Source organism: Ursus americanus, chromosome 15, assembly GCF_024610735.1.
Source record: "Ursus americanus isolate L20-20 chromosome 15, mUrsAme1.1.p, whole genome shotgun sequence".
Classification (NCBI taxonomy): Eukaryota; Metazoa; Chordata; class Mammalia; order Carnivora; family Ursidae; genus Ursus; species Ursus americanus.
This window is the reverse complement of record NC_142141.1, coordinates 62,940,486-63,084,664: the sequence shown is the minus strand read 5'-3', so window position 1 is coordinate 63,084,664 and position 144,179 is coordinate 62,940,486. Positions and strand designations below refer to the sequence as shown.

General features: G+C 47.8%; 2 protein-coding genes across 2 annotated transcripts; one reads left to right on the top strand and one right to left on the bottom strand.

Annotated features, from left to right (window-relative positions):
- Nucleotides 1–26,453: 26,453 nt before the first annotated feature.
- On the bottom strand, nucleotides 26,454–31,619 carry IRX2 (iroquois homeobox 2). Its single transcript, XM_045807995.2, has 5 exons — nucleotides 31,294–31,619; nucleotides 29,567–29,972; nucleotides 28,597–29,313; nucleotides 27,718–27,793; nucleotides 26,454–27,039 (listed from the first exon to the last, which is right to left on the bottom strand). The coding sequence occupies exons 1-4, from the start codon at nucleotides 31,540–31,542 to the stop codon at nucleotides 27,741–27,743; spliced, it is 1,425 nt and encodes a 474-aa protein (XP_045663951.2). The 5' UTR covers nucleotides 31,543–31,619; the 3' UTR covers nucleotides 26,454–27,039; nucleotides 27,718–27,740.
- A 533-nt stretch (nucleotides 31,620–32,152) lies between these two features.
- Nucleotides 32,153–120,620, top strand: LOC148108887 (uncharacterized). Its single transcript, XM_087868011.1, is given in 9 exon segments — nucleotides 32,153–32,507; nucleotides 32,509–32,572; nucleotides 32,575–32,642; nucleotides 32,877–32,953; nucleotides 33,450–33,534; nucleotides 34,632–34,968; nucleotides 35,138–35,629; nucleotides 36,931–37,066; nucleotides 120,439–120,620. Coding segments are annotated over 9 exon segments (1,506 nt in total). The 5' UTR covers nucleotides 32,153–32,442.
- Nucleotides 120,621–144,179: the final 23,559 nt, after the last annotated feature.

The window sequence follows — 144,179 nt, the reverse complement described above, 5'->3', positions numbered from 1 at the left end:
AACTGTGTCATGTGGCCAAGCCTTAGCTGGAAAACTTTTCTGGGGAAGTGAATGCACAGCTTTCCCAAACTCTGCAGAGAGAAGAAATTATGAAAGAGAGGGCGGGGGCTGAAGATGCGGATGGGCAGCCGATGAGGTGGGCCACAACCCTCCTGCAAACTGTGCTCGACCCTGCGTGAGTGCACCGGGGTGGCTGCAAGGGCATGCTTCTGCGTCAGGCCGCCACCCCCAGAAGCCCCTGCATGGCAGCTCTCCCTGCGCGGCTCAGCGCAGCCTCTCAGGTCACAGAAGAGCGACCTTCTTCATGGAGATTCGACGTAGAGCAGCTTGCATTTTAATCCTTCCTCTCTAGCTCCTGAGGGATAACAATTTATTCTGCAAATAAATTACCGTGATCATTATTACGATGAGCGCCGTCCATTATTTCATATCCAGGGTGGAAGCGGCAGGTGCTGGTGGCCATAAATTCCCAATTCCCAGTTCCATTCTGCCTTCGTCAGATTGTCAAGGCTCATCTAAAAAGCAGCCACTGATCCAACATAGTTTTAAGTGGTGCCCATTGCAAGTGCTTAATTGTGATTGTCCCATTATTTTTATAAATGTTTAGAAATTTTTTTCCAAAAATAGTTTTAAATTAATCCAACATGAATCATATATTTTTAAGTGTGTAGTTGGAGGGGAGAATCGGTATGGAAGGGTGTGTAATTTCTGCATGCAGCTGGTGACTTACAGACGGAAACAGAGATCTGCGACCGGACAGACAGAAATCAGGAAAGCATCCCGGAAAGGGTTTCATCCGCTTCCCGGCTCTGCAGCACCCATCGGGGACTCAGAGGGGACAAGGACTTCATGACATAATGACACGCCTATGGTACGGCATTTTGCCAACGTCTCACATGATTGACTTAGAGCAAAATTACTATGTGATTGTATATATTTGCATATTATTTGTCAATTCAAAAATGTATGTATATTTTAAAGGAATATTTTTTTTCTACTTGTCAGAATCCCAATAGACACATTCGTTACAAACTTCACTTCCACTCTTGAATTATCCCGCTCTCCAAAGGCCATAGAGAGACACCAGAACTTAATAATTCTGAGAATATTCCTGCCCGCACACAAACATAGAAGCCATTGTATTTCCCAAGTTTTGCCGGATTGCAAATAAGTGAGCAGCGTGAAGGGCGCCGTGATGCATCAGGGCTGACTCGGCTGCCGGACTCTCACCAAGTCCAACAAGTGTGGGAGGCTCCCTCGCGGTGCGGTGGGGGTGCAGGCGGGGGACCCGGCTCAGGGTCCCCGATGTTCTCTCATGGGCCTGTGACGGGAGCCAGCAGAGCCCACTTCTAAAGACACGCGGTCAGCAGCCACTCCTCGGCCCGGGACGGAAGGAGGCCCAGCACTTAGAGCGGCTTTAACGGACCCGCAGCACCGCATCCTTGCCCTGAGCGGAGTCAGGGAGCGCGGGAAGACGGCAGCCTGCGTCTCCACAGCCAGGAGCCCAGCTCTGTCCAAAATCCCAGGCCACCGAATTCTGTGAATTATTCTGGTCTCAAGAAACAGCCAAGTCAGAAGACCAGATGCTCACGATGGTGTGTATTACTTGGGAAAAAAGACAAGACATTCACATTATTAATTCATTCTCCCCACATGTTCAGGGGCTATGGCTACTTAGCCTCCCTGTGCTCACGGTACTGGTGAGTCCTCGCCCGGCCGCTGAGACCGTGCCTGTGAATGATTCTGTGGGGCTGTGGGTGGTGGGTTCTGGGGACACCTGCAGGAGGCGGCCTTTGAGACGGCTGTGCCTGTCTGGACCCGGAACCACCATCCACCGCTATGCGTGTGCTCTATCGGTCCTGCGCCCCCTTGGCCGGCCCGTCAGCACACGGGCAGAATCCCGTGCCCAGGGGCCGGCCCAGGGCTGGACATGTGGCCAGGCCAGGTGGTCAGCACAGCCCGCGGTGACTGTCCAGAGATGGGCACCTGCCCCCAGCCCAGTCTCAGCCAAGGCTGGGACGGTTACTTCATCCGCCTTGCTCTCTGCCTCCCCTAACCCCGTTCCTCCCTAAAACACCGAGGACAAGTAGACCCAGAACACAAGGCATGTGTTCTTGTGCAGAGTGGAGGACAGACACATGGCAGACCTGTCCTCCCTTCTGCTGGAGGGGAGGGGGCCCTGGGAGCCACGGGCCCTGGGTTCCCAGGACCTGATGAGGAGGGGAGCTGTCGCCTGAGGAGCTGGGCTCATGCCCGTGTGGGAGCCATGCTCCCCGGGGGTGCACACTCATCAGTGTGTCTTGAACAGGAGTCCCTGTAACCAGAGCCCTGTGCAGTCCCCTCCACCCTGTCCCACATGGGGCCCGTCTCCCAATGCAGCAGTGCCCCACGTGCTCCAGAAAACCCACTCCCCAGCCTGGGTCACTGCTAGGATGTTTACTGGGTTCTAGCTGTGGGTATGCATGACACAGAATTTGGAACATGCAAGCACGTGTAAAAGACAGACTAGAGGATCACAGCCGACTCCCCTGTGGTCGTCAGCCCCAAGGGCTTCACCCATCCCCGTCTTCACTGGGGTGCCCCAAACTCAGCCGGCAGCCCCTTACTTATTTAACATGAGCCCTTGATAAGAGGAAGAGGCAAGTCAAAGGGAAGGAGCACATCCTGGCTGGCCCTAGAGTCGTGATGGGACATCACACGGGGGAGGACGCATTTCCCATTACAACGGAACCGCAGAGCCACGGTCATCCTTTCCCGTGATGGTGCATGGTGACCACTGGCCTGTCTGGAGGGTAGGCTAACGGGGAATTCACCTGTGGAAAATAAGCTGCCCCTCTGTGGGCAACGAAGCCTCACAGTCCCATCATTCCAGGACGGGTCTCTCCCCTTGTGGACAGGCCCCTCTTCCGCCCTGACAGCTCTGTGTCCACGGATGCACCACGCCACGCCACCCTCAAGGACACAGGTGAATGGTCTGCCTACTGGTATAAAGAAACGAGGGGCGCCTGGGTGGTACAGCGGTTAAGGGCCTGCCTTCAGCTCAGGGCGTGATCCCGGCGTTCTGGGATCGAGCCCCACATCAGGCTCCTCCGCTATGAGCCTGCTTCTTCCTCTCCAACTCCCCCTGCTTGTGTTCCCTCTCTCGCTGGCTGTCTCTGTCTCTGTCGAATAAATAAATAAAATCTTTAACAAAAAAAAAAGAAACGAGAAACTCCTGTTCAGCCGCTCTGGGGTTTGGGCGTTTTGGGATCATTGCAAGGTGTGCATAATGCACGGAGCACCGTTTTTGGAGGAAAAGTGTTCTTTGTGTTCTAAAATAGAGTGGCAGACAAGAAGTAGGCCCCATCTCGTGGGCACTGAGCGCACGCGTGAGCCGCTGGTCTCCGTGAGCGTGGCATGCCGGCCGTGGCTTCTCTCGGGCCCCATTCTGAGGCTGCAAGTTCCGGGACTTTAGGGGGTAAATGTACTTGCCAAAACAAGGACTTAGCTGGGCATGATGCCCACAGTCTCCAGAACCTTCCGCGTGGGTACCGTGCATTAGAGCGTGTTGAAGTTGAGCCCGTCCGTCACAGGCCCCCTCTTGCACTGGGATCCAATTTAGGAAGGAAACGATGGCAGTGTAATTTGGGGGCAGAGATGTGCTGAGCACCGCCCAGAGTCCCCGCAATTGTCTTCAGCCAAGTGGCAGGAAACAGCTGGCCAGAATTTCTGAGTGCCTTTAATGAAGAGGACGCCTCCTGGTTCGCATTCAGTGACTAAATGCAATAAGACTAATGCTCCTTGGTGAGTTTCCTGGAAGAAAGGTTGCCCTGAAAGACAATTGACTCTGTGTGTCCCTCCCAGGGCCCGAGAGGCGGAAACCGCCCTTGGAAATCAGGCTCCGCTGCACGGGGTCTTGGTCAGTGCTCTTTTTTTCTTTCTATGTATTTTAAGAATTTGTTACACTCAACTCACAGGTTTGGGCTATTTATTTGTTGGGATTTCTGTCCTCGGAACACCATGCCAAGGATTTGTAAAACAGTCTCCCTCGTGGCCTCTGTGGAATGCCACGTGGCCGGTGGAATTACAGAGGGAGGCCACAGAGTGCTTGGGGAAGAAACAGCAGGGCTGGAAGCTTCCAGAAGCAAGGACTCCTGCAAAGGCAGCGGGAAGGCCTTTCCGGGCCCTGCCACCCCTGGTTGGGCACAGGCTGGCCTCTATCGGTGACGAGGAAAGGCGTGACAGTCCCTGGTAATCAGGGCAACTGATGAGTGTAGTCGATGCCCTACCTGTTCCCTGAAGCTAGACACCTGTCACCATGGTCCAGTGTGCACACCTGGTTAGCTTTGCTTCACTCACATTTTAGGGATATTCACCGTCTTTACTGACGGGCAGGCCCTCTCTCTAGCTCCTGTTCATAGCAGCAGAAGCGGAGCCCTGCCATGCTGCAGTGGGCAGCCAGGGGGCACGCTGGCCTCTCTAAGTCCCATAGAAACGAAGGGTCCCACTTAGAATACAACTAAAATCCTGACAACCTTTCAGAGAAGCGGGATAATCTGTTGCTTATCGACTACACCAGTGGCCTTCAATCTGTCTGACCACAATCCTCTGCAAGAAATATATTTTCATATCTACACATAGACAGACAAACACACCTGAAACACTGGTTCACAAAGCCTCCTTATCTACCCAATGACCTTTTCTATTTTATTTTGTTTAAAGGAACCTGCTAATTGATCTTAAGACTCACTACGGGTCACAACCCACATCTTGAAAACAGTCTAAACCCACATCTTAGACCATCTTGCACGTTCACGACTGCGTCACTGCCCACCCACGGTGAGAAGCCTCTGTCCATTTGCTTGTTGCGTCATGGGGCAGATACTTGTGTTCCTAAAGCCACGCTCTGTCTTGTGTCAGGAAGCATGTATTCAAGAGACATCAGGCTACATTTTTAGTGCAGTTTCCAACTACCACTAGGAGGACTGAGTCCTAATGGAATTGAACCTATGACACGGGTTTTTAAGTAATTTAAACTCAATGGAACAAATAGGAGTTATTGGTGAACTTCATACAGGACTTTCTTTGTTCAAGGAGCTCTTACTAACTATAAAAAGATCCCACATCAACCCAGAGAATCTTGAGATAATAAACACTTAGATCTAGAAGAGATTCCATTGATTCTCCTTCCCGATTCTTGTCCTATGGACTAAAAGGAAAACATGTGTGGGTCAAATTGAGCGGTCCAGCCTCTGGAGCACAGGAAGAGCTCAGTACTGCGAGTTGAATTAAGGGACATGCTGATGTGGGCAAGGCCAAGGCCACACAGCAGGCGCCAGAACTAGGGGTGTGCACATGGGGAGTTCTATGTCCGTGCCATGGCTGTCTACCGTCCACGCTCACCGTCTCACCAGGAGGGGAAAAAGAGAGTCGACAGGATCACGGGCACTCTGAACTATCTACACAATTTGCGAGGGTGTGAAGACCTCAGAGTTGAGCGAGGATGCGGGGGGTCTCGGCTCTGAAAACGAGTCATCTGTGCTATGCTTACCCAAAAGTCGAATGTACAACCCTAGCTTCATTAGCTCTATGTTTTGATGAGGTCAGATTGGGGGAAAAAATGGAAGGGAAGGGAAGGGAAGGGAAGGGAAGGGAAGGGAAGGGAAGGGAAGGGAAAGGAAGGAAGAGGGGAGGGGAGGGGGGAGGGGAGGGGAGGGGAAGGGAAGGGAAGAGAAGACAAGAGAAGAGAAAAGAAGAGAAGAAAAGAAAAGAAAAAAACAAGAAATAGGAAGTTTTGTTGTTGTTGTTTTTTAATCTAAATTCACACCCATGCAATGGCACCCCCAAGGGAAGTTAAACTAAGACTTTGAAATGAAAATTACCTAAGAAAGGCCATGCAAATGATATAAAAGGATAAGAACCCACTGGGGCCTGGCTGCCTGCTTCTCACCCCTGGATGTGGCTGGGAACATTTTCCATTTGTAAAATCCAAGGTCATTTTAGTCACTAGTGAAGTGCTTGTGGAATTATTAATAGAAATTTTGAACAATACTGCTCAAACAGAATCATGATCTATACGCCTCTGACAAGCACAGTGTTTTAGATTCTGAGAGGTTTGGATAACAATGGCTGGGTTTTCTCATACAAATGGAGCACCTGTCAGCTTTTCCAATAAAGAACTTTCACTCGGAGCATACTAAACTCTTCCTTACCTAGCTGCCATCGTCCTACGATTTGGGAAAAGTATTTTTAAACGTCTTTCAATATATTTCATGACTTCCAAGAGCAGCAGAAATAGTTTGTCCACGTGTAAAGCTCCCCTTTCTCCAGCGTGTCTCAAAGCCAGCGAGCGTTGGAGAGATGGCGGCCCATCACCGTAATCACTTTTGACTTTTTGCTTCAAAACCACATCATGAAAATGCGGCAATCTGAAACAATGGGGGTGGGGCAGGATGGGGGGCTTCTCAAGAAAGAAAAGCTGGATTTCCGGCCAGACCGTGGAGTGTATCCTGCCACTCTACACACTGCCCTGGACTGTGGTCTGGGCAACAGGCTTCTCTCCAGCCACGTGACAGCCGCGTGGGACCCCGGAGAAACCACATCGTCTGTGGGATGGCTGCTGGAACACACGGATAGAGTTGCATTCTGCACTCCTGCATCTCATGGCCAGTGGTGCATAATGAGCTGGTATCTGTGAAGTTCTGAGAGCTGTTTGGACAAGGGTCTCGGGGGTCAGGAAGCCATGGATCAGCTCACAGGCCGAAAACACAGGGAAAGAGACACAAACACCCAAGCTGACTCAACGGAACATGCCGTGGTCCTGCTGCACATTACAGACCCTCCCTGTGTACCATCTCCAATAATTCAGAAGACGTCCTGCCCCAAACAGGGATGCAGAAGCTCACGGGCCCACCTCGCGGATGCAAGCCATTTGCCGATGCGTTTGCACTGCTTTACCAAGAAAGGTCCTAAATCTCAGAGCTAACGCTGGCTTTCTTTGCGATGTTAGGAAGTCTTTCTTGATGTCTCTCCTCCTTCCTACCTGCCATCAAGTGAACACACCACTATAGGAGGGTCACAACGCTTTTTCTTCCCAACATTTCCTTGTAGGTTTGAAATTACCTTTATGGACGGCATACGTAACATCCATTTGCAGGCCAGAAGATTTATGAACCGTTCCAAGCTACTCCTCTAATAAAAGATTCTGTAAGTAGCTCAATAGAGTTAATAATATTCAAGAAATTGAATAATATATTAAATAATTTTTCACAGACCTATAAAATCTTCTGATTCCTGTCTGCTTTGTGTGTGCTCCACTTTAAACAAAACCTTTTTGAAAGAAAATAATTTTAATTTTGTTACTGCAATGTTCACTTTGCAGCTGAGAGTCTGCTGTGAAAGCAAGTGGTCCTCCCAGATAATAAATCGATGATTATGTTGCCGGATATTTTCTAATGTTGTAGAACTCTCTGGCAGCCTGATCCAGAAAAGGAACTGAACGCCAGGGTTTCCGTGTGGACACGTCCTCAGGAATGCTGTGCTCCATCCTCTGCCGGCACACCTGAGGCAGGTAAGGTCGGGGGTTTACGGGACGTGGCCCGCTGGGGCCAGAAGGCCGGTGGCCGGACTCCACACGTGGCATGCTCTTCCCACACCCTCTCAGCTCACTAGATATCTGATGAATGTCTGTGCATTGTATTGAACCCAACAAATCCAAATGTGGGTTTCAACATACCTGCTCTGATAATTACTCCTGGGGAACACACCTGTCTGGCACTGTGCCAAGCATGGGGCCACACAGCTGGGCAGTGGACAGTCCTTCCTGGGCTCCCCTGCAGGAAAGTTCGCTAGCACCCACTGGCCACCAAGGGGGTTCCGTGGAGGCCAGGTGGCACCAGGAGGGGCCAGCAAGTGGCCAGCTTGCCAAAGACGCCACTGAGAGGCCAGTGAGCAGGAAGATGAGGTCACACAAGAGGTCAAGAGGTGGGAGCACCTCGAAAGGAGGACGTGCTCGAGAAGAATGTGCCCACGTGGTGCTCAGCATCGCCCAGAAGCCACCTGCTTGTCCACCGTCAAGCCCTGCCTCCACACGGTGTCCCAAACCTAATACATTTATGTGTATTCACAACCTGCACGTGTGTATTCATGGGAAGTCGGCCTTCAGACCCTTCCTACCAGCTCGAGGCATCTGTGGAAGGGAAGCCTAAGGAACAGGAAGGGTAAACTCCACTCCTACCCTGCAGTGTTGTCCACACGGGGACAAGGTGCTGACTGGTTGATGAGTGACAGTCCCAAATATTCCTGAAATCCATGATAGCCTCAATACATCTCGCCGAGGGCTTCTTAATCCATAGGAAGTAACACAGACAGCTCCTGTTCCAAAATTAGATGGTGCAGTCAGAGCATGGATCCGAGGGGACGAGCCTTGGTGTGCAGTTAGGGCAGCGCCGTGGTCTTCCGGAACTGAACAGCCTTTGTGCGTCCGAGCAAAAGGCGACGATGTCGTGCACGATTCTGAAGGTTGAAGCAACGTTGCCTAATGTTTAAATCAAGAACACTCAAAAAAGGAGAGGAATTTGATAGAAAGTGCAAGAAATGGGATGTGCTTGTGTGGGCCGTGCCCTCCACTCTGTGTAAATGGAGCAAGCCGGGCTGTCCTGGGGAGCTTGAGTCAGCTGGAAGCTGGCAGCTCCCTCCTTAGAAGACGGTGGATTAAAGGATGTCTGCATGAGCCCCAGCTCCATGCTTCCTCCTCATTTCAGAGTTTTACTTACTCTGGGAATTTAAACTCCGTGGGTGAGTGGCAGATAGCTAGATATATAAAATCAGGAAGGAAAGATCTCAGGAAAGAAGCCGAGGGCTGAGGCCAAAGATCATGAGGTTGGACCCAGAAGGGCGCTGTCCCGGCGAGCAGCCCTGACGGTGACAGAGGCCGGCCTGAGAGCTGAGACCGCTGTCGTTACTGCCATTTTGCATTGCACCGGTTCTAGGCAGTACGGGTCCTTGGTTTGTGCTCGTGAAGGCTGAAGCTGCGAACTGCTACAGAGTAATTGAAGGAGAACAGCTGAAGCTAGCTGCTGCTCTGCCTCCCTCTGGAAGCGCTCTGCACGTTCTCCACCAGCGCAGAGAAAGTCTCGTTGCATGTGAGACGGAGTCTCTGCTCACTTTACTTTGCTCTGCGCTGACCCAGATCTGCAGGTCCTGCTGGGGGTTCACAAAGACAGTCCCCCCAGTGGAGGAGGTTTGGGGAATATGTCATCCGCGTGACTCTTGGCTGGGTTCTCGCTCATTGTCTTTATTTGCACAACGGCCAGTTTGCAGCAGGGACAGCTGAGCATGGGTGAAGAGGGCCTGTGGTGGAGGGAAAGACAAATCAGCCTGGAAGAGCAGCCTTGGGTGGAGACTTGGCGGGGCTGGGAAGGGAGCAGGGGGCCTGCACTTTGCCCAGTACAGGATCCAGAGTCCATTTGTTGCCTTGGGTTATTTTGGGCTGAGTCCAAGTCCGTTCTGTAAGTCCCTGTAACTTGCAACGAGTTTCCTCACTGTGGAATGGAGATGACCGTCCTCGCAGTTGTGCAGTGTGGGGGTGAGGCGTGGATGAGGCCCACAGTAAGTGCACCGAGGAAGCCCTGCACCTGCGCTGGCGGGTTCTGCCTGTGTAATTGGCGGCATGTCCTGAAATCTCTGAGCTCCGGCCCCCTCCTGCCTAACGTGTGAAGTGAGTCACATCAATCCAGGGAGGCTGTGGGCTTTGTACAGTGTTTCAGTGAGATGCTGGATGTGAAGGCGCCCCATGGACACAGAGCCCGAGCAATTACAACAGTAATATCAAAGATCGCTGATCACAGAGTCACCAAGGCAAATATAATAATAACAAAATTTTCATCATTCAAATATTGGGGAATTTAATGAAAAGTAACACAGAGACATACAGTGAGCAAATGCTGTTGGGAAAATGACTCCAATAGAGTCGCTCCATGCAGCACTGCCGCAAACCTTCCATTTGTGAAAATGCAGTATCTTCAAAGTGCAATAAAGCAAAGTACAAGAGAATGAGGTCTGCCTGTACAAAATGCGTTTATAAACAGAATTATGACCTGGATCGATGCCATTGCTAAGAAGCCATCACTTATTCCGTAGCAGCTAAGAGTTCGGCGACACAGAAATTAAATTTCAGTTCCCTTTGCATTTGTCCCCCTTAAAGAAATGGGGGATGGTGCCGCTGAGCTGACCTCCTGCAAAGCTAAGAGTGGAATGCGGTAACGCTGAGGAGCTGCCGGTGAGCTGCTGGATGAGGCATCCACCTGCGGTGTGTCCCTCCTTCCCCCCGATGAGACACCCTCCGCTTCTCATCCCACACCAAGTTTAACCAGTCTGCGGCTTTTCCAGACATCGCGATCATTTTACAAGTATTTCATAAGGGCACATACATAAAATAAGTTCGAATCATCTGTGTTCAATTCAGATTGTGCTACAGAGACGTGGAGGCACTTTCATGTGCACAGGGTCCTAACTAGTTCAAGAGGGAGAAGATTCTTGTGAAGAAAGAAGGCACAGAATGCCTTTGAGAACAAGCCTGAGGTTGTAGTCTACTCACCCACTGAGCACTCTGCCTATTGTGCCCCTGTGCACACCGCCTCCTGGACCCTGCACTTCACACCACCTCCTACACCCTGTTGTTCACACCACCTCCTGCACCCCACTGTTCACACCGCCTCCTGGACACCTCTGTGCACATCACCTCCTGCACCCCGCTGTTCAGACCACCTCCTGCACCCCGCTGTTCACACCACCTCCTGCACCCCGCTGTTTACACCGCCTCCTGGACCCCTCTGTGCACATCACCTCCTGCACACTGCTGTTCAGACCACCTCCTGTAACCCGCTGTTCACACCACCTCCTGCACCCCACAGTGCACACCGTCTCCTGGACCCCTCTGTGCACAAAACCTCCTACACACCGCTGTTCACACCACCTCCTGCACCCCACTGTTCACACCGCCTCCTGCACCCCACTGTTCACACCGCCTCCTGCACCCTGTTGTTCACACTACCTCCTGCACCCCACTGTGCACCATGCCTCCTGCACCCCGCTGTGCACACTGCCTCCTGCACCCTGCTGTGCACACTGCCTCCTACAACCCACTTTTCACACCACCTCCTGCACCCTGCTATGCACACCGCCTCCTACCCCTATTTATACAGCTGCCTGAACCTGACTGTCTACACAAATCTCCTGCAGGTTACTGTCTACACAGATTTCTTGAGGCTGTCTACACTAGTTTCTTGTAGCTGACTGTCTACACAAGGCCCCAGACAGTGTCTACACAGGATTCCTGCAGCTGGCAGTCCGCACAGAGCCCCATCACAAAGACGTGTTTTCAAAAATGAGCAAGCAAGGGGAGCAAGCAAGGGAAGTGGGGGGTTATGCAGAAGGCCAGTGAAACCCAGGTCCATTGGCAAAGGCCTTGATCAGGCCAGTGTGAGGGCGTGAGGAAGGTATTCTGGAGGGCGATGCAGCATGGCACGGCGAGAAGAAGGCTCGGGGGCAGGAAACCAGGGTTTGGATGCTGTTGTGGGCAGAGGGGAGAATGAGGGCACAGAAGAGGGCCGTGCTGGGCGGAACAGAGGAGCAGGGGAAGAGCACAGAAGAGGCAGACATGTACCCATTGCTTTTTCAATGATCACGTGTCTCCCCATCAAAACAGTTGAAATGAAAATGTTCCACAGGTGTCCAGGGCTTAGCACAGAGCATGGCCCTGGTTTCTCCTTGTCACTGTACATTCTCTCCGCTCAGAGCACAGGTGACTACTTGAAGTCGCGCTCCTGTGGAGTGGCCCGGCGTCCTTCCACAGACGGACGACACAGCGGCAGTGAACCGGCCGGGGCTGCGTGCGGGTCCTGCTCCGCGCTGCGTCTGGTAGACAAAAGCCTGCAGACTGAAGACCAGAGAGCAGCAGCGTGGGAAACACACTCACAAATGCACAGGGATTGACATCCCCTGAAGCCAACAGGAAACTCCCAAGAAATCTATGTCCCCTGTGGGTTTACAGCGGATTTTAATGGGCTTATTGATAACACATCTAGATTCATTAGTGGGGCTGCACAGCAACACAATGGAAGCCAACAAGAAATTATTGAAAACTCAAGCTGCCATCTCTAGCTTTCTGTCCCAGTTGAACTGACAAGTGGGGGCTTCAAAGGGACTCCAGTCCTTCACCGACAGCCTGGCAATCCAACACGAGCTGACCCAGTGCAGCTTGTAGGGGCATCTCCCGCATCAGGACTCTCAGTCTCCAGGACGAGCCTCGTGACTGGAGTTGGCACCGTGATCACATCACATTGATTCTCATTTCTCCATCTGCAAACCCTCGAGCCCGTAAATATTCACTGTGTAGACTTGAAGCCAGTGTAAACCCAGCGAATCCCTGGCCCATTGCATTCGTGAATCTCGGTGCTGGCCGAAGCTGGGGTGCGCAGCCTTGCAAATCAAACAGTCTGCAGAACAGAGGCGAGGCCCACATTTCCACGCCATCATCCCTCCGTCCTGCTGCGCGTGATGAAGCCTGGTCTGTGGGCCCACCGCCGAGTCAGGGCCAAGGCCGGTTTCTAAAGCTGGGCATCGTGACCCATAACATGCAGACACTTACCCTGCTTCTGATGGAAACCAAAGAGCTTTCACCCACTGATGGCCAAGCAAAACTACCCAGCCCCCACGGTCTACGGACAGCTCTGCCTGCAGGACCTCTGTGGTCTGTGGAACCTCCTGGCTCCTTCAAGAGTGTGCGAGTCACCATATTCCAGATCCACCCAGGTGGTATTTCAGGCATACCGCAAAGCCCCGGCTCGTTCCCACTTGGGTCCACCACCCGAACGGTGTCTAAATTTCCACTTTGGGCATTTTATTTCTTAATTTCGCATTTTCTTAGCCTCAGGCCATCACTGTTTAAAAAAATACCTGTGCCTGGGTCCACGCCAAGCCACCGGACCCTGAATCTCTCTCCAGGTGATTCCAACGCCATTCTGGCTTAAGGACATTAAGACACGCGGTCACTTCATGTGGACTGTGTGAACACCGGGAACGTCGGTGACCATCAATGGGTTTATGCTGAATTAAAGTGACCATTTTTAAATAGTAGCATTTACTTATGAAAAGATATGTGATTTGAGAAGAGATCTTCATGGTAGAAAAAAGAGACGGGAAGGTGTGGAGAGCTGACCACGGCAAGAGAGATGTCAAAAGGATCTCCGTGTTTAAAGGCTCCCTCTTCACCTGCTTCCTATCTTACGAAAGGTGATTCCGGATCTAACGAGAGCCACCGGACGCCCCCAGCTCCATCCACGAACACACAGTAAATTTCATCCTACGGGCTCTGCTTTGCTCCCTCCCTCCCACTCCTCCATTTCAAGACATGGATTTTAAAAAAGTGTCACTTGACAAATATTTTTTACTGTGCCTCATCAATATTGAGATGGCCAGGTTTAGCAAATAAAAATAAAATAAAACAAATACAGTTAAATTCAAAGTACAGAAAACCAACAAAACTTTAGAGGTAAACACTGCAAGGGACACACTTGGCTCTTATATTTCAGAAGTATCCATTGTTTATGAAAACGATCAAATGTAACTGGATGTCTTGTATTTTATTTACAACTCTGGTATTTATGTATATTTACATATTCACGTTTGAATATTTTATATAGTCACGTGTACATACTACTCTATTTGTATTGTACCTATTTATTGATTGTATCTATCACTTCTTGCAAAAGTCTAAGGGACACATCTAAGGCAGGAAAGGTCTGTATAAAATCAAACCTCATGCCACGTGCATTTGTCAAAACCCACAGAGTGTGGGACACAAAGAGCGAACCCTGACATAAACGATGGACTTCAGTTGATAACGTATCGATACTCAATCATCCGTGGAAACAAGTGCACTACTAGGAACCAAGGTGAGAGGAGCTGGGGAAGCTGTGCCATGAGGAGGGGGCACAGGGAGCTCTCTGCCCCTGCTGGGCAATTTCTCTGTGTCCCTAAAAATGCTCTAACTTCCTCCGTGTTACGAGCAGTGCCATATGTGTGAACAGGGTCCAGCTTTGTGCTGCCGAAGTTAGCAGACCCCGAGGTCAGCTGCCTGGAGAATCTGGCCTGGAGTGGGGCTGCTCTCTGCTGCAGGCCAGGTGGGGCTGGAACTGTGGACCCCAAGGAAAGAAGTCCCCTGAAGCCCTTCTTTACCTGACCCTTCCCCTGTTAGGGCATTACTGGGGTCTTTGCTCCTCATACTATCTGAAGTTACCTGTTGCCCACTGCCCACCCCACGGACTTCCGACCCCGTGTCCTTGAAAGCATCTTCTCCGCCCTGCCCCCGACATCCCCTCCACACCTTGGCATTTCATCTTCCCAACAGCTGCTCTGTGTGGGGGACGTGGCTTCCCACGTGCAGAAGGGGAGAAGGAGGTTCAGCAACCTGAGTCCTTTCCTGCTCTGAGCAGGGCCCGGGCCTGGGAAGGCACAGGAGGGCCGCCCCCACCTGCCGTCCACGCTCTCCACTCCATGGAGATTTCTCCTTGGGTGTTGCCCTGTCCGGGATGGCATATCAAAATGTAAAACAGGGCAGCTTTATTTTTTTCAAGTTTTTATTTAAAATATGGGTATTTATAAATTGTAATGTGTATTTTGCCTTTAAATCTCAAGAGATAACTGAATATTATAGAAGAAAATAACTTTTTTGGGAAAACAAACAAGTTGGCTATTTTGGCTATTTTTATTTCTTGCATCTGGTGAACTGCACAGTTTCTGTTGAAAATATGTCCAAGTCTACACTTCGAATACAACAGCTTTTTAATTTTTACATCATAGATTGTCAGTGGGACACAAATCATATGAAAATCTTGATTGTTACAAGGGATAATTATGCGAAAGACAAGAGCAAATCAATGGAATGAATGTATGATTTGTGAATGCTGCTGTTTTTCTGTTATGACAAATCCACACATTGCCGCCCCTCAGAACGCAGGGCCCAGACAGGCACAGTGACAATTAAATCCAGTCGTCCTAGTTTTAATGTCCCAACTTCCATGCAAATCGTACTCTGCTTGTGTTTTATTTTGTGATGCTTTCCCTTGAAGGTGTACTTCCCAAGGTGGGAGGCTGACACGCCTTGTCCCCAGCACTTAAGAAGCCTGGTTTGCTTGGATGTGCAGAAACTTTTAATCTTGATGAAGTCCCATAAATTCATTTTATCTTTTGTTTCTCTTGCCTTTGGGGATGTGTCATGAAAAAGGTTGCTTTGGCTGATGTCGTAGAGGTTGCTGCCTATGTTCTCCTCTAGAATTTTGATGGATTCCTGTCTCACATCGAGGTCTTTCATCCATTTGGAGTTTATTTTTGTGTATGGTGTGAGATAGTGGTCAAGTTTCATTCTTTTGCATGTAGCTGTCCAATTTTCCCAGCACCATTTATTGAAGAGACTGTCTTTTTCCCACCGGATGTTTTTTCCTGCTTTATCAAATATTAGTTGCCCAAAGAGCCGAGGGTCCATTTCTGGGCTCTCTATTCTGTTCCATTGGTCTATGTGTCTGTTTTTGTGCCAGTACCATGCTGTCTTTGTGATCACAGCTTTGTAGTACAGCTCGAAATCCGGCATTGTGATGCCCCCAGCTTTGTTTTTCCTTTTCAACAGTTCCTTGGCGATTCGGGGCCTTTTCTGGTTCCATACAAATTTAAGGACTATTTGTTCCAGTTCTTTGAAAAACGTTCTCGGTATTTTGATCGGGATAGCATTGAAAGTGTAGATTGCTCTGGGTAGCATGGACATTTTAACTATGTTAATTCTTCCGATCCATGAGCATGGAATATCTTTCCATCTTTTTATGTCTTCCTCAATGTCTTTTAAGAGTGATTTATAGTTTCTAGAATAAAGGTCCTTTACGTCTCTGGTTAAGTTAATTCCAAGGTAACGTATGGTTTTTGGTGCTATTGTAAATGGGATGGATTCCCTGATTTCTCTTTCTTCGTTCTCGTTATTCGTGTACAGAAATGCAACTGATTTCTGAGCATTGATTTTGTATCCCGCCACGTTACTGAATTGCTCTATAACTTCTAATAGTTTGGGAGTGGCTTCTTTTGGGTTTTCCATATAGAGTATCATGTCGTCTGCGAAGAGAGACATTTTGACTTCTTCTTTGCCGATTTGAATACCTTTGATCCCTTTTTGTTGTCTGATTGCTGTTGCAAGGACTTCTAGTACTATGTTGAATAATAGTGGCGAGAGTGGGCATCCTTGTCGAGTTCCTGATCTTAAGGGAAAGGCTTCCAGCTTTTCCCCATTGAGAATAATATTTGCAGTAGGCTTTTCATAGATGGCTTTTATGAGATTGAGAAATGTACCTTCTATTCCTACACTCTGAAGGGTTTTAATCAGGAAAGGATGCTGTATTTTGTCAAATGCTTTTTCGGCATCGATTGAGAGGATCATATGGTTCTTGAGTCTTTTCTTGTTGATATGATGTATCACGCTGATTGATTTGCGAATATTGAACCACGCTTGCATCCCAGGTATGAATCCCACTTGATCGTGGTGGATAATCCTTTTAATGAACTGTTGGATTCTATTAGCAAGTATCTTGTTGAGGATTTTGGCGTCCATATTCATTAGGGAAATCGGTCTGTAATTCTCCTTTTTGAGGGGGTCTTTGCCTGGTTTGGGGATCAAGGTAATATTGGCCTCATAGAATGAGTTTGGTAGCTTTCCTTCTGTTTCTATTTTTTGAAATAGCTTTAGGAGAATAGGTATTATTTCTTCTTTGAATGTTTGGTAGAATTCCCCAGGAAAACCGTTCGGGCCTGGAGTTTTGTTATTTGGAAGGTTGTTTATCACTGACTCAATTTCTTCATAATTAATTGGCCTGTTTAAGAAATCAATTTCTTCCTTTTTCAATCTTGGTAGTTTATAGGTTTCCAGGAAGGATTCCATCTCTTCCAGCAGAAAAACTAAGAGGCAGCCCACGGAATGGGAGAATATATTTGCAAATGACACTACAGATAAAGGACTGGTATCCAAGATCTACAAAGAACTTCTCAAACTCAATACACGAGAAACAAATAAACAAATCAAAAAATGGGCAGAAGATATGAACAGACACTTTTCCAATGAAGACATACAAATGGCTAACAGACACATGAAAAAATGTTCAAAATCATTAGCCATCAAGGAAATTCAAATCAAAACCACACTGAGATACCACCTTACGCCAGTTAGAATGGCAAAATAGACAAGGCAAGAAACAACAATTGTTGGAGAGGATGTGGAGAAAGGGGATCCCTCCTACATTGTTGGTGGGAATGCAAGTTGGTACAGCCACTCTGGAAAACCGTGTGGAGGTCCCTTAAAAAGTTAAAAATTGAGCTACCCTATGATCCAGCCATTGCACTACTGGGTGTTTACCCCAAAGATACAGACGTAGTGAAGAGAAGGGCCATATGCACCCCAATGTTCATAGCAGCAATGTCCACAATAGCTAAATCGTGGAAGGAGCCGAGATGCCCTGCAACAGATGACTGGATTAAGAAGTTGTGGTCCATATATACAATGGAATATTACTCAGCAATCAGAAAGAATGAGTTCTCAACATTTGCTACAACATGGACGGCACTGGAGGAGATAATGCTTAGTGAAATAAGTCAAGCAGAGAAAGACAACTATCATATGATTTCTCTCATCTATGGAACATAAGAACTAGAATGATCAGTAGGGGAAGAAAGGGATAAAGAAAGGGGGGTAATCAGAAGGGGGAATGAAACATGAGAGACTATGGACTATGAGAAACAAACTGAGGGCTACAGAGGGGAGGGGGGTGGGGGAATGGGATAGACCGGTGATGGGTAGTAAGGAGGGCACATATTGCATGGTGCACTGGGTGTTATACACAACTAATGAATCATCGAGCCTTACATCGAAAACCGGGGATGTACTGTATGGTGACTAACATAATATAATAAAAAATCATTATTAATAAAAAAAAAAAAAAAAAAGAAGCCTGGTTTGCAAACGTTTCAGTATTCAGACCTTCAGTGCGGGCCTCACTTGTCCCTGTGGTGCGTGGCTATCGCTGGGCCTCAGGCCAGGATGAGGGCTGGGGCTGACCCACCCGGGCAGGTGGGTGGTGATGCTGGGACCAGCTTCACCCAACAAGGAGCCCCTTGCACAGCCTCCTGGGTGGGAGGAGCTAGGGTTTGGGGGAGAGGGCCTTCTGGGCCACTGAAAGAGTCACATAGGACAGTCTCGAGCGCCGCTCCCTCCCCTCTCCAGGCTTCAGAGATGGCCTTCCAGCACTGGCTCGCCTGGACTCCCCTGCCAAGCAGCACCCACCCCCCCAAGAGCGTGCACTGGCCCTCCTGCAGGGCTGCTGTTCAGAGCCCAAGATGAGGCCACGCCAAGGAGGCCACCCACCCTGAGCAGGGCTTATACTCTGTCTTGGGGGACACACTCCAGGGGATGACCCCACCGCAGGAGCCAGCACCTGCCTCCATGCACCCTGTCCCAAACTGCCAGTGCTCACAGGAGGGCACCAGTACCATGGACACGTGCTTTTCTGGACCCCTAACCCTGAGATGACTTAGAACCATCCTGTTCCCTTCCCCACGTCAGAAGTTATCTGGCCTTTCCTGACCTCAGAGAGTCAGGCCAAAAGTGCTCCTGGCCTGAGAGTCGCACCCCCCCCCCTCCCCAGCCCACAGCCCACCTACAACTAGGGCTTCTTCCTGCTCACTGAGCCTTGTCTGCCCTGGGAAGAAGGGAGAGGAGGGGTGTGCACCTGAATCCATTGTTTGCTTCTACTTAGGCCGGTTGAGTTGTTTACAGTGTAACTCATTCGTGGTTCTGTCTCTGGGCGGGCGGGCTTTATCTTCTTTAAGGCACAGCCTCAAGTCAGGCCCTGCCTTTGTAAAAAGTCCAGCCCCACAGAAACGTCCAACTCACTGCTCTCCACTCCAGGCTTGGGCTCAGCCTTACCCTCTCCCCTCCCCAGATCGGACCTCCTGCAGGAAGCAGGTTCCCCAAAGCCTGGGCCTTTTCAGTAACTCCTGTTTATATCTGGGGCCATCGCCACCAAGGACACTTTTATTTGAGGGGCTGAGTATCACATAATCATTATAAAACAAATTGTTTTTCCACTGCTTGAGAGTCAGGAAGAATAAACCTGGAGCTGGTCTGGGCCTCCTGTTTGAAAGAACTAACGTCATGGCTGGGTACCGCCTGGAACCTGATCTGCACCCCCTCTCCCCCCGCACTTGGACCCAGGGCTGGGGATCCCTGTCTCTAGGCCCTGGTGGGCTGATCCCACAGCAGCTGTCCTCAGAAGGACTGAGCCGAGGTCTCTTTGGGGGCCATAATGCCCCCCAAATAAACAAGGCCAAAGGTTAGGGGGCACACCACCTCCCCTGATCTGACCCTCACCTCCCCGTCCCTCCATCTCCCAGCGTTCCCCGGGGCCCCCATGGCCTATGCTGCCTCCTGTAGGTCCTGTCCTCGCTTGGGATCCTCTCCCAGACCACAGGAGTCCGTATGTGGTTCCTAGGTCCTACCCTTGCTCTACCAGCTCGGAGCCCCTGAGTCAAAGCTGTCCCACGGAGCCCAGAAAGGAAGGGGTTAAGGAGGGGCTGTATTGGAGAACCTCCCCCCCTGCACTGGGGGGCTGTAGCACAACGGAAACCAGGAGACAGAGCACGCTCGCGGGCGCTCCCATCCGGGCCACAGGCTGCGCTGCATACACAGGGCTCCTCACCTCCTCCAGGTAGCCCACCGGCTGGTTCTTAAGGAGGAGTTCAAGGAAGGGGTCAGGCAATACGTCGAGGTGGCTACATTGGCTTTGTGGGGTCTATAAATCACTGACCTTGTCTGGTAAATTCCCCCAAAAGAAGCAGGAGCTCTGAGGGCCACTGGTCTGCAGGCATTGGTGCCGAGATGCCAACAGCTCCCTTGAACGCCCTGGCCCGCTGCGCTTATCCGAGGCCGTCCCTGGAGGTGCCACCTGCCAGGCCTGCCTGCGCGGAGGGAGAGCGTCCGGGGCGCCGCGCGGGGTCCGTGTCCTTGCGCAGCTCCCGCCGACCACCAGGCGAGCAAGGAGGGCCCTCTGTCTCCGCAGCTTCGGTGTGGCTGTGGAGCTCTGCTGCCCACAGACGTGCGGTGCCCGTGCAGGGAAGAACATCTCAAGAGAGAAGGGGACACGGAAAGGTGCTGCAGCTCTGAGAGTAGGGCTTCCGCCCCTCCACCTGGCCTACTGCGCGACACTCTTCACCTTGGAGCTGCACTTCCGGGGATTGTGGGGGGGGGGGTTCCGAGGCGTTCAGGGGAAAGGGATGCAGATCCCGGAACCAACCTCGGAAGGGGGCCTGAGCAGGGCTGGAGGACGGGAGAGCAAGGGACCTGCCGAAATGGGGGGGGGGCGGTGCGGGGAGCCTGGTGGGTCTCCCGGGAACTGGCAGCCATCGAACGTTCTGGCAGGCTGCTCCAAGGCCCAGGGCGCCTGGCTGCCGCCTCCTCTAAGGAGGCTCGAGGGCCAGATACTCCCCAATCCCAAGGGGAGGGGGTCAAAAGTGGGAGAACTGGGCAGGCAGGAGGACTCGGAGCGTTCAGGCCGCAGTGACATGGGGCCCATTCTGCACTGCGGATCCCAGAGTTCCAGCTCAGCACCCCTCCGATCTCTGCAGCCCCCCACTTCCAGGTGCTCCACCCCCCGCCGCGGGCTCCCGGCCGCGACCCCGCAGGGACTCCAGCCAGGGAGTGGGGCGCAGGGGCAACCCGGGGTGGTTCACCGCATCTGCAGCTTCCTTGACCTGCCGCTGCTCTGGAAGTCGAGGTGGCTGCCTTTGGGGCCTCATGTGACCAGTGAAGCACACGCGCCATGGCGCTGCGTTGGAGGACCGCAGGGCAGACGTGGGCCTGGGGTGTCAGCTGAAGCTGTCCCCATCTCGGACAGCTTAGGCGTCTGGAGAGCTCGGACGAAAGCAGCGCCCTGAAGAAATGATCGTAGATGTGCCAGGGCAAAACACATGTGCTTGCACCTGACCCTGTGGGGCTTTAGGGAATTAAGGGGCTTGGGGCCCCGAGGGAGAATGCAGCAGGCGCCTCCAGCTCCAGCACCTGCACTCAGGGCCGCCGGCCTCTGGGACGCAGAGGGCGACAGCGCCGACAACCGCGGTGCTCCTTCCACGCTGCGGAGCGGCTTCCCTCCTGCGGACGCTGCCTTTCCCCTCCGAGCTCCTCCGGGCGCAGATCATCCGCCGCTCCCGCTAACGCGGGCCACCTGTTTGTGCCTAGCTAACCCGCCAACTCACGACCCAACCTCTCAGGGCCGAAGACCACCCCCCTCACTGCGCCCGGGGACCGGAGCGGGGTGCATATGGGGTCTGCACCGCGCTGGGCGAAAACCCAGCTCCCTTCAAACCCCAAGCCAGGTCGGCCCCTTTCCGCGGGGATTCTCAGGGCCTAGGAACCGGGGTCCTCCCCCAGTCCCTCTCCCCTGTTAGAAGATGCCAGGGCTTAAAAAATTCGCTTTGCCCTTTCTCTTAATCTTGGAGGAACAGGCCAGAGCTACAACGGGCACCTTGATGGGCCTCAGACCTTCGTCGCTGCCAGCGGTTCCACTGTCACTAACTTTGATCGCCCTTATTAATTCCAGCTGCGCTCTATTTGTCATTTCCCCCTTTCCTCCGGAATCATTATTTATGGCTGGGGGAGCGGAGGGGGAAGGTGCCCCCCACTGGAAGGCAGCCTGGGAGGGAGTTGCTGAGGGAAGGAAGGTGACTGAGGGTGTTTTCCCTAAAGGTCACCAGAATGGAGTGGTGGGCAGGGGCCTGGTGGGAGCAGCTCCTCTTTGAATCCTTGCTCAAGAGCATTAACTAATTATGGATCAGAGGAAGGAAAAAAATATTCCTTTAAATAACCAAAGGTAATTATAACCCTGTTGTTGACACTAAGGATTAATAATTGATCAGGACTTACACACAATAAATTGTCAATTTATCTCCCCACAAAAAATGCCAGTGCTTGTGTAGTGTTGTGTTTCGTTTCTGCCCTCTGGGTATTTCCTATGAAGATCCGCTGTGTTCCCATTTGGAGGCAGCTCCAAACCTCACAGTTTGCTTCTTTAAGAATATTAGATTTAATTTGTGTTCAGTTCCATATAGAATAAAGTAACATTGAGGACACCTTTTTTAAAGACTCTCCCTTATTATCTCAGGACCAGACTTAAGTAAACAAACAAAAACCATTCTTCCTCTTTCCTTTTACCTGGGATTGCAGAAGAACAGAGGAGGGAGATTTCATAACTCGTTCCTTTTTATTATATTGCCGGTATAGTCCTCCTTAATGACATCTTCAATTTTTATCTTTCTTAGAAAGATCGAGAACGCTCTGCCCTCGGTAGAGAGAACAGGAGCCTATTCTCTGCTTGGAGGGTGGAGGCACCAGTGAGTCTATATGGCTCTGTTTGCAGGAGATACAGGTGAGAAGGTAGTGAAGCATGCAAATGGGGGTGTCTGCACCCTAAAACAAGTGTTTTCTCCTTTGCCTCCCACGGGCGAGGGCTATGAGCACATCATGAAATACTGGTCTCCTGCAGCTCCAGCCAAAGCAAAGGGGAGGGCTGGCATGTGCTTTCATTACGGCCCACAGACAGTAATTTTCAGCAACTGGAAAATTATATTGTCATAGATTACTTCTTCTCATAATAAGCCTTTAAAATATCTGTAGGGATTTGTCACTTACATAAAGGTTTGAAAATACATCAAAGGGACATGTCCCCTTTGCGATTTGTAGAAATTCAAATGATGTTAATCGTAATACCCACATATCACAGACTGTTGTGTATTGTTCCCAAGATTGCCTCTTGTGTTAACACTTTTTTAAAATGTTTAAAATGTTATTTTTGTAAAGCTGTGTAAGAACACTTATTTCGTAGATCTACTTATATCCTTAATTTGGGGTTAAAATAAATGCTTTTCTTGGGATTTTCAATGCACTAAGGAAGAATCATCTGTTAGGTAATCATTGCATAGTGTTACTTGGAGGAAACTTTCTAATAACCCAGTGTAGTGTTTAGATTCCAAAGGGTTGCCTCAGACAGAACAAATAAATCGGTTCGGAATGATTTTTTCAAACTGTTGTCTGTTTACGCGACACTAGCTGTGGAAGTTCAGGGCACATTTATTCCGTAACGATGAAACACTAACGGCCCACTTTACGCTCGGCCTCTGTAGTACATATTTAAATGCAGTCTTCCCTGACCCTGAAACGCAGGCGGGCTGCGGGGCAAGTGGCTTCCCGCACTGGCCGCAGCGCCCAAGCCCGCAGGTGTCCGCGGGGAGCCCCGCCGCCCCGGCCCGGCTCCCGCCTGCACGCGGGCTCGCGCCGGGCCTCGAGGGTGGGTGCCCGCGGCGCCCCCCACGGGCCGGGCCGCAGCCCCTTCCCCTCTGCGCTCCCGCCCTCTCGCCTCGCGTCAGACAAAGGTGGATGAAGTTCTTTTCAAGTTTCAAAGGCGGTCGCTGGGCAGCTTTGCAGAAACAATAACTCTTTTATTGGGAACAAATGTTGACATTTGACGGGCGCGGGAGGCCAGGGCCGCCGGGCAAGCGCTCCCGGGGATCTCGGCAGCGCCCGGCCCCCGGGGCCCACCTGAGATGAAAGCGCGGGGTCCGATCCACCAGCCCCGCGCCCAAGCCCCGGCCGCAGAGGGCAGGGGTCGGCAGGCCGAGCCACGCACGCCACGGGATGCGAGCGCCCGGCCCGCAGCCGCAGCGCCGGGCCCGGGCCGACCGTTCCGCGCCCCGCTCGCCAGCGCCCCGCGCGCCCAGCGGCCCGCTCCGGGAGCTGCAAGCGTCTCTCCTGGCCGGCGACAGTTCGATTAACTAGACTTTAAAGCAAAAATAAAAATCAGACCCCACACCAACTTCCTTCCCCAGGGAACGTTCCCTCTCTCTCTCTCTCTCCCTCCCTCTTCTCTCTCGCTCTCTCTCCCTCCTCCTGCCCCTCCTCCCTCCTCTTCCCCCTCTCTCTTCTTCCTCCTTCATCTTTCCTAATGATTTTCACGGAGGAGAGCTCATAAATCACTCTGCATTTCTCTTTTAGAAAGATCCCTCTAAACACCTGCGGGTTTTATGTTCTTAGCACACATTTAAAAATCAAGTTCTCCGGAATGAAATTCAGGTCAGGAAGGCAGGGTGAGTAAGTTATGGAAATCTTTGATAATTTGTCGGGCATATAAACATCAAAGAAGATTCGTTAGCCTGAGCTAATCTCCTGAGCTGCTTTGAGTTTTCAGCAACGGAAAGGTGCGGTTGTCCGGAGAACCCGGTCGGGGACGGGGCGGGTGTGGGCGCGTGCGCGTGCGGGAACGGATCACATGTCCAGGTAAAACGATCTTCTGTTCCAAAGGGAGGCAGCTTCTATCCAGGCTTCAGTTTCTGAACATATGCACAAAGATCAGTTCTTGTTTGCGTTTCCCACTCCCACACTTCATCCTTCTCTAAGAGACAGTGCCTTAACTGTTACATGTTCGTTAGGGAGTGTGGTCTTGAAGTGTGTAATTTGTTAGAGATCACTCACTTCCATACTTTGCAGTGAAGTCTTCCAAAGACTCAAATTAGAATTTTACATATAACAGATATTGCTGCCATGTGTATTGTGTTCCCTGCTGATTTAGGAAATATGGCTAATAGCAACAAAAGCAAACTATTTCATCCCTTCAAATTGCGCTCAAAAACGCTATCTGGAGGGGAAAAATCATTATCTTCATGGAAATTCTATGAAGCTTTCACGTACGAAACAAAAATGAGCAAAAGAGCTCACAGCTCACTTTTCCGTTCCCAGACCTCACATTTGTTTTCTTCCAGACTCGCTGCCACAGAGTGGCATGGTTTCCCGTGTGAAAAATCTTCCCTGTCACCAAGAAATAGCTCGGCTCCAAACATGTCCACGTCTCTTTCTTGGGGAGGCAGGAAGGAGAAAACAAAACAAGACATAACAAAACAGCTCTCTACCCTAAAGGTTGGCTTTATGTCCAGCCTCCAAACGCTTGTATACTCGAAACCAACAAAATGCCTAAGACGTAGCAGAAAACCAAAACCCTGATCTACCCCTTTTCTCAGGAGACAAACCACTACTGCTCCTCCCCACCAGCCTGGCTCGGTGTCCAGCTCACAGTCCCCTGGCTTTGCCTCAAGTACCTAAGATTACTTTCAAATACCCTTTCTAACAAGACCCCAGCAAGAGGCCACTAATTTCTACAGCACAAAAAGCCACTGGAGAGAGATCCGTTTGTCAATATCAACTGGTCCAGCAATTTCCCATCCTCAGACACATCGGCCATCGGAGCTGGCAGATGTTTAGACAAGATTTTATAAATTGTTCAATATCAGCCCATAATGAACCCCAACTGACCATTCCAAAGCAGCTAAAAGCATCCGGGACGTCCCCCGCTGGGATCCAATAATGCGCTCATGCTGCAGCATTATTAATCATGGAATAAAACAGATGAACCTCTTGAAAAGTAAGTGTATGATTGATTAAAGGGCAATCTAAGAAGCTATTATTCTTGTTTTATAACCGTAAGTTATATTCACTCAATTTATCTTTGGAAAGGAAATAAATGATTGTTCATTTCTTCTCTGAAATCATATTATATGGATATCCATATAATTTTGCTGAAAATTAAAGTGACAGGTTTGCTGCTTTTATGATACTAATCAAGGGAATACGCTACTTGCCTACAAACTCTGGACTTGTCCTAGAATTAGACAGTGAGCAGCGCAATAACCAGGCTAGAGTCTAAGGTGGTTTGAACTTTTCTCTTCCCCCAGGGTAAGGGTAAGAGCCACCGAAAGGAAAATAAATCTCTCCTCCAGATTTTCACCTTGTGTTCAATGTGAGATATATGAAAAGAAGAGTCAAGGCCCTTACATTTGAATAATCTATGCCAATGTGGACAATTCAGGCTTTAAAATGAACAATTACTTCCACCAGTAATTTATGGTCCGTCAGAGGGGGGACTCCCTTACTATCCGTGCTGTCACGGTTCTCCAGCTCACCTTACCGAGAAGGTCCAATAAGCCAGCAGAGAGAAATACAAAATGGATCCTAACGTGTAAGGATGTCAGGTCATCTTATTTTGCCAAGGTTAAAAAATGGACACTAAGAAGTAATTTGCATATTCAGAGCACAAAATCTTAATTTTGCTCCAATACGTGTGCATATAAATAATCCAAAACTGGATGTTATTGCCGTACTGTGCATTTCTCTTCCATCTGCCTTTCTCCTTTTTTTTTCTGAGTGGGAGAAGGGAGAGATTATTTTACACATTTTCATTAAAAAGCCTGAGGTCAGATCGCCTGGGGGGAGGGGCTGCTATCAACTGGGGCTCCCTACCCAAATCACTCTCCTAGGAAAAATGAGCCCCAAACACCATATTGTCATAGACTAGTCTGTTTTTATTTACAATTTAAGATATAAATTAGTAAAGAATTCTTGTTAAACAACCAACAAAGATTGTATAACCAGCAATGTTCAAATAAAAACCAGGCAGAATTTATTTACAAAAAGTTTAGATTCCATTGCAATACAACTTGCATAAATTACTAGAAGCTTTATATCATTATAAAAATAAATATCAAATTTGTTTCCACTTCTTAAGTACTCAAGTTTTTCAATCACATTTTATTTCTACTGTGTACATCTTTTACAAATAAATTTTACAGTAAATCCTATCACAGCTATAGAATATATACCGTGGCAATGAAGTGATCAATTCAAGATATCCTGAGAAAAAAGATTGTTTTCAAAAGTCACACATACATTGGGGAAGCTATACTATGCCAACAAATTCACGGTATGTCCAACAAAAGTCTGTTCCGTTAGAGTCTGTGGCTCCTTGTCCTTTACAGTGGCACAAGATGTGGTCCGGGTTTAGAGACGTGTTTTTTTATATCTGTATATTTATGAACTTGGGGAGAGAGAATGGCCTGCTGCTGACTTTTTTTTTCCAAAGCAATTGTGACACCTACCTGTGGACCAAGGAAAAAACCAAATCATCCCAAATCCTTCAGTTCCGCACCAACATCACACATTATAAAAATGAGTCGATCTGAAATGATTCCGCCTCTTTCCCAAATCTTCAAGATCTGTGATTAGTAATTTTGCCTACTTGTGAAGTAGGGATTTTTTGAGCTACTGCTGTGAGCCAGGCGAACTGCAGGGTCCTATCTACTCCATCTGGACACGGGGGCGGGCCTGCTAAAGGGCCAGAGCTTCTCCTGTCTCTTCAGCTTACTCTGCAAACATCACCTCTAGAGGGTCCTGACGCCTGGGCCTCGGCAGCACTAGCTCGTCAAAGCCAGCGTCTGTTACACGTCGAGTGTAGTAAAAAATGGTCCCAAACTGCATACAAATACCCGAATTTTAATAATATGTTTTTCAAAGAGAAAACGACAGCAGTGGTGCAATATGCACGCCCCGTTAAAGGGGCGAGTCTTCACAGCAGAACTTGGGCGGAAAAAGAGGGACTCTACTAAAACAGAACAGCTACTTTCCCACTTAAAGGAACAAAAAAAAAGACTGAAGAACATTGCAATGCCCCTCAGACTGCAGGACAAGAGCAGGAAATAGACGTTAAGCAAGTTGACAGTGCAATTGGTGCGGGGAGGCTCTCCCAGGGCGGGAGGCAACACCCGGCGCCCACTTACTTGCGTTGCCGCGCACGGGCCTCCTATAGGTAGGGCTGGACGCCCCCACCAACCACGGTGCAGCCCTCACTGGCATCTGTCAGGGGAGGGGGCAGTTAGTCAGAACCTGACCCCAGAGCCATCTGTCTCCCAGACAGCTGCGCACCCGCCAGCCCGCACACCCATGCACGCTCGCTCCCTGAACGCACACAACAGTTTAGGGAAACTGTCTGTGCAGCCACTGTTGGAGAGAGATTTGGGGCATGTTTCCTGTTCTCATTTTCTTTTCTTGCCTCCTTGAGCTCCTTCTGCAGGTCTTAGCAACTCCAGCCTCAACTACGAGCCACGGGAGGAGAGGCAGAGAGAGCAGGGAAGCGGCAACGACTCTTGTCTTCTATTTGGCAGAACTAGGGCCTCTCAGAGTTACTAGAACATTTGTTTCCTTCCAGCCAAAAGCAGAAGCGAAGACTCAGCTCAGACTCTCCAAACTGAGAACACACTGAAGCCTCAGCTCAGTCAAACGGGAGACAAGCTGTAATTTGCATTTTGTGAAAATTTGTTTTTTGCGGAAACAAATCAATCATGATAATAATACTAATCATAATTATAATAGCAAGTTAAATAAAATGCAGTAATAATGGGCTAAGCCTTATTGCAAGGCAAGGGTCTCTCTGGCTTCTCCTCCCCTTTTTGGTGTTACCGCCCCCTTTGCTCTCCTAACTTCTGGTCAGAGGGGCGCACTCTGTCTTTTCCCTTATCTCCTTTCGGGCAACAAAGATTCCCCCTGCCAGGCCCAAGGGTCTCCCTGGTCCCTTACCCAGGCTTTCTCTGGAGTGCTGACTAAGCCGGGACCCCGTAGTTCTCCCTCCCCGGAGGCCCCGCGGGCCGCACACAGCCTACCTTTCTTGGGCTCGTAGCTGCCGCCGGGGGGCCGGTAGTGGGGCTCCAGCGGGTGCGTGCCCGCTTTGCCCGCGTCGCTGGCCGCCTTGGGCGCGGAGTGCAGCGCCTCTCCGGGTGCCGCGGCCGCCGAGTTGTACCGCAGGAGCCCCTGGCCCTGCAGCGCCGCGTTCAAGTTCCCGTAGTTTGTGTAGTTGCCGTAGAAGGGCGATGTGTAGTAGAGGTGGCGGCCGAGCAGCGGCGAGGCGGGGTAGGGCGAGCCGCCCGGCGGCGCCCCGGAGGAGGCGGGCGCGGCGGCCACGGGCAACCCCGGCGGCGCGCAGCCCGGGCCCAGGCTTGGCTGCTTGAGGTCCGACGTGGCGATCTCGGCCAGAGACCACAGCTTGGGCTTGCTGGCGGGCTGCGGCGCGCCCGGCGACGTCCGGCTGCCCAGGGGCATCTTGCCGCCGCCGCCGCCACCGCGGGGCGCGGCCTCGGGCGGGGGGCTCAGCAGCGGCGCCTCCACGCCAGTGAGCGGTGACGAGGTCACGGGCTTGGGCGGCACCAGGTCCCGCTCGCCTTCCTCTTCGTCCTCCTCGTCGTCCTCCAGGTCGTCGTACTTATCCTTGCACTCCGAGCCCGACTCGCACAGGGGGTCCCCGGCCCGACAAGGCAGCTTTTCCCCGTCCGACTCAGCTGAGCACGAGTGATCCGTGAGCGAGTCGACGTGCAGGCTGATCCCTGCAGGGGCGCGGCAGGGCTGTGGGACGCGGTGACAACCCGGCCCGGGCGCCCTCCGCCCCACGTGATCTCCCACCTCGACCCCAACCCAGCCACGTCCTAGGGGGTGCAGAGCCTCCCCAGGAGTGCCCGAGGACTCAACTAGCCCCACGCACACCTGGGTGGCGGCAGGCAGCACCTTCCCCGACCTGGCTCTGCGCCCGCCTGGGAAGAAAGCTCCCTGCGACTTCGCGCCAGCCGTGGCCCTGCTCACCTTCGTCCTCCGCAGATGTCTCCGTGCCCTCCTGCGCCTTGTCTGGACTCTCCCCCTTGCTCCTTGAAGCGTCGCCCTCGTCCTCGTCCTCATCCTCGCTTTTGTTTCTGGGGGCCCACGTCATCTTGTTCTCCTTCTTGAGGCGCCGGCGCGCGTTGGCGAACCAGGTGGAGACCTGCGTGAGGGTCATCTTGGTGATGATGGCCAGCATGATCTTCTCGCCCTTGGTGGGGTACGGGTTCTTGCGGTGCTCGTTGAGCCAGGCCTTGAGCGTGGCCGTGGCGTCCCGCGTGGCGTTCTTGCGGTATGCCGGGTCATTGAGCTGGTACGGGTAGGCCGCGCTGCCGTATGGGTGGTAGCTGATGGCGCCCGTCATCCCCGTCGTGTGGGCGTCGTAGGGCGCGCCCTGGAAACGACAAGAGCCTGGTGAGTGGGGTGTGCGGGGACCTGGCCCGCATCAGCCCAAAGGTGCTCCCTCCGCCCTCCCGATGCAGCCTTTCCCCGGGGGAGTTCCGCGCTGGAGCCTCATTTCCCGCAGCAAACGAGCAGAAAAAACGCAGCGCATAATGTAAGACAGGCTGCTGATAACGAAAACGCTGCAGTTCTAATCTCAATTTTTTTAAACTATTTCACTTTCCTAAAATGACATATCTTCCCCCAAATGTCCCTGAGCTGCGGGCACAGATGTACGCAAACATGCAAGCACACAGACCCACAGGTACTTTCTTGATATCTAAATTTCTCTGGCTGGCTCCCCCTACTCCCCCTTCCCCGCCCTTATATGGTTAAAAAAACACCCCAGAGCCCCCGCTCCGCTATTCACCGCTCTAAAGCTCGGCAAATCCAATTTGCAACTCAGAAGCCAGTCACCGTTTCGAATTCTTCAAATACGCGGTAATTAGCATTTTAATTCAGCCTTTAACGTTTAAATTCGAGACGTTTACAGCCTTCGCCAAGGCCCCAGCTCCTCTGTCGCTGCCCCGGAATTCCACCGAGGGCGGGCAGTGGCGACAACCCCCCTCCCTCCCGTAACGGCCTCAATCGCCCGAGACGGGCGTCGCCACCACCCGGGCCGGGCCCAGATGCGGAACCGGAGGCGAGCGGGCAGACCCGGGGTCGGGGAAGCAGTGGCTGCTCTCTGTACGCAGGGGACTTCAGCGGCAATTAGGGTTGCCACACGCCCGCCGACATGGTTTTCGAAAGCACGGCCTGTGGGCAGGTTAAGGCCGAGATGGTGGCGCGCCTGGCAGGGCCCCAGAGCTTCTGCCCGATGCTTCGCTCCCTCCCTCAACCCGGTGACCCTCAAGCCCCGCAAGTGAACCCTGAGCGCCCGGCAGTCGCCCCGGAGGCTCCAGTGGCGCCGAGCCTCGCTCCCTGAGCCGAGAGAGGCGAGCCCCCCGGCCCGCTCCGCAACCTTCGCCAGGCTTTGGCGCGTGAACGGAGTACAACCCGGCACAGATTCCCGAGCCCATTGGTGTCGCACTTTTCAGGCTCTTAGGGAACATCACCCGGAGAGCCAAGGGGAAGCGGACCTCCAGGCTGAGGGACGTCGCCAGCTGGCCGCATTGCTTCTCACTCCGGCCTCCCGTCCCGCCAGTGGAGCGGCGGCCCGCGTCCGAGACTCCGGAGCCACAGCCCACGGCACTTTCCCCGCGCCCTCGCGCCCCGATCGCGGTCCCGTCGCCCGGGTGTCCCGCGTCCCCTCCCACCCGCCTGCGCGCGGTTACCATGTAGGACGGGAAGCCGGCGGCGGCGGCAGCAGCGTCGGCCGAGTACTGCAGCGGGCTGCCGAAGCCGGTGGCCGCCTGTGCCGTGAAGGCCGCGGAGCCCGGGTAAGGGCTGAAAGCCGAGCCCGACGCAGAGCGAGCCAGCTCCTCGCTGCGCGGCGCCGCCAGCGCCGACGCGCCGTACGCCGGGCACGAGTAGAGCGCCAGCGAGCCGGGCGCCTGGTACAGGTAGCCCTGCGGGTAGGACATGGTGGGCGCGGGGCACCGGGCCCGCGTCACGCAGAGCAGCGGGCAAGGCGCGCGGCGCCCTCCATCCACGCCCGGCCTGGGCGCGGCGCGGCGGCGGGCGCGGGGGCCCCGGGCCGAGGCAGGCCGGCCCGCGCACTAGCCCGGGAGGCCCGCGGGCCGGGGAAGCGGCGGGGCGTCTGCGGCGGCAGCGGCGGCGGCGGCAGCGGCAGCGCGGAGCCGGTGGGCGCAGCCGCGCGCCAGGCCGGCGGTCGGGGTTTGGGGGAGTCTGGAGTCGGGAGTGAGGAGTTGAGGAAGGAGCGCTAGAGTTTCCGAGGGACATTGGAACGCGAAGCTGTCCGTCACACGCTCATCTGCATATTCGGGCGCCCGCCCCCTCCCCTGCTCCGCCTGCTCCGCCTGCTCCCGCTGCCAGGCCGCGGCCGGGGGAGGGGCGGGGAGGGGAGGGCGGAGAAGGAGGCGGGAGGGCGGGGGAGAAGGAGGGAGGGACGCGCAGGCTTTTGTGGCGCAGCCGCCTCCCGCGCAGCCCCAGCCCCGCGGCCCGCGGCCCCGAAGCCTGGCCGGGCAGAACAGCTCGCCCGGGCGCGCCCCCCTCCCACTCGCACGTACTCCCAGCGCCCCCCACCCCCGCGCCCGCCACCCGGCAACCCCATATCTCCCGGGCCAGCTCCCCCTAACCGCCCCAGTCACCTTTCTCATCGCCCCCCTCCACCCCTGAAGCCACTGCTCCACCCCCCGGTCGGCCCGCAGGGACTAGGCAGAGGCCGCCCGCAGTCGGGCCGGTCTGGTCCCCTTGGGAACGAACGGTCCACGTCCCCTCTGCGCCACGAAGAGGCCGGCCCAGGTGACTGCGCGCGTGACCCCAGGCTGGGGGCCGGGAGCCGGGGGCGAAGGGAGGGCGTAATGGGAGCGCCCGCGGCCCAGGTCCTCCTGGGGGTGGCGTGCGCGGCTCTCCCTTCCTCCTTCCTCCGTCGACTCTGCCTCACGGCGTGTGAGGCTCCGCGCGTGGCCTCGAGTCTGGTCGCCTGCCCCGCGCCACCCAGCGCATCCCTGCGGGACCCGGATCCGGGTCCTTCATTGCGAACTGCCAGGAGGGCCCAGAGGTGAGCTTTGTGCCCCGAAGTCCATAGTGGAGACCTGGGTCTCTGAGTGGTAGGACTTTGCGCTGTCGCGAATGTTCTGACACACGCCGCCAGTGTTTCTCCCGTGAAGATGCCACCCCCGAAAGGTTTTATTTGATTTTATTTTAATAAGTTGACGCCTCTTTCGGACAAGTGTCGTAAAGCATTTGAGAGAATGCTTGTCACCGGACAGCCCGCCTCTGGCACGACGTGAAGCCTTGCGGTCACTTGGGAAGGAAGGAGAAAGAGACAGGCTGCTGGTACGAACGCCGTCAGCAGCACGGGTAGCTCAGGTAACTTGCGGCTCGGGAGGTGCCCTCGGGTCCAGAGGCAAGATGCTTAGTGATGAGACCTGGGACCCCAGCCCCAGAATACCTTCTACTCTTCAGCCCTTCTCCATCCCTCTCCCACCTGGGCGGGCCAGAGGATGTGGGCGCCGGTGACAGGGTGGTCGCCGATGGGGGGCGCTCAGGAGGTCCACGGGATGTCTGTGTGTGCAGTCCTGGGCCGGGGTTGCCCACCCAACAGGTGCCTCTTCTTCGGAGGCCCTCTCGGGTGGGTTACCTGTAAGGTGACATTGCTGCAGGGGGAGCTCCGGCCTGCATCACTCTCTCCCCCATGCCTCCCAGCACCCTAACCCTCCAGCCCTGTTATGGACTTCTGTTTAGGTCCCGAGGGCAATCGCCAGGCCAGGCGAGGCTGCAGCCTGCAGATCCAGAGGCTCCAGCCCAGGCCTGTTCACAAGGAGAACCTTCGAGACACAGTGAAGCTGCCTGTGTCTTTCTCTAGGTCCGAGGGAACCGGTTGCAAACCAAGGTGTTGGGCTTGGGAAGAACCCATCCGCCTGGGACTGCAGGCATATGACCCCTAGTAGGTACATGTGGCCACCAGTCCCCCCCCCCAGTCTTCCCACCCCTGCCTCCCCATTGTTCTCCCCTTCCTAAAAACCAGTCCCTGCACCCTCAACACTTGAATCTCCACATCACCCCCAAAGACACCACTTCCCCCACCCTGGGCCACTTGGAAGACCCAGCCCAGCCATTTCAACAACGCTGCCACCCCAGGCAGGCTGTCCTAATTCAGTGCAGGGCAGACACTTTACACCGATTATTGTAGCGTCCAAAAGGAAAGAGAAGCGGGGGTCGCTCCAGCAGTCCCCTGCAGCATACCATTGACAGGATCTATGATACTTTTGGTCTTCCCAGGAGAGGACTGGGCCAGGTTGAGGCCATAAATGCGAGTCACACACGTTGAATGACAAACATAAACAGCAGCAGATCAGATTGCAGGCTTTTGGGTTCGCTTCCAATTAGATAGTTTAAGTGAAAAAAAAAATCAGGTCTAATTTTTATCTCCAAGGATGATTGGCCTGCAGTATTTCCATTTCTAAAGGCCAGTTCCTGCTGTGTTTCATTAGCATTTGGGGCTCGCCCCCTCACCCTCCCTCTCTCTCCCTCCACCCCCCTTGGGCCTGATCTCTGCCAGGGGCAGAAAAGAAAACATTGAATTATTACAAAAACATCCCCAGTTTGGAGCAGGAGCGTATGCTCCGGATACACTCGATTTTGACATCAATTAAGCATATAAGCAGACAATTGCACGTGGCTTGGAGGGGCCCGAGTCGCCCTGGGTGCATCTCCACAAACGCAGTCTCCTCTTCCCCCTCTTTAGCTCCTGCTGCTGATTCGAAAGACAGCCTCTTCCTCGAGTGTGTTTTCCCCCAGCAATTACACTCCTCCACTGAAATCTAAATTTTCCATACTGCTGCCTGCTACTAATAAAAACCGTCTACCTTGCACTATTAAACAGTCGAATCGCACTACATGCCGTTTTTATTGGTAGTGACTGTAGCAAATTAAAATGCCTACGCAGAGACATTAAAACTTACGCTCTGCATTGTTATTGGAATATATAAACTCCGTTTCACTTTAAAGCTCCCTGATTTTTTAAAATCACTTTTCCTTTTCTTAGATTAAAGTTGGCTTGGTCTTCTAAAATAAATCAATGGGAAGAACGGGCTGCGAGTGTGGAGGTTCGACGCGGTGGCTCCGCACGCGGCCGCCTGCGAGGGTGGCCTGGCTTCGCTCGAACTCCGTCTCCGGTGACCGCGGAGAGCGCAGGCCGCGCGGGGAGCGAGCCGCTGCGGCGCGGACTCCAAGGCCGCCTCTCGCTCGGTGACAGCAGGGACGGGGCCGCTCAGCTCACGCGCGAGGGGCGTCCAGGCCAGCGGAGGCGCCCAGGCTGGGCAGGCGCTTTGCCGCTCTTGTTTTCGGTTGCCGTCCGAGCTGGAACGGCGGAGAGCGAGCGGGTAGGCGCGCAGGAAAACTGGAGAACTGCTTGGGAATCGAGATCACTTTGTAACAATTTCAGGGGCAACGCGCAGTTTCAGGCTTGCGGGGGATCCTCCCCCTCCTCCCCTGTGTGCGTTTGTAAAAATAAGTTAACACTGTCACATTTTTTGTTTCTTGTCCTCACAGTGGCCGATGCATTCAGAACGAGTCGGCGAGGACATGCACATTTCAACGAGCCGGGGATTCCTGCGAGGCCGAGCCGGGAGAAATGCCTGGAACGCGGGCTTGGGCCCGAGGGTCTCTCTCCGGGAAGCGGCTGGCTGCGCAGGCCGAAGCGCCTCGCAGACACTGCCCGTCCCGGGCTCTCGGGCGCGGGAGAGGCCAGGGAGCGACGCGGGCCCAAAAGTCGTACGTGCGGGCGGCGAGGGGGCGCTGTGGCCCGCGGCTGCGGCCTCGTCCCTGCAGCGGTGGCCCCGGTGCCGTCCCCGACCACCGATCGGCGGTGGGCGCCCTAGCCCCGCCCGACCTCTCTCTTCCCGCGTCGGTTTAATTTGGGGAAGAAGGAAAATTATGCAGGGGCACTCTAATAAAACCAAAGCCACGCAGGGACTTATTCTTATTCTGTCTTATTACTCTGGCAATCGGCCGGGTTTTTCTAAGAGTTTGGTGGGAAAAGAGGCACCATTTTGGAATGCTTAATTTTTTATGGGGGGGGTCCATTAAGGTTAAATATACACATTTTACATGGATTCCCCTTAATGCAGTCAGTTTTACAATGTAAGTAGTTTCGGTGTATCAGAGCACCTTCCCATTGGATTCCTAATCAAGGACCCCTCTTGTCCCAGCACTTGCTGGGATCCTGGAGGGAGTGCAACAAGGAGTAAAGGATCAAGAAGTTCGGTTCTGCACTATCCTTTGTTTCTCTCTCTCCCTGTTGTTTGCAAATCTAAATACGCCGCCATATATTGTACTAAGTGCCAGTCAAAATGAAACGTAAATATCCCTCCAGCGCGGTTGACAACCCTCTCCCTATGCTTGGACTACGTCTGGATTTCAGATGCAACGGTATTCTGAGGTTCTCCAACAAGTTTCTGATGCTGAGACAGATCCCTGGAAAGCAAGTGCGCAGCAGAATCCCCAGCAGGCGGACAGGTCCCCACCGTCCCTGGCCTGGAGCTGCCTGGAGCCTCGCGGAGACCCGAGGTGGAAGTCTCTAGAGGCCAGTGGACAGCCCCCTGGGGTCGGGATCCCAGGACTGAGGGCACTCTTCTCTGACTTTCTAAGAACCGCGCTTTTGGTTACCTGGCTCTTCCCCACGTAACTGACTCTGAGCTCTTAGTGACTGTGAGGTCTCTTCATTGCTGCCTCCTCCCTCCTGGTTTCCTTTAGTGGGCAGCAAAGTGTCCGTCCTCTCCATGGCGCCCCGCCTCCGACGTGCTTCCCGAGTGTCTCTTCCCATTTCTCCGCATCTTGCAGACCCGGTGTCTGCCCCCCACCCCCCACCCCTACTCTCCCCACTCCTCTCCAGCTCCTCCTCGCCCGGGTGCGCAGCCCCCCGGGCCTGGGAGGGGCTGGCTCGAGAGCGCAGCGCGGAGAGAGGGAGAAGAGGGGAGGCGACGCGCAATAATGCAGGGGCCTGAGTTCCATTCGGGGAGACCCGTTTCGGGAGCAGCCTTGGTAGCCAGCGACTTCGGAAGAAGAAAGGTTGGAAAGCCCGCCTTTGCGTCTTTCCCCCCCGCGCTCGCAGGAAGGCCCGGACCCCCGCACCCAGGCGCGGACACACGCACGCGCACACTCGCGCTTCCCGAGAGGGCCGCGCCGCCCCGCGCCGGCTTTTCTGCGCAAGTGGAAACACATGAGCAGTTGTTGGGTTTGGGTTTTGTTTTGTTGTGGTTTTGGTTTTAGATCTTTTTTTGTTTGTTTCTGCAAGACAGTGTTTGGAAGAACTTAGCTCACCCTCGTCCTCGCCCCTGCGGCAGCTACTCCCTGGCTTTGTCGTCGCCGCTTTAACACCAGAGCGCACCTCGGTGGCGTCCTCGGCGGCGCGTGCGGCCCGGGAGCGCGCCCGGGACAGTGCAGAGCGGGCAGGAGTCACCTCCGACCCGGCGGGAGCAGGTAGGACTCCTCGATCCCAAGAATACATTGGCAAAGGAAGATTTTCTGCACTCTTCTGACAATGACTTTCAGCCAACAAGAGAAGCTCTAGAGAGCGTTTGTCTAGGGCTATGTTGCAGATCTTTTGGCTAATCTTACTTTGGTGTGTGTACCCCCAAACAGCTTGACCAGGCTGCTAATTCGGGGGGCACATGGCATGCGCATAGGCGTGCCTGTCCCCCACCAAACTCTCCCTCAGGCCGTGACACAACTGGCATTGCTTAGGTAGGGGAGGGAGGAGGGTTTTGTTTTGTCTTGTTTTCCCTTTTTAAAAACCGGAGAGAATGCGGAAACACCAATTCGACAAATCACATTAAAAGTAAAAACAAAAACAGCTTCAGCTGGACAGCATGTAAATGGCTGACACCCACCAGCGAGAAGGAATGGGAAACACCTGTAAATAGGACAAACGCTGCTCTACAGTCAGGAAGAATTCTGACAGTCAGTGGGTGAAGACAAGCCATTTGGTGGGAAAACGGGCCAGAGATATGAACAGACTCTGCCCAGAGAAGATTGGAAAAAGCGTAAAGATGCCCCAGTTGCCTAGAGATGGGGGAGTCAGCGGAGCAGATGCCACGTTCCAGCCACTGGACGACACCACACTAGGCCCAGGGGTGTAGACGCAGGGAGCCCTCCCTCACTGCCCTGCTAGTTTAAATTGCTACAAAGAAACTAGGGAGATGTTTGGCAGCATCTGGGAGAACAGAAGATGCCCACTTCCCTCTCACTTGCAACCCCTGGGTTCCTTGCCCACCACACAGAGCAAGTCCGGGAGGCATGGCAGGCAGGCCAAGCACAGCCCTGCAGCATTGTTTGCAAAGGGCAAGATTGGAACCCCCCAAACTGCGATCAGTACAGGCCTGGGTAAAGAATTTGTGGCATATTTCAGGGAATAGAATGGTCCCCAGGGGTGAATGTGAATGAAGGTAGTTCTCCTTGTATCAACAGGAATAAATCCTGAAAGTATAAAGCTGAGCGAGGAAAAATAATAATTAAAAAGAAAAAGGATACAGACCAGATGATGCAGAAGGTGGGCGTTGACCACCAACCGTATTCAGTGCTGTCCGCAGGGGGGGGGGGGGCAAAACAGCTGTGCCGGAAGGAGGTCTCCATGCTACTGCAGGGCACTCAGAAGACCTTTGAAGAGGGGCAGCGGGACTGGGAGGTGGGCCCTGGCACTCTTAGTGATGTTTTATTTCTGAAAAATATATCAGTCGTAAATGTCACAAATGTCACAAAATATTAATGATTATTAACTTGGAATGATGGTTACATGCAATTATATTACTCTGTACATTGTTATTGTGTGAAAATATTTTGTTTTGAAAATTAAAACAAAAATAATAATTAGCATTTTAAAAAGTGTTATAGCACAGAAGTATAATTTGCTAATTTAGCCTTTTATTTTAAAAAATTCTTAAAAATTTACATCCTTCATGTCTTTTTTCCTCTCTCCATTTCCCTGCCCTTCAGAAAGAATTAAAAAACCAAAAAACAATGTGTTGGGTTTGCAGTTTAGACCTTTAAATGGATTGTCATTTGGGTGTATGTCTTTGTGCAGTTATCCAGAGCATGGCAGGGGGACAGGCTTCTTGGGCAACAAGCTCCCCAGAAGCCCTGTGTGCTCCATCTGGGATCTGCAGAACCACTGCCTCACTCTGGGGGAGGCTCGGCCTGGCCCCGGCTCTGCTCAAGGCCATGGGCTCCAAGGTCTCTCCTGAGCCTGGCTGCCCCCTGGCCACCTGCGTGCCTTTATAGGGAGACGCATGCCTTTACGCTGCGTGGAATTCTGCATCTTCTCTTGATGTCACAGTGGACATATTTTAGAAATTCAAATCAAGATTAGAGAGAGGGGCTGGGGGACAGCAAGTTGGGGAAGGCAGAATGCAGCCTAGCAAGGAAAAGAGAAGAGAGTCAGTGCCCAGCGAGAAGGTGCCTGCCCTGGCAGGCTGTGGCTCGTCCCATACCTCCTCACTCCTGAAGGAGAGCTCCTACCTTTCTGCCCTAAGCTCTTTCTAGAAAGGACTCCCTCTCACCACTGCAGCCAGAAGGATATGGATCGTCAAATACAAGTCTGCTTAAAGCCCTTGCTCAGTGGGAGAGGCTGTGAGGCCAAGTCCTTTGGCCTGGCCTGGTGAGTGATTACAGTGGTCTGCATACGTCATTCTCTTCCTCAACCTGTTCTGAGCCGGGCCAGGAGGAGGGCATTATTTCCTGGGAACCACCAGGCTTCCAAAAGCTTCCCTGTGCCAACATGGCTGAAAGCCCTTTGGAACTTGCTTCTGCCCGCAGCTGTAGGCCGGCGGCCCCCTTGCTCGCTGCTGCAAGTGCCCCGGCCCCCTCACCTTTCTGCTGTAGTCACACTCCCTCCTGTGTCCGGCCTTCACACATTGCTTCACCCCCTCAGGCTCCCCATGGTTCTCATTTACCCCTTCTCCTTGGGAGCTGCTGGCGCTTGGTATGTTGGCTCTCTGACCTCGTCCCCCCGCCCCCACTCCAAGCCTGGGAAAGTCATGAGCAGGAAACAAGTATTGATGGGATGGATGGATAAATGGCTCACTCCTGGTTATTCATTTTTACTTCTAAAAGGCACAGCAAGGAGTTGAGGGAGATAAACAGAAAACTGACCCGGACACTTGCTTACACGTCACCACTGCTCCCCCGTGGAGACGCCACTGGCCTGGAGCATGGTGGCATGCGAGCACCGGGGCGCATCAGATGACTCCTCGAGGCCCCGGCTCTCTGATAGAGCACATGATTGATCTGGGATGTTAAACTTGAGGACCTAATGGATACTAACATTTATTTATTTGTTTGTTTGTTTATTTATTTATTTATTTATTTATTTATTTATTTATCTGTTTATTTATATGTTGTGTTAGTCACCATACAGTACATCCTTAATTTTTGATGTAGTGTTCCATGATTCATCGTTTGCGTATAGCACCCAGTGCTCCACGCAATACGTGCCCTCCTTTAATACCCTTTCCTGGCTAGCTAACCCATCCCTCCACCTCCCTCCCCTCTAAAACCCTAAGTTTGTTTCCCGGAGTCCAGAGTCTCTCATGGTTCATATCCCTCTCTGATACTCACATTTAAAGTAGCATGGAGTTTTACAAAATTTACAAAAATTCCTGAGTTAGCAATCAGCCCCAAACCTTGCATTCCTTGAGGAAAGTGGACATGCATTTTTAGTTTTGCATCCCAAATGACCTGTGCAGTCCCCAGCACATAGCAGGTGCTCACAATGATTAATTGGGCGACTGAATGAAAGCGCATTGACATTTGGGAAAAGGAAGCTTGAACATAAGCAAACTGAACTTTGGCGATATTTTTACATAAAATATTCAGAGTGGGTAAGAGTTCTAGTATTTAAACAATTAATTTGATCCCAGCAAGATTTTTGTGGCTACAGGCAAACGAATTCCAAAATGTATTTTTAAAGGCACGGTCATTAGTATAGCTAACATTTTGACAAAGAATAAAGTGGGAGGAATCAGTGTACCTTATTTCAAGACGCTGCACGGCTACAGGAGTCGAGAGTATGTGCCACTGGTAGAGGAATAGACAGGTAGGTCATTGGAGCAGCATCAAGAGCCCAGAGACATATCTACACTAATATGTCTGACCTATTTGATGAAGATGCAAAATAATTCAATGGAGGAAAGTTACGTCTTTCTGACAAATGGTGTGGAAATAACTGCATATCCCTAGCAGAACACCAACAGAAAACATGTCAACCCAACTCTCACACCTCATACAATAATTAACTAAAAATGGATCGCTGACTTAAATGTAATCATAAGACTTTCAGAAAAAATATAGAAGAAAATCTTTAAGATCTAGGGCTAGGCAGTGAACTCTAGACCAGACACCAAAAGCACATCCATAAAAGGAAAATTTGATTAACCGAATTTCATCCAAATCTAAACTTTTTGTTCTGTGAAAGATACATTTATTTATTTATTTATTTATTTACTTACTTACTTACTTACTTATTTTTTAAGAGATACTTTTGAAAGAATACAAAGACGGGATGCAGACTGAGGAAAATATTTGCAAACCATATATCCAACAAAGGACTAGTATCTAGAATATATAAAGAATACTCAAAAAAAAAAAAAGGGAAGAAAACAATGACAGAAGACAATCGATTAGAATTTGGACAAAAGACACAAAAAGACATTTCACCAAGGAGGATATACAAAGGACAAATAAGGGTGTGGGAAGCCCTTAGTCACCATCAGCCATCAAGGAAATGCAAACTAAACCACAGGGGGAACACATGCACCCACCAGAATGGCTAAAATAAACAAGAGTGACAATGTCGACTGCTGGTGACCATGTGGAGAAATTGGATCATTCACACATTGCTGGTGGGAGTAGAAAATGGCACATTCGCTCTGCAAGACAGTTTGGCAGCTTCTTGTAAAACTCCACTTGAAACGACCACGAGGTCTAGCGATGGCATTCTTGGGCGTTGGTCCCGGAGAAATAGAAACGTATGTTCACACAAAGCTCCACACGTGGGTGCTCACAGCAGCTTCATTTGTAATGGACACTGAAGCACGCAGATGTCCTTCCGTGGCCCCGTGGTCGAGGTAGCACTCAGCCGTGCACCAAGTGCGCATTGGTCCACAGGGCGGCCTGGGTGGATCTCCAGGGAACTACACAGAGCGACCAAAGCCAATCCCAAAGGCTATTTCCTGCACGATACATAGAATTTAAATAAAAAAAATGTATCGAGCATTTTTGAATTAGAAGGTCTTGGAAGTGGGGATCAGTTTGGTGGCTGCCAGCACTTGGGGACAAGGGTGGGGGCAGTGAGGGAGGCGGGCGTGTTTATAAACGTGAAAGGGAGGACCCTTGGAGAATGGCAGTGTTCAGACTGTGTGCATTTCAGAGACCTTACAGGACACCTAGAGTCTGACAGCTAAAGAAGTTGTGAGGCCGATAGCATGCGCAGTCCCTTCTGAGCACAGGGAGGCCAGGCCGTAAGACCGCACCCTTCTGAGGATGCGGAGCCAGGCGCTGCGTCGCTGTCCCGGCTGCCAGGAGCTGCAGAAGTGCCCGGCGCCCACAGTGATGACGGTAACTCTAAGAGGGGACATTTCTGCATTGTTCTTTTACTTCAAGGCAAGCCTAGCGGGGAAGATTTGTAACATTACCAGTGGGTAAAAATGGGTTCTATGAACAACTACAAAATTTGGCAGGATTTTTGTACGTGTGTGTGTGTTTTTAAATGCTATTATTGTGTGCAGAAAGAATTGTAAGGATAGAAACAGAATTCCAAGTAGTTACTTATGAGGAGTAAAATCTGCAGCATGAATAGGGAAACATTTACGTTTTGTCACTTACGTATTTTTTTTTTTACCTCTTCAAATATATTTGGTAATTTTAAAGTTATGTATGAAATTGATGAATCGGGTATGTACTATCATGGAACAAGAAGACAAGCAAGGCTTTCTATCTGTTATCTTGTGAAATCTCTGACCTCTCCAGAGTTTTATGTGACTCTCTGAGAAACATTTTTTTTTAAATATTTATTTATTTATTTATTCGACAGAGAGAGAGACAGCCAGCGAGAGAGGGAACACAAGCAGGGGGAGTGGGAGAGGAAGAAGCAGGCTCATAGAGGAAGAGCCTGATGTGGGGCTCGATCCCAGAACGCCGGGATCACGCCCTGAGCCGAAGGCAGACGCTTAACCGCTGTGCCACCCACGCGCCCCTCTGAGAAACATGTTTATGGTCAACTTTTATATAGAGAATTTGAAGTACGGTAGATAATCAATTATATCTCAGATAAACACACACGTATTTCTAATTTATTTAGCATCAAAATATTTATAGTTAAATCTCTCCCCATATATTGAAAGTCTTGTTTCCTTCAGCATTGTATATTTATTTTTTTGATTTATCTTAAAATATACATAAAAGTTTCAAAGCTATATCAACATTACTAATCACAATAAATTCATGAGTACATTTTTTTTTCTTTGCAAATCTTTTTGTATCTGGAAGATATCACATTCAGGATTCACAAAGCACTGTGTTCAAAGTTACTTGAAAATATTATATTATCCTGTCAGTTTTATACACAGATTTCTATATTTCTATGTTAATTTTAGAGCTTTTTCCGTTTTGTACTGGATTCCACTTTTTGCGAAGTAATGTTCATGGTTTAAAAGTCACGAACAGTGTCCTCAGCAAAGTCTTGATTCTTTCCTTTCCCTCCGTTTGTCCATCCTCGTTAGCTTCTCACGGTCCTTCCGTGATTGTTTCTGCTAACGTAAGTGAAGATATGCGTGCATTCATGAGAAGAAGTAAATCCTTTGCCTTTCTTTCTTAGACACAAATACCCTTCTCTACTGCTATTTTTCTGAACAGTAAATCAAGGAAATCATTACAAATAATTTTATAGAGATTTTCCTCATTTTTTCTAAAGTATCTTCACAGCATTCACCTTGGGAACGCATTGTGGCTGTTTGACCAGATGTCTAGGAAAGACATTTGTGCTGTTAGAAGCTTTGGCTTTGAGAAACAGTGCTACAGCGTGCAGCCTCCCACAAAGGCAGTCCCGTATTCGTGACGGCACAGAATCAGGATTCTAAGAAGTGGTGACCGGGTCACAGGGTGAATGAGGAGTTTTTCCAGGGATGGAAAATGTCCCATTTACGTCTCTCAACAATGTGAAGACTGCTGGCTGCTTCACGCTCCTGCCAACACTTGGCATGGTCACTGATTTCCACTTAGCCACTCTGGTGGCTGTGAAGCGGGCTCTGACTGTGTTCTCTTAGACACTGTCCTTGTCCATTTGACGTCTGTTCATCACAGTGCCAAGATGTCTCCTGAGCAGAGAAACAAGAGTCCTCCAGTTTATCGGGGAATCGAGTTCCACAACACATCAAACAGTAAAGCACCATGCACACACGGGGTTCATCCCAGGAATTTAGGATTGGCTCAACTTGGGAAAATCAATGTAATTCGTTATATTGACAGAATAAAGGAGAAAAGTCCTATCAGTAGATGGGCAGAAAAAAAAATTGTGCAAAATTTACAAGTCCCTTGTTAAGAACACTCAGAGAACTGTGGGCAGAATGAAATCTCTCAACCTGACAAAGGGCAGCAACCCACACCAGAGCTGACATCATTGTTAATTACGAAAGAGTGAATGCTTTTCAGGATGGGAGCAAGATAAGGATTTCCACTTGGACTCGACATTACACTGGGGTCTTAGCTGGTGTAAGAAGACAATAAGTTAATAAACAAGCAAACAAAGACACAAGACAAAATTTGGAAAGGTTTTTAAGGCAATATGATTGCAAAAAACAAAACATCTATTAGAATTAATATGTGAATTTAACAAGGTCACAGGATCCAAAATCCATATTAAAACAATCAGTTGTATTTCTTTTTTTCATCATGATAAGTGTGCTCTTTAATCCCCATCATCTATTTCCCCCATCACCCAACCCACCTCCTCTCTGGTTATCGTCAGTGTGTTCTCTGTAGTTAAGAGTCTTTTTCTTGGTTTGTCTCTCTCTTTTTATTTCTCCTTTGCTCATTTGTTTTATTTCTTAAATTCCATATATGAATGAGATCATATGGTATTTTCTCTAACTTATTTCACTTAGCATTGTACTCTCTAGTTCCATCCATGTCATTGCAAATGGCAAGATTTCATTCTTTTTATGGCTGAGTAATATTCCAGTCTATTTATATACCACATCTCATTTATCCATTCATCTGTCGATGGACATCTGGGCTCCTTCCATATCTTGACTATTGAAAACAATGCTGCTATAAACATAGGAGTGCATGTATCCCTTTGAATTAGTGTTTTTATATTTTGGGGGGTAAACACCCAGTAGTATGATTTTTGGGTCATAGGGTAGCTCTATTTTTAACTTCTTGAGGAACCTCCACACTGTTTTCCAGAGTGGCTGCACCAGTCTGCATTCCCACCAAGAGTGCACAAGGGTTCCCCTTTCTCCACATCCATGCGAACACTTGTTGTTTCTTGTGAGGTATTTTTTAAAGATTTTATTTTTAAATAATTTCTATTCCCAGCGTGGGGCTTGAACTTACAACCCCGAGATCAAGAGTCACATGCTCTACTAGCTGAGTGAGCCAGGCTTCCCATTGTGTGTGTGTTTTTTTTTTTTTAAGGATAAATATTTTATTTATTTTCTTTTTCTTTTTCTTTTTTTTCTTTTTTACTTTTTTAATTAAAAAAAATTTTTTTTATTATATTATGTTAGTCACCGTACAGTACATCCCCGGTTTCCCATTGTGTTTTTATTTCAGCCGTTCTGACAGGTGTGAGGTGGTGTCTCATTGTGGTTTTGGTTTGCGTTTTCCTGATGATGAGTGGTGTTGAGCTCATTTCCATGTGTCTGATGGCCTCTGGACGTCTTCTTTGGAGAAATGACTATCCCTGTCTTCTGCCTATTTTCTAATTGGATTATTTGTTTTGGGGGTATTGAGTTGTATCACTTCTTCATATATTGTGGATACTAACTCTTTATGGGATATGTCACTTGCAAATATCTTCTCCGATTTGGTAGGCTGCCTTTTAGTTTTGTTGATTGTTTTCTTTGCTGTGCGGAAGCTTTGTATTTTGATGGTCCCAGTGGTTTATTTTTGCTTTTTATTTACCTTGCCTCAGGGGACATAGCTAGGAAAATGTTGCTACAGCTGATGTCAGAAAGATTACTGCCTGTGCTCTCTACAAGGCTTTTTATGGATTCAGGTCTTACATTTAGGTCTTTAATTCATTTTGAGTTTATCTTTGTGTATGGTGTTAGAAATAGTCCAGTTTCATTCTTCTGCATGTGGCTGTCCAGTTTTCCCAACACCATTTGTTGAAGACACTGTCTTTTCCCCATTGGATATTTCTTTCCTGCTTTGTCAAAGATTAATTGACCATATAGTTGTGGGTTCATTTGTGGATTTTTTGTTCAATTCTATTGATCTACATGTCTATTTTTATGCCAGTACCATACTGTTTTAATTTCACTAGCTTTGTAATGTAACTTGAAATCTGGAGTTGTGATTTATTTTATTTTTCTTTTTCAGTTTTATTTTTCTTTTTCAGTTACTTTGGATATTTAAGGTCTTTTGAGGTTCTATAAAAATTTTAGGATTGTTTGTTCTAGTTCTGTAAAAAAACCAAAAAACAAACAAGCAAAAAAACTGTTGGTGTTTTGATACCATAAATCTGTAGATTGCTTTGGGTAGTATAGACATTTTAATAAAACAGTCAATTGTATTTCTACAATGTAGCAAGAAATTATAGGAAATTTATTTTTTAAAGATTTATTTATTTATTTTAGAGGGGGGTTGTGGAGGGGCAGAAGGAGAGGGAGAGAAGCAGACTCTCACTGGATGTGGAGCCTGACATGGACTCTATCTCAGGACCCTAAGATCACGACCTGAACCAAAATCAAGAGGCAGACACTCAACCGACTGTGCCACCCAGGCACCCCAGGAAATTTAATTTTTAACAAATAAGAATTTAAATTTAAACAAATATAAATCAATTAAATCAAATGTAATACACAAAAATTCTACACAAAACACTACAAAATAGTGCTGAGAGTAAGCGAAGGATATGTAAATAAAAGGAGAGGAATAGCCTAGCCCTGGATTGCAAACTCCATGCTGTTAAGATGCTCATTCTCCTGAAATTGATATGTGGATTCAATACAACACCAATTAAAGTATCAGTAGGATTTTTTTTTTTTGTAGGAACTGATGGATTGATTCTAGAGTTTACATGGAATTACAAAGAACAAGATTAGTCTAACAGTTTTGAAGAAGAACCAACCTGGAAAGCTTAAGCTTCTTGAGTTCAAGCCTTACTATAAAATTACAGTAATTAGGACAGCTTAACGCTGGTGGAAGGATAGCCCTACAGACCCACAGAGCAGAAGAGGGAGTCCCACCATAGATCTACATATACGCGATCACTTCGTCTTCACGTGGATGTCCTGGTACAAGAACAACTCAATATCCACGTGAAAAATAAATAACTATGTCTTCTACCACACATCATTTATAAATCTAAATGAGGAAGCTAAACCACCTGGAAAAGACATATGAGTAAATCTTTACGATTTGGGGTATGCAATTATTCCTTCAATAGGGCACACACAAGAATATCCTTAAAGAGAAAAGGGATTAATTGGACTTCAAATTGTCTGTAGTGGACAAAGACAATATGATGAGAGAGCAAGCCATAGTGTGTAATTATAATGTGGATTATACTGTACATAGCATATCATTTGTGATATGGGATATATTGTCGATAGTGTATAATTTGACAAAAAGACATATATATGTATGTATATATGTCTATATATATAGAGAGAGAGAGACACACATCACACATTTTATAAGACAAAAGAGTCTGATGAATAATGGATAAAAGTCTTGAATGGACACTTGCCTAAAGAAGATAGATAAATGGCCAATAAGACTTTCAAAAATGATCAACTTTGTTTGTCATAAGAGAAATATGAACTTAAAGCACAGACATTACCACAAACCCATTCGAATCAGGCTAAATTTAAAAAGACTGATAATGTCAAGTGTTAGCAATGATGAGGAACATCTGAGTCCCGACCACCGCTGGGAGAAGTGTAACATTGCATGAGTGCTTTGGAAGATTGCTGGTGGCTTCGTATAAAGTCAGACACATGCTTGCCGCTTGTCTAAGAAATGCTTCTCTTGGGTGTCTACCCAAGAGAAGTGAGAACACATGCCCTGCAAACTGTTTGACCGAAATGTTGGTTGTGGTATTATTTATATTAGCCCCGAACTGGAAACAAGCCAAGTAGTTACGGATAGATGGAGGAGCTCAGTCGTGATCTATTTACGGAATGTAACCTGTGCCCCAATAAAAAGGCACGAACGACCTCGCACACCATGGATGAATCTCAAACCCACCATGCTGAAACAAGAGATAGCTACAAAAGACGGCGGAGTCTACAACTGCATTTACACGGCATTCTAGAACAGTCCTGGCGAATATGAACCGTAGCAGGGGAAGTCCCCTGGGGTGAAGGGTGGGGGACCAGCCTGGGACACGTGGGGACTTAACTTTATATGCTGCTCGGTGTCGCGATCACGAGGATAGACATGTTTACGAAAACCACCCAAGTTTACACTTACCCTCCGACCTTTTTATCATGTCGAGTGTCTCAATTAATAAACATAAACATCTCATATTTTACGAAAATAAATTAATGCTCAAAATACTCATAAAGAGTGTGTGTTTGCATCAGTCGGCCTGTTTAGCAAACCCTCGTCAGACCTGGAAAGCTCCCCATCGTTTCTGTCTTTGTCCGTCTGATGGGAGATAAATGGCGTTTTACTCCTGTGCGAACTCTCCTTCGTCTTGTGTTATGTTTGAGGCTGGGGATCCTCATCGCCTCTTTCCTGGGCACTTATCTCTCCACTTCTCTGAATTGTCTCCTCAGTTTCTTCGCTTTTTTGTCTGTTTGATGATTGATCTTTCTGTTATTAATAAGTGATCTTTATAATTTATGATATTAAGCCTTGTACATCCATGTAAATGGAGATTATTTTCCTAATTTTTTGGTCTTTCAAGTCAATTTAAAGTATTTTTTAACTTAAATAAATCCTTGATTTTTAATAGTATAATTTGTTAGTGTTTTATAAGTTGTGACCTTTTCGTTGATTGAAGATATTTTTTAAAGAACCTAGAATACAAAATGTGTATTTCTTCTTATAACAATAGGACTTACACAATAGCATTTTCTATTCATTTGGAATTGTTTTTTAATGGCGTGAGGTCACATTTATTCCATGGACAGCAAATTTTCCCAAGCCTCGAGTTCATTTCTTCTACGAACCACTTATTTGAAACACCCCCCCCATGTTGTCATGTTATTTATAGGTCTTATCTAGTCTGTCTTGTTTTCTACTTCTGTTTTTATTTTTATCAAAGTATACATCCTCATATTTTGAAAACTCAAATACTTCTACAACAGCCCCCTCCCCCTCTTCTCCATTTCCCACCATCAGGAAACAATTTCTTTTTTGAAGATATTACTTATTTGAGAGAGAGAGAGAGAGAGAGCACGCAGGTGGGCAGGAGCGGCAGAGGGAGAGGGAGAAGCAGACTCCCCGCTGAATGGGAAGCCCGACGTGGGGCTCGATCCCAGGACCCTGAGATCATGACCTGAGCCGAAGGCAGACGCTTCACGACTGAGCCCCCAGGAACCCCAGGAAGCAGTGATGGTCACTGTTGGTTCTGTGCGGATTGTGCTCCTCGAACCTTGCACGCTCATGTCGCACACTCCTCACACCAGAAGGGAGGGGCCAGCCCCCACCCCTTGGATCTGTGCTGGCCTGTGACGGTTTTTCATCACAGAATGCAATGGAACCAACTTTTAGTGACTTCCAGCTCCAGAAGGGAACTGGAGGCGTCACTTCCTGGGCCCCCAGCTGCCACGTTATAAGGAGGCTCAGGCTAGACCCCTCGATGGACAGAGGCTACACATCCTGGACACGTCGAGAGCCCCCGGCTGGTGGAAACCCCCGTGGGGGCCAACAGAAGGGACTAATGTCCAAGTGCAGCCAATTCCACGAATCACGGACAGTAACAGTGTTTTTGATCTCAGCCACAAAGTTTGGGACAATGTGTTTCCTAGCACTAGGAAACTGTTACACTGACCTTGGGCCGATTACCTGGTCTCTGTGACCTTCGACTTCTCATCTGTAAAATAGGGCTCCGATGCCGTCCTTGGAGGGCCGTTCTTCAGAAGGAAATGCTGCTGGGGGCCTAGCAGAGCCTTTACGTGCACCTAATATGTGCCTGTCAAGAGCCACGTGCAGAGCTGTGGATGACGTGCTTGCTCTCCTAGCTTCTCGTCAGCTCTAATTTGGGTTTAACAGTTCTTTCCATATTTTTAACTTCTTTTTTGGTTGACAGAGGCATGGGAATACCTTTTGCGGTGCTGATCTCGGGCGTTCCTGTGCTCTAGTGGGGATGATGGTGACCGGTCTTTGTTTTAGACTAAATTCAGCCACAGGCATGAGGGGAAGAGGTACGTAAGTACAGCCCGGTGCTGCACGAGCTGGGGTGTAACTCCTTCTGCCTCATGCCCGAGCGATCTCTAGAACGCCGGGTTGGAACTGCAGTGGCAGAGATGGGGGTGCACGGAGGTGGCCCCGGGACTCCGCGTGCAGGGCAGGCAGCTTTCCTTTCCATCAGAGAAAGCTCGCAGGACGTGCTCACTCCCCGTCGGCAGGATGGGAGCCTGCACTGGAAGGAGTTTCAGTAGAACGACCGAGTCAGTAAAATCCCGCCAGTTGCCTTCCAGAGGACGTACTTGGAATTCACAGGAGGCTCAGCTGGGCTCCTGCAAAGGGCAAGGCGGTACTTCCAAAGCTTGACTTTTCAGCAGCGGCAGGAGAGGGCTGTGATCGTGGCGTGGTTCCAGGTTGAGAAAGGCTGTGGACGTGACGGCCACCAGCAGACAGCAGAGGCCAGAATAGGAGCTGGGGGTGCTCTCGGGAAAACCTCCCTCTCCCGAAGAAAGGGGGACTGAGGCCGTTTGGAAACGCACACAGAGGCTGTAGCCGTCAGGGCAGGAGGCGGAATGGAAGCGGAAGACCAAGTAGCCAGAGGGAAAAGTGGGGTCAGATGAATGCCAGGTCTTCTCCAGGAAAGGAAAGAAGCCTCTGGGTTTGCTGGGCTCCCCTGGAAAAGGGGCAAGTAAAAGCTGAGGTCCTGGCAGCAGGAAGGCGGTGGGCAGCAAGGGCCCAGTGACAATAAACAGAGACTTTGACGCAGGGGTTTCAGGGGATATCGAATGTGGTTAAGTGACATCTCATAGCAGTTCGTTAACTTCTGGGACAGTGAGACTGCGTGGCCGTGGGCAGCCGTGGGTGCTTGCCCTGCGGCCGTGGACGGCCGTGGGTGCTTGCCCTGTGATCCTGGGAAGCCGTGAGTGCTTGCCCTGAGGCCGTGGTTAGCCGTGGATGCTTACCCTGCGACCCTGGACAGCATCCACGCTGCACGGGTGATTTCACTAACCACAACCACCCCCGGGACGCTCTGCAAATCTCCAGGGTGTCCAGGCTTCCCATCTCCTGCATCGTCCTCACCACCTGACCAGAACAGCATACCTACTGGGCATCTTTGGTCCTCGTGATTGAAGCTTCAAGAGAATCTGACAACATTTTTTATTTGGCTTCATGTTTCTGTCTGTTAATTCACGTGTTCGTCAAATACACCAGCAAACAGTTTCTGAGAACTGTTGTGGGGTGAGTCTGTCCCCCCAAATTCATCTGTTGAAGCCCTCGTACCTCTACATGTGACTCTTCAGACACGACCTCTTTAACCAGGTGACCCCCTACCTGCGGCCATTAGGGATGGCCCGAACCCCATGTGACTGTGTCCTTACAGGAGACAGGCACAGAGGGACAGGAGAAACCACATCCCCACGCCAGGGAGCGAGGCCTCGGAGGGAGCCAACCACGCAGACACCCATTTTGGACTTTGGCCTCCAGAGACGATGCGTTTCTGTTGTTCAAGCCACCCAGTCCCTGCACTTGGTGATGACGAGCCCTTCAAAGTAAGAGCTACAACTCCCACCACATGGATCTAATGAATTAAAGAGGGGGCCGGCTTATTCTCATGTGGGGTGAGGACAGAAATTCGCTGGTTAACAGGTGGCCACACTCAACGTCCCAACCAAGTCCAGGGAGAATCGATAGGTGCTTGTACTTCCCAGCTGATCTGTCTCCAGAACTGTGCTCCAAACACAGGTTAGGGCTTTAGGTCGGCAGGGATTACTGACAGACTCCTCGAGGGGGGAGGCCATGACCAGCGGTCCCAGCCAACACACTCTCTGGACACGTCCGCGGCACACGCTGGCCCATTGACGTGCATGCCGAGGGCCTCGGCCGGGACTTTGTGCACCTTGGAGAAGTAGGGGCTCGGGGAGACCCAATCCTGTTTCCTTTGGGAATTTATGTTCACAGGAGTGAGAATGACTGTTTGCACTGGAATGTTTTGGTTATTTATTTACGTTTATTGCACGCTTCGTTTGCATGAAAGAACTTAGCGCTGTAGAGCAGAGAGAGGTCCTGGAGCAGAGTTTCTTCCTCCGCCCACTGAAGATGGGGAGAGACCCCCGGCTTCGCGGGCGACACCAGCACCGACAGCGCTGAGAGTGCAAAACAGGAGCTGCAAATCGACCGCCCGCGTCCAGAGTAACCTTAGCCGCGTCAGGCCGCTCACGCCGTGGCCCCGACCGTCCTCAGGTGCGTTTCTGGGCATCCGCGTGCACGCCTGTGTTCATTCCCCAGACTCACCGCTGATGTTCCTCTCATCTCCCTTCTGTGCCTCTCACGATTGCTGAAAGACATGTTCATCTTTCTAGGGCTTAGAGCATGCTTTAATTTTTATTTTTAAAAGTATTACAGTGTCCTCTCCGAGGGGCCTCTGTCTTACCTGCAACCATTTTCATGTGTTTTCCTTAATGCACTGTGAACGAAGCATGGTCTCTCACCCGCACCTCGATCCCTTTGCTGTTGGGAGGAATAACAGATTCATGGGCATGTATCTTCATGGGCTGGTCTTAGCCAAAGTCGATTTTCAGGCTTGTGCTCGAGGGGTAGAAGGCCGCCCGAGTCTATTTTCAGGATCCTCCGTGGTATTGGCTGGCACTCAGACAGACATTTGTGCGGGGCCCCCGAATCCAGGAGCACACAGCTGGGGCTTGTCTGTGTGGTTGGTGGTGGCCAGGCTGGACCCAGGTCCCGGGAGGTGTCTGGTGTGATGAAGACACAGGTCTGAGCTGGCTTCGGCAGGGGGGCTGCTGGTCTGCTGGACACAGGGTGTTTTCTCCGGGAGTGAGCAGTGCTAAGAAGAGCAGGGAAGCCAGGCAAGCAAGCAGAGGGCTATTTTATCAGCAGCCATGAAAGAAGGTCACAGTGAGGAGGTGACAGCTGAGCAGAAACCAGAATGAAGGGAGAGTGAACGTCCGGAAGGCGTAGGGAAGTGGGACGGTGTATCTGGGGAATGTGGCCACAGACTTCCGAAGTCCTAAAGGGAGCAGCACCTGGACCCGTGTTGCGTTGGTCTCCTGTGGCTGATGTGAAAAAGGACCACGGAAGGGTGGCTTAGAACAGCAGGAATTTACTGTGTCAGAACTCGAGGACGGAAGTTTGCCATCAGGCTGTCAGCAGGGTGTGGATCCTGCATCCTTCAGCTTCTGGTGCCCCAGGCGTCCTGCCCTGGGGTCTCCCTGCTCCAATCTCTACCTTTCCCCAAGTCTCCTTCTCCTGGAAGGATCCCACCCTTCGATTTAGGCCCACCCTAATCTAGGCAGGTCCTTCGCTGAAGCAGGTTTGCAAAGACCCTATTTCTAAACAAAGCCACGTTTCTGGGTTTTGGGTGGACGCCATCTCTGGGGGGTGGGGAGGGGAGGGCACTATTTAACCAGTTATATATGCAGAAGATACAGGTTTTAGGAGGAATTCAGAATCAATACACCACCTTAGAAGAATGGGAGAGAGAGCTGTGCTTCCCAGCCTGGAAATACAGGTGGAATCTAAGTGGACAGGACTTTCCCAGTGAGAACAGAGCTGATCTTCTGAGAGGACAGGGCCAGTGGGGACTTGGAGGTCTGCCATGCTGGTCTCTGGCCTCTCATTTCCCTGAGCGCCTGGGGACCCTGTTCTTTTACCCTGGGCTTCAGCATCCCTATGCTGTCCTACGGCTTCGAGAGCTAAAATTTGCCAGGGGCCTCCCTGTGCCTGGGGCTGAGTACTGGCTTCCTATCTGTCTGTCTTCCTGGCCCCTGACCCCGCATACGCAGCGGCCCCACTAGCAGTGGGGTTCGCTGCTTTCAAGATTGCCGTACTGACGGCATCCTCTAAATTGGGAACTTGCTTTGTTTCGTTTGTGTGTGAAGCTGCCTCCAGCCTGGTGTGGGCTGGCCCAGGGGCCCACTCCCTTTAACTTCTCTTGACCCCACCCCCAGCCCTCCACTCCACCGCTGGCTGGAATGTGCCCTCAGGTCCCACACACCTCAATGCAGGTGAGAGGTCCTCCTGAGCACAACTGGTTCGACCTGTTTCCACACCAGACTCTTCACCACTAGGACAACTGGAACCTCGGCCATTCCAGAGACAGGCCTGTTCCTGAGGCAGGGTCCAGCCCTGCAGCCTGCGGGGCAGTGCTGTGCGCACACAGATCTGCAGGCCAGGTGGGCTCTGGGGGCAGCAGGTGCGGGCAGCTCTCCACACCTGCTCTCCCACATGCTCTGGCCCGCACCGTCCATCCGCCCAGCCAGCTAGCTCTGCGGCATCTCTGCAGGCCAGACCCACTTCTTCCTCCTCCCAGTCTTCCGGCCTTTAATGAACAGTGGAGGAGATGGGAAGGGTGGGGGTGGGTTTGCTTCAAGATAAAGGCAGTTTAGATTTGATGTCGGGCCGGTTCCCCTGATGGCCGCCTCCCTCTTTCCTGCTGTTCCTCTGTCCCAGGCCTGCTTTTCTGCTCTGCGCTTTCCCATTGGGAGAAAACACACAATGCCTAGTCTTTCTCATGAAGAGCAGTGTGTATACTTCTGCCAAGGGCCACAAAGACGGTCTTCGGTTTCTTAAGAAGGGTTTGCCCTGACAAAGATGGCTTTCTCTCTAAGGGGAATTCTTGTACCAGCTGTTACCTGATACACGTTATGTGACCAAATAGAGGTGGTGTTAGAAATTCCTAAACACGCATGTATGTATATGCACATGTTTTCCACAAAAAATACATACGTTTATAAAGTACATAAAATCTATAAAAAGATGCAAGTCTTAGGTGGCAAAATTATCGCATAATCCCCCAAACAACAAATACCTAGGCAACAATAATATAAATCAACAGTGGGAGAGGAGCTCATGCGAATGTGAGAGCGTGTTCACGGTGGAGGGGAAGAAGGGCAGGCTATAAAGTGTTTTGGAAGCTATTTTTAAATGTTTGTCAAAATTTAAAATCTTCATAGTCTCTGAATAGGAATTTTGTTTCTAGAAATGTAAACTGGAAATACCCCAAAGCATGGGTCTAAGAGCGTTTATGACTGCACGTCTGTCATAGTGTAAAGCTGGAACCAGCTTAAACACAAGTCAGGGGTGTGCAGTAGTTCAGGGTCTCCCAGACCAGACAGGTCTCCCCGGCAGCTCTGCAATCGTGCCCACACCCTCCCGTACACACGAAGTGTTCGTCAGGATTCACACTATATGGTTAAAGGTGTTTAACTTCTGAGGAATAGAATACGGGGTCTACGATGGGTTTGCATTCTTATCAATTGTCATATTACTCTTCATCACATGTCGCATTTTATAATTAAAGAAAGAGGAAGTAGAAACTAGGTCCTCGGTGCAACAGGCTGGCTATCATACAGCCTCGCCGTGGAATGTTAAGTAGACACTGGAATAAAGAGGGAAGCAGAGAGATAGGAAAGGAAATGTGAAGAGGGCCGCTGTAACGGGCTAGATGATGTGTGTGATAAAGCAGGTGTGACCATCACAAACCTGGAAATCGTAAGTAATAAAAAAAATCTGGAAATAAGGCCAAATACATGCTTCTGTGACTTAGCAGGTGGCCCGGGGTCCTCGTCCCTCAGCAGCTGTGCGCTGTTTGAGTGTCGCAGGGACGGGCCATTCGGGGCCACGCGGCAGAGGCTTCCATCTGTCCCTCACTAGCAACCCCCCGGCAGAGCAATGACATCCACAGGAGGTGGTGTTCAGTTGTCGTGAGGACAGACACCGTGTAGTTTAGGACCCTGCCGCACCACAGGGCAGGCCACGCCAGAAATACTGTGTTCAACGCTAGAATCCTGTGTGGCCGCTGAGGATATCGCCATGGAAATAAAGCCTACAGTTTTCAGAATGTCCGGCCGTGAGGTCTGACCATGCGATGGGGTGCCGGCCAGTGGGATGGAAGGAGGCTGTCCCTTGTCCACCTTGCCCTGGCTGGAGCTGACGGTGCGTTGTGTCCACAGGCTGGAGCCCACGGAGACCGCGCCAAGCCACAGCCCTCCGGCGACCGGTGCTTTGGTTTTCCTGCTTCACGTATGAACCAAGTCCGAACAGAAACAAGCGGAGCTCGCTGTTATTGCCACACATTAGACGTGACTACATCGTCCATATCAACAAGTTTAACATTATTGGCAAAGTTGCGATGCCTGTGGCTGCTAAAATGACCAGAGACTGGGCCGCAGGACACCGTAGAAATTCATTCTCTCTCAGCTCTGAGCGCCGGGGTCCGAGGCCCGGGTGTCGTCAGGGTGGGCTCCTCAGGACACTTCAGGGGAGAGTGGTGTCATCCCTCTGTCTCCTGCTCTGCGGCAGGTGCTTGAGACCCTGAGCACTCCTGGGCTCGCGGCCGCCTGCTCCGATCTCCGCCTCCCTGTTCCGGAGCCTTCTTCCTGTGCCCACTTGCTCCTCTTCTGTTTCTCCCGCGGAGAGCTGTTCTGGACTTGGCACATGCCAAAAACCCAGGAGCACTTTATCTCAAGGTCCGTAAGGGACACCAGCAGACAATGTTTTCCAAACAAAATCCCATTCACAGGTTCTGGGATTAGGACGCAAGCATACCTTTCTGGGGATCACCATTCCACCCACTGTAGACCCCAACCTCAGTCTCGTTTCCCCTCCTCAGCGTGAGTGCGTATCCCCTAGCACTGTCTCAGCACGTACGCGCACCTGCGGACGTGTAAGCGTTGTGTATGTAAGTGCACACGCAGCAGTCACGTAAGCCGTACGCATACACACGCCCGTGCTCCGGTCATGAGCTTGCAAGACAGCCCTGCACCCCACCTCACGAGACACTGAGTCACTCAGCTTTCCGAACCACCAAAGAGTGACACGATAGCAGTCCTCACAGTGAATGATATGACACGTCTACAGCATACGCCGTCTGTGGTCTGAAGCTTTCTTCCTGTGCTAACAGCATAGCGAAGAGGTTTCCACGCTGCCCAAGTCCTTGCTTTTTACCAACTGCATAGTATTCCATGGCTTTAGCTTTTCTTAGTCTCCAGACAGTGTTGGCTATTTACATTTACAAGATTATTTTATTATGTCTCAGTTTTAAAATGTCTGCATAAAGTTTTAATTACCTTCCACCTTGAATTTTGGTTAGTTGTGCCTGCACTATTCATATATATATCTCGTTGGACTAGGATTTCTTTTCAAAGCACCACTTTAATTTTTGTTTTTTTTAGAGAGAGAGCAAGGGCGAGCAGGGGGTAGGGGCAGAGAGAGAGGGAGAGAGAGAATCTGAAGCAGGCTCCAGGTGCAGCACAGAGCCCAACGTGGGGCTTGATCCCATGACCCTGAGATCATGACCTGAGCCAAAATCAAAAGTTGGGTGCTTAACCGACTGAGCCACCCAGGCGCCCCTCAAAGCACCACTTTTATATTTGTTAAGAGATAATGTACTCAGGGGTCCCTGGGTGGCTTAGTAGGTTAGGCATTGGACTCTTGATCTCAGCTCAGGTCTTGATCTCAGAGTCATGAGTCAGCCTGCCTTGGGCTCTGCTGAGCGTGGAGGCTACTTAAAAAAATAAATAATAAAGAAAGAAAAAATAAAGAAAGAAAAAGGAGAGAGAGAGAGAGAAATAATATACACAAACATTGATTTAGAATATGTTGAGACCTCATCGTACAATAAAAAATGCTCAATCTTCACGGTAGTTTCCCAAATATTTTAAAAGAATATAGTGTGTCCTGTAACTGTTCAATTTCAATAGTGAAAGGCAAATTAGACCAAGCTTATTAAATACAGTATCCAACTTTTCTACTCTTTATTTTTCCATTCCATTTGTTAGTTTCTGGTATTTAAGTTAATGTCTCTTCCTGTGGTTGAGATTTTTCTACTCCAATTTTTGGCTTTGTGTGTTTTTCAACTCTGTTTTGGGTACAAAAAGTTTCCGATGGGCATATTGTCTTAGTGCCTTCTTCCTTTTATTTTGTGACTCTCTAACTTTTCACTGTGCTTTCACTCTAAATTCTCACTTATTTCACACCCACATCACTCCAGTTGCTTGCCCTTTGTTAGCCTGTGATGACCGGTTCCCTGTCCTTCCCTTCTTTCCCACTTCGTCTTTGGTGCGTCTCTAAACTGACTTGTAGGAGGATGTTTTTTACCCAGTTTGGAAGATTGTCTCGTTTATGACATGAATGGAGCTCACTCACATTTATCACAAGTACTGATCTATCTACTTACCCTTTCTTCGCAGTATATTTTTGTTTGTTTCTGATTTCCTAGATGCAATATTTTCCTGTTTCACTCTTTCTTTATAAACTTCGACGTGCTGCATTGATCGTGCTTTCTTAGTTATTTCTCAGCTTCCCTGTGATTGCCTTTGTAGGTGTATTATTAGGGCATAGTTTTAACGTACTCATTTAGTGGCTGCTGAGAATAAAACTGCTGGGAACACTCATGAGCTGGTCTTGGCGTGGAATACGCTTTCATTTCTCCTGTGGAAACAGGAGTGTTCGTGCTGGGCCATAAAGTAAGGGTAAAGGTACGCTCAAGTCTATAAGAATCTTCCAAACGGCTCCTCATTTTGCATTTCCACCAGTAATTACAATGGTTGCTCAGCATCTGTACCGGCTCCGACTATTTTCAAGATTTAGAATTTTCACCATTCCAGTGGGTTTGCACGGTTAACTTTTTGGGATTTTAATGTGCATTTCTTCTTCTTTTTTTTTTTTAAAGATTTTATGTATTTATTTGACAGAGATAGAGACAGCCAGCGAGAGAGGGAACACAAGCAGGGGGAGTGGGAGAGGAAGAAGCAGGCTCATAGTGGAAGAGCCTGATGTGGGCCTCGATCCCATAACGCCAAGATCACGCCCTGAGCCGAAGGCAGATGCTTAACCGCTGTGCCACCCAGGCGCCCCATTAATGTGCATTTCTTTGATAACTTAAAGAAACACTTTCCCATGAGTTTATTGATCTTTCACAAATTTTTGGCTTATAAATGGTATGCTGAAACATTATCAACATTTTTAAACATTGGCTGTTTGTATTTTTTTTTTCAAGATTTATTTATTTGAGAGAGAGAGTACAAGAGTAAGTGGGAGTGGAGGGGACGGGCAGAGGGAGAGGGAGAGGGAATCTCAAATAGACACCCCACCTTCCTGAGCACAGAGCTGAAAGCAGGACTCGATCTCATGACCCTGAGATCATAACCTGAGCCGAAATGAACTGACTGAGCCACCCAGGTGCCCCACTGGCTGTTTGTGTTGTTACAGTTGAGCTGTATTTTGGGTATCAGCCTGTGGTCTGTCACGTGTATTGTGAATATTTTCTCCAGTCCATGGCAGGCCTTTTGGTTTCTTTGATATCCTCCTGAGAACGAAGTCTTTAGTTTGGTGAAGTTCAACTGTCAGTTTCTCTTTTATGAGGTTTATGTGTTTTGCATCCTAAGTGATCTTTGTCTGAGCCAACGTCACAAAGATTTTCTATTATTTCTTCAAGAACTGTTATAGCTTTCTGTTTAGCCCCATGATTCATTTCAAGTTAAAATTTGTATTTGTTGTCTGCCCTAGTACCATTTGGGGGAAAGGCTGTCCTCTCCCCTCTCTGCGGAAGAAGCCGTCTCTCACTGAAGTGATTCGTCGTGTGCGGTCGTCGGCCTGCCTGTGTCCACACCTCATGGATGTCATTCCTGCAGCAACCTTTGAACCAGGCCGCTAAGTCCTCCATCTCTGCTCCATTTTAAAGAGTCTCACTTTGCGTAAGTTTAGAATCATTTTCTACTGAAAACCCTGTTGGGATTTTCATTTGTACTGCAATGAATCTATTGACGAATTAAAGGACGATGGATATTATAACCAATTGGATGTTCTGGTCGGCACAATATATTTTGCCATTTAGGTAAGTTTCTTTAATTCTCCTCAGCAATATTCTGTAGTTCTGAGGATACAAGTACTGTACATACTGTGATATGTTGGTTTCCACATATGTTTAATGCTATCAATAATGGATATTAAAATTCATTTTCCAGTTGCTTGCTGCTAGCATAAATATAATGAATCATGGTACATTGACATTTCATCGTGTGAATTTGCCAAATCCATTTCTTAATTCTAGAAACTTTTGATGACTCCTAAAGATTTAGGATTTACTAGATAAAATTTATATTATTCACAAAATATGTTACCCACAAATCTACAAATAAAGACAGTTTTATTTCTTCTTTGGGAATCTGTATGGTGTGAGCTTCTTTTTCTTGCCTTGTTGCACTGGATAGACCCCTGGTACAATGTTGACCAAGTGTTGGGGGGGCAGACACCCTTGCCTTGCTCTTGATCCTGGAGGGAGGCGTTCAGGCTTTCACCACGGGACACGATGCTACCTGTAGGGTAACTGCCAATGGGCTTTCTAGGTTCAAGGATGTGCTCTGCGCCCTTGGTTTGCTGAAGGGGTTTCTTCCCTCCGTCAGCGGTCATCAAGATAGTACTCTAATCCCTTTTATCTACTTCCCGCACCACCCCCACCTCCCCTCCAGCCACAACTAGTTTGTTCTCTGTAGTTAAGAGTCTTTGTTGCTGTTGTTGTTGTTTCTTATCTCTTTTTGTTTGTTCATTTGTTTGGTTTCTTGAATTCCACGTAAGAGTGAGATCATACGGTATTTGTCTTTCTCTGACTGACTTATTTCACTCAGCATAACACTCTAGTTCCATCCATGTTGTTGCAAGTGGCAAGATTTCATTCTTTTTTTACGGCTCCATAATGTCCCATTGTGTATATTTATACACCACTTCTTTATCCGTTCATCGGCGGATGGATGCTGGGGCTGCCTCCGTATCGTGGCTATTGTAAATAATGCTGCCGTAAACGCAGGGGTGCACGTACCCCTTTGAATTAGTGTTTTTATATTCTTTGGGTAAATACCCGGTAGTGGAACTACCGGATCATAGGGTAATTCAGTTTTTAACTTTTTGAGAAACCTCCATACTGTTCCTCACGGTGGCTGCACCAATTTACATTCCCTCCAACAGAGCTAAGTGTTCCTTTTTATTCCACATCCTCACCAACACTTGTTATTTCTTGTGTTTTTGATTTTTATCCACTCTGACAGGTGTAAAGTGATATCTCACTGCAGTTTTGATTTGCGGTAACCTGACGATGAGTGATGTGGAGAATCTTTCCATGTGTCTGTTGGCCATCTGTATGTCTTCTTTGGAAAAATGTTTATTCAGGTCTTCTGCCCATTTTTAATTGGATTATTTGTTTTTTGGTGTTCAGTTATACAAGTTCTGTATACATTTTGGATATTAACCTCCTATTGGATAAAAAATTTGCAAGTATCTTCTCCCGTTCAGTAGGTTGCCTTTTTGTTTTGTTGACAGCTTCCTTCACTGTTCAAGAGCTCTTTATTTTGGTGTAGTTCCAATAGTTTAATTTTGCTTTTGTTTCCCTTGCCTCAGGAGACATATTTAGAAAAATATTTCTATGGCTGATGTCAGAGAAATTATTGCTTATGTTTTCTTTCAGGAGTTTTATGGTTTTGGGTCTCACATTTAGGTCTTTAATCCATTTTGAGTTTATTTTGTGTATGGTGTAAGAAAGTGATCCAATTTCATTCTTTTGCATGTAGCCGTCCAGTTTTCCCAACACCATTTATTAAAGAGACTGTCTTTTCCCATTGGATATTCTTGCCTCCTTTGTCATATATTAATTGACCATATAAGTATGGGTTCATTTCTGGGTCCTCTATTCTGTCCCATTGATCTATCTGTCAATTTTTGTGCTAGGGCCATAATGTCATACTACAGCTTTGTGGTGTATCTTGAAACCTCAACTGTGATACCTCCGCCTTGTTCTCTTTCCTCAAATTTGCTCTGGCTACTTGGGGTCTTTCGTGGTTCCATACAGGTTTTAGGATTATTTGTTCTAGTTCTGTGAAAAATGCTGTTGGCATTTTGACAGGGGTTGCTTTAAATCTGTAGATTGCTTTGGGTAGTATGGACTTTTTAACAATTCTTCCATTCGATGAAGTTGGTTATCTTTCTATTTGTGTGTCATCTTCAATTTCTTTCATCAATGTTTTCAGTTTGCTGAGTTTTTAATCATGAATAGGTGCTGAATTTTGTCAAATGCTTTTTTCCCCATCTATTGAAGTAATCATGTCTCCCCTTCTTCTTCTTCCTCTTCTCCTCATCTCCCTCCTCCTCCCCCTTCCCCTCCTCCTCCTCCTCTCCTCCCCTTCCTCCCCCTCCTCCTGGTCCTCTCTTCCTCTTCCCCCCTCCTCTTCCTCCTCCTCCTCCCCCTCCTCCCCCTCCTCCTCCTTCTTCATTTCTTATTAATATGGCGAATTATGTTAATTGATTTTTGGATGTTAAGTTAATCTTAAATTTTTGAGATGAATGTCTATTTGGTCATAATATTTTCTTTTTATCACTAGTTTTAATTTACTGGTATTTTGCAAAGGAATTTACATCTTTTTTTTTTAAAGATTTTATTTATTTATTCGACAGAGATAGAGACAGCCAGTGAGAGAGGGAACACAAGCAGGGGGAGTGGGAGAGGAAGAAGCAGGCTCATAGCCGAAGAGCCTGATGTGGGGCTCGATCCCGGATCGCCGGGATCACGCCCTGAGCCGAAGGCAGACGCTTAACCGCTGTGCCACCCGGGCGCCCCTACATCTTTTTTTTTCTATGATGGATTTTGATAGTTCTCTTTCCTTATGTTTTTGGTGTCTTGCTATTGAAGTAGTCCTGCCTCACAAAATGAGATTGAAGTATTTCCCTCCTCCTCTATTTTCTGAAACATTTTGTGTATCCTCATCATCATTATTTCTGAAAATGATGGAATGATCACTGAATTTTCTTTGTAGGGAAGTTTTTCATGATAAATTTAATATTAGGAAAAATACAGAACTACTCAGACTTTTTGTTCTTTCTTATGTTTTGTATCTTTCAAGAAATGTCTCCATTTCATCTGAATGGTTGACTGTATTGGCATAAAACGCTTTAAAATGTTTCCTTATTATATCTTTAATATCTGTGAGATCTGTAGTGATGTGCCTTCTTTGATTCTTGATATTAATAATTTATATCTTCTCATTTTTTCTTTTTAAGTCGACTAGAGATTCATGAATTTTATTGATTTTTTTTTCAAAGAATGAGCTTTGGTTTCATTGACTTCTTCCTATTGTATTTTTTTTTAATTCATTGATTTCAGCTCTGATCTTTATTATTTTCCTCCTTCTCTTATTTACTTTGATATTTCTTTTTTTCCTTTTTTTGCTTCTAAAGGTGGAGGCCTAGACCATTGATTTTCAAATGTTCTTCTTTTCTAACATAAGTACATTTAGCAGTAAGCTACAAATCACCTTTTAAGCACTGCTTTTGCTGAAGCCTGCAAAATTTTATATGCTCTGTTTTCATTTTTATTTAAATTATTTTCTAATTTCTCTTTGTTCTTGCCCTCTTCTTTGACACATTGCGTTATTTAAACATATTTTGCTTAATTTCCAAATACTTGGGAATATTATAAATGTATTCTTATTGTTTATTTCTAATTTAATACTACTATATCAGAGAATATATTCTGTATAATTTCGTCCCTCTTATGTTTATTGAAACTTATATTACAGTCAATTACTTGGGTCTGCATTGTGGAAGATTCCAGATTCACTTGAGAAACTATGTATTCTGCTGCTGTAAGGCAGAATATTCTATATAGATCAATTAATTAAATTTGGTTGATGGTGTTATTTAGGTTTTCTATGTCCTTATTGATTTCTTTCTACTTGTTCTATCAATTGCTGAAGGAGGAGTGTTAATGTCACCAGTCATTCATGTCTGTTCCTTTTTCACTCTATCAGTTTTTTTGCCTCACGTATTTCAACACATTTTTAGGTGCATACAAATGTAGCATTGTTTTATTTTCTTGATTAACTACTTTATCATTATGAAATACCTTATATAGACATACGAATATTCCTAGTCCTGAAGTCTATGTTGTCTGATACTAAGATAGTCCCTTCAGGTTTCTTATGATTAGTGTTTTTATTGTATACCTTTTTTCATCCTTTTATTTTAACAAAGCTCTTTTTTTTAATATTTGAAGTTTATTTCTTATTGACAGTATATAGTTGGGTCTTGCATTTTATCATGTCTAATAATCTCTGCCTTTTAGCTTGTGTCTTAGATTTTTTTTTTATATTTAATATCACTTGTTACGGTTTTGCTTAAGTCTGCCATATTGCTACTTACCTGTTCTTTTTTTACCTTTATCTTTCCTTGTCTTTTTTTAGATTGATTCTTTTCCCTTATTCCACTTTATTTCCATTATTGGCTTATTAATTATACCTCTTTTTAATTATAATTTTTAGTGGTCTCTAGAGTTTACAGTACACAACTTTAATTCAAAAGACTCTACCTTCAAATATTATATATCTTTGTATGTAATGCAAAACCGTTATAAGACAATTCCCTCGGGGCGCCTGGGTGGCACAGCGGTTAAAGCGTCTGCCTTCGGCTCAGGGCGTGATCCCGGCGTTCCGGGTTCGAGCCCCACGTCAGGCTCCTCCTCTATGAGCCTGCTTCTTCCTCTCCCACTCCCCCTGCTTGTGTTCCCTCTCTCGCTGGCTGTCTCTATCTCTGTCGAATAAATAAATAAAAAATCTTTAAAAAAAAAAAAAAAAAAAGACAATTCCCTAAGTCATACATTTTATTTATACATATGATATAAGCCTCATAATATGTTATTTACATTTTTGCTTTAAATGGTCAATTAACCTTTAAAAAATTCAAAATTAAGACAAATAACTTTAATATTTATCTACATATTTATCAGTTCTGGAGCTCTTTATTCTTTTCTGTAGACCTAAGTTCCTATCCAGCATTATTTAACTTCAGCAATAAGAGGTTTTTAGCATTAGCATTGCTTGTAGTAAATGTCTTCTGGCGATAAATTCTTTCTCTTTTATTGACCTGGAAAAATCTTTAAAAATTTTTCAAAAAATTTTTGAAAATATTTCTCTGGACACAGAATTATACGTTGACTCCCCCCCCCCCCCCCCCCCCCCCCCCGCTTTCAGCACTTTATAGATTCTTTTCATTGTCTCCTAGCTTTCAGTGGTCCTAAGAAGAAGTCTGCAGTCATTGTTATCTGTGTTCCCTGAATCATGTGCTCCCACCCCCTTAACCCCAGTTGCCTTGCATGGTTTTCTTTGTATCTGTCTTGACTGGGCTTTGGTAAATTTTCTCATTAATTTGTAAAACTAACCAGTGTTATTTTTTCAAATATATTCCTGATCCTTTCCCTTTCTCAGAAACTCCAAATGTATTTATATTAGATTGTTTGATATTTTTCCATAGGTCACCGAGGTTCTAGTTTTTGTTGTTGTTTTGTCTTTTTTCCTCCTTTGTGTGCTTCTTTTTGGATACATTATACTGCTGTGTCTTTAAGTTCCCTAATCTTTCCTTCTGTGGTGTGCAGTGCTCTCTCTCTCTCTCTCTCTTTTGGATAATGGCCTCGTAGTCCATGGCATGAAAGTAGGTTACCATAATTTATTTACCCATTTCCCCAATAAAACACATTTATATTATTTCTAAGTGTTTACTATTTGCAATGGTCATACAAAAAACATCCTTGTGCATATATTCTTCTTTAGTTTTGTTTCTGTGTGATAGGGTTCTAGGTGTGGGATTTCTGAGTCAAAAAGCATATGTGTTTCTTTTTTCATTTCAAAATTATTGCCAGGTATTGTCGCTTTCTACATATTCTGTCTCACACATGTCTGTTTGATTATGTACTTATATGGTTGACACAAAATAGTTAGTGTGATGATTTCATACATTTTATTTCAGCACAGTCTTCCTTTTTTACCCTCTGTGCTTGGATGTCTGCTCCCTCTGCCCTCCAAATCATCCTTTTCTGTGGTGCTTAATCTGCTAAGTCCATCAGTGATTTTTCTTTTTAGATATTGACTTTTTAACTCTAGAAGTTTCATTTGGCTCTTGGCTGAATTTTTATAAGGAATAGCATGAGAAGGCACAACACATACAATTGAGTACAATATAAATCAATGACCCAAACCAGCCAAACAAAAAACCTGCATATGCTTTTATGTAATAATATGTACATAATATATGAATAAAATACATACTAGATTGCCTAGAGAGAGGAAGCTATAATAGTACCATAAAAATGTAAAAATTAACTTTTTTATATGAAAATCTATGTTCATGAATTTTCTATAGTTTAAAATTAAGCAGAAATGCTGGAGTATAAGATATGGCTTCCTCAACTCCAGTACATATACCACCTGATCTGGGTGATGGTGATGAGGATGATGAAGAGGATGAAGCTGGGGGTCTATATTTGACCACTGAAAACTTTTTTTTTTTTAAAAGAGCATATGGGTTTATTTACAATATTCTTTCTGGCCTCAGTTTTAAAAATGGATGTTATTCTTTTAATTTGCCCATTTCATTCAAGTTTTCAAATCTGATTTAGGAAATGGTTTAGTTTAACCTAAGCAAGAAAAGAGAAGAAAGCATAAATGGGAAAATGCTATCTAGTGCCTATATACTTTCCTTGTCAAATATTCAGTTACTAAATACAAATAAGTAATTGCCATTAGCCAGAGTGAGTATGCTTTATATGCTGTGTTGAAAATTCATTAATAAATTAGACTTGCAGAGAATCATTTCTAAAAAAGAAAGACTACTATTTAAGGAATTGTGTGATTTCTCTTTGTAAAAGTCATTTTTTAAGCCCGTTGGCAGATCTCAAGATCCTGTCTGCCATGGAAGAAAATAATATATCTGATATAGATGAAAATTTTCAAACATTAAATAACAGTCTCTTAGCAACCATAGAGATTTAAAGAGTTGACTTTCTTAATACCCATTGAGAAGTGTGTCAATGATTAAATGTTTCCTAAAAGAAAGATATGGAGCACCACTGGCGTGGGAGGGTCCTGGGGAAGGCTCACATGATTGATGTTCCCACCCCCCCTGATAACACCTGGCAGCGGTCTTGATGTATGGCCCACCTTCACAGCCATCTTGGTAAGTGAAGCTGGCGTCATGGTCTGGGATGGCATTCAGTGGGCTTTCAGGTGACTTTCTGTGAGTGAGTCTCATTTGTAATCCATTTGATGATTTGATATATAGTATTATGTGAAGGTAAATGTGGTTTTTTTGAGGATTGATATTCAAATTCTTCACAGTCCAAATGTTTATATTCTGGGTTCTGAACCAAGCAGATAACAAGAGCTCAGTTAGTCATTTCTAAGAAGGAAAAGTTATATTCAAGGAATGGAATAATTCAAGGAATGGAATAATTCAAGGAATGGAATAATTCAAGGAATGGAATAATTTTACAAATATTATTCTACATCCAGTACTTAGTCAAAAACAAGTGCCCAATTTGAAAGAGATTCTCCGAGAAAGACTGGAAGACACCAAATGAGCTGAAACATTATCCTCACAGTAAACTCTTCTAACATGAGAACGTTGTTTTAGACTTTTGATATGATCTGTAATTTGGCTCAAGTTTGGAACATTCTTGGAATAGTGAAGGATCCCTCTGTTATTTTCTGATGTCGTGTAAGGCAGTGGTTTCTCATTTGGTTGGCCAGTTCCTCTGAGTGCTTGGTTAATGCAGCTGCAGGGGCGTCGGGGCCCTGGACATAGCCAGCAGGTGGGTGGGGGAGAGCTCTGCTCTTCGGGGTGCATGTTCCCAGGGACACGCATGCTTTTGTGGAGATCTCTACTCTGTGACGGCTGAGCGGCATGGTACTGGATGTTCTGTATGCTCTGTCCGCCATGCCACAATCTGTGACCTGACATGCCCTCTGGGAATGCTAGTAAGTTCTCCATCTGAGAGTCAAGATCTGCATGGAGCTTTCCTTAGGCTAGAGCAAGGAGTGGAACCCAACCTCACATTTGCTAGGGAAAAAATCTAAGGGCATGCACCTAGTCTAAAGTAAAATAAAAGCAACTTCAAAATGTCAGATAGATGATGAATCATGAATATCTACATAAGAATATATGTGAAAATGATTTAGAACTTTTGATTAAATATAAATCCCCAATAAATCAGCGATGATGAGGTTTCTATCACAACCTAATGTTATCTTAGTTCTTACTCATAAATACCTGGTATCTAGATGTGAACAGTAGGCTGCGTGTGCTTGTCAGACAACACCCAAATGAGGTGTTCAATCTGGGGATGCGTAGTTAAAGATGAGATAACTGGGTCCTGGGGGTAGTTCAGTGACTGGAACCGAGGAAGAGAACATTTTCTTATTCTGGAATAAAATATGGGGATTGCTCCCTAAACTGACACAAGCAGGATTTACTTCAAAAGAGATTTATTTGGGGGCCTCTTCAAGGGATCGTTTATTCCAGTATATGAGGAACCTCGTTATGAAGCCAACCGTGTATCCCGCCGTTGCACCAAGGAGACTCGGAGGAAGCCGTTTTCTGGAGCTCCAAGGGCAGGTGACTTCGGGGGGGTGCATTCGTCTGCTGGGGCCACGGACACCACAGACTTCTACTTTCCCACCATTTGGAGGCTGGAAGTTTAAGATCAAGGTGCAGCAGGAACAGTTTCTGGTGAGAGCGGTCTCCTTGGCTTGCAGGTGGCTCTTGCCTGGAGGCTGTTCCTCTTCCCAGACACGAGTCCTGCTGGAGGGCCCACCCACCCTTCAACCTCGTTAACCTTAGTTACCTCTTTGTAAGGGCCCCATCTTCACAGAGCCACATTCTGAAGTGCTGGGGGGTAGGGTTTCTTTCTTTCCTTTCTTTTCTTTTCTTTTCTTTTCTTTCTTCTTTCTTTCTTTCTTTCTTTCTTTCTTTCTTTCTTTCTTTCATTCTTTCTTTCTTTCTTTTAAGATTTATTTATTTGACAGAGAGAGACACAGGCAGTGAGAGAGAGAACACAAGCAGGGGGAGGGGGAGAGGAAGAAGCAGGCTTCCCGCTGAGCAAGGAGCCTGATGTGGGGCTCGATCCCAGGGTCCTGGGATCATGACCTGAGCTGAAGGCAGACGCTTAACGACTGTGCCACCCAGGTGCCCGTGGGGGGTAGGGTTTCAACTTACGAATGGGGGAGCAGAGTTGGGTCTGTCAGGGACAATGTGAAATCTCCGTGGTTGGTCAAGAGGAAGGGGGCCACAAGCAAGCTCCAAAGACATGAGCCAGATCTTCCGGAAAAGTCCTCGTGTTGGAGGAAGTTTGTGTTTTACAAGTGCTTCATTACTGTGTGTGTGCCCTGATGTCTGACAGAGGTGAGGCTAAAACCCCCTAAAAATAGCAACAATGTCCCGCTTCCCAGAAATCATAAAATTCAGGCTAGGCTTGAAAGCAAGGAGACCGTGCCAGTGGGGAGCTGCCCCCCTTTGGAAGGGCTTCCCCGGCGTTTTCTCCCACGTGCTCCAAAGCTCAGCAGCCTCACGGTCTGGCACAGTGTGGCGGCGGCTTCTGGCTCGGGCTCCGCGTCCAGGGTGTCCGCCGTGTCAATCTGTCACCAGCAGAGCCCACTGCCCGGCGCCTAGGATCAGGCTCCCCCCTCGTAGGGAGCAGACCTCTCGGGGGCTTAGCACCCAGCTGCTTCCCCTTGGGCAATGGGGGTCAGAAAAGTGCTTCAGAAACTTTTTAGGAAGTTCTCGGGGGAACAGATGCCTTATGACCCCATATGACACTGTGATAGATTCTCCAGGTGGAGGGGCTGACGCCTGCGTTTCATGGCTAGAAACCACGAGGCTACATGAATGAATGAATGAATGAATGGGATCACTTGCAGGGATGACTGAAAGCTGCCGTTCGCATTTTTATTTTACAGTACCGGTAATTGCTTCCTCTCTGCGCCCTATGGCTACAATAGATTTTTTCCTCATAATTATAATTTCAGCAAATTTTTTGCAATGGTAAAATACTGAAATTTTAAAGAAATCCAGCTGTCATTCCCCGTTGAGCACACCTTCGTTTTATGTTGTTAATTCAGTTGTCTTCCTCACTCTGGGCACCCAGCTCCAAGGACTCTTTACAGGGACGGATTTATGATGGATGCCATCTGGTCTGATAGAAGGAAACAGATATTGATTTTTAATATTTTCTCCCAACGTGTTTACTCTAGGATAATACAGCAGCTGTGTGGCAGCTTGTCTCGGAGTGGAAAGGATTATTACCACTGCCTTTTGATGAGATAAATTACCTAGGATGACTTGAATAGCTAAAGGGTATACTTTGATGTTATGTCGCTTCATTTACCCTTATGACTAAATGATTATTGATTTTATATTTTTAAGCTCTTGAAACGTGAAAATAAGTTGGTGGAGGAGCCCGGCTGTGTTAGTTTTATTAATTTATTTCTGCGGGGCATAATTCACTTTGGACCAGGTTGTGAAGGTTTTGGGTTCATGACCGGCTGTAGATACAGTTGCAAAGAAATGGCTTATTTATATAGTCATTGCAAGTAGTCCCAAAATCAATACAGTCTGGGATTGGATGATTAAACTCAGTCCCTTTGTGGGACTCATTCCTGTAGCTGCTGCCGGAATCATCTTGACTACAGCAGACCCATGTGATCAAGTGTACAAATAGCAAGTTTGTTCAAGTTGAAATATTATTTTTTTTGCTCATCATTTTTTTTTATCTGCTATGCTCACTCAATGACATTTTAACAGCCTGGAAAAAAAAAAAGTGGTTGATTGACCACTTCAATGAAATCAGTAATCTGCATTGAGAGGGCCTCCGGGGCCTTCTCGAACGCCAGTGCGTGGGCTTGGGGCACCTGGATCAGAGGTCCCACGGTGTGCGGGGTTCCGTCCTGGGTGCTTCTGCCGCAGGAGGGACCCCAGGTGTGCACTAAGCCGCGGCTGCTCTGCAGGGTTCAAGACGGTGGGCACGTCTGCAAGCCAGTGGCGGAGACCCACGTATTTCTGTGAAGTGTTGCCTTTCCTATGCTCCTTAATGTGCCAGCACCGTACCACTCCATTTCTCGTCGACCGCTCCCAGGTCAAGTGCAGAAACGCTGTCTCTAGAAGATAGAAACAAACAGACTGCTTTGCTTTATTTTTTGTCATTTTCCCCTTTATTTTACCAGATTTTTAAACTAAATCACGAGGTCACCTGTATTTCTTGTTAATAATAAAATCTGGTTTGATTGCTGAGCCTTGTGGATGTCTTTGAAGTGGAGTTTACATTTGAAATTGGGAATTTTGTCTTTTATTTTTTATTTTTTGGTGATCTCTGCTCGCCTCCCAGCCAGACCTGAGGACGGCTTGGATGCTGGGTGGGAGGACAGGACGCAGGCAGGAAGGACGGATATTCTAGGAAGATTCTGCATTTATTTATGCAGACCGTCAAAACCCAGAGTAAGCCGAGGCCAGGGTAGGTGTGATGAGGAAGGAAGCCCAGGCTTTATTTTTATTTCAACAAAGTCCCTGGTTGGTGATCTCCCTTCCCTGGGCCCCGTCCCCACCTCAGCGGCTGGCCCTCAAGTGTTTGAAGGGATGGTTGGGCGAAGTTCCCTGACGTGCCTCGTCCTGGGATGGTATTTTAAAAGCCAAAACTATATGTATCGATTGAATTAGGTAATATATATATATATATATATATATATATATATATATATATATATATTTGCCTTGGAAACCTGTTTCCCATAAATCTACGTGTTTGTACAACCGAAAGCCCTCTAAGCAAGCTAACAAGCTGTAGACGCGCAGGAAGCAGATACGTCAGGCATTTCATCTCCCAGACAGGACTTCTCAGTGGTGTAAGTGACGGTGGCACGTTTTACAGAGTTAAAAAAGGTGTAAGACACTTCTTACTTTAGTCAGTGTGTATGTATAATTAATGTGTAGTAAATTATATGGCTCCAGTTTAAAGCTTGTTTAAATGCATAGAATTTGAAGTGGAATGAAGAAATAAAATAACTTTTGGAGCACTGTAATGTAATATGTTGATCAATTTTATAGGGGAGTGGTGAATATTTAATTAATCACCTTTTGACAATTATTCACACTGCTCGGGATCAAGGTCTCCATTAAAGCCGAAGAATGGCTTCATTACAAACGACCCATAAAAGTGTCAAGTACTGGCTGGGAAGACAAGTAATTTCCTCTCCCTTTAAAACCATTAGATGGAATGATGGGGGTGGGGAAGGTGACCAAGTGCATAATCGTGTGATTACAAAGAAAAGCTTAAACAGTAAATTTGACAGCTAGGTTGGAGAGGCTAGAGGAGAAGGGTTATAAAGTGATGCCTGTGTTCCTTCCAGGAGCTTTTAATTTTCTAAGACGACAGGAATGACGGCATTCTATTTTTTGCTGGACTTTTTCTTCATCCTGCAGTATTTGCTTAGGGTTAAGGCATGCCAAGTTTGTCGTACTGGAGGATGTAAATAGAGGAACAACTGACTTTTTTTCAAAATGCCTCTCTCGATGACTCTCAGCACAGGAAGAACACATTGGCTGCCATCTTGATTAATGCCCACCAAGGTGGGCCTATTGGAATGGCGTCTGGACCGCGAAGAGGGACCAATATGTCAATGGAATCAGCACATGCATTTTCGGGGTTGGCTTCGAGGACTCAGAACAGATTGATCATCATAGCTCCTCTTCTGCCCGAGAACAATCTGGAAAGTTGATAACTGCTTCCATTTTACCGAATCCATTTCCTAATTCTTCAGGACTGGCCAAGAATCCTTGACGTGTATCAACTTTCAGATGCCAGAGATAGGTCTCTGGGCTCCAGGAACTCATGCAGGTATTTCCCAGAGCGAAAACTGTTTTCTTTCCCAAATGACTCAGTGGTGAAAATTAATTTGTGCAGATGTCAGGATTCCACGGCCTTGAGGAAGATAGTACAGAATAGACTCGTCCTTAAGATTTTCTCCTCACCTCCTAGCTGAGAAAGGCATGCTAGGTGTTAGGACCAAATTTCAGCTGTGAAGAATCCTGCTAGATGCCAATGCCTGCCGGCCGAGTTCTCTGTGCTGTCACGAGGGTTCCAGACACTCGATTTAACTATAATTATAAATAACTTCCTTAGCTGTTAGACTTCTGCTTAAAATTGAGCTACATGCAAGCCGCTATTCCTTGCTTTCATAGAAGCAGGTAACACTTGGGTTTACAGGAGTCCAGCAAGTCTTAGCTGCCCCGAGACGCGTTTCTTAAACCCGACTTCTCTTCATTTCTTTGAACCTCACCTATTTGAAGATCCGTCCCCTGTGGGTAGCTGGCTCCGGTGCACACACCCACACACACAAGTTCAAGTGGTCACTCTTAAAAACTAATGGCTATTGACTCTCGTTGGGATTTCTGTGATGTTATCTCGCCCCGTAAAGACTTTGCGGTATGCCGTTTACATTGTATCTGGTGATTGTATAATCATTATTGATTTTCCCTGTGTGTAGTACTTATGTCAAACAACCTAATATATTTAAATGGTGATTATTTCAATTCTATATCTACTATTAGATAAGATCAAAGGTAGTTAAATGTGCGGTCGACGGGGAAAGAGATAGCGCAATGTACTTGGGCTCTACCCGTGCGATTGTCAACTCAGCAACAGTTGACAGTATTTAATAATTAACTTTCTAAAACATGTTGAGATTTTGGGCCTGCAGAAGAATGAGGCTGGCAGATGGAGGGAACGCGTCCCAGACTTGCTACGAAAGGCGCCACGGCCATGTGAATGCCAGCCTCGGGATGGATTGCTCTTCAAAGATCCTGGGAAATCACTCTGTGTGTTTAATTTACTCCTCGTTTTTGTACAAATACTTCGGAAGAAATGAGAACCAAATCTAGACTGTCGTATAACTTCCCCCAGGATGTTGTCACAGCTAATCCGAGGACTGGAGTGCACCAGAGCTGGGACTCGGTGGTGAGCGGGCCTCTGAAGTCAGTCTCGGGGGTGCTACCATTATTGTGCTTATTAATCAGCAAACGGGGACGTGCAGTCTGGATGGGCGCATTTACAGGAAGGCACAGCAACTCCTTTTGTGGCTGTTTTAGAATTTTCTTAATATCATTTTCCCCCTGAAATACATTGTGGACTACAGTTTTTGGAAATCTGTGTAACCTATGTCAATAAATGCTTATTATTTTGAAAAGTACTGACACTACATTTAAGATAGTCTAATGAAAATGGCAGAAAAACAAAGTCCTACAAAAAAACAAATCTGAAAATGAGGCTTAACAGACACACCCCCATAGACACCCTTGAAGACTATTGTTTGTCGTCTCTCTGCACCAAGATTCGTGCCAAATTTTAGCTCTCCCCCCTACCCTGCTCTCCGTCCCTGGGCCCTGGGTGGGTGGGCAGCTCCTGCGGAGGGGACCTGACACGGGCTCGAACAGTTCCCCAGAGGGTCTCCTGGGACCACACGTTTTCCCCTTTACACAATGTTTGTTAGAAGTCATCTGTGCAGTCGAGGTGGCTGAGTGAGCAGAGGCTTTTCCCGGGAAGGTCAGGTGCTTCTGTTGGGATGGTTTGCTTTCATAGACAGGTCCACATTTGCAGACGAAAGTTCTTTGTGCAAAACCCATGGAAACAGCTTGTGAGGTTTCTAAAATGTGTTTGGATCTGGTATTACATAAAACCGAGCAATACCTGGAGGAAGGGAACCAGACTGTGACGGGCCCGGGCTTCAGCGGGAAAACCAAGGGGGATGAGGGTGCGGCTGCCCCCGGAGGCCAGCACAGCCCCCGGGCTCGAGGCCGTCCGAGTTCTGTGACACAGAAGGACATGCTCGATTTCCCCAAACACCGTGTTGTAGCAGTGACATGAAAACTGAGCTCCAAAAGATCCCGACGCACAGTTCTCCTTGACGCCGCTGGGGGAGGATGATTGGGTCAGTGCCCTCAAAATTCAACAATCTTACTGAGAACGTTTGATTAGATTTTCATTTGATTTTAACTGATTTCATATTTGGTTTCTGAGCCAAATTCATTACAATATTTACCACTTAAACTAATCTCCTATGCTTATTGACCTATTTTTTTTACTTATTTTATATTGTTTTCTTGTAGATCATACCACGGTCAGCAGAATATAGAAGGTATTTTAAAGTTTAGGGGGTGTATTACCAGCTGTTTTCTCGCGGGCCATCTGATCTTGAAATATGCAATTTTATGCACTACAAGAGACGCTCTGGACCACGGTGCGGAAGACGGCCAGTGGTCCTCTCCACAGCAGCGCACTTGGTCACCCGAGCCCACATGGCGATGCGGGCAGTATCCGGGAAGCGTCACTTGGGAGAATGGGAAGCCGCTCATTCCAGCGCTCGCTGGACGCTCACCCGGTGCGGCGGCATGAAGACTAACGGCAGGATGCGTACAACCCGCGGCCCTCAGGGGGCAGACTGGACATGCCCACGTGCCACTAGGACGAGGACTGTGGACCAAGTGTGCAGTGGAGCTGATGCATCAGAGTGGGCTTTAGCGGGCTGCGGGTGCTGGGGTGGGCGGCCGGCCTCCTGGGGCGAGCGCACCTGCGGGGGGCAGTTTCAGCGTTGGCTGGACAGCCTCCTCCGTGGAGTCTTAAAAGCATGGCAGCCAAGAAGGAAGACTGTGCTGCGTCGGGCTGGCTTCTCCCAAAGTCGGCTCTGGACGAACAGTCCTGCATCAGGGAGGGATTCCAGTAGGGGCACAGGCACAGGATCTGGAGTGGGAGGAGCCACGCTGGGCATGGGGTCCTGCAAACTCCATGGAGGGAACCCTGGGTGATGCCCTGGGAAGGGGTGGACTTTGGTGCAAGGGCGGGGGGGAGGTGGGACGCCCCCACCCCTCAAGGATTGCTTAGGGGCAGCCTGGGGAGGATGCTGTTTGTCAATTCCCAGGCACGGCCAGCTCAGGGGAAGTAGGTTCTAGAAGCTACGGTGGCCCCTGACAGTGACCCGGGTGCATGGTGAGGAGTCCAAGGGGACATGGGACGCACACAGGCCACCAAGAGACCAGGAGACACGTGGACTCCAGGCTATTTCTTGCAGTGGGGGGTTCCTTCCCCCGGCAGCCTTTGGGCTGAAACAGGCACAGTGTAGAGAACATGTTACATTTGAGCAGTGAGAAGATGCACACACCAGCTTAACGGCTGGACCGGTCCCTCCGAACCCCGGCCACATTTAACAGTGGCATCCTCACATGCGCATGCGTCCATGCATGCGGCACATCCGCCACCTCCCCCAGCGTGCACAGACATGAGCATGCGCGCACGTGCACACACGCTACACACTCATTGATGCGCACACGCGTTTACCTCCGTGGTCTCTGGGCGAGGCCACTTCCTGCAGGCACGTGTGATCGCCATCCCTGATCAGTCTCCTCTGCTGTCCTCTGCCCCCCGACTCACGGGAAGGGTGACTACCCCGTAAGTGGGGTTTCTTTCTGACGCCGTGGGAAAATGAAGTCACGGTCTCAACCAGGAGCATTTAGTTCCTAGCAGGGAGCAGCTCTTGCGGCTCAACCAGACCGCGAATCTGTCTGCTCTTAACAAGACAGGCGCGTCCTGGGGGACGTGATTTCAGGGGCGACCGTGAGTAGGTCTGCGGCCTTCAGACTTCCTCCTTCCGTAGTGCAAGTTGACAGACTCTAACTACCTCTTCAGATATGTAACATTTCCCTCGCTTATTGTTTTGATATATTTCTACCCAGATTGCAAGCTCACTTCCCAACAGTTGTCCAAAAAAGCTAAGCGGGTTGTGATGGTCCAGCAAACATGAGGGCCAATCGCACGTCCTGTGGATGCATGGTCCACGGGGACCGAGCCCCACTCACAGGGTGTGCGCCGTGCGGGCCAGCTCCACAGTCCTGGGCATGTTTGCATTCCAGGCAGCGGGTCTGAGGAGCATTCGGCGTCTTGGCCTTTTTGATTTAAAAATCAGGGAATATTTTTATATTTTATTTCATAGTGTTTCTTGGCATCAGAAAGAAAACAAGACAATGAACCAAACTTGTCCTGATTGAAAACTCAGTGCAAACCGGAAGAGGTCGCTGTTGGAGCCCCACGGCCACCAGCTGTTGGCGCTGTCCTCAGGGCTCACCGACACCGTGAAGATAGCCCTCTATTTTTTAAAATTTCAGTATCTTTCTCTTGGAAAAGCAGTTTCAGTGCTGGGACACGTGCAGAGTGCTTCAGTGATCGGCAGGTCCTGTTTGCTCTTAGACAAGCTGCTCGCAGAATCTGCGCAAGTCGCCAAGGGTGGGACAGGCGTCCGGCGCCCCGCGTCCCACGTGGGACCTGTCTCGTTTCACTTCCTGCTCAGGATAACTCCTCTGGCTGTTGAAAACTCGCCGCCGTGTCAAGCTGTAGTCCACCAGTTGGAGCCTCATTCCGCCTTGTTTGGGTCCATTTGAACAATCTGGGGAGCAGTGGGGAGAGAAGTCCTGGTTTTCACTTGTTTCCAGTGATTTCTGCCCGGTGGCCCTCGCGGCGAGTTTCCAGCTGGAACACTGAGCAAGCTCGCCAGTGAAGTCGGGATAGCATGGTCTTGAGGGAATTTCTAATAACAGTGGTTTAAAAAGGTGGGCACAAACATTGCAAATTTGAAAATGTAACCCAAAGTGATGTGTTCACCAAACAATTAATGGGTTCCTATTTCTGGAAGTTATAAAGCTAAATGCCTAGAAAGATTTTTGGCATTTCTGTTGCTATTTCTTGCGATTCTTTCCTGCTCATGAACAGGAACAGAGACTTCGGTCTGGGGAGGTTCTGTGGCCTCTGCAGAAACCTTGACCCTGACACGTCAGAGCCGACGAACACTTGTTAGGAAGCCCCAGGCTCTGAAGAGCGGAGTTAACCTTGATTTCACTTCCACATGCTCTGGAAGCATCCTGGCCATGGCATTTCTATTAGGAATTTCCTGCATCCCACCAAGAGTTCTCCAATGTCACAGTCTGGCTTCCCTCAGTTAATCAGTCCCTGCCATGTATGTAGAAATGTGCTTCACTTTTAGGTAAAGAAAAACCTTTGGATCTCTCCTCCCACTTACAGTCCTACATTTTATTTTATTTTTGTTTAATAGGAGGAGCTTATTGGCTCTCACAACAGATAAGCCCAGAGATTGGTATGGAAATCAGGTATGGCTCGATCAAGCCTCTGGCTGGTTTAGCTATGACTGTCTTAGAACTGTCCTCCTCTGCAAAATCAAGTCTCTCATAGTGGTGAATAAGGAAGAATTCCTACTTTGTACTTTCCTGAGGATGGGGTACAGTCCTGAGCAGGTGTTTTCTCCAGATTCATCTGCCTGAATGGGGTCTTAAGGCTCTGCTGAACCCAGGACCAAGCCAGGAGATTGAGTTGTGCTCATTGACCTTCCACTGCTATGTACCTCACTGCAGGTGCTGCTACCATCTGCTTCCTCCAGAGCAGACAACATGCCTGGAGGGGGGAGGGATGCCACTGTTGCGGTCCGTACTTTAGTTCATGGAGAGCAATCAAATAGTATTGAGTATCCTGTTGCTAGTTTCAAGAATTGGTCATGGTGATGGGAAAATCTCTGAAAAGAGAGCCAGGAGGACCTGACTGCTCTTCCCTCAGCCTGAACCTGCCCATGCCCTGGTTCACAGCATGGGGAGCCCTGTGCTCCAGGTGAGTGCACAAGGTAAAAAGTGCCCCCCTCTGCTCTCCCTTCCCTTTGACCCCAGCTCATCATGATTCTGAGCTCTTGGCCCTTCACCCTGCACTCAAGCCCAGCCTCTGGCTTGTTTTCCCAATATTGGGAACATAGATCTTTCCTGCTATATTGAGTGGATTCACTCTTCAGCCCGGAATCAAATGTGGGCTTTCAGAGGGACCCCCCCCACCCCACCCCCACTGATCTTGTCCCTGGCTGGGGTCCCTCTGTACCTGACAGCTGCCTGGGAGGACAGGGCTGGGGTTGGATAAGTACATTAGTATTTCCAGATAGACGAGAGCTTGTAACATCACAAGCTATCTCGGGGTTTGGTGTTCAGAGTGACCCAGAGGAGGTCAAGGCCACAATACCCATGGCAGGAGGCCAAACCCATCAGAGGCTCCTAGAAAATCCCAGGACCATATAGTCAACGCTGTTCCAAGACAACAAAACAGCAGGGTGCTGTGAGTAAGATGATATTTAAAATCAGACTCTTGCCCTCAGGTGCTTGCTTTCTTTCTGTCCCCCCCCACCCCGCAATGGGAGACAAGTGATTTATGCAGACAATCATAAATCTGCTGTGAAAGCACATTTTCCACTTAAAGGATGATGTACTCATTATTTTCATAAAGTCAGCACTGTTACAGAGGTAGAAACGAATAACCCAGAGGCCTGGGAGACACTTGCAGAGAGGGAATATGAGCAGAGCTGCTCGAGCAAGGCCAGGTTTCTGCTGAGCTCCATGGCCCATGGGCGGGGCTGTGCTCGGGCTGGAAGAAGACACTGAGAGGGGACAAGGGTGGGGTCAGGACACTGGGTCCTCGAATGCCATGGGAGAGGGTGTGCACTTCATTTGTGGATCTGTGGGGGGGAAGTGACATGGGCGCATTTTGATTTTATTGGGAAACAGAGGCTGTCTCAGGGTTGAGTCACAGAGGGGTAAGTCATGAGCAGGGGTGGATGGGATAGTGAAGCTGGGCAGGGCACTGGGAAGGATAGTGTCAGAGCACTGTGGCCCAAGTGCAGAGTGAGAACTGGAGTGGTCTTGACATTCCTTGCCCATATGAGGGGGCCAATGTGATACTGAGCTGTGAAGAAGGGTGAGCAGGTGAAGGGCGGGGCATCTGGTCAACCCGTGTGCTCTGGGCTGGCAGTGAGGACTGCAGGTGGAGGAAGGTGGTCTCTCACAGAGCCTGTGAGGGACATGGTCTGGATGCCTCCACTGCCTCCTCTCACTGGGCCTCCCTCCGTGACACCCCTGACCACCCTCCGAGGCCACAGGACTGAGAGGAGGAAGGCAGCTCAGCAGTCTTGGGGGCAGGGAAGGAAGACTTGGAACAGAGTTGGTTTATATTATCGTATCAATCCCTGAGGGATACGTGGGATTTGGTCAGGTGGATGTGAGGGGCCGGGCACACTTGTAGATGGGACTTCATGATGCAGGGAGAACCAGGGACATGTTGTGAGCCCAGTCTGGATGCAGGAAGAGCAAAGTGCAGAGGTCAGCCTGGCATCCCCCGGCATCTTTATAAAGGAAAATGTTCCTTGGAAAATAAGAAAGTCTGTGAATCCTGGTGGGACCCCTGGGCTCCACTGACTGCAAGGCCAGGCAGAGGACCAGCAGGAGACCCACCATCACCGGCCCTGGCTGCTGAGCTCTTGCCTGGCCGTTTCATCAACATGGACTCGATCGCACACGTTCAACAGGTGGAGGCAACCGCTTCTGGTGGATGCGATGGGACGCTGTTATGTAAACAGGAGCATTTAATAGTTTCTGGAAGTTTCCCGTCGAGAGTAAGAGGTGACTACAGAAGCTAGCAGACCCCTCAGCAGTCACGACGTGAGCTGACGTCTTCACTTTGTGTTCAGCTTTTTCTCGCCAAACGTTGCGTAGAAAGTTGCGGAGACGAAGACGACCCACAGGCGCACCGACGGCCCGGCCGCCCGGAGCCAACCCGGCTCAACCAAGACAAATCGCTTCGGCTTCCTGTGCGGATAACGGCATTTCGACAATCACATGCTCCGGATACTTAAGGTCTAGATTTATTATTATCGCTAATAATAATGAAAATGAAGACTGCTAATGCTCTACCACAGTGCTCTACAAAAATTGATTTTCCTGAGGTCTGCGTGGTGTTCTAAGCCTTCCTTTTCTCTAGTCTCCAAGGTGGATGGGTATTTCATTGCCTCTATCCCCTAAATTCCAAATGAATGATCCACATACTATTGATACCCTCACGAGAGGATGGTTTTAAGATCACATATCTCTATCTGATGCCTTTATGATTCAATCGATTACAGACATTGGGCAGATCCTTTGATTTTCATGAAGGAATTCCTTTTAAGTCAGGATAATGCCCATGCACGGAGGTGTCTTTCCCTCCAGACCATGAAGCCCTGTGTCTTCTAAGCAGACTTTCCTCTGGCTGAGGAGGTGGGTCTGGACAGGGGCGCCCCACTTTTCCCAGCAGAGGGCTTTGTCCAAGAAAGGCAGCCCCGTTATTAAGCGGTAATTAAACGCTCCAGGTCCAGTCCTTCACGCTGGCTAATCTTGGTGACTGTGTACATGATGCTACTTGTTAAATGGCAGACTTTATTGATTTGGCAAATTCAGTCCCACATTGTAGATTTTCTCTCAGTCTGTGTTGCTACACATGGTTCAGCATTTTTAAATGTCAACTGCAAAGTATTATTGATCGGTAATTAAAAGTGTAGAGAAAAATTAGCATAGTAGAAGTTTACGGTCATTAGTACAAGTACCGTCGGGCAATTACTTAGTATGTTTCAACATTTATTTCCCCTCCTGTTATTGACACAGACTATGATGCTTACCCCACAGGTTTTGTTTTGCTAAAAAGGAAAGTTTTAACATCAACAAGAATTAATGACATACAACCCTTTTTGAAAATTTGCCTGTCGGTCTCCCTGGTGCATAAGTAAGCTGATCCAGAGAGTCCTTTGTGCTCCGAGCAGAATGAGAGAGAAGGCTGAGCTCTGCGGGCTGCTGGGGGGTGGGGGGCACATGCATCCCCAGGACCAGGTGGCGGGGGTCCTGGCTGGAACCACGCGAGGAAGCCTCGGGCGTGAGCTAGGCAGGGGCGGGAGACCACACTTCGCTCAATGTTTGTTGCGGGTGTTTTCAGACGTGCTGTGGACTGCAGGGTTCTGTAGTCTGTCTCTGTAAGTGTACTTACACTAATCAAATCCCGTGAACAGGTTTTATTCTGAAAACAGGTGTCACCCTCAGAAATCGATACTCTAATCCTGTTTAAAAATCTAAACCACAAAACCGACATCACAGGTGTGCTCCTTATGGGAGTGTGGCCTGATGTGGGCTGGGGAAGAGAAAGGCCAGAAGGTTCTCTGGGCGGGGCACGCAGTCTCAGGAGTGAGCTGATGTCGTCACCACATTTGTGTAAGGAAGGGGACTCAGGGAGGGTCTCTGAACCCAGGCGCTTGGACTGCAGGTGGAGTCACTATAGGACCATTATAATCCCAGCCCACAAGCTTGTTTCAGAAGCCTGGGTATGTATGTTTATATATGGTAAATGCCTGGGAAGTGCGTTTCATAAGGGAAGAGCCTCGGGGAGGGTTAGGGCGGTGGCTGGGGTCAGCTCGGCAGAGGGGAGGGCAGCTAAGATTTCATACAGACCCTAGAAGAAGGAAAGGTCAGAGGTGGGGTCATCACTGTTCCCACCTGCCCATGCACCCTCCCTCCCACCCTCTTCCCTGCCTTCCAACAAATCAGCATTTACAAGTCCTGTAGAGTCACTTCCAAAGAGTTTATTTTCTACTAGGAAACAGAGTAGAACTTGAGCGATTTTGATCGCTCAAAACGATGACTTCCATGGCTGAGCTGTGCCAGGACACTCTGCAGACGCTGAGGAGAGGCGACAGGCCCCTGCAGAAGTGGGGGGAGCATGTGCACGTCCCAGCACCTCGATGGCAGAGCAGGGAGGCACTCGGAAGGAAGCGTGGAGGACAGGGGTGCGAGCTTTCCAGTTCGAACAAAAAAGGCTCAGTAATGTTGGCAGAGAGATGCCAGCCAGGGGTGCAGAGTCCGACGGAGGAAAAGGTTATTGAGCTTGACAAGAAACAGGTGGTCATGACCTTCCGAGGGAATGTTTTTGATGCCACAATAACAGTGAACTCACTTTGCAGGAATTCAAGAAATAAAATGGATGGAATAACATAAATGTACCTAGTATGCGTAACAAATGTGAAGTGAGATGAAATAAAACCAGGTAGGAAGTTGAGTGAACAAGGATGCGCACAGGGTGGGGCTGCGGAGCAGACGGAGGAGAGCAATCATGGAGGAAGGCAGAAGGAGGCTCCGCGGGGCGCGTCTTCTGCCGTGGCTGCTGTCTGCTCACGCACTCCCTTCCTTGCACCTGCTGCAATTGTCGGCATCTTGCTGCTGGTCTGGGAAAGGGCCCCAAGCGAGGGCCAGGAGATGGCCAGGTGCACAGCATCACAGTGCCCAGCTGGACCGAGTCCGAGGGCTGGGTGAGTCATGGTTCAGAGGGCGACCTTGGTACCAGATTACCTGAGACAACATCCTGCCTGATGTTACAGTTACATTAACTTCCCTAGACCCTCGACCAGCTACCTCGAAAGCTCTGGCAGTGGCTCCTTGCTGGGGGTCCCCCAGGAGAGGGGTTCCAGCAGTAGGCTGCTCTGCAGCCCAGCGGAGTCTCTGCGCACAGGTGGGTGGAGGTGGCCTTGCTGCAGGAGGCCAGTTTGTCGTGGGGACGGAGGTGCGAGGTGTGTTCCCAGAGAGAAGGGGTGCTAAGGCTCAGCGTGCACCCACCGGGTCACCGGGAAGGGGAGCCGTGCTCTGCAGCGTGGGGCATCTGGCTTTCTGCTCTGTGATTGTCCTTGGGCCTCCCGTTATGTTTTCCAACCCTTGAAATGCCACCTCAGGTCCAGAAATTGGTACACTTTCGATGTGGGGCTGGAGACAGAGGCGTGGAGCTGGCCAGGGTCAGTTTTTGATTCCTGCACGGCTGGCCCCCACAGGAGGTAAAAGGTGCAACCAGTGCTGTCCATGCCAGCCCACTACCCACCGAGTTAAAGAAGCCTCAGTCTTCAGTAAGGTCAAGACTACAGATTTTATATGAAATTCGGTGGCATGTGATCCCTAGAGGCGCTGCTGCAAGTGGGGGTGCCAGCGAGGGCCCCCGAGTTTGCGAGCCCGCAGAGGAAGGAGGCTGGGGCGAGGCTGGGGGCTGGGGGAGGGGGGAGAGGAGTGCCGATCCCAGAAGGGACGTTGCCATTAAATAATTTAGCGAGCTCTTCTGTGAAAGAATTGAAATCTATTAAAAGCCATATTTTCATTTCACTAATAAATGCTATATAGGAACAACAAATAACCACACAATTAAAGCAAATCCAATCTCTTAATGCAAACAGCCTTTAAACAGTCCTTAATTTGCTTTTAAATATAAATACGAAATAACACCCAACCCTTCAAAGAATCCCTTCATGAGCTTTGCTTTCCAGACGAGTTTTGCCTCCTTAGTTTTAGCTGCGAGTGGAAACGCTTTCATCTGACTGCACAGCACCCGCCGCCTGCCTCGCGGATGCCGAGGGGGCGTTAGCAGGATTTTTCTTTGCTGGTGATTGATTTGATACAGTGAATTAAACATCTGTCACTTACGGTCACTAATATCTTGGACATTAAAACTTGGAATTAAAATTTGGAGTATAAGTTTGGACATAAAGCATAATAAAACATTTTCATTTGATTTCTCTAATTCATTTTATGCATTTATCTTTTTCCTTTCTTAAACAACTGCCCTCTGTTACTTGAACATGTTTAAGAACTTCTCCAGTGTTGGGTAAACCAATTGTTCAACAGCATTTTACTTTCCTAAGATGATCCAGAAATAGATAAAAACAGAGGAGAATTACACACATCTTCCTTTTCTTCTCCTACTCCTTATTATTCTGCATTTGTGCCTCAAAGATTTCCAGGTAGAACACTGAAGGCTTTCTAGAAGATAATTCTCGGACTCACACTGGCCGTCTGGCAAGAGAGCCGAGCTTACCACACGGAGGGTAAGGATGAGGTCAGCAGAGCTCAGAGACGGGCTTGAGGTCAAGAGACAAAGACTGAAACACGGTCACACGGGTTTCAGGCTACTCACTGAGCGTTCCTCGAGGCTACGTGTGGAAAATCTCTGTTGGTTGGCAACATCACGTCGTGAGCATTAACCGTAATACAAGTATCTTTTATATTTCATGGGCAAGTACATCTCATTCCAATAAAGGGGGAAAAGATATTTATTTGCCTGAAAAAATCATATACATGCAAATGTTCCAAAGTGAATGAAAAGTAAACCCATACTTATTGTCTGGAAAAAATGTTTCTGCATTTCCTTTGTTAGAAAGTATTTCCCACTTAATTTATGTCTTTGTACGTTCTAAGTTTTTGTGTGCTTGTTTGTTTGTTTTAAACATTCACAAAGCAGAGCCCGTAACCCTTCCGAGGTTTGGGAGGCTGAGTCTAACGGTGTCTCTGGAAACTTGAGAGGAAGAAGCTGCTTATTGATGATTCTTTAAAACAAAAGGTCTTTCCTGAAATGCCAAAGTATTGAAGATATTCCTAGGATTCATATTTTGGTAATGGGAAGGCTTTTCTTACGTGTGATGTCTGAGGCTATCTCAAAGTCCAAGACTGCTCCCACAGCCAGTTAGTCATCCTGTAAACGGAATATGGCCTGAATATTCGTCTTTCCAACGCACAACATCGCACAGATGTCTTGAAAGAAAGAGATGGGTGCAGAAGGCATTTGTAGGACATGAAGCATGATTGAATGTGAGCCAGACCTCTCGTCCCAACCCTTTGATGGAGTTGAAATCAATCCCTTCAAGTGGAATGGTCTTATTCATCACCTCAAACTACGTATGAGCACAGCCCCCTAGCTAGAGGCTACCCCTTCTGACATGCATGGGGCGGTGTGTGGCCGTGCTGGGTGGGCCCAGGTGGGCGTCCGCATAGTGACGGGACCTCAGATGGGGCCAGCCCAGTGCTGTGCTGGCAATGTGCTCAGATCATCACGGGCTTAGATGACATTACCCATTCCTGCTGCTGGGTCATGTGATATCTCACACCCACAAGGCCCCCCATCTGGCACCCACCTTAGAGCTGGTTTCTACTCTCCCCTACCTTTAATCGAGGGGTGATTGTCTATCTCTTGTTGGTCTTTTCTTTTGCAGTAGCTTTGAGGAAATGGAGTTGCTCTGCACACAGATTCTGGCTGTGTGCTTCTCCCAGGGCCTCTGACATCAAGTCTTCAAAGGGAACCAGGGCCAGCAGGTCAGTGGGGAGCCTGGCCTCCATCACCCAGGGATGCCCAAGTATGCCTGTGCTCTGCTCACACGGGAGCCAGGAAGTGAGGGCATCTCTCGGGTAACAGGAATATAGAGGGCTGCCCTCCTGAGCCCGGGTCACCAGGCTGCTGACGTCAGCTGGGAAGGGAGGGCTGATGCAGGCCAGATAGCTCTGGTGGGAGGGGTCCTTTCCTTGTATCACTGGATGCCACAAACATGTTCTGTGGTCCTACGACTTTGAGGATTTGAAGGCACTGTGACTGGAGCTTTAGGGGCTCAGACATAAAGATCGTCCCTGGGGGCTTTCAAGCCCTGCCCAGACAGGACACTCCAGGAAGGGAGCACTTCTTTCTGGGGGTGATCAGGTCTCCCCAAGGAAGAGGAGGCATTTGGTGGGAGAACTTGTCCAATTGTGGGGTTTGTGGGGTTGTGTGGGTTTGTTCCGATTGCGGGATGGTTGGCTTGAAAGAAGCAGTAGGGTGGACATCAGTGTCCCCCGTGAAGAACCAGTAGCCCAGACCAGGGTGCTTAGACGATCCCCCTACAAGCACACAGCTTGGTGGTTATTTTACGTCAGTGAGACAGACGTCAGGTTACTCTGTGACTTGGTTTTCATTTAGTGAAGTGGGTCTGGGAGGACCCTTGGCTACCAGAATGCCTTATACGCAGTTGTGACTGAAAAGCACCTGTTTGCTACACTGAATCATAGCATGAAAGAGAATGCTGTCCGATCTGTTCCACGTTCATGCTTACCAAATTTGCACTTTTGTGCCCCTGGCTTGCACCTCAAAGTTGTATCAACGGTCAGTTATTTTTGTAAACGAGAAAGTGGAATACTACAGAAAGGTGAAATGTGGTCTTCTGAAAGTTACAACGATGGAACACAGAGAAAAGTGGAAATAACGTGGTGATGGATGGGCGATGTACGCATGAATGAGATACAGAATGGGCGCACCTCGCGTGCGTCGAAGAACGTCCCTTCCATGGGTACGTACCCCGCACTGTGCGTGTGGTGCAGTGTCAGCGGAACGCATACCTCCCCACACATGTAAACCCACCTTCGACAAAGACAAAGATGGTGAACAAAAACACAACGCTGTGAGAATAGTATTGCTGAATCGGAGATCAATTGCTTTATTGGCGAAGTGAAGGAGACCTGGAGAACCTGTGGGCACAGAGATCGCATCTGCTTGGATGGTCCCCAACCCAGGCTCATGGCCACCCTGACAGCCGAGTGCTCCTGGGAATGACCATGTCTCCAAACCTTGGTTTTCCTATTTGAAATTAGACGTACGAGCTACCCCACTGGACCGTGGTGGGATGTAGGTGATAAGAGCATGTCCATCCCTGACCAGCACCATCCAGCCTCCTGGAAACACCCAGAATTTATTGTTTCTACAGAATGTATATCATCAAAATTACTTCATAATGACCCCAAATATTTTCTGTAAGTTGAATGCTGTTCTAATACATCCTGAAGAATATTTGGAAAATGTTCATTTCACAATCAGATTTTTTTAACACTCTCCTCAGTGCAGTTGGGAGACCTTTAGTTCTTAGACCCAGAAATCACAAATTCCAAGTGCCATGTACCCTAAAACAGAAATTCTACTGTCTTTCAGCATCTTTATGTCAAAGTGTCGTAATCTTGTCATTATTATAGACATTATGAGTTTTGGGGTCACTTCAAAACGGACATGTGGCCGTTTCCCGTATTCTGTTAGATTTAGACCTGTATTGGTATTTGGAGAAATCGACCATGTAGGTTATTTTCTGCGTACTTGGTCTTGAGCAGAGCAAATGTTTCTCACCGAAGCCGGTCTGAATTCACTCTTCGCTGCCTTAGCTTCATGCATTTTGCATCCGAAATTATTTCCTTTTGGAAGTAATTTATTTTAGAAGCCAATGGGGAAAAGGTGTATACTTTTCGAAATCTTTTGAATGAAAGATATGATTGAGATACATAAATAAATAAATAAATAAATATATATATATATATATATATATATATATATATATATATATATATATATATATATATATTTTTCTTAAAGTAAAATGTGAGTAAATCCTCTCCAGCCTGAGCCATGCCTGGAAAGTCCAGTTCAGAACGGGGGCACCAGAGGATCCGGGTGGTCTGCATGGAGGAGGCGTCTCTTCTGTCTCCCTGCCATGGCCCCTGGGACTCAGGCTCTGGATGGAACATGCTCCTCGAGGACAAATTCCCCATTTACCCACATCTCAGCTGCAGTCTGGTCCAAGCAGCAGAGGGGGGCACCCACCTGCCGCGAGCGCACTGTGCACCATTGATGTGGAAAGTTTCCTTCATTTTGGGCAAACAACTTCATGGTCTTCAAGGCAAACGTATTTGTGGACCATCATAGTAAAAACGGAAACTCACGTGGGCTAAAACACAAAACACGTTCGTCTAGCTTTTCTGAAAGCATCTGCCGCAGAAGCAGGAGACTCGCGGTGCTCGGGGCGCGTGCGGAGCCAGGTGCTGGGAGGAAACGCCCAGCACCCTGGTCTCCCGCTCGGTTTCCCCACAGCCAAATAGCACGGCCAGGATGCTCACTGTGTTCTGCCCATTTACATGGGCTTTTTGATCAAGTCGTCTTCGAGTATCCCCGAATGCGTTTGAGCTCTCTCAGTCGCTCCTGGATATACTTTTACTGGCTTGTCGATTTTATGTGAAATGTGTTTATACTAACTAATCCAAAATAAGACGACAGCGAGCCCTGACATCTAAATCTTTTAACTGAACGCCTCTTCCTTTTTCAATTCTCGGGGCCGTAGAAACATTACTGTTGCGTACATGTGTTAAGCACTTGTGTGGGTGCCTTTGAACCCTACCCCACTGCGTCTGTGAGCAGCGGCTGTGTGTGCTCCTGTGTACACAGGCACAGAGCATCAGAAACCCTTCCGCTGTGATGGTAAGCTTTCCACACACTTCCCAACCGGTCTGGGTTCTCTTGAAGGTCGATTGGGGTTTCAGCTGTGTTATCTGCCGGGTGTTTGATGGAGTGGTCCAGATAACAGGCGAGAGCAAAGGGAAGAGAATTTTTTGAAGATCAAAAGTGGCTGTTCATTTTGTTATCTGACCCCATCTGTTGTCATAGTAACAGGTTTCTTTTAACCTCTGTCATGGGATGATTTGTCTCTATCTGCTCCGAATTCTCTTTTGACTGGAGAGCCGCTTCTGCAGCCTCTCGGCCGCTCCGGTCTCTCTGGGAAGCCCTGCGGAGGGGGCCCAGGCGCGGCTCCCACGCCGGAAAGGATTTAAATTACATTTTCAATTTAAACCGCTATCTTAATTTCGGAGGAGATAAAGCCAACACAGACGCTCTCTCCCCTGGTTTTACAATGTATAAGTAAATGTCATTTAGAAATGAAATGAATTAGCGTGTTGACTCGGTAACATCCAGGACGGGCTTAATGTCGCGTCGCATCCGTGACAGCCCGTGAAGTGACCACGCGCAAGACGCTGTTTGAAGCGAACTTTTAATGAAAGGGACGGAATTGAAGCTGATCTCATTTCCTCGGCTGCTCTGGGAGGGAGACACGTGGAGGTGCGCGGCTCCCTGTGTGCCCGTCGGGTCTCTGCAGTCCGCTCACATCAGGTCACGAGCGACTGGAAGCGTCCGTTTATTTTTAAACAAAGCTTTTGGGAAGGTGAGATTTCTCCTGTTGGTCATTTCAAGCAACTTAATGCAACTGCAAAATTCCTTTTAGGTTTTGCCCCTAAAGAGACCTTAGAGGTGACCGCTGCAGTGGCTCGTCGTCCGTGGGCAGGCCCCGCGAGCCCCGTGGCTGGGTCACGGGGAGTTCTGGAATCCTCTCCCACTCACCACTCCTTCTGCTCACTCTCCCTTTGGATGCAGAAAGCAGGAGGCTACGCGGCCCAAATCCCCCCAGTAGCCTCATTTCCGTGCCAAGGATCGGAGGTGCATAAGCTTTGTTAAGTCAAAACGTGTGACCCTGCAGTTTTCCTCCAGCTTAAAAAAACAACAACGCAAGACAAAACCAAACCAAACCCTCCCTGGAGGCGCAAAGCTCCGAGCGCACATTTCTGAGAGTAATTCAGTAAACAAGACCAGTCACGGAGCCGGCTCCTAGTGGGTTTGCAGAGACCAGGGAGCCTTTCCAGTTCCTGGCTCTGGACGAACCCCTGTTCTGCTGTGGAAGGTTCCTTCCTTCCTTCCTGTGGGAAGATCCGAGGATCTCCAGCAACGGCCACCTGATACAGAATAGCTCGGCCCAAACCATCCTGGCCAGGACAGAGGTCACTCTGAGAATGGAGTAGACATCCCACGGATGCCCCTGGGAGAGATGCTTCTCCTCACTTACGTCTGGCACGGCACCCTACCCTCTGGAACCTCGGTGTTTCCATCTATGAAATGCAGACGACGGTGTCTGCCCCACAGGACCCTGAACAAAGGCGATGGTCTTCTAAAGTGCTTGCGAAGAGCCTGACGTGGGGCAAGCCCGTTGTCCCTGCTGCTGGCGCTGAGTGCAGGGGCGCCCCGGGACGTGACCTGCTCTGTCCTCGTCTCTCCCCGTCCCTGCATGTGGGACTGCATTTAGGTGCGTCATTTGGTGGAAGGGATGTGCTGGAACACTTAGTGCTAAGTGCTAACCCACCAAACGGTGGCAGACGGCATAGGGATAATGACCTGCAAAATGTCGGAACTATGTTCCCGACTGGGGGACGGGGATGGTGGCATCTGCTTGATTGTGGGGACCTCAGCATCCTCGTAGCTCTTTGTCCACTGAGGCTGCCTTCTTTTTCTGCCTGTTCTATGAAAGATCTGACTTGAGGAGCAAACGTTGGTCCCGTTTTGCTGATAATCCTTTCCCTCCGACAACGTCACTGATGCATCCAGCAAAACCAGCAAGTAAACAGGCAAGAAAGCTTTGAGCGGGAGGCAGGAGATCCCCATGCCAGCGCCTGCTTCCCACTGCGAGGCCCTCCTCCAGCCTTAGTCGCTGCTGGGCTCCTCTTGCTATGACCCATGGAGCTCAAGTTTGCCATGTGGGTGCACAGTGGGCAGGAGTCTGCAAACCAGCGAAGGAGAAGGCCGTTCTCAAGGCCAGAAGCCAGCTGTGGCCAAGGCCAGAGGAGGCGGGAGGAGAGACACCCCATCCCCGGGGGGTTGCCAGACGCAGAAGTCGTGGGGAGGGGCCTCGAGAAGTCATTGCAACAGGAGTACTGATGCTGAGTCTGAGGAGGAAAAGGGTGAATTGTGATTTTTATGGGCAGAACAGTGATTAATATCTTTTCATACTAAAATTATTAAAACCCACATCTCAATAATCTCTTGTAAAGATTATTATGCAAAATGTTTAGAATGTGTTGGGGGGTGTTTTTTCCCTGTCACTCTGCAAAATGAAGAGCCTGGAAGGAAAGGGAACCAACAGGGTAACTTTGGAGCATTTAAATATTCACAGAGTTAGAGAAACCAACTTGGGAGACTCGGATACAGCTCTACATTCTTTCATTGCTGCTGGTAAATTCTTAACAGGAGCACAAGGGCTTGCACAACGGTGTGCCATAAGCTGGAAAGTGCAGTGCATTCAATTTATTCCTCAGAATCTTCAGCGTTGGCCTCAAATTTGGTAAATTGGATACGTTTATTAATCTAATTTTCAGAAGGAACTTTTAGGATAGAATCAGTTCTAAAGAGCTCTAAAGAGCTCTCCAAAATTTATTTTAAGACTGACAGATTAAAATACAACTTTCTGGGCCTTCCAAATACACTTTTAAAAAGCATTACATTCAGTTTCTTAAAAACAGTAAAGGTAGTTTCAGTGGATCCATTTAGCCTTTTGGCTACTAAACGTACATTTTAGCAACTTTTTTTTTTACTGCCTGACACATAGTTAAACTGAAAACATACATCATTTTCCTTTATTTTGTGACTTCATTGTTCTCTTGGGTGTGTTGGGTGACGCACACTGTTTCTCTCGATCGCAGGTCAGAGCAGGTGACCCGGAAGCTCCTAGAGACGACAGAAATAGGGTTTTATTAATTCCCAAGGGTTACGAGGACGAGTTGCCTACAAAGGTGAGGTTTTAGGGCTCTGGGAACAGCATCCTTCCTGAGGCGGGTTTTTCCGCAGTGGTGACAACGAACCGAACCCCCCAGCACGCGTGTACAGGGCAGCCCTGTCACCTCCTGGGGGACCCAGCTGAGTCGAGACACCTGTTCCTAGGGACCCTGTCCTCCAGCACGGGACAGGCATGCAGGCTGCTCCGATGCAGGGGTTGGCTGGGTCCTTCCGACGGGGCCGCTCGGCGACGGAAGCCTCAGGCACGCTGTCGTCCTTAGGACACCACACAGTCCTTGCACTGAACACCTTTGGCGCCATGGACTTCACACGTTCTGCAGTGCGGTCTCAAGCCAGTCACTTCCCAGCAACTTTCAAAGCCAATTACAGGCGGATACCATATTAACAGAGTTTCTATGTTAAAACCATCCTTCGTGTGTCTCTTTGAATCATCCTGTCTTCTCTAAACCATAAGAGAGGTCCGATCTGCATAGGCTTGGACGTCCTGACCTCAGCACACACCTGACGTCAGCAACATTTGGAAATAAGAGCATGAAAAGCTCATAGACAAACTGGGCAGATGTTTCCAGGAGAATCTATGTTCTATGTCCTCGTTTTTACATAAAAATGGTTTCTAAAAGCCTGACGAACACTTGAGAAGACAGACCTTCTGCAGTCATTGGGGAATCACTTACCAGTTGCATATGTTATAGGAGATGCTCGTCAGAAATGATGTCATTAAACAATATATCTTATATTAGTTGTATTCGATACCTGGTGTTAGCACATATCTAAAAACGAGTAAAAAGGTCAAGAGAAAATGATTAACATTAAACAGTGGAAAAGGCAGGAGAAAAAAAAAACAAAAAAAAGAAAAAGAAAAAAAGAAAATCCAGGTATTTCTCCCGTGTAGATCACGTCCAGTAGGAGAGACCTTTTAGAAACTTAAGGTGTTGGGAAAAGACGGCTGTAGTGCTTCTAATAAGAGAAAGCTACCACTATTTTAAATTGATTAAATAAATTTAAAAATAGTAAAGAAATAATATCTGACAATTGTATTAAAAGGAGTGAGTGGGTCCCAACAGAAATGGACTTTATTTCACAAGATCTACTCTCATCCCTAGTTGTCCTTTTTTTAATTCTAAAAACCCATTTAAATAAGAGTTTGGTTTTGAACATTGTTATGTATGTGGTTCCTTTTTCATTAAGACTTTCCCCCCACAGAAGGCATTTTCAAGTCGTTTTCAAAAGCTCTCCCACCAGACTTGCCTGTGAGAAGCAGGCAGAAGAGGGTCTGGCTTCTTCAGATCTGCAGACTTGGGCTCTCCCAGCAGGTCAGACCTCAGGAGAGGACTTTGTCATATGGAAATGTTTAACGGTCCAGCTCATAGCCTGTGGAGGCCGCCTTTTATCTTTGCAGGGTTTGAACATGATCCTTTCAAAGCCAGATAACCCAGGAAAGGCCTCGCAGTGAGTGCCCGGTGCGCGCTCCCAAGCCCCCGACGCAGGTCCCCTCGGAGTCAGTTTCTAGAACCCGATAAGGAGGCTTTCCTGTTGTGTTCTACTTGGGCTTCGCTGCAAAGTAATGTGCTCTCAGCATTTTTATTTTTAACCAGAAGAAGCAATTTTAAAATTGAAAAAAAAAAACCCAAAACATTAGCTATAAACTCAGGCTTTGAGATTTATTTGAATTTGCACATCTTCTAAGTATGTTGCGATATTTGAAGTCACCCTGAACACTCAACCTTATCAGCTTCATTTGAAGATCCCGTGCCTTCGATTGCCAAATCTACGCACTCTGACTTCTTGGCTAACTTTAGAAAAAAACAGTACATTTTTACTAATTTTTCACTAGCACTTTAAATGATAAAGACCTTGCATTTAATATGGATGAGGTCAGGAGCAGATTGCTATTGGCCAGACTGCATCAACGTAGATTTTCCACTCATGACAGGAGAGTGTGCCCAAGAACCTGCCCTCCCCAGCCGTCCTGACGACCACTGCTTCTCTGCTACCCGGCAGGAAGGACCAGAATTGCCATACCCTCAGTCCAGAGCAGACCTTTTTTTTTTTTTTGTAAAACACAATAACAGCTAATTTAAATAATGAAAGAATGGACTTTTAACTTATTAAGTTCAATAGACATAAAATTACTCTGTTACGATACTGTAACAGTTTCTAAATGTCTACTTTCAACTTCTGTTCTTAGCTGGTAGTGGACAGAGGATGAACCTTTTGTAGACCATCACTGCTAAATTGTGTCTATGGTCAATTGATTTTGGACAAAGGTGCCAAGACCATTCAATGATAGGAAGAATAGTTTTTACAATAAATGGTGCTGGGACAACTAGATGGCCACATTCAAAAGGATGAAGTTGGATCCTTACACCATTTACAAAATTAACTCAAGATGGATCGATGATATAAATGTATGAACTAAAACAATAAAACTCTTAGAAGAAAACACAGGGGTAAATTTCCGTGGCCGTGGAATTGGTGGTGGATCGTAGGTATGACACCAAAAGCATGAGCAAAGTACCAAACAGCAAGTTAGACTTCATCAAAATTAAAAACATCTGTGCTTGAAAGGATGCCATGAAGAAATTGAAAAGACAATGGATGGAATGAGAGAAAATATTCACGAATTATATATCTGATAAGGGGTTTGTGCATGGAATACATAAGGGACTCTTACGCTCAAAAATAAAAGACATATAATTCAATTTAAAAAAAGGACAAAGGATCTGAATACACACTTCCCCAAGGAAGATACACAAATGTGCAATAAACACATGGAAGGAAGTTCCATGTCATTAGCCATCAGTGAAATGCAGATCAGAACCACAAGGAGATAGCACTTCCCACGTACCAGGAAGGCTCGAATCCGAAGTCGGAAACAAATGCGTGTGGGCATGAATACAGCAACATCAGAACCATCATACACTGTTGGTGGGAATGTACGACGGCACAGCCGCTTTGGAAGCAGCCTGGTGGCTCCTCCAAAGATTAAATCAAACATGGACTCACCATAGGACCCAGCAATTCCACGCCTATTAATACTCAAGGTAAACAAAAATGTTCCCTATAAGAAAGCTGGAACACAAATGTTCACAGAAGCACGCATCGTCATAGCTGAAAGATGGAAACCACTCAAATGCACATCAACGTACGAATGGATAAGCAAATATGGTCCATCCGCGGGACGGAAGACTAGTCCTCCACAGAAGGGAGTGAAATGCTGACCCAGGGTACAAGATGGATGAACCTCGAGGTTCATGAACATGAGGCTAGGCGAAAGAAGCCAAACAAAATGCCACATATTTTAGGATTCCAGTTATACAAAATGTCCAGAAGAGGCAGATTTATAGACACAGAGTAGATGAGTGGTTTCTTAGGGCTGGGGCCATGGGGGTCATAGGGAGTAAGAGCTAAAGACTTTGGGTTTCTTTCGAGGTTCTGATATTGACTGCATGACAGTTGCCCATAACTGTAAGTGTACCCAAAAGTATCGAGTTGCACCTTTTAAATAGATGAATTATACGATATGTAAATTATATTTCAATAGAGCTGCATTAAAAAGAAGTCAAGGTAAACTCCTCACCCCGACTGTACTACATGCGAACTCCCCGCGGTCCAAGAAAGCTCTACCCCACTCCCGAAGTGCCCTCCGAAATCTGAAACTGTGCTTGGCTGCCATCAGCAGAGAAGGCAACCCTTCCAGTCCAGGACAGGTGGCTTTCTGTAGAAAATCCGAAGGCAACCTCCCAGGTCCCAGAGGCAAACTCTGTCCTGGCGTCCAGCCCTGCAGACTGAAGGATGTGAAGGACGTTCCCTCCCTCCCATGGGGAGCCCTGCACTCTGCTCCCTCTGCACCTTCGCCTCTGTGGTTTGCTCCCAGGATAGTCAGAAGACCTTCTCTCCGGGAAGTCGTGTGAACAGAGGCAGGGGATCTCGTCCCCTGGATTTGGGAAGAGTCTCCACAGTCCAGCAGTACCTGATATCACGATAGATGGTGGAGAGCACTCTAGGGCATCCACCTCGAAAGATTTCTCTCACTTCCAACCTTGCTCACCGTCTCACCAACTGCTCACTTGCGCAGCGACCACAAATCTTTCTTACTCAAGGCCACCGACATTTTGGCTGCCCTGGTGAACACAAGAGAGAGCGGATCCCACAGCTCTGGCCAGGTGCTGATCTGGATTTCAGGTCTGTGGAATGAATGCTGTTGACCTGTCAACGTTAGCCATTCAACGTCTTGTCCCCTCCCCAGACTATGTGGCAGGATTTTCTGCCATTTATTTAAAGAGGCCAGGAGCTGAGTAGACAGAACGTCACAGAGAATTCCAACACCCATCGATATATTTGTGTGCATTGGAGCTTTTCTGCCACTTTGCTTCATGTACAAGCAGGAGATCGTTCTCAAGGGAGATTCATTCAAGAATTTGGCCACTTTTCCCAGAAGTCTACTCCTGAATTATTCTACCCCAACTTTAGAATTATAAAGAATGTAGGATATGCAATGAAAATTATAATGATCTATTTAAATGGACCCTGTGTGCCTAATGCAAACAAAACCTCTTGGCTTCCCATAGAGACCAGAAGATTAAAATTGTCTTCACAAAAACTTTAAAATTTTTCCAAAAGAAAAAGAAAACAACGGAACTGCTGTTTTTGGTTTTTATTAAGCTGTGCACAGTGTTGGTGGCTTTGGCCCATTTAGACACCAAAGCCTCGTCCCAGGATCTGGTCTGTGACCTGACACTTGCAGCCTTGAGACTAACGGTCAGGTGCGTGACAGTTGTGATGGCCCAACGTGACCCCACACAGCTGCTCAAAGAGGGTTTGCTCCCCAAATGTCTTCCTTTGTTCCTCCGCAGACGGCTGCCTATCCCCCAGCTTGTCTTTATCAGCACACCTGTGGGTGAGCACAGGCTGGAATGTTTGATGTGGGGCAAGTCAAGTTGTTTTTAAAAATTAAAAGTCATGAAACCTGCTTCCTGACTGGTGGTATTTGATCCTTAGCACTGGGCTCCCCAGCTCGTGCCTTAAAACACAGATCATCTTGGGGAGGAGGAAAGGAATAAAGGCAGGACAGTAAAGAGCGTTCCTAAGCCCCTCTTTTGCTCCAGGCATTCTGTATATTGACCATTTCTTATTACGATCCTTTAGGATTGATCGTATTATTATTGCCATTTTAAAAATGAGCAACCTGAAGCTAAAGATGTTTACGGAACTGGTCAAAGATCACGAGGAAGTTTACAGAATAGGACCAAGAAAAACCTGGCAGTCGTCGTCTTATGGTCTGCACGTCAGTCCCCGACGGTGACTTTCATGCCCCTTGGGTTAGTCCAGGGGACCGTGCCTGGTTGGTAGAGCTCTCACCTGGGTGCCTTCCTCCCTGCATCCCAGGCTCTTTGTTGCTACTGCCTTCTTCAAATGCTGTAGAGCCCAAGAGGCCGGTGTTTGGCTGGAGAGTGTGACCTGGAAATTGTGGTAACTGATGCCAGCATTCAGGTATGCAGTGCTGCTGGGATGGTGGACAGTCCGTGGATTTGCCACATGCCAGTTCTTGGGGGTCAGCTCTGGCACAGTAAATAGACTCCTGGGTGCCTGTCCTGCTAATTTCGTGTGTGAAATGGGCTTTTATATGAATAGCCCCTGCAGTGCAGGCTTATTCCCTGGGTGGAGTCCAACTCCCTCCAGCGGGCTTCTTGAGGTGCCGGTCTCTATCACGTCTGACGTGGAAAGCCTCTGCCGTTGACAGGAGCCTAGAAGAGCCCCAGGACACCCTCACATTGTTCAGTATAAGCTCTTGCTCTTGCCTTTTAAAAGACTTCACTTTCTTAGGTTAAGCAGAGTTGAAAGGAAGGTACAGGGATTCCGCATAGAGCCCCTACCCCCACAGCAGCTCTGCCACCGTGACATTCCCGGCAGAGTGGCGCTTGTGTTGTGATGGATGAACCCACAGGAAAACAGTTGACATTGGGTTCATTCTTGGAGTGGCATGCCCCCTGAGTTTGGACAAAGGTCATGACACGTATCCACCACGTCGGTCCCATACGGAGTGTTTTCACTGCTCTAAGAATCCTCCACCCACTCATCCCTTCTCTTTAACTGGGAAAGCCCTCATCCTTTGACTGTCTCCATAGTTTTGCATTTTCCAGAATGTCATCCAGTTGGAATCCTACAGTGCGGAGGCTTTTGGGATTGACTTCTTGTGCTTAGAAATGTGCATTTAAGTTTCCGCCATGTCTTTTGGTCCTTGAAAGCTCATTTCTTTTGGTGCAATATTCCATTGTCTGGATGCACCACAGTTAATGTATCTCTTCACCTACTGGAGGATGTCCTGGTTGCTCCCAAGTTTCAGCAATTATGAATAACGCTGCTATAAACATCCCCGTGTGGGTTTCAACTCCTCTGGATAAACACCAAGGAGCACGATGGCTGGGCCGTATGGTATGAGTAGGTCAAGTTTTGTGAGACGACCAAACTGTCTTCCAGAGTGGTTGTGCTGCCTCTTGTTTCCATGAGCAGTGAATGAGGGTCCCTGTGGCTCCGTCGTTGGTATTTGGTGCTGTCAGTGCTCTGGATTTTGGCCATTCCAATGTGTGCACACTGGAGTCTCACTGTTATTCCTAACACTTGTTTTCACCGAGCTGCTCCATGTCATCGGGATAGATTTTCAAACACCCAATAGATCTAGAATATAAAGCCTTCTGAAACTCCCGGTCAGGTTTTGGTATTTTACTCCCTGTGATGTGCGTGTGTGTGTGCATGTGTGTGTGTGTGTGTGTGTGTGTGTGTGTGTGTGTGTGTTGCAGAGGTGGGGGGGTGGATTCGTAAACTAAAGGTGTCATTAGTTAATCTAACACTAACAAAGAAACATAACAGAGACACGCAGTATACCAAAGACGACGGCGACCTAATCTGGAAGTGACTGGACTGGAGAGGAAAGTGCCAGTCTCCCGGACAAGACTCCACACTGCCGGATACTCATCTCTCCTGACTTAATTTATAAATACTGTGTGATTCCAATCGAAACGCTAAGGTTCACCTGAAAGTCTAAACGGATGTTGTAGTCGAGATAGTTTAAGAGAGCACTGAGAGCGATTCTCTACTTGCCAGACAGCCCAAGGCGTGCGAGGCTACGATAAAGGCAGAGTGAGCAGAAGAGAGAGGGAGAAATGAAATAGTGTGGACACACCAGAAACGGTCTGAGTTATAACGAAATCTTCAGTGGATGATGCGTGAGGCATTTGGAATGATCCAGGAAAGGTCTCTGCGCAAAAGCAAACCCGAGACGGGCTGGAGCTCCATGCATGACGGGGACAGAGGACGTCTGTCTCCCTCGGAATAACGTCAGAGATCGCAGCCGTCAGAGACTGACGGAGAAGCTAATTAAAAAGGAAAGAAAAATCATTTGGCATGTAAAACAATCAACACCATCAACACGTTGACAGTCGAACGAGAAAACAGGACGTCGTGCCCCCCACCGCTGACAAAGGACTTTTATTCTTCATGTGGAATAACGAGAAAACCTATGATAAAGAAAAAATATAAATAACAATAAAAATGAGAATTGATAATAATCATGTTTTACAAAAGATAGAGGAGTGAGTGGACTTCTAAAAATATTCAGATTCACTAGAAATAAGAAAAATAAAACTTAAAATTGTGAGATAAATTTTACCGCCAGATCAGCTTGGATTCAAAAGAACACCGCTGTTCAGTGCTGGCTGTGGCGCTGGGAGGTGGGCGAGAGGTCGTTGACCTCTGTCAAGGACGTGGCCTCGGGTTAGCACTCGTGTGTGTGAGAACTCATTTTGTTCAGTGTCTAAACAGACAATGGGACACGCACTAGGTAAGAAGGGAACATTTTGCTTAATACATAGGTACATATTATCCCCCACAGAGGTATGCACGGGTAGTTACAACAGACACGTAACAAAAGAATCATGTTTCTAGTGCTAGGGTAGTAAAATTGGGAGTTTGTTTAAAATCTGTTTTCTGAGCTGCCGTGTTTTTGGCATCGAGTATATTCTGATAACATATGAAATGCTCTTTGAAAAAATAAACGCTTTAGTTCATGGAGAAGTAATTCAATAAGTAGCCATAATATAAATAAATGAATAATTTAAAATAGGATGCAACTGATTGTTTATTCGTTAAATAACCCTTATACTTCTGAAAAGAGAAAGTACGAGTCCAATGATAAGTACAAGAATAAATCTCAGCACACACAGAAAACAGGTACAGCTGAATTTCCCCTTTTCTGTGTATCCATGGCAGGACATAAAGGGCGGAACAATCCCATGTTTTGGAATGCATGCTCGCTTTTGCAGGACTTGGGAGGTCTAATTCCGCCAGATCGCGCTGATTCCCGGAGGCAGAGTTCTTGCAGGAATCCAGCACAATTGCACGTTCTTCATCGTGGGGCCGTGCGCTGGATCTGTGAACCGGATGCGTGGGAACCCTCGCAACACCGTGATTTTGTTCGGGTCTGAACAAAAACATGCAGCGAGAGCGCATCACGCAGAGAGGTGAGTGTGAGCCCACCTCCGTTACCCCTTTGAGAAACCAGGCTGTCTAACGCAGACATAAGGATGCCAAAATCCACCCACACAAAGGACTTATTTTAGTTCGGGGGCAAGTCTCGAACGGCCCACTTTCTGCTGAGCTACCACAGGGAACAAGCTCACAGTTACTTTGGATGGGTATGGTTTAAAAAAAACCTTACTAAAATATTTTCTGATTCTATAGCATTTGATAAAGTCAGGGAGTTTTTTGATGTGTTTTCTTTTAAAGTGAATGGGTGCTGTTTTGGCAACTTTGATATTTCATTTGAAGGGAGTATAATAAACTGTTTTCTTTGTATTGATTGAAGAAATATGGTGCTTATTTTTTTGCTCGGTTTTCTAGTAGTTGTTCAATAGGGTTAGAGGGCAACGCCATCTGTTTCCTAACAGGACATTTTGTGTAAGATTTGCAAGTCCTACAGGCACCTTTAAGCATGGATAAATATGCACTCTTGGTTTCAGATGGCTAGTTTTTTACTACCAAAGGATGATTATGTTGTGTGCCTTGAGACATTGGCCATAATATATTTCCTGTCCCTTTATTGCATTTTGGAATCATAAACAATGACTGTTTGGCTCAAAGCCATTTATTCAGCCCAAAAAGACATTATTTGCACAACAAAAATCAATAAAAATGTTACTAGGTCTGGCTGGATACTTTGCTTAACTGTGATATTTGTCTATCACTGATGGCATACCATCTCTCGCAGGAGACTGGGGCCAAAACACAGCTATCGATCCAGTCAGCGATGATGGATACTGGCATTTGGAAAGAGCTGCTGTAGAGAATCTCGATTAAAAAAATATTTCTAGGTTTTGCCTGGAGCAGAGTCAAGATAACCCGACTGAGGAGATTTTCTCTGTTCTGTTGGGTTTCTCCCTCTTGTGGTGGAGAAGCGCTCCGGACCAAAGTCATTATGGAAAGAATTAAGTCAATCTCTGTTTAGCCAAAGGCTTTGGCATCATATCAAGCTTAGCTGATTTAGACCCCATCCCCTGTCCTTTTCATCACCTCAAAGCTTGGGGAAAGCATTTTATAGACACCAAGGGTGGGGAGGTGCCGGGCAAGGCTCCGGTCTGCCTTTTCTCTCTTTCTACGTTATCTGTTTACGTCTAGAAAAATAGGACCAGCTCTTCCCCCAGATAATTAACTATGCAGCAGCACTTTTGAAATGAACAATTTAGTTAATACTAAAGGTGTTAACTGAAACCGAGCCGGCTGAGTGATACAGAAAACATACCGAATAGGCGATAGACAATTTATTGCCGCGAGCTGGAGGGGAAAAAAAGTGATATATTATCCTCCAGTCTCATAAATTTAAAATATGAAATTGTTTTTCATTTTTCACTTGCTATCTCCCCCCCTCCAGCATAAATCTGATCCGTGGAGCCATGGTGAAGGTGGTAGGAGGTGGAAAATATTTTTATTTTATTTTACTCCATTGCACTTTATTTTATGTATTTGTGTATTTATACCACACCTTTTCCAAAAAGACTTCGTGGAAAAAATGGAGCTATTTGACTAGAGGCCCAGCGTTCACAGCGGCCAAGGGTGGACCCCCGTGCTGCCCTCAGAGGGGCGGGCAGCTGCTCAAACGCTCGGCTCCGCGGCAGCTCAGAGCAGGTTCCAGAGTCGGGCTCCGTGCGCCCCCGGCCGGGATGACCCCAGAGGGGACCCCCGCGGGGATGGCTCCTGGGGTTCTCCCACTGGCCTGAGAGACTGCTCTTTCTTTAAACCGTTCAGACCCCAGCGGACAAGTCCGGTGGCTGCTGTGTGTCCTTGCTTCACTGTTTGTGAAGGGCTGTCCCCCTTCTGCTCTTAAACCACAGACTCTGGTCCTAAGGTCCATGTGTGTTTCTATGATTAACTGTTAGTATTTTTAATCCCCGAAATCTCTGTGTGGGTTGTGAATGAGTAGAATCCACAGTTAACGAAAACCCAATGCATATTGCCAGTGCCGGCTCTTCTCAGGTGGGAAACTCGGCTGGTGGTTTAGGTCCAGTTGGGACTTTTGTGGACATGGCTCCCAGGACTGCTTCCTCTGCGTGCTCTATGCCACGACTCTGCCTAGTGTGCGTGAGTTTTACACTAATGACATTTGAGGGTTTTTCGTCTTTTACATCATGTGTGACTTTCTAGACTTGTGTTGTGGCTACATTTGTCAGTAGACAAAAAAATATCGTATCACAGTAATTTAGAGCATATTTTAAGGAGGTGAAATGTCTGACAACCACTGAAAACGTTGTGGTAACATTTTCTGTTTGCAGAAAGTATATATATGTATCATATGTATCATATATTACAAATGTGTATATGCGACATGTGCGTGTGCATGCGTGTGTGCGTGTGTGCGTGTGCATGCGTGTGTGAGATTGTCAATGCATTTGCTACAATGTGTTCATATAAGTCTGTTTTCCACCATGCTGGATTTGTTCCTGGTAATGTGCTAAGATGAACGGAACTTTTGAGGTTAGCAGTTCCAAGGACTGTTCAGCCAGCGCTGTCACACACGTTAGAAAAACCGGCCCCCAAAGCTCTTGGTGGAGCTCCGTCCACCTGGCGACCCCCATGCACCCTCCTGCTACTTTCCTAGACATGCATGATCACCAGTGATTAAAACGTACTCCCCTTTCATCTTGCAATAGAGAAAGACCCAGCGAGGCTTCGAATCTGAAGCAGGTGCCCTTTAAACACTGCGAGACAAACACAAACCCGTGGCTTGTTCCCCATGTAACAGCTCGTTCCAATTTAATAGGAGAATAAATGCTATGAAGCTCCTTGTAAATGACAGTGAACAAATCAATTCGGCCCCAAATAGATTTTTGTCTTATCCTGCTGGCTGTCCTAAAATTTAAATGGGCTTTAAAAGTGTCTATTTTGCAAGCTGAGGAACAGGCTGGCTGGTGCTTTTTCTTGCTCACATCACCTTATTTGAGCAGTGATTCTTTTTTTACGATTCATCCCATCTTGATTTAGCCTGTTTCTTTTAGCTCCTTGGAGTCGTTGGCTTCATATTAATGGCTTCCGTGTGAGATCTTAATTTTCATTCCTGGTAAAATGGGTAATAGTCTCTTCCTTCGAGAGCAGTCTCCGGCTGCGTATTGGACACGGACGTGCTTGCGTCTGGGAGGGGTTCCAAGAACAATAGATTGTGGATGTTGTTGTTTTTAATCAACTGAGAAACCACCCTAATTAGAGGACTTTAACACATATTTGTTGAATGACTGTTGAACTGAACGTGTATTTAGCTGAAGTTTAATGCTAAATCTAGTTAAGTTAATTGAAGCTAAATTGTCTTTTCAATGACTAATCCAGTGGAGGGTGAATGGTAAATTATCTTCATTTGAACAACAAAAGACCACCAGCCAGGAATTATTTTTGGGAAAGGGAGGGCCAAGGATCCTGTCTGTTTTGCAAGCAAATCCGACCACAGCGGAGATGGCTTCTTGATTTTGCGGCAACGCCTCCCTTCTCTGCCCTGGCCGCGCAGTTCTGTGCTGTTATTAGGGGAAAGCAGTATTTTGTGGTACCAAAACCGTACGGGGAGCGGGGTCAGGGGGCGGGGGGACGGGTGAAAAATTCGTTCAGCATGTAATTCATTAGCAGATGTAGGACCTTGACGAAATATTGTATTCAGATGATGCTTGAGAAATCTAAACAGGGAGCGCAGCACGTGGAAGAGCTTGAGTAAATACTTTTCTTCTCCCAGATCGATTCTATTGATTGTCATTAAAGCAGCGAGCTCAAAACAATGAAGTGGTTTCTAATTTCCAGGCTCCAGGTGGAGCCTGCTCTGCCTCTTCCTCTTTCCAGTTAAGAGCATCATTAAATGTAAGAGCAAACAGCACATTGAGAGGCCAAGTGTTTTATTAATTCATCATCAGAATTATCTCCGTGCATTAATATTAATAGCCTCAAATTGGATTTCATTTAAGAGGTGAAATAAATATGCAGATAGTAAAAGCCTGCACAGCCCGAGAACCTCGTGATGGGCATTCACCTGGGGCTCTGCCGCAGGAGGGCTGAGGTCACACCTTCCTCCCCGGACCAGCTGCCTGGAGGAGGTGTGGGTGCCGGAAATGCCTGCCCCCCACCCTGGAGCGTCCAGCCTGCCCGACCAGGCCCCGGAGCAGCAGGGGACTCACCGGCCGGGCACAGGAGCTCAGGGGTGCAGGTGGGTGTCCTCAGCTACCTCTGTCTTCCTCATTGCGTATTCAGCACAGAAATGATACCAGTGCTCATTTCACAGGCGGCAACGTGTCTCGATCTTCCTTGAGTAGATCACTTGAGGAAAACAGTACGCGAACTCTTGCTAACATTCTGCGTGAGGAAGAGCTGTGGAAAGCAGGAGGTCAGTCATTTCTGTACAAACAAAACAAGACAAACCTTTTCCGTAGATAACTTCACGCCCCGATGAAGTGGGAAGAACAGAGATGGGGTCATACCAAGGTGTACCGAGGCGACAGTTTCTGGGACAGACATAAAATTCTCTGGTTTTTGTTAGGAAGTCTTTGATTTAATTGAAGTTAAGTAGAACGTGCTTTGGGTATTTGTAAATGATGCGTGTAGTTTTCTAGGCAGGTCCATCCGTTTGCCGGGTCTGCCGCCACGAAGATCCAGGATCTGGTTGGCTCACGGCAACAGAAATCACCAACTCGCCGTCTGGGTGCCCTGCATCTGGGCTCAGGGTGCGGACAGCGCCGCCCGCACGCCCTCTGCGATCCTGGCTAGCGCTCATCCTCCCTCTTTCAGCCTCTGCTGGTGGTGACAGTCCCTGAGCTCCTTGGCTCAGGCTGCTCAGCTCCAGCCCCTGCCTCCCATGCACATGGTCTCCTACTCCCGTCTCTGACTTCTTGCAAGAACTCCAGCCCTAGTGGATCCCGCCCGCCCCACGACTCCATCTTGACTGTACCTGCAAAAACCCTCTTTCCAAATAAGGTCACATTCACAGGTACAGGGAGTTAGGACTTCGACCTGTCTTTTGTGGGCAGGACACAATCCTACTGATAACACCAGGGTACATTAGATAAAGGAAAAAAACATGTTTGTAAATCAGTATACTAGAGCTGCAGGAGCATGCCATTGCACACCTGGGGGAAGGTACAGGTACTCAAAGAGAGGAGGGAGAGGCGGCTAACGGTGACCTTGCAGGTGCTGAAGGAGGGCACTCACCTTGGCCCCTAGAAGGGCTGGAGCTCTGATCACATTGGAGAAGGCCCACCTCCCATGCTGTAGCGTGAACGACACAGCCCTAAGGGGCCACACCTACACTCCCTCAGCACACAGATCCCAGCCCTGCCTTGCAGGCCTATCTCAGGAGACTCCAGACCTCACAGGGAGCTGCCCAGGCTGAGAGGGTGGCCCTGGGTGGGGGCACGCTGCCTCAGGAAGGCTGCAGGGGCCAGAAGATTCTGGGTCTCAGGGGGCAATGTGAAGAAAGGAAGCAGAGAAGTGAAGTGCTTTCAAGCAGCCCGGCATCTTTCTCATAATTTTGTGAAAGGTTTGTCTTTTGCTCAATATAATCAGTACTGTTTAAAATCCTGCCCTTCTTTGGGCAGATGTGGTCTCTGTTCAGGTGCTGCGGGGTTTTGACAATTTGTACCCCAAGAGAATGTGGCTTTATTGTGCAGTATTCAACATGGGGGCAGCGATGCTCTTACAACCCAGGGGGGCATAAGAGAAGTACCACCCTGCTCCCTTCCAGACCAAGAACACCTGCCTTGTCTGCTAATTCCTCATTGCAGACCCGGGAGGCCCTCGGGGTGTCCGTTCCAGCCTGGGCCCCTCAGCTCAAATGCATTTCAACCTCCCTCTAGCTGTGCCAAACTAGATTGCTGGAATTACTTCCTATCCTTTAACTGCCTTATTTAAAAAAAATGAGAGAGAGAGAGAGAGAGAGAGAGAGAGAGGAAATTCTTATTTACCCACCTCAGAACACTGAGATACTTGCATTTAAAGATTAATTTATTGTATTATAATGCATTCTCCTGATAGAACATTTTAGAATAGACATACATATACTCCAACATAATGGATGATTTTTTTCTTAAATTGTATTTCAAATGAGCAGTTAATGATTTCTGAGGCTGGAAACTGAAACAGAAAGGAAATGAACAGAATCCTATAATTAATTTAACCATATACAAAAGTAGACTTTTGGGGAGGAGAAACACAATGAAAATGCTATATTTTTATATATAATTTCTTTCCTAAATGATTAAAAATAATATTGTATTAGGAAGAGGAGTTTTTGAGATAAACTGTTCCTAATCAAAGTTCCTATACAAACAAACACTTTTGGTACTTGAAACTCAATATTCCTATGATTCAGTTAAAGAATTCCGACCTCAAGTAGAGATGTCTCTTCGATGTCTGTGTAGTTTTTCAGTTGTTTGAGCTTTGATTGAAGGGCCAGGGAGTGGTTATGATGACTTCTTGAAATAAAGCCGTACATTTGCTATAAATTACACTCATATTAGGTGGGACACTGGAGCACCAGAGCACCAAGGACAGTGCACGGTTTCCATGGCAACAGGGCAGGGCCTGGCTCTCATCCAGGGCCTCAGTGGGTTTTGGGAGGACCTGTGGGCACAGGCAGTCACTTGCTGAGGACAGCCCTCTGAGTGTGGGCACAGACAGGAGACAGTGCCTCCGCCCAGACCTGCCTGGCAGGATCTGTGACACCTGTTGATCAAGAATGAGTGACCAAATGGGTCCGAGGCTCTGTCCTTTGTGTAATTTGGGACTGTCACTTAACCCTTGATGATTTCTGTCATTCTTGATCTATTCTTGTAGCAGAATCTTTTTTTTAGATGCAAACCTTCTGTTTCTATTGGAAAAAAGAAGACAAACAGAATCCTGTAATTAATTTAACCATCTAGAAAAGTAGACATTTGGGGAGGAGAATGCGGTGCTGTGTGTGCATGGGAAGGCATTTGGGCTTTGAAAAATACATACATACACATATACACACTGTCCACACACACACATAAATACATATATACATGCATATGAATGTACACACACGTGTGTATGATTTAAGCTTTTGTTCTCCCCCAGATAATTTACAAACATTTCTCACTATGAATAAGAGGTGAAGCCCATGCTGACGATTTGTGCAGCTTCTCCAACTGCAGATCCTTAGCGCCCCGCCCCCGCCACTGCAGACCCTCTGTGCTGACCGTCCAGGACGAGTGTGTGGATTTATGCAACACAAATGGGACAGAGTATTCTTCTTGCTTTCCTCCTTGTCATGGAGGAGACATTGTTTTTGGACACTGCTCACAGTAGTTTTGCTCATTCCACAAGGCCATGTGTCCCCCGCTCCGGGCTATCCTGAGGCCCTATGCTTTCTTGCATGGCTATTCTCCCACTCGTGGTCAGGCAGAACTGGGATCTGGTCTTCAATTCCATACGTGTACATATGCTTCACTTCAAACGTTGGTCACTTCAAACAATACAGATGTATACATGTAGATACTGTCTTAGACGTTGGTGATCTTAATTATTTAGAATAGATTGCCAGGAGTCAGACTGCTAGACCAAAAAGTATGTTATTTTGATTTTTATAGCCAATTCCAGATTGCTTGTCAAAAGTCAAACAATTCACAGCCCCACAAAGAATGTATGGGAGTATGTTTTTTTTTCCTAGCATTGCTGCATAGCACGAAGATATATTTTTTAAAGTTTTCTTTTTTTAAGCTATGAGTTATTTAATACATTGTTTGTAAATTTCCAAGTTTTGTGATTTCCTTAAAATGCTCATCTGTTTTTTCTTTTATTCTTGAAGGATTTGGCTTACATGACTCTATTGGGGACTAGCATTTATTAACATTTTCTTAAGGATGTCTCTAATTCATACAATTTTTGTAATATTTTCCTGTTTGAAAAGAACAGACACAGTCTTCTGGTTGTACTCAAACCTCACAATCATATTCAGGCCAGGATTATTATTGGAAGCAAAAGTGTATCCTTATTTGTTTGGGGGATAGTTCATCTGAGCAAAGAATGTTCAAATCGTTCTCCTTGTATTTCAATGAACTTTTGCTTTATTTCAAAGTTCCTTTGTTAGAGGAACATGTTTTATTTACTTGTAACTCCTTGGTAGATTTCGTGTTTATACACATAGCAAGCTGCATAATAACAAACCCATTTGTTCTTGTTAATCACTGTTTGCATGAACCCTATTTTCTCTGATAGCTTCCTGATTACCATTTCCATGCCAGATTGCTTCTTGATTTGCATTGTGTTTGCTTGTCACTTGTGGTGGGCAGCCCCTGACAAGCTTACAAATGATCGCCACTCCTGGCATCCAAGTCCTTGAAGATGGGCTTCATCTAGTGACTTGCTTTTAAGGAGCAGAACCTGGCAAAAGTGATGGATTGCCATTTCCAAGATGAGGTTATAAAGAGTCATGCTTTCCCACTGTCCTTGGCTCTTCTCACTTGCTCCCTCTGATGAAACAAGCTGCCGTGTTCTGAGCTACCCCATGTAGCAAAAACGAGCCAGCAAAGAATGGAAACCTGCAGGCCAACAACAAACGAGGAACTCAATCCTGTCGACAACCACCGAGTGAGTTTGGGTCCTGCCCCGGTCGAGCCTAAGATGAAACCACAGCCTTAGGCAACCTCTTGACCACAACAGTGGGAGATCTGAAACTGGACAGCTCAGCTCAGCCTCACCCAGACTCCTGGCTCAGGAGCCGGGACATAATAACTGTCTACCATTTTAAGCTGAGTTTGGGGGTGATATTTTACCCAGCAATATATAATGAAGACACAAAATGAGCATAGTTGGGAAGCCTCTCCAATATTGGACTCTTTCTTGAAATAGTTGAGTTTAACCAATCCCACGTAATGATCTCATTGCCCTTGGGTATCTTTAGACTCATTTTCGTCGCCTTATTTTATGTTGGCAGTTCTCTTAAAATTTTAACATGTGAAATTAAGTTAGGTAAACACACTTTAAATTGCATTGTTCTATGAATATCTAAACTCAGTACCTGCCCTTACTATTCTGCACAAAGCATTAGTGTTAGAAATAACTTAAGCAATAGCTGTTTGAATCAGTTACGGTCTCATTATGACTCAAAGAGTACTTGTATGTAAAGATCAATTTTCCCGATTTCTGAGTTTGTCATCATTGTTTAAACCCTGCATTTTGCTTTCCACGGCTGGTTGTTTTGCCTTGCCTGAGTACATTCTCAAGGAATATTTTCTCAGTGGCAATCTGAGTTTGCTGTTCAATATGTTTGACAATGTCTACAAACACTGCCATTCTTTTGTTTTCAAACATTAAAGGCTTATCTTATTTGGTAAATGGTCCTAGGTTTAAAACATATATATATTTTTTACTTTTACTTGCATTTATTTTATGCAGAATTCACTCCCAGGCCATAAGTTCTCATTTCTTCGGTTTCTTTTGGGGTATCTTTTTCTTTTGTGAACCGTCCTCTTCTGGTTTAGGAGGAATCTGTTCTTTTTCCATCAGGATCATCTTGATGTGGCAGGGAGAGCTCATGTGGTTAATCCAACCATGAGCCCTGTAAGTTCTACACCATATCTCGGGGGCTTTATTCACCTGGAAGTGCTCAGAGACCAGAGAACCTACATTGAAACCCGCAAGTTCAGCATTACTCTCTGCATTTTTAAGCATGTGCAGTAAAAGTTTTGCACTGTTTTGGGCCACTGACTCACTGTTTGGCCTGGGCACACCTCCCAGCTCCACCACCACAGTGAGGGAGAGGCACACGCTGCTTCTGCATAGTGACGTCTTTCAGATACTGGGTGGCCTTTCGGATGTGCGTACCCTTGATGGCCTGGGCACTTTCACTTGTGTTACCAAAGTGAACACAAAGATTTGACCTCCTGATTTGCATGGTTTTGTAGGGTTTTCTGGGTCATGTGAAGAGCAAGCCATCTTGAGAGATCACCTCTCAAGGCCACTTCAAAATATCTTATTCTGAGCTTCAAAGCTGTAAGTATTGTCACGTAGCAAAGCAAGGAGAAGTCTGAAGCCAACTTAACTCTTGTTCATTTTTCAGACATTTAGTTAGTTTTTTTTTAAAGACTTTACTGTTTTCTTTTTATCTGTGCAGTTCTAAAATTTAATTGAGGTATGCCTTTAGAAGTAGGTAAGCATCTTAGAATTTATGATACTTAACCTCGTGTGTCTGCGTGTATGGCGTGGCAGAGCACAGGCAGGTGTTTTAATCTGAAATATTTAAATTAAAGAATTTCTGGGAAAATTTATTCTCCTCCTCCTCCTTCTTTCTACTGATATTTTAAGATAAATTCCTCTCCTCTGCTGCCCCTGGGACTCCATTGAGCACACACTGTAACTTGTGCATGTACTCGTCAGGCCTCCTAGGGGCTCTGGGCGTTCGTGGTTTTGAGTGACATGAATCTCGCAGCTCCCTGGATTTGACCCTCATCCACATCTTCTCTTCTGTTTGTTCGATTCAATTTATTAAAGACTCATTAGTTTTTTGTTTTGTTTTGTTTTGTTTTTGGATCTCATCTTCTTTGTATGTGATTTCCTCTTTAATCTCTCTTAGGACATCTGTTTTAATTATTTTAAAGATTTTTTCCATTTGTTTTATTCTGTTCTCTCGGGTTTTGGTTCTCCTGTTATTTACATTAAAGTTTCTCTTTTATCGTGTTAGTTTTTCTAAGTGTTTGAAATTTTTGGGTTGTTTGCTTCTATTTACATTGAGGACAGTTTTCCCCACAATGCAACTGATTTCCCAGACTGGCATTGTTTCTCTCCTAGTGTGCTGTTTCATGGTATTTATTTTTCTCTCAATTTGGAATATCTCTGGAATTACTGTCATCTTTGTAGGGAGTTTGTCTTGTATTTGGGACTATGATTTCTCACTCTTATGTTCCCCAAGTTGGTTGGTCATCTAAGAATTTACCAGTTCTTCATGGGGACAGCATGCTGCTGGCCTTTTGTTGAGTATAATGACCTGCAGGATTTCTTTCTGTGCTTGTCATTTTTATAAAATTTGGCTGAAAGGACACATACTCAATGTTCCTTCCTAAGTCTCTCTCTCCATGAAGACAGTCCCATTGTTAAGATGCCATGTGCTATTGGGGAAAAAAAATCATTAATATTACCAATAGTGATTTCTCTTATTCAAAGCTTCTTGGAAGATTTGAAATCACATAAAATTTATTTGGATATGTTCTATTACTCTCTCCAGGCAACTTTTCTAGCTTGGTCAAAAAGACTAATCACAACCAATTCTACATTCTTGCTATCAAAATTTGGTTATTGATAGTCTTATTTAATCACATATATCATACTAATTAGTATTGTCATATACTTAGTATTTATGATTAATTAGAAAACACCTTTATCCATCCATTATCTACTCTGTATAGAAAATCATTCTGATTTGTGGTGAGAATGAGCTGTTAGAGTGTTCCACCCAGGCCTTTGGCATCTTCTCCAGATTCAATCACTATAAAAGTACAGGCTCCTTTGGGGATAGAAGCAAGCCAAACCACCCGTTCTCCTCTGAGAGTGCACCTGAGCTGGGCAGATGGCAAGTCTAAAGACAGGTGAGAAGCACATTTCCCTTCAGTTTTCCCCCAAAACCAGACACAGCAGTGCAGAGGCCACAGGGTTAGGCAGCAATGAGTGAGTGGACATCATCCTCCATGGTGTCCTTCTGTGTCCTCAGGGAAACGTGTGTGGAGGTCATCAGGTCTCAGCTATAAAGGGGGCCAGAGCCCCGGCCTCCCTAACTTTAAAATCATTAGCCTGAGTGGACCAACCCAATACCACAAGGCAACACCTTGCTGGACCTCAGTTAGGCACTTCCAAGGTTGCTTCCCATGGTTGGCCATCTGTGTTCTCCAAAGGAAGAGTCTGTGTGCATGTGGCATAGATTCTGGAGGACCAAGGCCCAGGGGCATCTGTTCTGGAAAATTGAATCTGCGTTGGCCATATGGACACCAGAAACTGGCTTAAAAAATAATAAGATGTGAACTAATAAAATCTTACTCTGTTCCCCACCCCAGATTTTCAGATGAGCTGCAAGCACATTCTGCAAAATGCTTATGGCATGAGTCAGTGGAATAGGGCCATCTCTACCGAGTGTCTAGGCCAGCTAGGAGACGCACTGGGAACCCACAAGACTGCCATACACTGTCATGGAAAAAAGACTACTGAAGGGTTAATGAATATAGAAATTCAAATTTATTACATAGGAAATGTATAATGGAGCATCTATATCTAGAAAAATTAAAAATTGATCCTAATCATTGAAACTTTAAAGAATGGAAAGTACATATAGCTATTAACAAAGCAGGAAAATAGCTCACATTCTACTTATGAAAAGTGAGTAAAAGTCACTGGAGAATTTCCCATGAATGTTCTATCTGCTATAGCTGAGATTATTTCCCCAAAGTTTCAAGGCGATTTATATCATAAATGCAGAGGAAACTAAAACAATCCTTTGCTTTTTGACAAGGTAAGGAAGTATATTTAAAACTGTCCCAGAGTAAATGTTGACAAGCACACGCATACTATATATCCTGTATGTGTGTGGCTCTTACTAATGTATGCACTATATGTGTACTATAAAACAATTTTAAACCATAGATTATTTAAATGAAAATTACAATTCTAACATATTTAAGGTTTTTTTAAGACTTATTTTTTTAAGGAAGAGTTTTAAATTCCCAGCAAAATTGAGCAGAAGGTATAGATATTTCCCAGAAGTCCCTTGCCCCTCCCCCCACGCATAGCCTCCCCCACCCTCAACACACCCTCCAGAGTGATACATTTGTTACAGTTGATGAGCCTGCATGGACATGCCATCGCCACCCAAAGCCCATAGTTTACCCAAGGATTTAATCTTGCTGTTGTATATTGTATGGGTTTGGACAAATGCATAATGGCATGAATCCACCATTATAGTATCACACAGAGTATTTCACTGCCCTGAAAACCGTTTGTGATCTGCCTATTCATCCTTCTTCCCTGAACCCCAACAACCACTGATCTTTCTACTGTCTCCACAGTTTTGCTTTCCCCAGAACGTCCCAGAGTTGGAATCGTACAGTATATGGTAGCCTTGCATCTAGTAACATGCACTTCAGATCCCTCCATGTCTTTTTATGGCTTGGTAGCCCATTTCCTTTTATCCCTGAATAACATTCGATTGTCCAGATGGACCCCAGATTATTCATTTACCTACTGAAGAACAACTTGGTTGCTTCAAGTTTTAGCAGTTATGAATAAAGCTGCGAAAAACGTCCATGTGCTGGTTTTTCTGTCGACACAAGTTTTCAGCTCTGTTGGGTAAATGTCAGAGTGCGATCGTTGCATCATATGGAAAGAGCACATTTGCTTTTCTAAGAAACCACCAAACTGTCTTCCGCAGAGTCTGTCGTATCAGTTCCAAAAATAAAGTTTCTTTGATGATGCAGAGCTGTAATTTTAAGTTTCATAATTTCTAATACGTTTTTCCAAGTCCCAACACCTTTTCACCTTGTTAGTTTTCCAACTGTTGGCAAATTTCATCTAGGGGAGGGGACAGGAAAACACCATCAGGGACCCCTATGCCCAGAAGGTAATGCTTGGTCCATAGATTAGATAGACAATCTTCCATTCTACAGAGGCAATTAAAAAATAAAAATAAATGTGCACACATACATACAGATACACACACATGCACACACACATACATGATACACATACGCATATGCACATGCCCACATACACGCACATGCATGTACACACCTACACACGCACACACATGCACATGTATATGCATGTACACACATAAATAAATACATGTACACATGCACATGCACACATACATACACAACACATGCACGCACACATACATGTATACACACATGCACGTGTGCACACATACACATGTAAACATGCACATATGTGCATATGCACACACATACACACCCATACCTACATACACACATACATATATACACACATACACACGCACACATACGCACACACATACACACATATGTATATACACATGCACATATACATATACATACACACATACGTGCACACATATGCCCACACACACACCATGGGTGAGTGGGAGGAGATCTTCCATGGCACAGAATGACAGATGTTGATGTTTGGAAGTCTGGATGGTGAAGAGGGAGTGGGTTAGTCTCTGGGGCTCTGTAATAAGTCAGCACAAGCCAGGCGGCCTGAAACAGAAGTTGATTGTCTGTCCTGGAGGTGGGGGTACAAAGTAAAGGTGCAGCAGGATTGCACTCCCTCTGAAGGCTCTGGGAGTGCCTCCTCCTTTATCTTTCTCATTTCTGGTGGCTTCCGGTGTCCCTTGACTTAAGGCTGCATCACTTCCATCTGTCCTCCGTGGGAGTCTGTGCTCTCATCCGCTAGCAGGGACACCAGCCACTGCATTTAAAGCCCTCCTAGAGATGGAAGAGCTCATCTCCATTACATCTGCAAAGGCCTTCTCTGCACACAAGGTCACATCCCGAGGTCCCAGTGGGCATGAGTTTTGGAGGAGTGCCATTCAATGCACTATAGGGACACAAGCACAGGGAGACAGAAGAGCAAGAGACGGAGAAGGGGAGCGAACAACAGAGAGGGGACAGAGGTACAGAGATAGGAAGGGCCCTTGTTGATGTTGGACATGAAATGATTTCAGTTGAGGCAGTCCCTCTGAAACTTGCAACAAGTACGGAACTTATTCCATGAATATTACATAAACTGATGTTCCATATGTAAACACTTGCGAATAGTGTTTAATGTTCGCTTATTTTTACATTTTTTTTCTGACTTCTTTTAAATTATTGTGTATCAACACTTAGCCCAGTTGCAGGAGAAGTGTTAATTCTTAGATTCTTGCCACATACTCTTCATCAAACTCTTTCAAATTATTCTGTCTCATTGAATGTATTCATAATCTGGAGATCTGACTCTTGCTACAGTGATTCCCCAAATGGTCCGACGTTATTAATGGGGCCATTCATGCTTACTGCAGTTGAGTGAATTTGGTGATTGCTGAACGGAAAGCTGTCTGAGCCTAAGACCAGAATGACTCAGAGCGAGGCTGGGCGTCTGGCTTTGAGTCCTGTTGTTCTCGGTCTGGTACTCCTCCTGCTTTATCGTGTGCCCTGGCCTTTGTCTCCCTACCTGTAAATTCAGGCTGATAAACCTCATTTGTCTCGAAATACTGCGTCACAACTTCAAAACCAGAAAGCACTGCGTAGATGTGAAGCTTCGGGAGAGTTCGGAGTCGGTCTGAAACCTCTTTAGGGGTGTTTCCCATCCTACTCGGCTGCTAGGATTTTGTCCGGGCCCCAGCACATGTCTGTTCTGGGGCTGGGAGGAGGTCGTAGGCTCCCTGAGGCCCAGCTCTTGCTGTTCTCTCCCTGAAAAGGCACATGGGGTGAGACCACCCAGTGCTGATGGCAGCGCCTGTCCCTGCACAGCCCACCTGCTGCCAGCGGGTCTTCCTGGCGGGGTAATCACCCCCTCCAGGCGCTGACAATGCACAGTGCTTTCTGCACCTCACAGGACTTTCAGAAAGTTCTGGAACTGGGGCAGGGCAGCACCGCCCAGGAGACACGCTGCACCCTGTGCCTGTGTCCCTGAACCACCTTCTGTGTAGGGTTGGAGAGCTGGAGGTCAGGGTCTCCAGGGGTCCCTGTGCTGCGCAGTCACCACAGAGGTGCACAGGCTGACCCAGATGTGGCAGCAGACCGTGGGGACCTTTTATAGACTGATAACGAGAACCAGGACTATTCCATCCCTGTCAGGCACTTTTTTTTTTTAAGGTTTTATTTATTTAACAGAGAGAGATAGCCAGCGAGAGAGGGAACACAAGCAGGGGGAGTGGGAGAGGAAGAAGCAGGCTCCTAGCAGAGAAGCCTGATGTGGGGCTCGATCCCAGAACGCTGGGATCACGCCCTGAGCCGAAGGCAGACACTTAACAACTAGGCCACCCAGGCGCCCCTGTCAGGCACTTTTAAAAGGGAAACTATTATTTGCTACCCCCTAATTTAAAATGCCAATGCTATTTCAAATAAGGTGGAAAGGGGACACAATTATTTACCAAAACTTAAAGAATTCAAGTAACTTGAATTTGGAATCTCTAGTTTGTTTACTAAAAGCCCCAAAGAGCATCATATTTCAGACTCTAAGCCTTTTTGACTCCTCTTTTGGCGGGACCGCACTTAGAAATGCATAAGCCAGAAAGTGCCCAGTACAGGAGTGCTTTCCCTGAAAGAAAGATGAAGTGAACAAGGCTAAGTGGCCGGATGTACACTGAGGCAGAGCGCGGCCCGCACACGCCTCGGTGGGTTCTCGCCGGGTTGCACCTGTGCGCGCGGACCGACATCACTGAGCATGGAGGAATGCGCGTGCATAGCCCTCCTTCTGCTACGTAAAAGATTATCTTGAAATACTAGATTTCTGAATGAGAGAGCAAAGCTTGTCTCCAGATGCTCTAGTTGATAGATCTGAATTGAAGCTTGAGGACAAAAAAAAAATCTGTCCAAGTGTCTACTTAAAACAAGGAACAAGAGATTCTAGTCCAAATACGCAGTTTTTAGGAACACACTATTTTTAGACAGTCAACTTTCTTATCTCTAGGCTTCCCTGAGATTTGCTTAGTTAAAGCCTGAGGGGAAGATTAAAAAAGAAAAAAAAAAAAGAAAAAGAAAAAGCAAGTTCCCTCCGACCAGCACTGATCCCTCACCTACAACTTATCTGCTTGTTTCCTTGGGGGGGGGGGGAGGTGAGGGGGCGGGGGTAGGGGGCTCTGCCCTCGGACACGTCAGGACGCCATCACACACCTTGGCTGGTTCTCCAAGGGAGAGGCTGGAGCAGAATCGCAATGCGAAATTATTTACTTTCTGAGTCAGGTTAATTAAAACTCTCAAGTCTGTGCCTATTCGAGCTAAATAATGTAATTAAAAAGACATTTAGTTTTTCACCTGTTCATTATAGCATTTACAGTAACAAATGTTTTCCCTGAAATTACAAACTGGTTTCCATTTTTAATCTTCTGGTTCATGATTTTCTGCTCCCAAATGTCCGATCAATTCCCTTCATGTTGGAAGTTGGAAGTGAATCCACACTTGGCTCTTTTGGAGGGAGCTGTTGCCCTGTGGAGTGTGGACGCCGCACACAATTACTGGGCAGCGTGGTGGTCGTTTAGCAGCTGAGAGCTCCGGGCCTGCAACCGGATGGGGCGTCCGGCAGGGACCCCACGCCTTGCTCTCTTTATGTCCCCATCTTCTCAGCACAAACAAGAGGCGTCACAAGACCACAGTTCATGGTTTGTCATCCTCTTGTGAAGGAAGAGCACGGTCAGGGTCGGTGAGCCGCGCGGTGCCAAGGTGTTCCCGTGCAGACTGACTCTGACCCAGCTCACCGGGGCGGGTGGCCAGGCTTCCCCTACGACCGTGGCTTTGTTGAGCGTCTGAATCTACAGCCATCCAAGACAGGCACTTGGGTCTTTATATATTAAATTTAAAAACAAGTTCATATAAAGTTCATAGAAAAAGGTAAATTTGTCATTTTGAACTGCAACCTTACGTGGAAAGACAATGGGAGAGCAAATAGCTGGGAGCCTACTGCAGTGTCTTCGAGGGATGGCAATAAATTGCCAGGACGTTTTTATGGAGTTTCTTAACCTCTGGCCTTTGGAGAGGGGAGATCAATAAGATATTAAGAAAATCATGAATTAATGTTTCATTGAGTGTAGACATCAGAAAGAGCTCTGCGGTTTCGGTGACTGTCCACACCAGGAGGCGAGGTGGGGCCACTGGCGAGGGTCTCCACCCAGAGCAGTGGAGGGCTTCACGAGGCCCCGCGAGCGTCCAGATCTTGGAATGTTCCTCCGGAGGTTGTGAAGACATCTCTAGGGAAAGGGTCACAAAGAAGCCTGTGCATTAAGGGAGGTCACTCTCGTGGTGGGTAGTGTTTCCTAAGGGCTTTCTAACGGACTCACATTCATGTTATGCTGTGGAGATGAGATCTTTCTATGAATGATGGAAATACACATATCCCAGCCCTCAGTTAACCGTTCGAACCTCTATCTGTGAGGCGTAGGGTGCCCTTTGCTCTGCTCGGCTCTCTGTCTCTGGCGCGCAGATCACGCCCACCCGTGGCTGGCTCTGGGTTTGTGGGTGTAGGCCCTCAGTGTGAGAGGCTGGGTACCGGAGGTCAGCAGGGAAGGAGGGTTTTCCCCTGCGCCCCGTTTCAACCTTGTGAGTTTTGTACCATAGGAATGTGTCACCTACCCAGAACTAGAGTTTTGCTTCATTTAAAAAAATCACCATAAAAAAGGCCACTAGACTTCTAAGTATGTGACCCAGGAATTAGTATTTAACATTTTCTCCAGCCAATTCTGTGCTCAGCTAGCTGTGGGAGGGAAGGGGGATGCATTCAATGGAGAAAGTGGGTTCAGGAAGGTCACACCTGACCAGGGCACATTCTGCTCCTAAAAGGGAGCCACCGAGTCCCCAGCAACCCCCCGGAAAGAGAAAGCCCGTCTGCAGAAGAAAGGGGCGAAATCCTGGTGTCTGCCAGGCAGTGCCGTGTCGGCCACGGGAAGGCATGCCGGGTGGTTCTGGGATTCGAGATGGGAAATCACCCCACAAAGGGCAACCTACACTTGGTGAAGGCATGCAGATTCTATGTGCCTGATTGACCCAGGGAGAGTTCTTTTGGGAAACGTGGCTTGTAAAACTGAGCGGTGACTGGGAATTGTGGATCTAATTGGCTCCGTCAATCAGCCAAGGAGAAGAGGTGCTTCCTCATTGGTAAGGGGGGGCAGTACTTCTTTTTTATGAGACTCCGTGACGGGGACATTTCTTTTCCCATGGAAGCAAGTGGCATGAACGAGTCTGCAAACACAAGTGATCTGTGTGTGCTGACTCACAGACCGTCCCGGCCATGGGGACCTCTGGGCATTTGACCAGTGCCAAGGTTCGCTGAGTGCAGTGCTTGGGGAAGGAGGCTTGGTACCCAGGGGCCACTGGACAGGGATCAAGGTACTAGCCCCAATTATCTGTTCCGCAAATACCACCGAGTAAGTTTGACACAAGCTAGAGGCCTCACTTGGCTCCGTCCACAGCAGGAATCTCCCCAGGAGCCTTGCTACCCCTAGAAGTTATTCAGCATACTCTTGTTTGCAGTGAAAATCATCCCACTGTGCAACTGTGCTGCCGTGTGCACTCTGGCTACGCTCGTCCCGGCTTTCACGTGGTCCTGTTTTGACACACTCGTATTGCTGGGGTCATACTCTAGCTAACTGAGAATGTTTGTTGCCGGTCGGACACTGTCTTGGAGGTTTGCACAGACTCCCGCATTTAGTGCAGAAGGCAAACCCAAAGCAGAGACTCTGCAAACACACAGGACGAGGCAGTTTATTACCGGATCAGGGAGCGTCCAGACTTTCCTGCCATTTATCATCTGCTCTCTTTGGAAGGCCAGAGAGGGAGGAAGCGTCCTGGGCTGGCCACTTGGGTGGAGGAGAGGGACAGGATCGGCTCCGACGGTGACTGACTTACGGTGATCCTATCAGGCAGGAGCTGTCATCAGGCTGGAGTGGGCAAGGCAGTCTCCAGGCAGTGACAGTGCTTGCCTGACGGCAGATGGGTGACGTCACCTCCAGCCGGGCGGGGGGAAGCACCACGGGGACAGACGCAGGCCATGGCCAGTGTCTATTTCCCAGCCTCACCATGAATGGCAGTCTTATGCTCTGTCTGCTTACGTCCAGTGGGAAAGGCCTCGTGCAATGTGACCACCACTCCTGCTGGACTTGGCCCTGGCCTTGTGCTGACGTCCCGGCCTGTGTCGGCCCCGGCCCAGGCAGCTGCTGCCCCCGGCTCCGTGCCTGCGGCCGAGCTGCTTCTCCTACTGCAGAAGATGCCCCCTGGCTCCAGCATCACACCTTCATAATGCATGAAATGGAAGTGTCTGGAACCTCAGATTTTGAACGAAATGCCTGTGAATGGTGTGTGTCCATGTGGCCTTGGCAGGCCAGGCCTGGTGGCTGCATCAGTGACCGTGGAACAGGGAGGCACGGGGAAGTGAAAGGAATGTGCCCACATCGCCCACACGTGTTTGCAAACAGAAGTGGTGCCACTTGGAGCTTCAAACGTGAGAAGCCTAAGGACGTGACTTGCCTGCAAGCCTTGGGAAGAGGGCATGTGGTGTTAAAATTCATACAAGATGCTGTTCTCCATTTCACCAGCCACAGGAGCAGAAGTTTTCTCTGCAGCGCCCAGGGAAGAGCGAGTTCGAGGCCGGAGAGGCGCTCTTCCCTTGATCACCTGTGTGGGAGGCAGCTCCTGCCGGCGTCTAGGCCCAGACAGGTTGGGGGCAGCTGCACCTACGAAGCCGGCTTGCTGATGGGGGCGACTGCATGGGGCCAGGCTTTGCTGGCGGTCAGGGGCAGCAGCAAGGACTGTGGGGCCCCGTGAGCCATGCAGGCTCAGCGGCACTTGTGACTGTGGGTGCCGTGCCCGCCCCTCCAGTCCCCGTGGCCTCATGGGAGGGCTCTGGCCATGCCCACTGCAGGCACCCCCGCTGACCGGAGCGTAGCCCTGAGGGACGCAGGAGGAAATGTTAACTCCTGGGAGGCTGGAGAGCTGCGCGTGGGGCTCAGGGCCAGCCGGCCAGGCGTCACTGCCCTCCTCCTAGGGATGAAGTGCGAAGGGCAGGTCCTCTCTGCAGTCCGTGGCGGGGACTCCAGGTTTCTGGGCACATGTGGCCCCAAACAAAGGAGAAGGGTACTTGTCCCCTGGTCTTCTCTCAGGAGGTCGGATCCCAGGGCAGTTGTGTGATGAGAAGGGCAGTAGGACAGAGGTGGCAAGGCCACAGAGCCATGAGGACCCATGCGAGAGGGCAAGCTAGGGGCCCAAAACATCCACAGTGCATAGAGGAACAGAGACGTGGGGCAAGATGGGACTCTTCCCACATCTCAGGGTTCAGGTTAGACGGAGTCTCGTGTGAGCCACAGAATATCTCCAAGCCCCAGAGCCCTGCTGCTGAAGGTCAGAGGTGCTCTGAAGATTGGCCCCATCAGGCTGGCAGGGGCTCCTCCCAGCCTGGGGGTGCTGGCGGGGTGGCGTGGTCATTGGCCGTAACTGTCCGAGTTCTGGTGCTGGGAGACAGAAAAGCTGGAACTCTCATTATCGGCATCATACCCAGGAAAAAGCGACAGTTTTATTAGGTGAGCTGTTAGAACCAGTAGCTGCTCAGGAAGTTTTCCATGTGCAGAAATCAACAGCCCGTCTTTGAACCAGCAGTGGCCATTCGAAAGTACAAATTGTTCATAATAGTCACAGAAACTACGAAGTATCTGCAGTTAATTTTACCAGGAGCACACAGCGGCTCTATAAAGAACCCTATAAAACCCTAACACGGGACATAGAATCTGATCTGAGCAAATTGGAGAGATTTGCATGCTCTTCGCGGGGGTGGCTTCAAAGATGTCAATTCTGTCAAACTCCTCTGTCACAGGAATGAAATCCCAATCAGCAGTCTAGCTTGACACTTCATAAATGTAAAGTTTAACGGAAGAACAAAGTTTCATGAAGATCCACATTAACCTTATAAAACGAAAGACAACAGGGTCGGCCTCCCAGATATTAAGAAACACACAGCCCCAGTCATAAGCACAGTCCGTATTGACGTAAAACCAGGCGGACGGAACCGTGGAACAGAGCGGAGACCTGTACATCTACGAGGACTGAAAACATGATGACACTGCTCCCCACATCACTAGAGAATGAATCTGTTGCTTGGCACATGGTGTTGGGAAGAGAGACTGACGATACAGGACTAGTGCCTTTCCTTACAACACAGACAGTGGTCGGCTTGAGCAGAAGACCTACGTCATGACATGTGCGGCTGTTCAGTTCCTAGACAATGTGGGAGCCACGCCAGGATCTGGGAGTGAGGGACCCCTGAAAGAAATCTCTCCAAGCGGAGCACATCAGAGGCAGAAAGTGCCACGAGCCCTGCGATGCTCCAAGGGGGTGCGGTCAGGCAGAGGCAGGTGGGGCGCACGGGGGGTCCCGAAGGAGAGAAACACAGCTGTATTCTCTATTCATGTTTCCAGGGATCCTTAAGTCAAGCACTGAGAAAGTGGGTCAACCCAAGTGATGAATTGAGGGGGAAAAATGCTTTGGGAAGAGCCCATTATAAGGTCATCAATTTATTAAAGTAAGTGTGCAGTGTCGGACCATGCCAGCTTCACATTCCCATTCACGTGGCTAAGAATGGATCTTTCCTATAATTCACTGGAATCATAATTGACAGAGATTCAATTATTCTCGAACACATGGACTATAATGTGCTAAAATGATACGTTCTTTTTTATTCATGAGAGTATATATTTTTAATTGTCTTTCAGAAAGTCATTAGGAAGGGACAATTGAGTAACAATTAAGTTTTCTTTTAAAAATGTAATTAAACATACGCTTCTGTGTTTGACTTCAGGTTTCTTTTGCAATTAAGCGCAGGGGCTGCGTTGCTGACACCCAGCCCTCAGGCTCCCCGTCTCCACCCCTCAGAGATTTTCTCAATGAGCAGCATATCCCTACGTGGGGCAACACTTCATGGCCTCTTGACCTTTCCCCATGGTTTATGGAAGTGATTCAACATCATGCATCATAAAATAAATGAGTTCTGCTCCAAGCAGAGCGGAAGAAGTGAGTTCGATGAAGCTGATAAGTACACTGGGGGCTGTGCCATGCAGCTGGCTCTTGAGAGGTAGCTGGAGTGAGGGTCCGTGGCTCGCGCATCACACGCCTGGTGCGCAGGGTGGAGTCCAGGGGCAGCACAGGTCCTGGCGTCTGCATTCAGCAGGGTGCGCTCCACGCCTGGCTCCCCTGCACACCGCCGTGTGACCCTGAGCAAACACGGTGTCCACACCCGGTTCTCCAGGGTGGCTCAGTGGTGGCAGCGCTCACACCAGGGGCATGACCATTCTTATTGCTGTTTAGGTGCAAGTAAAGGTAGAGATAAGCTATTCAGGATCCGTGCGCAGAGACGAGGTAAGCAAATATGCACTCAAACGCAACAATCGTTGGAGAGGCTCGCGTGAGGAGCAGAGACAGGTTTTGGGAGCTCTGTTTAACAGACAAGCCCTGCAGAGCATGTAAGTAAGAACATATACAACTTCAGTCAGTGCCAGGGAAGCTCTTCCTCCTGCAGACGTGGGGGAGAGAGAGCCACTTCTAAGCCAGCTTCTGGACGTGTCCTTGTGGGACTTTGCAGACACCGTGGGCAGACCTGTCTCCTTCACTGCACTGCGAGCTGAGGCGGGTGCTTAATAAACCTCCAGATCCACCCAGAGTTCAGCAGATGCACCGTGGAGGCTTCGTGTGCCCTCCACTTGTGGGCAGAGGAGTGAGCAGGAAGAGCCTGCTAGACCAGCCCGAACGTCAGGCCTCCCTTTTTGCCAGATGTCAGCTGTGTATCTCTGATCAGCGGGACTTTTTCTTGGGGGCAACACCAGCACAGTCACAATTAGCTTGGGTTTGTTGCCGGGGTTCGGGGCAGGTGTATGATTGACTGTGACCATTTCTGCGTGTGATTCTTGCTCACCTTGGCATTCAGCCCCGTGTCTCTCTGCCCCCAAGAATGATGCCACCTCTCAGCCTCTGCAGCTTGTGTTACGGACGGGTCTGTGTGCTTGACGCTGACCCAGAGCAGGATGGCCCTTGGCCATTCGTCAGTGTAGGGACGGAGCTTCCCCCAAGCTGCAGACTTGTGGTCATCCATTCCCAGTCATTGCTGGGGATTAGCTGCCTAATGCTGATACAGATACTTGTAGATTTGGGAATCAAGTTCCTCCTCCCATCATAAATATTCAGAGGTGCTGGGTGCAGCTGTTGTTGGCAACACACGGAGGTGTGCTTCAAGTTTAAAAAGCCCCTTCTGTGCTCTGTGCCCCATACGTTCAACACATTATCCTACGTTCCAACTATGTGCTTGTCTGTGTGAACAGGAGGCCCACACTGCCTGCATGGGAGCTCCGGTGGGGACCGCTAGTCTAGGCCCTTGACAGCCATGACGGTGCCCCAGAAAATGAGGGAGAATAGTTCGCTCTATAGAGGAGCCTGTCCCTGGGACACTGGCTCTGCCAGGCTGTGCTATTATTCTCAATCGCTTGCTGACCACCCCCGTGAAGAGGATTGTGTTTCCCTGCCCCTCCGCCCCCAGACAGCAGGTGCGGGCATGTGAATCACTTTGGCCAATGAAATGTCAGTGGGAAGGACACCTGCCATTTCTGGGCAGCAGCTTTCACAGCAAGCGCATGGTGTTCTTTTCCTCCTCCTCAAGGATGGCAGGAGCTGCGCCTTCAGCCTAGACCCCAGAAGGAAGGAGGGATGTGGAGCAGAGCAGCAGTCAAGACAGAAAGAAACCGTGTGAGGCCCTCCCCGCTCCCCGAGCTGTTAGATCGCCTGTTACCACAGCACAGCATCAGGACGGCTGAGGGTGCACCCTCCTAGAAACAAAAGCGGCAGGAGAATGTTCATCCTTAGCCATTTGCTCCCTTCTTAGGAGTCATTCTTGAGCATCTTTAAATGCAAAAGCTTACCTCAGTGTCCTGCCTTGCAGGTGAAGGTTTTCATGCTACTGTTTCGAAAATAACCACTGATAATTATCTGAGCACTTCCTAAATGCTTTGCAGAGCAACTTGGTGAAGATAAGTCCGATGAGAATGGTACTGTTACTATGACCGACACACACATGAGTAAAGGCCAGTACTCACCTGTGCTTGGCCAGCGGAGCTGGGATTTGAACCCAAGCACTGGAGCTCTGGAATTCAGACTTAAAACTCTGCACACTTTCCCCAGTGGTACTGGTATCATCCTGTAAAAAAACTGCATGTAATTATTACAAACAGTGGGAGTGGGGTTGAACATGGCCTAATGAACTCCACCCCGGAGGAAGCTCTGGAAAGAAGTTTATAACCTTTTCTGCCACAGAAGGAGAAAGGAAAGAATCTGGTTACACATCAAAGCATTACCTTGAAGCTGGATGCTGCTTCTGGACCCTCTAACATGCCGCTTCTCCTGCTGGCTACAGCCAAGTCCTGTAGGTGTTAGTTGTGATGCTTCATTTCCACGTTGTCTCTTCTGTTCCTCTCTTTGGGAGGACATCTAGAAGGGAACCTCGGGCAGTAGAGCATGTGTCTATGGCCTCACCAATGCCTGCCTGAGTGCAGCGGCTTAGAGCAAAATGACAGCAGGGAGTTGGCAGTGCTGACACAAGGAGCCACATGGAACGTATGGTACAGTTTTTTTGTTTTCTTTATTTTAAGAAAAAAATAACTTAAAAATTTGCCAATGATGAAATTCCTTATTTTGCATTTTATTGTTATAGCAAAAAAGATGGCCAATAGAATTATGATGATTTAAATGTTTGATGGAATTCTTAACTTTGTATTTTTTTATTCAGAGCAATAAGCCATTTTTGCAATTAATACCACTGAACTTTTTATGTATGTTATCTTTGTGTTCATTAAGTATACTTCCATCAGAATAAAAATACACTTAACACGTTAATTCCAACTAGTAGCTAATTTATTATTTCTGTTTATATTTTAACCTGTAGCAATGAAATAGATTCTATAAAGCATTACTACATTTTTGTCTTTAAAATTTACTGTAAATGATAAATATAAAAACTCAATGTTATTAGGTAGATAAATGTTCTTCTTGGCAAAAAGTTAATTTTATTTCTAGTGTAGGAAAATCTAATTTCTGTGACAGATTGAATATGGGGCTGTAGGATGACCAGATAAGTTGAGAACACTTGTTCTAGAAATGGTAATTCTATTTTATTATCATTTCCCGCCCACAGTTATAGAACCTGGAAAAGTTGAGCAGAAACCACATCACCAAACCTCCTTATCTCCCTGAGTGCTGACATGAAGTCCCATTGTTGGCTGTGAATCACTTTGCTGCAGGGAAGTGGCTGTCCTGGGACTATGGGTACCTATGGTCTGGTCCTTCCACCAGAGCAACTTAATTACAAGTCAATTACCAGGAAGCCAAGCAGCCAAGAAAACTCGGATGCAGTGACCTCCACAGGAGCTGAGGGCCAGCCTTCTCCAGAGAAAGGCTCAGTCATGTTGTGGGTGGGAAGTCTTCTCTCTAGACATCCAGCCTTCAGCCCCTCCTCTGGTTGCTTGTCTGGAGAAATCTTGGCTTTGTAAGAACTGATCGTCTGAAATAAAGTTAATGGGGTAGGTCAGAAGACAGCTGTGCTTGTTTCACTGGGCTCCACCCAATGAAAACTGAAGCCATGATTCAGTGCTCCAGGAGCAGGAGAATCTGAACCAGTTCTGGAGAAGCATTTTGCAAGAAACCAAAGCATGAGAGGTTCAACGGTCTAGTTCTTTAAGCATCTACACTGTTGTGCGCACTGTGGCCAACAATAGCAGCAACCTGGTTGCAGAAGTCTGCTTATCTCCCATACTCTCCTGTGCTCACTCACCACTCCCTCACCTCTGGGAGCAATGTGCAGGACAAAGTGCAGCCTACAGGTGTGGAGACCACACACAGACGTGCTGCTGAACTTGTCAGGGGCCCACCATAGGTTGGAGCAGGAACCACTGATCCTCTGCTGCTGCATCCATCCTCCTCTGCCCCCCAGTGTGTGTGTGTGTGTGTGTGTGTGTGTGTGTGTGTGTGAGCTTGAGCGAGCATGTGTGTGAGCCAAGGCAAGTATACATCTAGTTGTAACAATCAAATTTGCAGTGTTGAAATCTCTCCCAGGAAGTGGTAAGAATAGAAAGTTTGTGTCCCTGAACTTGGCTGGAATGGTTTCTATTGAGGGTTAAGAATTGGTGTTGAAGGCAGTATAAGCAAAACTTAAAGTATGGTCCTCCTGATGAAACACCACTCCCCTCCATCAAAACCCATGAGAAGAAAAATAAAGGAAAAATAATTTTTTAAAAAGAGAAATGCCATCTTCAATTAAACAGAGGAATTTCCACAACTAACAAAAACAAACCAGGACGACAATGTGCCAAGTCCTATGAAATTGTGCCAAATCCTCAAAAATGATACATATGTAACAACCATGCCAAAGATGTTTTTTAAGTGCAATGAGATCTAGGGCCGTGGTTGGACCACAGAAGAGCAAACCCGATTCAATACCAAGTAATGTCAGGGGAGAATAAGCTGAAGGGAAAATTATGCTGACCAGCATTTCCATCATCTCCAACTTGGCTCCCTTGCTGAGGATTTGACTCTGGGGGTGGGTGGTAGGAGTGAGGCCAGACAAGGAGACAGCAAGGGCTGCTGGCATTGTGGAGAGACTGGATGGGGAACTTCTGCAAATTACATGGTGTGCATTCCTCAGATAAAATAATTATCAGATTTCTCAAGATACGTTTGAGACCCCCTGTTAAGTCCTGTTCAAAGGTAAATGTTTTTCCAAGTAATTTTCCATGTGTCCCTCCCTGGGCTCTTCTTAACAAAGATCTGGCACCAGAAAAATGAATAATAATCACAAAGGAACCAAAAAGGGACCTGGCCTAAAGATTTAGGAAATAAAAGGAGAAAAGTAATATAAGCAAAAAAGTAAATGAACAAAAAACATGAAAAAGGTATCCAAAGAGTTCAGACAACTGGTTCACCATAATCTCAAAGATATTGCAGACAATATCAGGTACCAGAAAATAAGCTCAACAAATAAACATAAATGTTCAAAAGGGAGACTATACAATCATAGAAGAAAGGAATAGTGCATTTTTAGAGTTCTGAAATATATTTAAGATGGAAAAAAAAGGCATTTATGGAAATTAAAGTTATGTTATAAACAAACCAAGAAAGAAAAACTAGAAAAATACAATTAAAAACCAAAGGATATGGTAGAAGTCTTTAGGAAAACATACTATATTCAATGTAGTAGATATCTGTCGTTAACTCTGGCTACCCAGCATATGAATTTCTTTCTATGTTTGGTGATTATCTCATTTTTGCCAGATTGCTTACCCAGATTCCCTTGCACATAAGACAATGATGTGTCACTTAGGTTTTGCCAATAAACACCTATAGAAGACTGGATAAAGCAGAAAAAAGAATTAGTGAATCCAAAGACAGGTTAGTGGAATGTGTCCAAACTGAAAGACAGTGAGGGAGAAAGAGAGAGGGGGAGACAAAGGGAGAATAGAAATACACACATAAGCTATGGTGAAAACTTCTCACATGAGTACAGGTAGAATCTAGAAGGAAAAGAAAAAAATAATGGGCAGAAGAAATACTGGAAGAGATAATTACTGGGCATTTTCCAAAATTTGTAAAAGACATCAACCCACTGATTCTAGAAGATCATTGGACTCAAAGCAACAAAACCAAAGCAATTCAACAAGACAGACACACATCTAGGCATATCACAGGCAAGTGCCTTAAAAAAAGAAAGAAAGAAAGAAAGAAAGAAAGAAAGAAAGAAAGAAAGAAAGAAAGAAAGAAAGAAGAAAGAAAGAAAGAAAGAAAGAAAGAAAGAAAGAAAGAAAGAGAAAGAAAGAAAGAAAGAAATCTGAAAGGAAGCAAAGACAAGAGAAATGAAAGAAGTTGCATACAAAGGAGCAAAACTTAGACTTACAGATGACTTTTGAGTGGAAATTATGGAAGCCAGAAGACAATAGATATTTAAAGAGTCCCCGGGGCAATCTACCAGTCTAGAATTTATTACCAGCAAACTTTCACTATAATAATTATTACAGAATTCTTCAGGCTATATAATAATGATCTACATGGAAGCATATAACTTTAGCAAGGACCAAAGAGCATCTGAAAATGCATATGTGTCAATAAATATACAGAACAATGTTGCCTATGTAAAGTAAAACCAAAGAGCTATAATTTAAAGTATTTCTAATATATGTACCTGTAAAATACATAACAAAAATTGTGCAAAATGTAGGAGAGAATAAATAATCATAAACTGTTGTAAGATTTTTTTCCCCAAAGTTTAGATAATAGCAATCCTACTTATTTAAGGTAAAGTATAGTAAGTCAAAGATGTATATAGTATATTTGGGGTAGCTACAAAAAGAATATTCAAAATCCATAACCAAAGAGTTAATAAAAAATGCATAATCAATGAAAAAAATTAAGCCAAAAGAGACAAAAAAGAATAAAAGAATAGAAATAAACAGAACAAACTGAAAACAAATATCCAGATGGTTGACTTAAAATTAATATGAACTTAATTAGGTCACTGAATTCAAAGTCAATATGAAAATCAATAGTGTATTATGTACAAATAATAAACAATTGGAAAACAAAAATATCAGGTGTCAGCAAACTTTTTCTTTTGTAAATGGCCAGGAAGGAAATAATCTAGGCTTTGCAGGCCACATGTAATCACTACTGTATATCAATTCTTTCTCTCTCTTTTATTTTCTTAATGTTCTTTTGCACAAAAGCAGATTGGTGGCTCAGCCTGGCCAGTGGGCCTCCATTTGCCAGCCCCTGATCACAGCAACAGAGAATATTAGATAAACAGGAGTAAATCTGAGAGAAGCTATGCATGACTTCACCCTGCAACTAGAAAACATAGCTGAGAGAAAGTAAAGAAAACACAAATAATGAAAAAAAGACCATAATTCAATAGGGATTATTTTTTTCAAATAATTGTCCTGTGAGAATGTAATTTCTGTGTGAAAGAAAGTGAAGAACTTAAAAAAAAAAAGATTTTATTTTACTTATTTGTCAGAGAGAGAAGGGGGGAGTGCACAAGCAGGGGAGGAGTGGGCAGAGGGAGAAGCAGTCTCCCACTGAGCAAGGAGCCCAGTGCAGGACTCAATCCCAGGGCCCTGGGATCATGACCTGAGCGGAAAGCAGATGCATAACCAATTGAGCCACCCAGCTGTTCCAAAAGTGAAGAACTCCTGTTCATCATTAAGAGAATTAAAAAAAAAAAAAGCCACAGACTGGGAGGGGATATTTGCAATAAATGTATCTGACAAAGAATGCACACCCAGGATATACAAGAGCTCCTCCAAATCAATAAGAAAAAAATAAACATCAGAAAAAGGTTCAATAGGCTTTCACTAAAAATTATATCAAAATGAAAATAAGCAAGTGTACTCAACATCACTAATCATCAGGGACATGCAAACTAAATCCATCATCAGATACCATCGCATACCCACCATAAGGGAAGACTGAGAAACACAGGCAGGATGCAGAGATGATGGAAATGCTCCTCTTCTGCTTTTGGTGTGTAAGTTTGTACAACCATTTTTAGATCTGTTTGGAGATATTTGCTGTAGCTAAATATACTTCTACACTACGACCCAGCAATTCCATCCCTAAGTTTAAGTCCAAGGGAAATTAGCCTATCTGTGCTTGAAAAAAAAGTTCATAGAAAATGTATACACAATGACAGAAAAGATAAAATGGGAAAATGAATAAGACTTGTGGAGTCATAGAATATAACACTATACAACAATAAAAACGAGTCAAGTGCCTGACTTGACTCTCACAAACCTTATCCTGAACAATAAAACCCAGACACAAAAAGTGCATGTGGTCCTATGTAGAGGGAGTTTGATAAGAGGCAAAATTAACCTCCTGAGATAAAAGTCAGATAGAGGCTACTTTGGGGCAGAGAAGGAGCAAATGGTACTGAGCGTGTTCTCTCTATTATCTATCTGGGTGGTGGTCACAGCGTACAGGCGATGATGCCAACTCATCAGCTCCCACAGGACACACTTCAGATTAACACACTTCACACCAATGCTCAGGTGTGTTATTCTTCAAATTAAAACATAGATGAGAGGAAAGAAATTGAAAAAAAAGATATGTTATTTTACAAAATTTGGCTATAAAAACAAGAGAGTTGCTGTGGAGGAAAACACAAGTTGATTTGATTTTGCTGTTGCTTTTAAGATGAAGCACGAGTGTGTGTGTTTGTGGGCTGAGGTGACGGGGTGCAGAAGGCTGGAGACAAGCAAGCTGACGCTCACCCGTGGACAAGCAAGGGGAGTGGAATGCAGAGAGGATATCCAGCACCCAGGGAGGAAGGGGATTTCATGGCCAAATAGTGGGAGGCAAGGAAGGCAGGAAGATACATATTTAGATAAGGAGCGGGAGTTGAAAGAATCCAGCCCTGACAGCTGAGTTTTCTTCTGTCTGGTCATGCAGGCATCGGACAGGGGCCAGGGTGGTGCCTGAAGACTGCAAAGTGGTCTGCAGTGGTCTTGCTGTGTAAGCTTCTCTGGCAAGTTGGGGAGAAGAGAACACAGATCAGGGACTTGATTGGCGCTCAGAGATTTTCATGATGGGGGAAGAACAGGGATGTGAGGGGTTTACAGACACTGGAGTGGGGATTGGATGGAGTAAATCCAAAGGGAAGGGTCTTGGTATGAAGCCGTGAGAGCGACCGTCACAGCGTGGACTTAGGGCACTTAGGTCTGGGTTGGTATGAGGGAGCATTCCAGAAGGGAGAACTGCCCAGCTGACCCAGAGGGAAATAATAAACACCTGCTATTTAAGCCAATGAAGTTCTGAATCATTTGTTGTACAATAGCAATTAACGTACACTTCATAAAAAATAAAAATGCTTTTTTCTTTCAAGATTTTATTTATTTATTGGACAGAGAGAGAGACACAGTGAGCAAGGGAACACAAGCAGGGGGAGTGGGAGAGGAAGAAGCAGGCTCCCAGCGGAGCAGGGAGCCCGATGTGGGGCTCAATCCCAGGACTCTGGGATCACGACCTGAGCCGAAGGCAGATGCTTAACGACTGAGCCACCCAGACACCCCCAAAATGCTTTGATTCTTAGAATGTTGGGAAACAATCTCTGCTATAAAACTGTTTTTAATAAATTTTGGAAAATGTTATCCATTGGACTTGGGACTAAAATGGATCAGAATATTTCACGCCAGGGACCCCTGGGGGGCTCCATCGGTTACGCAGCTGACTCGATTTCAGCTCAGGTCATGATCTCAGGGTATGGGAGAGAGCCCTGCAATGGGCTTCTCTCTCTCCCTTTCCCTCTGCCCCTCCCCCACTCACACCCGCACCCACTCTTTCTCTCTCTCTCAAATAAATAAATAAATCTTAAAAAAAAAGAATATTTCATCCCAAATATGCCATTTTGGCACAAGCATTATTTTGAGCTGGAGGCAATTGAGAATCAATGGATACAGAAGAATATTCTTCCCTCTCTGGCATACATTTCCTAGTGCAGGTGTCTTCCCATAGCACAACAGGAAGGAGAGGGTGATGCCTTCCCCTGGAGACAGAGGGTCAGCATGGAGAGGAGGCTGCAGAAACACACCTCACTAAAATAGCCCTAACCTGCCATTAGTTCCCCATACACTTCTCGGTCTCATGCCCACAGTTTATCATCTCTTGAAGTCCAGACTCTCTTTCCTTTGTTAAAACAGTGTATAAGCCTCAGTCTAACCACTTCTTCCACTTCTTTAAATTTCACTTTTCTGTGAACTTCCATGCACATAAAATACTAATAAATTTGTATTGCATTTTTTCTATTAATCTGTCTTTTGTCAGTTAAACTCACAGGCCCCTAGTCGTGAAACCTGAGGGTGGGGGAAAATAAAATGTTCCACCCTGACAGTTAAATGGATCTCTTCACCTCTCTTCCTGTACATTTCAGGATGACTTAACTTTATAATAAGCCTGAGTTACTTTTACTATTTGAAAAAAAAGAAGTTAAAATATAAAGAAACACTGTTAAGCCAGCAAATACACAATATTACGTAATGGCGAGGGTATGGAATGATACTCCATTCTCCTGCTGATATCCGGTTCTAGTTTACTGCTTGCATATATTCCGATTATAGAGAATGACCACAGAAAAATGGGTGGGTAAATGCGATAGGTTTCTCCAAAGACAATCAGATTGGCTGCATGAAACAGAAGTCCGCAGACCAATGTGGCAAACAGGACGGGCTTTTTGACGAAGCGGTCTAATTCTCATTAAAACATGCAGAGTTGCAGACCGGCTTTGAAGATTTTTCTCTCTTTAAATTTGCTTCAGTACCAGACAGAAAATAAGATAAAATGCCTTCTTTGCTTCCAAGCATTGATGTCTACGCTGCGTTTCAAATTTAAAGTTTTCTTTTTAACTTTGCAGTGAAAATCAAAAAATCAGTAAATGGTGTTAGAGACAGCAGGAAGTGTGTCAGAATCACAGGGCATCTTGCTGCAGTTTATATTATTTCATTATCTAAATCAGTGGGTAATGATTTCTTATATATCAAAGCTGATAATTATTTTTCAGGGATATGAACCATGGAAGGGAAGTAGGAGTTTGAGGACGATGTAAGTAAAAGCCAGGGTTTCTGCAGAAAAGTGGAGGAATTTGCCCAAAGAGCAATTATGTAAATAAAATGTGCCTGGGGCTAGAATAATGTGACTGTCACCCACTGACAGAAATGGCCCGGGGCTCAGGCCTATAAGTATTCACGTAGGGAGGTAGATCCGGTGGGGGCAAAAAAAAAAAAAAATTTGAAAAGTAAAAAAAAAAATCTCGTTTTTCACTTATTTTCCTCCTGATTACAGATTGTTGGAGGGTGGATCTTTTCTGTATCTATGCTTATTTGCTAAAGAGATTGTTCTGGAAGGAAGGGTTTCCTCAATTCCCCCCTTCCTCACCTCCAGGCCCCTAACTAGCTCCACCCTCCGGTGGGATTCCACAGGCAGTTCCTCCCATATTAAAAACAACCCCCCAAAAACCACAAACGCTGACACTCACCCTCTCCACGCCTCCGGTCCTCTGTCACGCATCTGGTATTTCGAAGACCACCTCCACAGGAGAAACCTTTGGACTGTACGATGCATCACATTTTTAAAAATTAACATGGCATTGACATCCTTTTATTTAAGCAAGGAAAGACGTTATTTTAAAAGGATATTTACTACGAACAGTTTTTAAAAAGGAAGCATATTATAACTCCAAACCTATAGGAAGATGATTCCGGGCAATACTCAGCTTTCTGAAAAATTCATGAAGATGCCATTATTGATATTTTTCTCATGGTTTTCCTGACCCGGCAGAAACACTGCAGTGGAGGCCCTGCTCCAAGGCCGGGGTGGTGGCTGGCCCTCCCCTTCGCCATCCTGCTTCCTGCCCTGCTGTCCTGCCCCCCCCCCGCCCCCCCCAGAGGCCTGCAGCTGGTCTGGGAGAGCCTCCCCTTCCCTCCTGGCCCGCCTCCCAGACAGCCTCCCCCATGCCCCTTGTCCCTCTGGTGCATGCCTGTCCCCTGAGCTCTCACGCGGCATGCGAGACGCGGCCTGTGCGTGGTAGCACAGAGAATGGGACATCCACCCGTGTCCCGTGTGCATTGTGCCACTTTAATGCTCTTTACCCTCCCTGCCCCCCAAGAAGGAGGTGCTTGTACTGGCCCATTTCACAGAGGAGGAAGATGAGGCTGCAGGAGAGTCGGGAAGTAGCAAGGGTCACAGCACCCTACTGTGGCCGGTGAGCCATGCCATGGACTCATCTGACACTGACCTGCCACACTGTCCTGTCCCCTGGGGGAGGGGCCGACTGGGGAATGGGCACCACGGCAACTGAGGCTGAGAGACACGGACACGGAGGGGTCTTCTCAAGTCCACCTGGACAGGCCTGGCCCCACGTTCCGGCTGGCCGGGTTTCCAGGTTGTTCGTGGTGTTGACAGGGCAGCCGTGTGTCTTGAGAACAGGTGCATGTATGTCATCTGTTTCTGGACCTTGAGCACAGCCTGCAAACACTTGGTGCTCACTCGCTCCTCCGGCCCGCACTGACGGAGCAGGAGCGCCCTGCCCTGTGAGACCTACAGAACCCCCAAATGTGTGGGTCGGACATAAACATTGAGCACAGGTGAGACTGTGGCTGATATAAAAATATTTAAATGGTTGATATTGTTCCAGATAAGTTTCTCCGCGGGTCAAGAGGATGCACTCACGTTTGTCCTCTGCTGAAAAGGTACCTTTTCATCCCCACTTCCAGAGTCTCCCTCCCACCGAGGCGCGGGCAGGTCTGAGCCTCTCCTGGCTCTTGAGACGGCCCCCATTCTCTCGGCCTAGAGACGCAAGACAGGGCCACTCTCAGCCACTTCTGAGGGCTTCCCAGGTACACATCAGGGTCTGCGCGGACAGAGGGCACACATGGGGCCAAGTCCTGGAAGAAAGGTGGGCTTTCTGAGTCCCCTGGAGCAGGTCCTCTTTTGGACAAGCCCACATCAGGGATGTAGGAACAAGAGGGACTCCGTGGGCAGTCCACCTTCCCAGGACACATCCTGTGGTCCTTGGGGACAAGGGCACTCATTACTTTGAGGACACAGGTGGAATTTCAGTTTCCTGCCATATACCTTCTTCCGTCTTCCCTTGTTCTTCTGGACCCAAGCGCAAGGGGAGGAAAGGCAATGGCCCCTGCTTTCTGGAATCTTCCAGTCTAGGAAGGTTGGAAGGATGTTGGTCCAGGAGGTTGGAAGGATGATGGAGCACAGTGAGGGAACATCTGGGAAAGGCTAAGGGATTGGCCTTGGGTGACCTTGGACACCACGCAGAGGGATGCAGGGCAGTGTGCCCAAGGCGGGAAGAGCATAGACCAGAGCTGGAGCTGGAAGGATGTAGCAGCAAGTCTGGATGGCAGAGCCGGGGGTGGGGGGTGCCTACCTGCTGCGCCCTGGAGCGTGGATCTGGGCAGAAGGAAGGAAGACCCAGCCCACCAGCTTCCTTCCCTTATAGCTGTTACTGCGACCACCCAGGGCACATCTGTCCAGAGAGCGATGGGGCTGCCACAGAAAAGCTCGTGATTAAGACCAATAGGAAGAAAGTGACGAGTGGAAACCACTAATCAGGGAATCTCTTTCAAGAAATTGTAATTTCCTGATTTCTGAGTGCAGACCAAACTGATCCTCTCCCCGTCTCCCTGCAGGGCTCCCCCGCATCAGCCTGCAACGGGTGAGGACCACAGGCGGCTGGGAGGCCCGACTCCTGTGCCAGCGGCCCACGGGTGGGGGTCAGGCGGTTTAAACAGACCCCAAGGCTGTTACGGCATAAGTTCTAGAGAAGGTGTCCCCTCACTCTGTGGGAAGGTGGACTGCAGGTGGCGCGTGCTGGCACACAGCAATGCCGCTCCGTGGTGTGTTGTGTGATCCCGGGCTGTCACGGTGTATGCCGTGTGTGCGTGTGTGTGTGTGTGTGTGTGTGTGTGTGTGCGCGCAGACGCGTGTCCTGTGTGGGTCAGTCGGTGGATGTGAATGTGTGGGTGTTGGGTGTTTGTTGTATTTAGAGTGTGTGTGACACAGACGGTGTGAGTGTGTGCATGTGAGCGTGTGCACGGCTGCGTTTCCTCCTTCTTGTTCTCCGTCTCCCATCACTGCAAAAATCCTGGAAGTAGTAACCCTTGGACGCCACGAAGAGCAGACTTGAAACCAGGCGTCACAAGACAATGGAAATCAAAGCACACTTATGGTTATTTCAGCTAAAGAAAATGAATACTATTTTTAGGGAAGAAAACCATGATTTTGTGGTTAGGAACATGAGCTCTGGAATGAGACTTGTTGGCCTTGAGCCCAGCCCCAGGCCTCCAGGCTCTGCTGCAGGGGGGAAACTTGCCGCTCACCAGGCCTCAGTCTCCCCTTCTGTAGACGGTTGTGCTGGGAGTTCACTGAGCGCCTGCTGAGAGCGATTGAGTCAGACCCTGAGGACGGAAGCCCCACGTGGAGAGAAGCCCCAGATGTGGGCGCCCGCGAGGGGACACGGGAGAGGAGGATGGGCCTCCTTCCTTCCCACTCTGCCTTCCCTGAAATGGGATCCAAGAGGCCCACAGAGTTTCCCAGCATGGGACATTGTGTCCCAGGGCAGCACGAAGGGCATGGGGGCAGCCAGTCCCACAGCCACGCTTCGTTGTTGAGTGAAATTCCTATTTTCCTGTTCACTTGATCCGGATATGGGTTCATGGAACAGGCTAATTTTCTCGGTTGGCGCTCAACACTGAAGCGTGATTGTGTTACCTGCTTTATGGAAATCTTGTATTTTATTTTTTATTTTCTTTATTTTTAAAATTTTTAATCATAAATATTTTATTTATATTATTAATTATATATATATATATTTTTAAAGATTTTATTTATTTGACAGAGATAGAGACAGCCAGCGAGAGAGGGAACACAAGCAGGGGGAGTGGGAGAGAAAGAAGCAGGCTCATAGCAGAGGAGCCTGACATGGGGCTCGATCCCATAACGCCGGGATCACGCCCTGAGCCGAAGGCAGACGCTTAACCGCTGTGCCACCCAGGCGCCCCTATTAATTATATATTATTATATTGAAATATATTTTATTTAATTATTTAATAATTTGACTTAATAATTTAATATATTATATTAAATAAAAAATTATTATATATATTTATTTATATTCCTTTGTTTGGGAGAAACTTGGAGAATGTGTACTTGTGTTGTTTGTGTCCCTCCAAACCTCTTGGACGATGATGAAGAAATGTGTCCTGAGAATCACTTTGCACGGAAGCCAAACTGTCCTGGGGGGTAGGGCAGGCCGGAAGCCGTTGAAGCTGTTTGACGGATGATGGGACCCAACGTCCCACTGAAGGTGCACGAGGGGCTAGATGACAGGCGGGAAGGACGTTACTGGAGTTGGCAAGGATCCGGTGAGCACCTTCTTCTTGTGAAGAAAGTTCCGTCAGCCTTCCAAACCCCATCAGCCAGGCCCTGAGCTTCACACCACAGGGAAAGGGGACCCTCTAGGGTCAAGGGAAGGGGGAGAGGGCTGGCCATGTGCAGGACTCTCTTGGGGCAGGCGGCTCCCACCCACACCCCTGTCCCAAGGAGCTGAATCCCAGCAGCCCAGGGAATGACGGGCTCCTGGTGTCCACTCCGCTGTCCCATCACGGCACTGGGTTCAGTGCTTTTCCATCCCCAGTCCTGTGTGAAATCTGTAGAAATGGCTGGGAGTGACCCTATAAAATCAAGGGTATCAAGATGAAACTATCCCAGCCAAGAGCAGAGAGCTACTATACACAGCCAGCAGCACATCACAGAACATGAAATTTGGAACGTCCTTCCAGATCTCAGCTTCCTGAAGCTTCTTTATTTTCAGTTTTGTTCCTGAATCCGAACATAGGACATTCTCACTCTACCCTTCTTCTTCCCCAAGATGAGCTGCGAGGCCACAGGGGGAAGAGACGGAAAGGCCAGTGTGGGGGGCACTTGTGACACATACACCTGCTGGTTTGGATCTGTGAGTGCTGACCGCGGCCACGGCGGTGTCTGGGGAAGGCTGTGACCTGGGGAGTGCGCTCAGAGAGCAGGCTGTGGCCTGTGCTCACCTGAGCTTCTGCTGAAGCAGGGAGCAGACCGCGAGGGCAGGGCCACAGCCAGCGGCATGGGCGTGGATCAGGGATAGGGACGGTCGGCACATCCAGTGTCCTCCTTGGGAACCAGAGTGCCTTGAACTGGGTCTCAAGACCACGGCTTTGAAGGAACACATCGACCTGGCTTTTTAGGTAGCAAAATAGAGATGTCCTCCACCCCAGACCCATGCACCTCATGTGTACCTCACAATGTGAACTGGAGCCCGTGGACAGGAAGGTTTCGGAGATGGGACATCCATTGTTGCGTTTCTTGTGGCAAATAGGTCCTTTGTGAGAGGGGGTTAGCTCTGCCTTGGGAGCACCTGGGTGGCTCAGTAGGTGAAGCGTCTGCCTTCGGCTCGGGTCATGATCTCAGTGTCCTGGGATCGAGCCCCACTTTGTGTTCGTGCTCAGCGGGGAGCCTGCTTCTCCCTCTCTCTCTGTCCCTGCTCCTGCTCGCTCTCACTCTTTTTTGGATACACTCTCTTTCAAATAAATAAAATCTTAAAAAAAAAAAAACATAAACAATGGACATGGGTTGTCTTCAGTCCAAGATCCATGTGGGCAGGGTCGGTGCGTCCTGAGGCCTCTCTCCCAGGCACGTAGACAACCGCCTTCTCCCCAAATCCTCACGTGGGTGTCCTTCTATGTGGGTCTGTGTCCTGATCTCTTCTTCTTATAGGGACCCCAGTCCTATGCTATTAGTGTCCACCCATGTGACCTCCTTTTAATTTCATCACCTATTTAAAGACTTTATGTTCAAATACAGTCACATTTCAAGGGCCTGGGGCCTGGGGCTTCAAAGTGGGGGACTCAGTGCAGCCTCTAACAGAGCCTCTACGTACTTGTGACTACAAGCTCATGTCTTCCTGAGGCGCAGGGACAGGGGGCGCGTGCCTGAGCGAAGGGGCACTCTATAAATGTTCACATGAATTTATCAAAGTGGTAGTATTTGACTAGCAACTGATGTGATTTTCTTGCCTATTCAAGTTATTTTATTTATTTTTTAATGTTGTAGTCACAATAGCTTCATCTTCTCAAACTGTACTTATCTGTCTCCTTTTTGAGTTTTTTCCATGTTAAACCCTAAGAGCAAAAGTTTGATGAAACGTTTCTGATATTTACTGAAGGGAGGGGCCTGACTGGTGCATTTCTGTTTCTTTGAACCCTCTCGTGTCCGGTCCCCTCACCTCGTTAAGGAACTGTTTTCCGCAGTTTTAATCAAGCCGGGCATTTGCGCGCAGATTTCTCTCCGCGGCTATGTTAACTTCTCTCTTTCCAGCTTTGTTGTAAGTGCAGTGGCTCTAACTCATAAAATTAATTCCCTTTCCATGGGATTGTCAGAAATGAGGATTGTTCTGACCCCTATTTGAACTCATGAACTGGAATGAAGTTGTTCACTGAGCTGGAGAAGACAAAGCTGGGTTCCAAGAGATTAATCAGCTCCATCAGCCCTCGGAAGAGGCCTGAAACGGCCCCGTCACACTGACCCTGAACAACTCCGACCCTCGTGCAAATGAAAGCCATCACTCCTGGCCAGGAAGATACTAAATTATAGGCTTTTAAATTTAATTTTCAGTTTACTTGTGTTTTCGATTAGTGTGCCATGTCTCATAAAGACGGTAGTACCTTTAAGTAGTAAGCACCTCCACCGGTCGCCCCGGCTGCCCTGGAAATAAAAAGGCACACCCCGCCTGCGATCTGTTACCAAACCACACAGGAGGGGAGTTTTTCCCCGTGACACCTTAAGCGGCAATAGCAAATTATTTTCATCATACCAAAATCAATAACTGGCTTGGAAATAAAAAGTCTCCCTGGGCCTGGGGCCACAGGATTTCCTGACAGTCTCCTAAAACTATCTTCTGGTCGCTGGGAGGCCTGGGGACGGCCATCGACTTTCCACTCACAATTGAGTCGTGGGGCATCTCCGCGGGCTGGGAAAACTTAAAGGCTAGATGACAAACGTCAGCTGTAGAAGGACTGTCCTCACTCACGGGACCTTTGTAGGATGTCTGTTGTGCACACACCGCATGGAGACTTTCTTCTGCCTCCGCAGGGACCATTAGAACGGTCACTCTGGGAGAGCACCGAGGGCCAGTGACAGACATGTTGGCCGCACCTTTGGTTATTCTGGGTCTAGGTTCACACTTAACCAGCACTAACCAGCCACTGTCCTGAAGAAAAGCTGCAGAGAGGCCCGGAGTATGACCACACAGAGAGATCCCCACACGCGCGTGGGTGCCCGAGAGGTCCCTGCACCTGCAGACCCCACTGCGGGCCCCCCTCCCCCAGCACGGCAGTCTTCCGCTCGGGTGCTGACACTGTCCTCCTTCGAGCGGTTTCGAGCAGAAGCCACCTGGACCCTGGCAGACAGCCTCCTGCGCAGAGTCCACAGCTAAGACGTGGGTGTGCATGCAGGTGTGCACGCGGGTGTGCGGATCCGCGCTTCCGCCGGATCCAGCTCACGTCTTCCTTGGCTTACAGCCAAGATGGAAAGTCAACAGGCCAAAGAAACAGAGAGAAGAAGAAAGTCAGCTTAGAAAGACGTTAACTGGGGCCCACGCTTGGTCTGTAAGAATCTCTGACCTTGATCTCGGGGACCTTGCCTCCCTTCACATGCCTCGCTTTAAGTAGTAAGTTCTTAGAAAGTTGAGCACCAAGTGAACACAAAGGAAGGCTGGATTCAGGCTCCCCTGCCCCCATTCAGCCTTCCTCAGCTCTGACCGAAATATCTGCACATCGAGAGAATGTTCCAGACCAGCATCAGCACCCTGTACTAGGAGAAGCCAAGTGGCAATGGACACATTCAGGTCAACAGCCTAGAGGGTTCCCACCTGGGGCACATCATATGACGTCGCGAGAGCGTAGGTGCAATAGGACGCAGCGACCTGTGGAGCCCTGAGGATGTGGCCTGTGGTGGCCAGCTCCTTGGGCAGGTGGAAGGGACTTGGCCGGGTCCGGCCTGGGAGCAGGGACAGACCTGTCAACCCAGGACAACCGAGGACTTCCAAGGAGAGTTCTTCCTCCGCAGAGATGAGGGTTTCAGGGAGTGATAGAAGCATTTGTCCAGCACAAGGGTGGGAAGTCCATGGGCAATTTCCTACCTCGGACAGATGTCATGAACTGAATTGCACCCACCCCCTGAAAATCCCACGTCGGAGCCCGGATCCCCGTGCCTCGGAATGGGCCCCTGTGGAGATGGAGCCTTTAGGGAGATAATGAGGAGAAAGGAGCTCATTTGGGCGGGCACTAGTCCAAAGGGAAGAGGGGGTCAGGACACAGACAGGCACAAGGGGTGACCAGGTGAGGGCATGGAGAAGGCAGGAGAGAGGTGCCAGGAAAAGCCCACCCCATGGACAGCTTGGTGTCAGACTTCCAGCCTCCAGAATGAAGAGCGGTACGTGCCCTCGGTCTGTGGTGGTTTGCCAGGGCTGCTCTGGCTGACTCTTGCAGCAGACAGCATCTGGCTCACTCCCATTGATGTCCTCTGCCTCCTGCGCTCCTAGCAAGGAGCTGGCTGGTGTGGGTCTCCGTGAGTGGTCAGTGGCCAGGCTGAGCTGTGGCCCTGAGCCAGAATGTGGAAGTCCCTCTCCCAATAATGAGGGCAAGAAAACCCGATGCCCCTCAGCCCGTGGACTGCAGGGGTCCACTCTGAACATCAGAATCAATAACGAGGAATTTTAATCAGCTGGAATGTGGGCTCCGGCCCATGTTTCTCTTGTGACATTGGTGGTTTCCCTCAGACCTGTTTTCTGCTAGGTGACCAGGCTTTCCTTCTATCTCTGTCCTACCTCCACTGTCCAGGCTGAAGCCCCTGGCTCCCCTTTCCAGTTAGCCATGAGTCCAAGGTCATATTTATCTGTTTTGACAAAAGCAATACGAGTGTTGGTTTCCACGTGGCTTTTGTTTTTTGGTGAGTTGCATTCCAAGTGGTCAGATTATTAGCAAGAAGCAGTGATGCTGTAGATTGGACAGGCCTCCCAGGGAGGGGAATCAGGGGGGCTCCAGTCTTGGGGTTGGGGCTGCAGGGGCTCTCCCCGGGCTCTCTCCACAGCGCAGTGCTGCAAAGCCGCAGAGGCACAGATCCGGCCTGACATCTGCGACTTCAGTGCTGGAGATCGCCTCTCTGCTTGGAGCCAAACTGGACCGCGTGTGTTCTTGCGGCCGGCCGTGCGGACCCTTCCCCGCAGGTGCGTGGGCACTGGGTCCCTCCTCGCACCCGCAGCCCCGCAGTCTGTCCGGTTGGGGAAAGCGGTGGCCCTTCTCTCATCTGAGAGGGGCTTCGGCCGCCCTTGCTGGCCTGCAGTCTCAGGAGGGAACCCTTCACGGTCAGATGGGATGGTGGCTGCGGCTCCCGAGAAGTTAGTTCTGCGGATTCAAAGTCAGGTGTAAGGCGAAGAAGTTCGAAAGCCCGAGGCCTCTGTCTTGCGATATGGCTCTGAGACTACCCGCACCCCTCTTGGAAAGCGTTCCTGGAGTCAGAAATGCACCAGTGATGGACCTGACCATAAATGACAGGTTGCCTTTTTATTCAATTCAGGCTTTTCTAGTTTTACAAAGAGAGAGAATAACACATATGAAATCGGCAAATGAAGCTATTTCTTTGTGTTCGTGTCACATTTCCTCTCGTGTTTTGATTCCGTTTTCGTATTTTGTGTTTTTGTTCATTTGCAAGAACACGCTAGGAGCAACTTGGCCTTGCACTGGGGCGTAGAACAGAATGCTGTAGAAACGCTGAATTTAATGGGTATAACATGTAATTCTGTGAAAAACGTGAAGCAAGACGTATTTCATAATATAAACTGGTTCTCACTCTACTTGGACTCAGAGCTGAGAGTCATCAAATGAATCAATTAGCCACATAGAGGACACTCCTGGGACAGTTTCCAAGTGAATGGCGCAGACGTTTGTAATCAGGACGGGGCTTCTGTGTAGGCGTGCGGTCCTGAGGCCTCTTGGCCAACGGGCTGTGAAGGCGGAAGGAAGGCTGGATGAGGGACGCCACTGTCCCCAGGTAAGTAAGAGATGTCCCAGCCAACCGTCTGCGCCCGCATGCGTGGGGCTGTGCTGAGGGAGCCCGCTGTCCGCTTGCTCTCCGGGGACTGCCACCAAGGCTGTTTTCTTCTCCTTTCTCTCATTTCCTCTAAAATATATAG

Bases quoted from the DNA above. Each gene is read 5' to 3' on its own strand.
- IRX2 (XM_045807995.2), bottom strand. From the start codon at position 31,542: ATGTCCTACCCGCAGGGCTACCTGTACCAGGCGCCCGGCTCGCTGGCG. The intron at 29,973-31,293 runs GTAACCGCGCGC...TGTCGTTTCCAG, and splicing joins CCGGCTTCCCGTCCTACATG to GGCGCGCCCTACGACGCCCA. The intron at 29,314-29,566 runs GTGAGCAGGGCC...GCGCCCCTGCAG, and splicing joins GACATCTGCGGAGGACGAAG to GGATCAGCCTGCACGTCGAC.